Genomic DNA, 144,179 nt, shown 5'->3' with positions numbered 1-144,179 from the left:
CCATAACACAAAACGTTTCCGCTGTAATTCTACTAAGTTTACTATTATAGTAATTCGAGTAGTGTTTTTCTCATTTTGACGTACGTGTATAAGCCATACTAGAGAGGTTGCGATGTTTCATACGTGGTGCGTGGACCGTGCGTTTATACGACGTTCAAAACCTGCGTACATATTGTTAAATGTTCTTTAGTAGTCAATATTCATTGTGGCAACGTAGAGCTCGGTCGTTTGACTAGCATGATAACGTTGCACACAGGTCCATCATACTCCCTCCGGCTCCCTCTCCCACCTTCTGAAAAACGAGGACAAATGAAACAAAGTTTAATAGATAGGGCCAAATGCTAGCTTAAATGTGAAAATTTCGTGTGTGTCTTCGTTGGCAAACAGGCACAATCGCCTAACACCCCAACTCACCCCACACGATCTGTACAACGGACGTGATTTCTTATACCAACAAAACAGAAAAACTGACTATAAAAAGTCGCCTCTCAGTAGTTAACAGACTGTAGATGGCATTATTTATATTTGACAATGCAATTCCCCCATTGTGGCTATACACGTTCGGCAAAACATAATTATGATACTATTTACGTGTCATAGTGACGATATATAATAGTCCCATGGGCCCATTTCACTAACGATGGTTCTTGCAATTAATTTAGTAGGGATTGCGTGTGGTTAATCAATCTTAATGGTCAATGCGAAATCACAGCGAGGGGCTGTGATTATGTGAGGGGCAAATGCACACAGGTCCATCATACTCCCTCCGGCTCCCTCTCCCACCTTCTGAAAATGGCGTAGCCTGTGTGGGTTCGGCGTAGTTTTTTTTTTTTTTTTTTTTTTTTTTGCAACCATAATGGGCCGCAATGCGATGAGACATAGTACATAAGTATATGGAGCTATAAAACACAGGTTTATTACAGTTTATTACAATATCATTTCCCCTTACTTAACAAAATAAAAAAGATATTTATTAGAAGTAAAATTCTACTAGGGTTTAACCGGGGTTCGAACCCACAATCCGTGGATTCATAATCCACAGACTATACCAATGTGCTACGAGTCGTCCTGCCAGAGAGGCGTTTGTTTATCATACTTATTAATTATGTAAAAGTGCATACATACGATATACTTTGTCTAGTATAGTTACTTAAACCCCAACCACTAACCCTAACCCTAAACCCTAACCCTGACCATAACCATAACCATAACCCTAAGCCCTAACTCGAACCCTAACCCTAAACCCTAACCCTAGCCCTAACCCTCGGACTATGCGGTAGTGATATATTGCAGCCCATTTAATATGGTTGCATAAAGAAGAACGTTTATTATCGACCCCCATTGAGTAGGTACTCCGTTGCATGGGCTGTGGGCACAGGTTATGACTTAAGCGCCTTCTGACAATCAACATTTATAGTCGCTTGCATCACATATTGTTCTTTTCGAGATTTTTTTTTAGAAAAAAATGGTGCAAATCAATATATTTTGGAGCTCGCTAAATCCACCAACTTACAAACCTCAAAATCTGTCTAATTAATTAGATATAAAACTTGATGCGACGGCCGACGTTATAAGCCTTATTACCAGGGCCCTGACACTCAGTTCAGAAGTATGTTACTGTGTGGAAGCGACCATAGACCCTGTAATCGCGTATCCAGGAACTACCGGCCGCGTAGGTGCACTTGGATGCGCCCTATACGCGTTATTGATCGCGTTGGACGCTTGTGCTGGCGACGCGTTCGTTAGCACCCCAGCGACCCCCCGCGTTGCCGTTAGCACCCGTTAGCACCCTATGGCAGCGCCCATACGTGTGTCAATTTGTGGTTCGCGGGATCTTTAGCGTACAAATTTGGCTGGTGCGATTTTTACAGTGGGGGACCTGCTTATTACTAACGGGCCTAGTGACTAGCGGGTGCTCCCTGGCAGTATGGAGTTGACTTGATATATTGCGGGCAAATGTTCGTTTCACTTCCTCCGTGCATAGTTCATTTCATTTGACAAAAGTCCCTAAAATAGCTAAAACAATGACCAACTTTTAACCAATCACATGAAAGCTACAAGTAAACACATAACACAGTAGTTTTATCTTGCTTCTCTTTATTATCATGCTGGCAATAAAAACATAAATTCAGAGAACAAAACTAAACTTATAATGTTTTTGGCAAGGTTTTACTATTATTTACAAACCACAAAATCATCAGACATCTGCTTTCGATAGCTGTTGCTTTCATATAATGAGGAAGATAATGTGAAAATAATATGATAAGATCAGAGCTATGTATACAACTATTTATATAATTATGAAGTGTGCCGCGAATGGAATAAATTCATAATACTTCCTTCTAGATGATACATTTAACAGTTTTTAGAAAAGAAAGAGAAGTAAATAACGCATTTTTACGCATTTGGCCTAACTTTATTTAATGCAAATGGATCACTGCCCTCGCGTTCGTTTGATCAACGAGAACAAAATAACGTTGACACATCAAAACGCTACTCCCAAGGCCGCTGTTCTTCGTTAGTTAGGTTCACTAGTCCTAAGGGTCGCTGGTCCAAATGTTGGCTAGTACCCTAACCTTATTAAAGCCTACTCCTATAGCACTGACCCTAACACTAACATTTGTACTAACAAACCCTTTTAATTTGTCGGACTGGTGAACGTTTTGTCGAACTATATAACATTATTTGTGTAGGGCTGGCACTTTCGCACTAAGGGGCATTCGGTGAGAGCAAAATGTAAAAAATATGAGGTCATTGGGTGAGACCATGACTTTTGGCATTCGGTGAGAGCAAAATGTAAAAAATATGGGGTCATTGGGTGAGAACATGATCTTTTTTTTAAATGGAATCTTTGGGTAAAAATCGAAACAGCGCCACAGAAACCTCGAAAATCGAATTTCTAGTTCTAAATGGCTTCAAATTTCTTTATTTTTTCAAAATATTTAACAAAATCAGTGATAAATGAAAGTTGCTGTTCAAATTGAACTTGTAAGGGTCTTTGGGTGACAGATCAAAATGGAAAAATAGGGGGTCCTCTGGTGACAGGGCATGTGTTCGTAAAAAAAAATATGGGGTCTTTGGGTGACAGCGATGCTGAAAATAGGGTCTTAACAGCCCTACATACGCGTCACCTCCAAAGTTGGAGTGCCCCCCCCGTACCCACCCTATACAATGACCAAAAGAATTAAGGTACCAGTTATGTTCACCCCTGTATATCCTATGTAAAAGCAGATATGTGACCCGGCAGCACAAACGAGCCGTAAATTCCCTAAATTGTATTCTGAGTTATGGTGTAAAATGTGTACGAAGGTCGTATTCATCGGTCACTAAAGCTGGCGGCGACATCTGTCTTATTTTGATAGTCACAACACCAATCAATAATCCTATTATTGAAGTGGATAATAAGCTTCTACCTTAGATGGCTATAGAACTTTTAATAACTCTAGTCTTTGTTTGCTTTTGCTAAATCCTTTTCAAGTGGTGGGTTATTTGTATAGGTATGCATAACCAACAATTAACAATGAGAGAACCTTCTTAAACCTCGTTGACTTGGGGATCATTTGAAATGACCGCCAATTATGACTGTTTGATATTTATTGCCAGCAATGTGGAAAAAGAGACACACAAAGAAACGAAAAAAGCTATAATTTTGTTGAAGGAGCAAAGTTTAACTAACCATAACTCCGCTTCTGGATATCGTTTGAAGTCAAATGATATACCATTTTTAAGTTTATGATGTTTATTTTTAAAACACGAAATAAAACAAAATTGACCGGGGAGGAATTTACGGCTCATTCGCCGTGGACGGTCACATATGTCATAATTATAACCAGCAGACAATAGCTGCAATTTTTAGCTCGAATTTAGGACCTCATTCGTTGAAATCTTTCAAGAAATAATAATAATAATAATAGGTGAAACAAATAAGACTAATAACATCCGTGTTTTGATAAAGAATGGCATGCAACAGTTGGCCGCAGCACTTACGCTAGTTTCGCGTTGTGTAATGCATGACTGGTGCACGCTCTTGTGAATTTAAGCGAGGGTGAGTTTGGACTTTATTGACGCGCGCATTAACAAAAAAACGAATAATAACCCAAACCAACTTTAGGGCGGTTTTCGCACCATGAGTGGTCAATATTTAATATCGCGAATCACGCGTTTTGGACTGAAAAAGAAACAAAATTCATTATGAGGAGCTAGGGGGCACTTATTGCAGATGTACTTATTTTCGAGGCGCTTATTAGGGGGGAGCTTAATGCCGCTTATCAGGTTGAAATCAGAAAGCAGGGTGTGACAACACACTATATAAATCAGACATATATTATATGATAAAAATGAATGTAAAATGAGGTTATTCCTAGGAATATTCGCCCATTTTTCCGTCACATGCAAAGAGATCCTAATATCTGGCAAAGAATTGAACCCGCCATATAACATTCTTATAAAGTTAACTATTCTTCTTTTCAAATCTATTGTCAGTTCGAGGTTTAGGTTAAATACCACTAATTATGTATTACACGGGTTTCAATGGGAAAATGTCTAATTTCGGGTGGAATTTTCTCATATTCAGAACTCTCACAGTCAAATGCCACTAATATCAGGTGAAACTATATGATTTAAAAATGTCAAATGATCAAAAATTCAACATAGGTTGACCTGAGACTTTTCTTGTTTTAACGCACTGAACCGTAAACACCTTAAAATGACAGTGCGCCCTCGAAGCTGAAAGCTACAATATGGTAGGGCGAATATTTACTAAAAACCGGAGCCGTGCGTATGAATTTTGGTACTTTTACAACAAAAATGTCATATAATGAGAGAAAATGTACCATTTTGAAGCATCAAACCCTAAAAAATACTTTTTTGGCTATATAACTTGATCAATTTCAGCGATTTTAATGCAGTCTTTTCAGATGCCATGAAAAAAAATAGTTACTCGTCGTATGTCAATGTATCGCCCAGGCCTATTAGTGGTATTTAACCTATACGAGCAAAATGTAAGTTACAACCAATCATGTACGCTTGACCTAAGACATAGCCAACATGTTTACCGTATAAATTCAATACTTTAAGTTATTAAATTATTATGTGATTACAATGTTTTTTGTTTAATCATGTTCTTATATTCTACTGCTATTATGTGCATAATATTTAATGCAATCAAGCAAAATCAGTCGGGATCAATTGAGATATAGCCTTACAAAAGAAATAATTCCTTTTGTTTCCTTTTGTTTTGGAAACTCTTTAATTGCTCATATCTTTGGCACTGATTGTTCACTTTCAATGGGATTTTCTGCAAAATACAGATTTGTAAATGCCTGCTACTATTTCTATAAGAAACTTAAAATTTAACATTTCCGAGTTCCGACTGGTTTTGCTTGATCGCATCACATTATAAGCCCTCACAAATTAATGCCTAATAGAAGTATCTACATTGTCAATAGAAATTATATATATACATGTACCTTATATTACATCATTTATGTAGAAGTTACTCATCATTATCATTTATATTATTCCGAATAACTTTCAATATAATGTTACCAATTTTGGTTTCATATGTACAGGCTTTATAAACAAACAACCGGGTATCATAAGGAAGTTACGTGTGTTAAATGTAAAGAACTATTAATAACAACGCCAATCGAAAGGAAAACGGGGAACTGTGATTCAAATTTATTGAAGATGCGATTGATAATTTCAGTTTCGTTGACTTCACAAAATGACTACTGCAGTTATTTATAGTCAATATTAAGTTCTATTTGTTTAGAAGTTTAATATAAAGAATTACAAATATCTAAATAATTATACGAATTACTGTCTAAAGGAAATATTTGCTATTGTGGTGTTAGAGCAAAGAAGATCATAACGCATTCCCACCCAACACACAACCACCCCACCCAACCCCACCCAAAAGACATACCCCACACCCCACTCGAGCTTGCACAATATACACACCGACCTGCCACCTGGTACCCACCTATATAGTCAACCAAACTAACTTAACTTGTTCCATTTTTCTGAGTAATGTATAAACCTTGTTTTGTGCTATATACATGGACTTATTTTTATGTTTTAAAACTTTTTGAGGCCTTATTTTTATGTTTTTAACCCTTTTTGAATTGAAACTATTGAACCAATCACATCACCATGCAGTTTGCAAAGAATGTACCACGGTTGTTTGATGTGGTCATTTAATAATTTTTCTAACAAAACATTAATATAATGTTCAATTCTAGACCTGAATAATACCAACAGCTATCACACTATATACACGTATAATTATGTTGTAATCATTTTTAACATAGAATTTCGTTTCTATATCAAATTATTCATCTTTTTCTGCTTTTCTGTGGTTATTTTAATTCTATAAACTGTAAATTTGTGTGTAAATTGAGTGCGCTATTTACATATATTTTAAATTCAAATTAGCCAAATAATATGAGTTATACGTTATATTTCATGATAAGTTTTTTGAAAATTTCTTTGTCATTTGTTAGTCGGATTGCTGATGTACTAACACCATTTTATAAGTATTTACCTCTTGTAAAGATGCAAACAAGATTTTAGATAAAGAGCGCCATCATCGTTCAACTTTTCTTAAAAATTACTCAGTTTTACATGCCATCAAACAACCGTGGTACATGTTTAAAGTTGTTTTGAGATGATGTCAATTGTATTAACACAATGAAACAAAATCACGAAATCGGATTATCACTTCACCAAAAAGAGGAACATACAATATTCATAATGAAGTTTTAAGCAGAAAAAAATGAGTACCTAAGTTATGATAATTAACACGATTTCACTTCATTGTTAACATCCCACCCAGAAGTTATGCTTATGATTAGTGTCATTTAACCTGTGTACACATAATTCATCTTTGCTGTATACCTTACTTTAGGCCCATGAAAGTCAATTCCGAGTTTATCGTCACTTTTTTTCCAGGTTGGTGAGGTGACTTTTTCATTTTCATGTTTCATTATTTCATCAGATTTCATTATTGACCTAAAATGCGTGTTGATTTAAAGCCAAACTCAATCATGTGATTTATAAACATGTTTTTTTGTATGGGTAAGGATTAGAAAAGTTCGAAAAGAGCCTGGTTTTGCTTCCAAGTTATGAATATATGTTTTACAAACAAAATATATGTTTCCAATTGCTAAAACTGGTGAAAACACTGATACTTTGAAAATAATGAATTATTTTGGCATTTTTGAAAATTTGACGCGGGTATTTTTGGTTTCCAAAAAGTGACGCGGGCGGGGGACGATAAACTCGGAATCGACTTTCACGCGCCTTACAATAATCCCAAAATGTGTTTTTGGACGTTATTCCAAGTTGTAATAGTAAAGCCATAATTTACGATTTCCGACAAAAGTAACGAGGTAAAATGAAAAAAAAAAAAATCACTGGCTATTTTGGGTCATTTAACGTGGAGTTCTATAGGGAAATTTAACACGTGAATTTAGGCATTATTTCAAAATTGCTCTGTTGACTTACAAACTCAGTGAATATGACAGATTCCATTTAAGGTGTAAGTTGGGACATGTATAAGCATAACAAATATTTAAATAAAAATCAGGTTTGAAAACAATCAGCTAATTTCGTATAATAAGATCGCACATGGCTTTAAAAGGATATCGAACAAATCCGGCGTCACAATAGATACCTGTTGGTAATCAAATTTTGGAATTTTACAACGCAACATAATCTGCGCTCAGGTGTATTTTATTTTGTTGTTCATAAATGAATCAAGTGTTAATAATTTTACAAGCTCTTCGATGGTATATATCTAACAAAAGAATAGGAATTTCAAAATACGTGAAAAACAAGTACTAACATACAATATTAAAGATTTGAACCGAGCCATCGTACATCAACAATCAATATAACGATACTCGAATCAAAGTTGATTATTAACATCGCTCAGTTTTTCATGCCCTTGCTAATTCAATTACTTGTGCTGTTTTAAAATCGTCGCACATTGTGATCAAATAAGTCTATCATAACGAAAGCTCATTTCTACATAATATATCTCCATCATCCCACTTATGAAAAAATATAAATGTTTATGGTTTGATTTGGAAAGATTACCGTGTACATCGTATTCTTACAATATTATTTACACAGTAGAGGCACTTTGGATGGATCTAACACTATTGAAAAAGTGGACACCGCCAATACAAGGAGAATCTAAATGTTTAAAACTGTTTCTTGTGTACAACATCTAAAATGTGACTTTAAAAGACAAAACTACCGCTTTACTGTCTCTTAAACGGTTAATGTTTTTGTGCGCGATATACAGTTTATAACAGAATATTTAAGTTTTGTTTTGTTTTCAGTAATGTTCTTACTATTTGCTGCAAGAAACATCAGCATACAAAGTATTCTCTGAGTTTGCAATCACCTCATTTTGGTTAGAATTTTGCCTTTCAGAAAATTGGATATCAGCGTATGTGAGTCCCTCTACATTTGCAGGAATATTTTCTTCCGCGTTACATCTTTTCCTGGATTCCTCTTCCACATTAGAATCCATCGATATCTTTGTAGCGATTCCAGTTGGTTTAAACCGAACTTGACCTCCTCCTTTCTTCATTGAAATCGCGTAGACAACATCTTCTTCTTCGGAGGCATCATCTGCATCCATATCTGCAATGCCCTTAGCAGGTCTCTTTGATACAGACCTTTGGTAACCGGGGAGCGATAATCTGTTTTTCTTCAAGACAGACGGTGGTCGTTTTGTATCACCTACCGTCGCATACGTATCGCTTGTGATATCTACTGAAGATGATGCCTTGTCTTGTCTGTCCAGTGTTTTTGCTCTATGGTTTCCTCCGCTACCATTCTTACAAGGAAGCGCGTAAATCACATCAACAGTCTTTGATGAGGTTGTCGAGTCACTTGGTTTACTTTTAGGTGTAGGGAGTGGTAAAGGGTTACCTGCATTTAATTTTGCCGCGATATCCCCCTGGCCTTTTTGTATTGGAAGTGCGTAAACAACTTGGCTATTATTAAAGTCACCGCTATCCGAAACACTAGCGGTTCTTGTTGGTGCATTTTCCGATACTGTGTTTTGGAGTACGTCGTCGATTGGATTTACCTGTTTCTTGTTTTGTTTCTTTCTGCGCAAGTAAATGACTACGACAGATAGTATTGTCAGTAAGACAACACCTGCGACGCACGCCCCAATGACAAGGAAGATTGCAGACATAGTTGATCTCGGTTGTAATGTATACCCACCGACAAAAGCACCAGAAGTTGTATCGTCATGATCGTGATCACTTCGAATGGACTGCAAAGAAAAACATTACAGGCAAAGTCGAATGTCAAATGATGATACTTGTAAACAAATAATAGTATACAGTCTGATCCCCTATACGGAAATGCGTTGGTGACGGGTATTCGTTAATATAACATCTAGACAAATGTCAAGATGTGAACTAAAATGTGAATTTACTTTATTCCGTCACAAGCAACGTTGTTATCGTTCCCTCATTCACGATGACAGGGGTAATATTGACAAACGTTGCATGTAACCACAGCAACATTTTGTTCAATTCTCAATGACTATAATAGACATTTTTAAAAGGACTTTTATGCGGTAGGCCTATTATGTAAAAATGGAAAAACAAACATGACATTTGAAATTATATGATGTTTGCAAGCAATTTGATGAATAATATGCACATAAAACCGTCGTAAACATGGTAAAGTTGACCAACTTATTAACCTCATGGACGTGTTTCAGACGCTGTTCTGCTAATGTTTCGTGTAAATCAAACGGTCAAGCGCATAATTATATAGTCATGTGTGATAGCTTAGGGTGATTAGAATGCATTTTGGATAGGTTAACATCCGAATATAGAAGATAGACATAAAACGTGACTTAACTCTCGATCTGAGAATTTAAGGTCAGCAACTATTTTAAACTGTTGTGATTTGGTAGTTCACAGCATCTTGTTAATGGTAGTGAGCTTTGGCAAATAATGCATTGATCATTTCATAGCGAGCGTGTAGAAGAATTCAAATATCACAGATATACTTTTGTAGGTCCTGTGGTTCTTGAGTTATGTTGAAAAGAGTGCTGAAACAACAACACTTTTATAAAACGTGCATACATCAAGCAAGTATGCTGGGTGTCCCTGAAAGAACTGTATCGTCGGGAAATGATTTTTGGCCATTTTAACGCATAAACCAAACATAACTAAATAACCAAAACGGTTGAGGAAATATCACATACTTTTTGAATTTTGACAATCGACCGCTTTGTTTTTGAAATAAAAGAATTTACGAAACTACCTAATTTTCAGTCCGTTCACCGCAGTCACATTTCTATTAATGACAAAAGACGCCTCATCATGCACTAAAGATGCGCAGTGATTAACACCGAATGCATATCATCGATTGATATTAGAATCTTGCACGCACATTTCAGCTTTTATATTTTATTTATTTATTGTGCAATAATAGTGTGAATTTGTCGTATTTTACTTGTGTCTGCCATTCTATATTATAAAATTATGCTTTTTTTTATTCATATTTATATCAAGTTTTATATAATGTGTTTACTCTGTACATGACATGTAATTTAACCTTCGGGTAACAATATGTTGGTTTTAATAAAAATATTTGAAAAAAAAAATAGAATCCATGGAAAGGTTTGAAAATGAGGGAGTTTCGTAAAATTCTTATATTTCAAGAACGGTATGGTCAATTGTCAAAATCCAAGATGTATGTGATATATGATTTATTCCTCAACTAGAACGTCAGCAGTGTGTCATAATGTGAAATAGGGTAATTTTGACATGCAGGTGTAACTTTCGCAGTTCATTTTTACAATCAAAATTCTTAATGTTGCTAAAATTACCAAAAATGTGGTCCTATGAATAGTGCCAGTCATTTGTTTGTTTTCGGACCACCAGGTGGGTGACCCTTACGTTGTAAAAATAACCTTGGTTGAAATATGATAAAAAGGATCACATACCACAGCCTTACTCATTTTGACGGTATACTCAGAAGGCGAACTTGTAGATGTTGTAACGTAAATGATAGCGGCACTACTTTCGAGGTAAGAGTAGTTAGTTGACGCACTACATTGGATCTTTGATCCGTCATAAGTGGCATTTGCGTTTTGTAGAACAAATGACGACTTGTTCCATCCTTGATATACTATTCCATCGTCTATCGTCCATTTGTGGAAGTATCTATCTGGTTTCCTTCTCCCCAATTTTGCAATGCATCTGAATAATGATGTGCCACCTTCTTTAATAAATGCTTCTTTTGGTTCAATTCTCACAAATGGATCTTGAACGGGAATCTTTTTACACGTTGGTTCAAAGTGGCCATATATGCTTTTCACTCGGCAGGTAAAATTTGCAAAACTGAGTTCTTCTGTAGCTGTTCTATTTATTGTAAGCGATTGTGCATGCCTCTCGTCAAGTTCTTTCGAGACCGTTTCATTCGGTGTTAGCCATTCCAACTTCCTCTGAAGTGGCAGCGAGCACGTAAGTGAAAATTGTTCACCTATTTTCACGGATTTGCCTGGATGCACTTCACATACAGGTTCGTGTACTAAAAGTTGTACATCAAGTACAGGTAATGGTGTGCTAGGATTGTTATCGTAATTGACTGTGTAACATTGGTATGTCCCTTCATCAGATTTCTGTACGTTTTCAATACGCAAAATATATTGCGTACTTGTAGTAATCACCGTGTACTTGTCGTTTATTTGGCCGAATACAGTTTTGCAGGTACTGCCAACAGAGCTTGCAGGCATGGTTTTCGTCCAGTGTATATAATATCGATTAGCACAAGTCACAGATTCCAATGCAGAAATGTAGGGAAAACGTCCTGGAGGGGGAACACACGTTAAATCAACGTTTTCACCAATAAGTGCTTCGGATTTGCTGCCTGATACTAACTGTGTCTTTGACATTAGATGTAGTGGATGACAGACAAATACGAGCGTCGCCAATTTGATAAACACATATATCTTCATCTTGATTTCCCTTTACCAATTAGTTGTTTTTCAGAAATGATGGAACTGTTTCGAGCTAGCAGACAGCATTTGCGTACAATCTATATTATGGTCGATTAGGTAACACGTGTAGTATATAACATGTATACAATGTTACAGAAACTGATAGGGTTCCTGGTGCGATGAAACCAAGTACTACACTGAAACAAGTATGAAGTCTTTGCTATATAAAATATCAACATTTACTTCCTGATTTCCTTTATCAATATTATAGTGAATATAGTATTACAAATACAGCCTGTCTCAAAAAAAATTGTGCAAGTGAAAAGCGCCCTCTTTGGCAATTAGAAAATACCGTTGTGACATAATGCTTTCATCAATGTCACGGGCGCAGTCTTAGTTCTCAAATGCCGTTTGTTCTGTTCAATTTGCTTGTTCCAATTTCGAGATATGTTTATTTAACAACGAAAGGGTAAAATCACAATTGTGCCACTTTTACTAGGGAAGAGAGCTATTATACATGTAAAACAATGATAGCTGATGTTGATGCGTCTAATGCACTCCCCCTTTCGGGGAGCATGCTTTAGACGCATCAACATCAGCACGCGTGCATTATTTTGTCTAATATCTCTCCCAACAAGTAATACGCGTTCATTAACCTATAACATGTATAAGTGCGCAATATTTGTTTGTCTTTTAACATGTCTTAAGTGACTAAGAGAACAGTATTTACCATGATAAAATCATTGACATGCACATGTATTTAATTTTACAGCAGAATGTGAAATATTTATTTATCTTTTAATCTCTTTTAAGTGGAAAAAAAGAATCATCATTCCTGCATCATGATAAAACAGTAAAAACAGTCAAAAACATTTTGTATTGTGTAATTGATGCATTCTTTTGATTTCACGAATGAGCTCTTGATAAACTTGATGGTTACATGTAAAGCCCTCTTCCCTAGTAAAAGTGGCACAATTGTGATTTTACCCTTTCGTCTTTAACTAAACATATCTCGAGATTAAAACAAGCAAATTGAACAGAACAAACTGCATTTGAGAGCTAAGACTACGCCCTTGACGTTGATGTAAGCAATATGTCACAACGGTATTTTCTAATTGCCAGAGAGGGCGATTTTCACTTGCACAATTTTTTTTGAGACAGGCTGAAATTTCGATGAAAACAATCATCGAACAGCAGGTTGACGTGCATAAGTCAAAAACATTTCGTGGGGAATAAAGACGTTACTGAGTGTAGTTTTGTCTTATGATGTGTGATGTGTGTTTTCAAGTTGAATCGTCATGAAAGAAATGAAAGAAAGCATAATAATATTACATGACAACAATTTCTTTTCAAACATCACTTCTGCCAAAAAGTGAATGTTATGAATCCTCAAGAGAATGAACAAGAAAACCTTCCCGTTTTCTTAAATAAACTGTTATGGAGCCCCGTTCCCGATTTCATTATAATCGGATGGCGACTCTATGACCTCGATAACCTAACCTTTTAAACTATTTATGAGTCGGCGCATTGACGACTAAACCAGCTTGGCAAAGACTGCCCCGCCCTTGTTGGGTCAGTTGATTGCGAGCTGGTCGGTCGAGAACACGTCTTAAATTTGTGAGTACATTTTATACAAGAAATAAGAATTTTGCAAGGAAATTAATTTGTTGGTTTCAGCTAGTTATTGTGTGTTTGATCTCGGTTTCCTCTTTTGGCGTTTAACGTCATAATAAATTGGTGGAGTTATCCGTGGTTTTCTTTTCATTAATTCTTAATCGACAGTACCACCTGTCCACTTGTTTAAATTTCGCGCGTCGTTGCAGTGACCTTTGTTCAGTGTATTCAGTCAGTATAATTATTATTCAAGCTTATTAATTTCACTGCAATATTCATTCATTGCTTGGAAGTATTATTATAGGCTATGTTTGTCGTGTAGTACCGGCCAGCTCGCAGTCTACTCCATGTATGAAGTTACTCCGATTTCGGAGGTTTTGCGCCCGCCGCAAAACCTCCAATTTCGGAGTTTTTGCGGATGCTACGCAAAAACTCCAAAATCGGAGGGTTTGCGCCGGGCGCAAAAACTCCAAAATCGGAGGGTTGGGTATGTAATTTTATTTATTTTAAATATTGTATTTTACGGGCGTGGTATTATCCTGTAGGCCTTGTTTATCGAAATTATTATTTGTACTTGGTATGAGTATAGCCCACAAGAATGTTGGTTATAATTATTTCCATCGTCTGTTGCCACACGTAAATGAAAATAATATAGATGGAAATAATAATTCGTTGCAGTGTATTCATTACTATTTTAGTCGCTTTCCCAGTCTTTTGTTCAGAAATTTTGGATAACGCCACGCTTGTTGAACCAATGGTTGAACAAGAGTCACCACCGGTAGTCACCATGTCTAAATATGAAGGGCACTTTAAAGAATCATATTCTGGCAATCCAGAGTTCAACATTGTCACGGATCATCAAGCTTTGTGTTGGATATTTGGAAGAAAACACAGGTCGGTTAGCACGTTGGGCTTTGCTACTGCAATCGTATGACTTTGAAATAATTCATAGGCCAGGTAGTACTATTCAAAATGCCGATGCGTTAAGTAGAATACATCAAAATGTATCGCTAAGTTCTAGCCAAATTCCTATTGAATTGCCAAGTAATAAAGTAGATGTCAAGTCAAGTCAAAGTAAGAATTGGATTCCTTTAAATTGGATTCCATTTGGGTTTGGTTCACTAGATGATGATATTTGTCCTTGCCATACAAAACCATATGTCAGTGCAATTCGTAATCTTAGGTTTCAACAAGGTAAACGGTTATGTGACAGAAATGAGGACAAGTTTGAAACTTATATACCCCACATTCATGATAGTGTTAATTTGTCAGATTTTAAGCAGGAACAAAGAAAAGATTCCTTTGCAGCCAAGATGATCAGATACCTTGAGATCTCCCAGATTACAACATAGAAGCACGTAATATACTGCTATGAGTCTGAACATTATTTCTTACATGAAGGTGGGTTATTTCATATCTGGTCCACTCCAGCAAAACGTCATTTTCCCGGGGGACCACTGTACAATTGCATGTACCGTATAGTTACATTGATACAATTTTGAATGTACATCATGATCAAGCCCTTGCTGCTCATTTTGGATTTCACAAAACTTATACCAGTATTCAAAAACGACATTTTTGGAGAGGTATGTACAAAGATATTGATGATTGGATTAAATCATGCGTTTCATGTGCTAGTAGAAAAACACCTAAGCATAAAGTGGAAGTTCCTGGACCATTTGAAAGAGTAAGTGTCGATATTTTCGGTTCACTTCCTATAGGTTAAATACCACTAATTATGTATTACACGTGTTTCAATGGAAACCTATATAAGCACAAAGGTGCTCCAATCTCGGGTAAAATGACATGAATGTAAACATTGACATTTGCAATACATGTTTTAACAAGAAAATTTCTGGAAAACAGCATGACGAGTAAAATATCAATGATTTTCGGACACCCTGTATGATGACTGTTTCGCTGTTTTTGCTTCAACCTAGGACTATATCTGGAGATTCGTATATGTAGCCTGTCCTAGCACGATCAGATCAGATTAAGATTGATTTAGGGTTAGTGTTCTGATATAGGCTTGCTGTTTAGTGTTAGAATTGTTGATTATGGTCAGGTTCGCATTAGGAATAGGGTTTTTATAGGGCTAGGCTCATGGATAGGGATAGAGATACGGCTAGGTCAGAGGATTAGATATGTGTTTAAAATAGAGTTATAGATCAAGTTAGGGTTCCGGCTTGAGTTAGGATAGAGTGAGGCCACACAGGATGCTGTAGAGGCCCATAGACAACGTGTACACAGCAAAGACTAGGTTTTATTTTACACGTGACTATAGGCCTTACATGCGCCTTAAAGCTTAAGCAAAATGCCTAGCCTAGGCCTATACTGTATTTACACGTATAGGCCTATGTACGTTATTTAGGGCAAGGAAATCACCAACAAAATGTGCATGTGGGTCTAATTAACAAAGTGGCATGTCTATATGATCATCAACATTGATTTTTCATCATCATTAAGCTTTCTATATGTATACGCAGGGAAGCGAAGGTTGTTGAATTAAAAGCCCTGAAATCACAGAAACCAGCCGTAAACCCAATACTAATGAAACAAAGTCCAACCCCCCCCCTCAACCCGTTACTACCTCAACGGGTTCTAAAACATACCTTAGTAGTCGAAGAAGATGCACGTTTTCTTGCCAGGGCAAATACAGTTAAATATTGAGAAATGTAAGCAAAAAATAGCCAGAAAAGTCTCCATGACGAATATCAGATCCATAGAATTCAGTGTTTCTATAGGTTAAATACCACTAATTATGTATTACACGTGTTTCAATGGAAAAATGCCTAATTTCGGGTGGAATTTTCTCATATTCAGAACTCTCACAGTTCAATGCCACCACTATCAGGTGAAACTATATGATTTAGATGCCAAATGATCAAAAAATTCAACATAGGTTGACCTGAGACTTTTCTTGTTTTAACGCACTGAACCGTAAACACCTTAAAATGACAGTGCGCCCTCGAAGCTGAAAGTTACAATATGATAAGGCGACTATTTACTAAAAACCGAAGCCGTGCGTATGAATTTTGGTACTATTACATCAAAAATGTCATATAATGAGAGAAAATGTACCATTTTGAAGCATCAAACTCTAAAAAGTACTTTTTGGCTATATAACTTGATCAATTTCAGCGATTTTAATGCAGTCTTTTCGAATGCCATGAAAACAAATAGTTCCTCATCGTATTTCAATGTATCGCCCAGGCCTATTAGTGGTCTTTAACCTATATCTACTTCAGGCAGTAGATACGTCTTGTGTTTCACGGATCACTGCACAGGATGGCCAATTTTGGTTCCAATAAAAATATGGATGCTAGTACTGTGGCCCACTGTTTTTACAAAGAGGTGATACACAGTGTCAACACACTATTATTATATTTTTTTTTCATACAGCTCCATACTCCGTTGGTGATCAATATTCTATTGTTGACACAGATAAAGAAAGTTTACATATGCATTGTGACATAGACGTGTGATTCAATATATTCTATACAAGCACCTGGATCTTAGGTGAATGGGCTAAATGTGTTCCTTTATATAATTGTAATTCTCAAAATTAAATATATCACAATTTCAACTTACGATTTAAAAATCGTTACGCATAAAATGCAGTAAAAATATATCCAGATCAAACAGCAATGGCCGCTAATTAGTGTATGTAATTTCAAGTTAGTGTATTAAAAACAAAACCTGGGTTTTACCTGAAAACAAATCGAATTTCCTTGTAATACCAACACCACATGGAGTACTAGAGCATGTACGCAAATCGTAATAATGTGTATAATAGAAACTTGGTGGTATCTCATATGATAGTCATTTGATGCTTAGCTTGAGTCGCTCGAACAAAATCGCCATGCGTAGCTATTGAAAAACGAGAGGATTCGCCGTACTATCGCGGCAATTTTTGACACGAAGATATAGGGATGATGACGCTGTGTGATATGTAACATGGTTGTCCAAGGTTTCTTCTAAGTGACAGAGGCATAAATTTCCTGTCAAAGCTGATGCTCGAAGTTTGTCGTATCATGACAACAAATAAACTCAACACCAGTGCATATCATCCTCAGTGTAACGCAGTACAAGAACGTTTTAATGCTGTCATACTAGACACTGTTTCTCATTATGTCAATAAGTTTCAAACAGATTGGGATGACTATCTACCATCAATCCAGTTTGCGTACGGAACCAGTTCTACAGTCAACAGCGTAGGATTCAGCCCCTTTTTCTTACTCTATGGGAGAGAAGCAATCTTACCAATGGATGTGGCCTTACTGGAGCCAGAACGTTTAACAGATAGAACTGTGAGAGAACACATCAAGCAACTGGTAACTCAGCTGGAAACGACTAGGGAAATATCCAAGCATCATCTTCATCAAAATCAACTGATCATGAAAAAGCGGTATGATCAACACGCCACTGATGTCCAATATCAGGTAGGAGACAGTGTGTTCATATATTTCCCAGTAACTCAACCAGGATTGTCCGAGAAACTGTGCAAACATTGGTACCGCCCATACTTGATTATAAAACAATCAAGTCCGGTGAATTTCATGGTTAGAAATCTTGAGAACAATAAAGTCTTGAAAGCGCCTATACATGCAAATATAATGAAATTTGCACATAACAGGTATGTTCGCCCTACAAATAATGAACTTCCTGTAGACCCTCAAGCTCAAGCACCTGTAGCAGTATTGGATGACACAGATCTTCCAAAAGACTCATTTGAGCCCTTACTGGCTAAACAAACTGTCAAAGATCCAGTTATTTTACCTGTGCCGGGAGTACCTGCACATAAGAAACAAACTGACAAACTGTATGCAGTAGAAAAAATCATCAGAGGAAAATTCGTCAACAGTAAACTGCAGTACCTGATTAAGTAGCAGAACTTTTCAAGCAAGTCTAATTCATGGGAACCTGAAGACCATCTCACTAATGCCACTCTGGACTTTTTGAAGACAAATCCTGTCAGGATATCAGGAAGTTTTTATACAGAATAGAATTCAGAGGGATCCCTCCCCATCTAGTTCTTCCATCTTTACTGGACTTGACAGCTACTTGTTCGGTTAGCGGAGTATGCATATCCGCGCGGGATGCATATGATTATTAATTAAAATGACTCTGTGGAAGGAGAACGGTGACTCTGGTTGCGCGCATTTTGTTATCAAAATTACTAGAGGCCCGTACTCCGGAAGCAAGAGTACCGCTGTTAGGAATATAAGGTCTTGGCAATTCAAACACAATAGGAATTATTAAATTAAGTAAGTTTCATAAATGATGTAAATTAAGAAGTAAGTGTAGTGTAAAATAATGTGTTGATTAATTTTTTTTTAAATCAAATCGTATGTGACGATTCAAAAAAGGGGAGGCGGATGTTATGGAGCCCCATTCCCGATTTCATTATAATCGGATGTCGACTCCATGAACTCGATAACTTAACCTTTTTAACTATTTATGAGTCGGCGCATTGACGACTAAACCAGCTTGGCAAAGACTGCCCGCCCTTGTTGGGTCAGTTGATTGCGAGCTGGTCGGTCGAGAACACGTCTTTAATTTATTAGTACATTTTATACATAATCAATTTGATTTGTAGTAACTTGAAATAAGAATTAAATATATTGCAAAGAAAGTAATTTATTGGTTTCAGCTAGTTATTTTGTGTTTGATCTCGCACACCGACATCGCCTGGCTAATAATTACTTGGTACACCAGAGATACCACAATCAATACCCGGGATCGATACACGTGAATGTGGTATGCACGATTTTGATATTTAACCTACCATGGCGATTTCTGCCATGAAGATATCGGGGCGATGACACTGTGTCTCGGTTTCCTCTTTTGGCGTTTAACGTCATAACAAGATCAAAACACAGCTTGTGTACCATACGTGATCTGCATAGTTAAAACACATTAGAAATTTTTCATGTATTTTTCATGTTATTATATTTCAGAAAGGGATAAACCACAGCACTGTGGTGATGAGACAGACACAGATGATGGTCGCCGATTTGATAAACCTATCTGTCTGAATCTTGACTTTCTCTGTGGCCAAACAATTGTATTTCAAAATGGATGTAACGCATGAACTATGTAACCACTGCGATAAAATAATTTAATCTTGAGCTCATTTTAATACCATACGAACTACTACCACCCCCTGGATTTTTTATCCGTCATAAAAAAACGCACGCCTTTACGCCCTAATGACCTAAGCTAAACGAAGATCCATCCTTTGCGCTCATTTAAGTGATAAGATTTTTACCCCAGCACCTTACCCGGGTGTAGGACCTGCCATATAAGATGACCAGGGTTAATGGGGGGGGGGGGCAATGATTTTCATTTCGCTCTTGTGAAATTGTACCAAGAGCTACTTACTTTTACTTGTTAGTTTTTTAGTAATCTTTGTAGAATTTTAGCCGAAAATCAAATTTTGCTTATAATTCTGTAAGGCAAGGTGAAGATAGAAAAGGAAAAAGTAAACGAAAGAAAGGAGAAAGAAATTAAAAAGAAACAGAAAGTAGGAAAAAACACACTTTCTGTGGAGACTCGAACCGCTTATCTTCCAAATTTGAGTTTTTGTTCCGCTTATAGTGTCTTTATTGTATATTTGAATTCATTATAGCATACATTAGCAGCTCATTACTGCTTGTTATATGTGAAGTTTGACGGTTTATTCTGACCGTAATGTTTTGGTTTTTGATGTGTTTTTTTTAAAAGATATTGGAGCGTGAACACGGGATATCAGTCAATGGCAAGCTTGATACCAGCAGACAAAATACGTGTTGACAAAACTTGGGTGAACATTATGTATTATTTATTTTAGTTTATTTTCAATGGCTATTTCAGTTTCAAACTATTAGATGTTGCAAGATTGCATATTTTGTAATGGTATAATATATTTCACTGGTATTTTTAATTGATTGTCTATATTATGACTCTTGATTATGCGACGTAAGCAGACATGACTTATCGACGATCGATAATCAACAATCGACCAAACGGTCCCCTTTTCAGGGTAAAAATACCAAGTTGGAAATACAAATTATCAAAGGACAACTTTTTTACGTTAATCTGTCCGAAATGTCAAAGATGAAGTATACTTTGTGCATGCAAGTGAGTTTGGAAAAAAGGCCAACATTTGGGAAATTTCGCACCACCTCGAAAAAACAAATCGGTTTGGCATAGTGGTCATAGTATTTGCCTTCAAACTCACTTAAAATTTACCTTTGTCTACGCTAAACTGTTTCATATTTTATGGATAGATGATTACCACGCGGAACCCTGGATAGATGATTACCACGCGGATCCCTCTCCTGGGATCCCACTATAAATTAGCACACTCCTATCTATAGCAAGAAAATGATTTTTCTTTCAGGGGTACAAAAACACGGTACACACCCTTCAAAATTGCTACATCTTTTAGCCTTGCCCTATATCAGAGACATGCAGAATACATGCTACGAATCTGTGTGTTTTAAGTTAATTTGTTTTCACTCAAAGGAGGGCAAATTCAACCTTCCTTTAGGGCAATATGAGAAAGCTAAATATGTGGGCAGAAAGTTACAGCAAAGACCTAACCTCTGACAATATTCGGTTATCTAACTTTACTCACTATGAACTATGATGGACGAAAAAATTCGTTCATCAGTACTCAAAAGCAGGAAAAATATGTTTTCCCACTCTTTTCTCCAAACAAAACCATAAATGCGATCTCAAGCTGACTCGTCATGAAAGTTTAAATAGTATATAAATTATTACATGACAGCAGAACAGAACTTTACTTTTAATTGAAACATCAGTTCTGCCAAAAAGTGATAGTTTTGAATCCTCAGGAGAAGAAAACAGGAAACTCTTTCCGCTTGGTTTTGTTTGATTCATCGACGAGCTACAGCTACACCGTATCCACAGCTATTTAGCGCCAATGGTGTAAAAACCACTGTTATCTAGGGCGCCCTCAATTTAAGGCTTACTGATTTAACCTAAGCTGTACCTAAGACTTATCGGAACTTATTTGTATGATGAGTGCGTAATGCGTAGTAAGAGTGAAATCTTCGAATAATTATAGGTTTACATGTTATAGTACGTAGAGTTTTGATAAATACAGCTTACGTAATATCAGTAAGCCTTAAATTTAAGCCACCCTAGCATTATGCAGTCATGTCTACAGCAGAATTCACCACGACCTTTGCAGGACTTAAACCCCATTAAACCAAGATAAACCGCATTGAAAACAGCTCAACTATGTTAAATCAGGGATGTGTCTCATAGCCCTAGTTAATTTCAGTTGGATGCACCATTACAAAGCAAACGAACAGTAACAATACTGAGCGTGGCCTTTGTTTCCGAAATAGGAACAATAGTCTGCTTATTGTTACCCAGTCATGTTGATGGTACAACTCATGTCAAACTTGTCACAGTTATTGTGATCGTATCACACAAGTAAATGAGAAACATGTGATTTTGGACTTAACATGGTTTGGAAAAAGTTTTTCCATTTTTTAGCTCCCTATCGGGCAGTCAGAACTTCATATTTGGGAGGGCTCGACAACAATCTTCCCAAAATCGCATTTTAATCATTTTTAGATGACCATAGAGGGAAATAATTGAAGATTTGTTACAGCTTATATGGCGAAAATTGATCAAACCGATCACACGATGGTGCTCGTTCGAAGTTGGAGCTATCGCGAGTCAGCTGTTGAGCACAATTTGCCATTGAAATTACACGTCCGACTGTTATGAAATTTTGGAAGACTCTCTTCGGGAAAACAGCTCGACAACAACTTTCCCGTAACATTTTTTACTTTAAATTGTAGTATGTTAAGGATGAACATTATAATTCACATGTGAGCTTCTATGGCTATTATTGGTTGAAGGGTTTTCCCACCAGCCCACTGACTAGTCCATTGTCTATACATACAGTACAGTGAGTGAGCTAGAGGTCAATCATCAATTGGAGCGCTGTGTGTGCACTGAATAGGAAAAACGGACAGTAACTGCATAATGGATAAAAGTGGTCGTAATAAACGGCCGTGTATCGTTTCGGCTGTAGATGGTATTCGCTATTCCCCATTGATCGCCATTCCCCTGGTCTAATCTACACTATTAATTCATCTCTCGTGTCTTTCTAGGCAAGGACACTATATAACCCCAACTTAAAAAATATACGCAAATGGTCACATTTACATCGAGCCACCCCTATTCACGTTGTTCAACAATCTGTAACCAAATCCCTTTATTGGGTCGAGTTAAAATTGTTTTTGCCATGATGAAAAATTAAATCGCCATTATCATGGTTACTAAAGTTTATGTCATTATTGTTAAAAATAATTCTGCAGTAAAATTAATTGCTGGTTTTCATTCAGGAATGTCATACGCGTCTTGCTCTTCATCAACATCCCATTTACCTCTAGTAACTTTGTTATGATACATGACTTCATTACTTTCTGTCCCTGTACACGTGTTGTAATATAAGTCAATATCTTGGTTAATGTATGTATCGTCAAAGTCTTCAGACGCATTCTCGTAGATGCAACTTCCCTGAGATTGCCTCTTCTGTGATGTACCAGTTAATTCCATGCCGAGATCCGTATATTTCTCCTTTGTCGATGTCATGTCGTCCATTTCAAGATCTTTGTAACTTTCGTCACCCGTTTTATCATCATGTCTTTTTACGGATGTAGAATTCCGTCTTTGACATGCTAGGATAGTGCCTACACCGCAGATGAGAATTGCACAAAGAACCGATGAAATCGTTATCGTTATTATTGCAAATGCATTCAAATTTTGCACGATCTGGTTTACATCTTTTGCCTCAGTCACATCTATGGTCAGAAAGAAAACAGAATGAGACGATCTATATTAATGTATTGATATTCTATATTGCCTAGTCGTATTTACATTAGTATTGTTAACGTAGAGGTTCTATTTAAGTTTATTTTATATTTGGTTAAGTCGTGTACTTAGCAAGACACGGTGTTGATTCGTTGGTGGCCAAATCTTCTTTCTTCTCTGGGTTTAAGGAATGACAACTTTAGTATTGGACTTGACATTCAAGAACGTATATATAAAGAATCATAGTTTACATACCATTTTACTAACGTTCACACTAAAACAAAACAAACAAACAAACAACAAACCGTAAGCTGCGATTTGTTAGAAGCCAGGGTTCAAACGGGGACTATAATATATATAGCCTTGGTCTGTAAAGGGAATAGGTGAAAACTCAGGTTCGATAGATAATATAGAGACATATATTAGAGAGAAAACATTTTCCACATAATGTTTTCCACACATTGTAAAACAGAATCACAAGAAGTACATACATCTGGAGATACCTGAGGGTTACCTATGGTTGCCAAGTAGGTCATCTATATTGCAGCAACCAAGCCGGACCCCAAAAAGACTTGTGGCCACATCATTTCGCCCGCATAGTTGAGACATAATTTAGTTAATATGTGACTTAGGAGCAGGTTTCTGACTACGAAATTCAATTCCCTCAAAAAAAAAAAAAAAAAAAAAAACGTAAACCACGTTTGTCACGAAAATGCTGTAGGTTTTTATCATCTACTATACAATTGTAAACCTACAATGATTCAAGTGATATCGCTCGAAAGTATATCATTATCTGGATGTAAATACTTCTATGTTCTCATTATCATGATAATACTTCACGCTTGTGTACAACGTACCTCTTCTTGTTTTATTACACTGAGAGCAACATTGGTCACAGTAGTAGTATAGTTGTTCTTGCTATATGTGTAACATTCATATGTGCCTTCGTCAGACTCCTGCACATTTGCGATGTGCAAAATATACTTAGTTGATGAAGTGGACACCGATATCCTACCGTCACTATTGTTGTATATTTGATTACATCTACTAACATAAATATATAGAGGTTTGATCTTTATCCAGTGTATAAAATCTCCATAATCGCACGTTACGTCTCGTAGTATTATACCATCACGTAAATGCTCTGAAGGAGACGGAGTACATTCCAAGGTAGCATTATCACCCTTAGTTACCTCCATAGAGCGCAATGCTGTCACCAACGGACACGGGCAACATACTATTGCAGTTATGATGAACATGAATTGTTCAAAAGTCATTCGTTTCATTGTCTTCTGATGTACCATTGCGAATGTACCAAAGAACCAGAGACACAATTTTCAATTAAGAATAATGCTTAAGCATGTTTAGCAATACTTGTAAATAAGTTAATAAGTAAATACTTGGTTTATGATCAAAACACCATTGTCTCTGTTTGCACCGCTCCCGAAACTAACAACAGAAACATTTCTAAAATGATTTATTTCCGATAAAGCGGTGTTCTTGCGCTGACGTATTAAAAATGAAACAACTTCCCTTTACAAAATAAGCATGCTTATGTACTGTAAACATTAGCCCTTAAAATACAGACTTGACATAAAGAATGGAATATTGTTTTTCATGAAGTGCCAAGACAAGTCGCACGGGCTAAATTACCTGGGGCCAGGGAGGTGAATAACAAGTGAGATTCTTTTTATCTAGATGGGCAGCTTCATTGTTGTTGCCCACGCAGTTGAAAAGATTTTAAGTGCCATTTACCTACCTGAATAGGGTGTGTCAGAATATTATGTCAAATGAGTTCTTGATAGAAAATGTACTTTGTATGAGTTTGCATTGGTATGTATTCAGAAAGTTTTACTTACCCCTCATTACTTTACATTGTGAACAACATAATGTATACTCATGGAAAGCATTTTTGTGTCAAAAATGTATTTAACATCATCTATTATATCAACACATACACCAATTAATATATTTATATATATATTTTAGCCGGTGCGGACTGCGGTTTATGTATACCACTTTCATACTACTCTTGGGCACTTGGCACAGTATTTAATGAAAATTTTGTAAGTAGGTTTAGGATTGTTATTTTACAATGAACACTCCTACTTCCGCTTGATATCGAAACTTCAAATACTGGGAATACCCATGTAACATAAATATGTAAACAGTCAGTTTAGTATTATGATTAAGGGATCTAGAATGAGCGTTTATGGCGTTTCGACAGTATTTTTGTGGGACATGAGAGCACCTCAGACGTATCGAATTGCATTCTGAATACGAAGCATGTCTTTCTGATATCAAATAATTTTCATTTTTGAAATTCACGATATAATACAAATTTTATGACAAATTAATAAAATTTGATATTTTTCAATTTTTTGATATATAACAGTCCTCGAAATAAATTTTGTAAATCTAATGATATATTCTTAAAGTGTATGTAGCTGGGAGGAAAAGCCGACGTTCAATTGAAAATTTTGACCTTTTATATTGAAGATATGGATTTTTTTCCCAAAAAGACCCTTTTTTTTTTTTTGGGTGTTTTGGGAAAAAAAATCCATATCTTCAATACGAAAGGTCAACATTTTCAATTTTCATCCCACCTACATACACTTTAAGTATAAATCATCAGATTTATAAAGTTTTCTTCAAGTACTGTTAAATATTAAAAATATCAATTTTTAATGATTTGCCATAAAATGTGTATTACATTGCGAATTTCAAAAAATCAAAATTATATGTCTGATGTGCCCTAATGTCCCACAATAAATACTGTCCAAACGTTCATAATCCATCCCTTAAGTCTTTTCCAATTTTTTTTTTAATCCGGTCCTTAACGTAAATGAGAAGTCAGTACCAAAAGTCTCTTTTACAACCCCTATGACACCCCATTATCAGATCTTGTTCTTTAATATATCGGATCCGTCTCATTCAGTACGTTCCAAGCGAGTTTACGATTTCCAAACGCCGTGTTCGTACGTACTTTTATCTATTCAAAATCACTTTCCTGCATCAAAGTGAGGTCACGTATTTATCCAGATTTGAAGATTTTGTACGTACAAAATGAACGTAGGACAACGTTGAAAATGCACAATATATGTGCATTTTACCAATCAAGGGTAATGAGCATACGAAAGAAGGTCTAACTAATATGATCATTTTTGTTGGTAATAAATCATTATAATAAAGACATTTTACCTGCATTCTGCCCATACGCGCGGGTCATATCGTACATAGTGTCCATTAAAATGCGTTTGAGATCGGCCGTATAATTGTTTTTTGATACAAACGCACAGTGTATACGCACGGTGTCAAGACGGTTCATGCAACGTGACTAATTTTAACGACGAAAAAGCATCATTTTGAAAATAGCGGCATGATAATCATGCATGTAGTGGTACTTAAACTACTGGAAAAAACCAGGTTGCTTCTAAGAGTAACGTGTCCGGCCTGAATGTAACCTGTCCATATTCTGGAATCCAGGAGACCCCAGCAAATTTACTCAATGATCTGGACTTTGACATTATACCAAAGGTGCAGGCATGGTTATCCAGGATTACTTCAGTAGCCTAAGTTGTTGGTATCATAATCACTGTGCCTAAGACAGAGTACATGCCATTAAACTGTGATTCCCTCTCTACACCTCAAGTCTATGGTCGTCCAATCAATCAATGTGTCAGATTTTAAATATCTGAGATTCATTGTGCCATCTAGCACAAGTGATGTTAAAAGCTGGAGCAGTTGTGGAGGAGCACCTATAGACAGTGACGTAACTAATGGCTGGGGTTGGGGAGAATGCGGGGGGCAACATGTCCCGGGCGCCACCCATAGGGGGGCGCCAAATTGACCAATTCAGCATCGATTCTGCGCCCCTCCAAGCGATGAAAGTCAAAATTCTAGTAACCAAAAATAATAAGTAGTAGGCCTTATTTGTCCAAATTTTGCGGAGTAGGGGTGCCAATTTTGTTTCTTGCCCCGGGCGCTACCAACCCTAGTTACGCCACTGCCTCTATAGATATCTCAACTAAAGTGAGGTTGTTCGACGACAACCTGTGTCACTCATCTCCTGTTCTCGCATCATACTAAACGTCAAGCTTCTGGTATAGGAAGTCGACAGCTTAAGTGTCTTTGGCATATTCTCCGCATGCTAGATGACGAACCTGCTAAATTGCATACCACTAGATTGCAAAATAAAGTAATTGATAGATAGAGAATTTTGTTCTGCGTACTTTATTCGGCAGGATGAGTTTTTAAGCTATACTTAATTGAATGACAAATGGTCGAGTTTGAAAAGTGAACAAATTATTTGTCTCTTTCAAGGCGATTTCTGCTCCCTATTGGGTTCAATAAAGCCTAACGGATGGATTCTCACTCCGCTATGGAACGAATTACCAATATCTACGTGGTTTAAGGGAAAAGTCAATGCATAGTTTTGTCACACTTTTGAAAAGCTCTTTTTTATTCAAAATTATAATATTTATATATCTATTGACTACTTAATTTTGAAATTTATTTTTAGTGTCATTAAGAAGTGGTTTTTGTTTTAAGTGTCCGGATACTCTTTGGGCGAAATACTATAGCATGCGTCAAATAAGTCCTATGTGAACATTTTAAAAAACAAAATCAATATCACACCATACAAAATAAAAAGTTGCATTAATTTACTCACAGGAAAAGGTGGTTATTTTTTCAGATGTAAAAATGGTGCACACCCTTCAAAGTCGCTACATTTATTAGCCTTGCCACATATCAAAGAAATACAGAATAATATTACAAATCTATGTGTTTTTTGATTCATTTGTTTTCACTCAAAGGAGGACAAAATCGAACACTATGTAGGGGAATATGGGAAAGCTCGATATGTTGGCAGAAAGCTAGCAAAGACCTAACCTCTGACAATATTTGGTAATCTAACTTTACTCAGTATGACTAGCAAAATTCGTTCATCAGTACCCCAAAGCTTTGGATAATATAGTATATTACATGACAGCTGAACAAATATTTACTTTTCTTCAAACATCGATTCTGGCCAAAAGTTCTCATGAGAAGGAAACAGGAAACCCGTTTTATTTTATTGATTCACCGACGAGCTAGCTAACATCATAATTCTTTCGTTAACTACCTATGGCGTGACAACCACTTTTATCTAGAGCGCCCTCAATAGCTGTACCTATTGATTTATCCCGAGTTTTATCGGAACTTGTTGTATCTGGTATAGTGCATAATGAGTGCGTAATGCATGTTAAGTGAGAAGCGTAATGTCAGTAAGCCTTAGATTGAGGGCGCCTAGATAAAAGTGGTCGTAATAAACGGCCGTGTATCGTGATTGTATTCCACCTTATTTCGGCTGTCTACAAATGGGGTTCGCCATTTCCCATTGATCGTGACTTTCTAGGCTGGGACGCGATATAACCCGAACTTTGAATTACAGTCACATTTACATGATCGAACCACCCTATTCCCTTTATAAGGTTACTGTCAGTGCGTTTTTGCCGTGATGAAAAAATAAATCGCCATTATCATGGTTATTAAAGTTTGTATCATTATTGTTAAAGATAATTCTGCAGTAAAATTAAATGTTGCTTTTCATTCAGGAATGTCATACGCATCTTGATCTTCATCAACGTCCCATTTACCTCTACTAACTTTGTTATGATACATGACTTCCTTGCTTTTTGTCGCCGTACACGTGTTGTAATAGAAGCCAATATCTTGATTAATGTATGGGGCGTCAAACTCGTCTGACGCAACCTCGTAGATGCAACTTCCCTTCGAATGTCTCATCTGTGATGTACCGCATAGTTCTATGCTGACATCTGTGTATTTACCCTTTGCCATGTCTTCCATTGTAAGATCTTTATAACTTTCATCACCTGTTTGATCATCATCGCGACGCCTTTTTACGTTCATTGTTACTGACTTTTGTTTTGGACACGCTAGGAGAGTACACACGCCACAGATGAGAATTGCAAAAAGAGCCGATGAAATCGCTATCGTTATTATTGAAGGTGCGTTGAAATGTTGCAGGTTTTGGTTTGCATCTGTCGTCTGTATCATCTGAAATAAAACCAGAATAGCACAATCAATGTCAGTATTACGCATCACAGAAGATCTGTACGTTTATTTCATATTTTTAACATTTGGTAAACTCGTGTACTTTGCAAGGCCAAATCCTCTTTTTACCCTGGGTTTAAGGATTGATTACTTTAATATTTGAATTCACATATACGGGCGTATAACGAAAATGAGTTTCCAACCATTTTAATACAGACTTGACATTTAATATGGAATATTTTTCGCAAAGCTCCAAGACTGGTCTGGACGGAGTCTGAATAGACCGGGCGGGCTAAATATTAATTGCGGTGTGTCGGGAGATGGTGCAAAATAATTGTTTGATAGAAAATTTGCTTTCGATATATTTACATTATGGTGCTCATAATGTAGCGAATTTGCCTAAAATGGCGGATTTAGGGAGGCTGAATTTGAGCTTTGTGGGGGACACAATTTCGGACTTTATGCGACGTGGTTCTGTTATTATCACATTTATAGGGGTTTGAGGTGATATTTCTTAAACTTGGCATTCATCACAGCTGAAATACACTTACAATGTACCAAGTTTTTGAACAGGGAGGAGCTTAAAAACAGGGTTCTTAAAAGCTGTGCGTACTCAGAAAGTTTGAATGGCCCCCTGGGGTCAAAAACAAGTGTGCTGATTCCTGGTTGTCCAATGAACTCACACTGTTTCTTTGTGTATAGTAAGTTTATAACATTTGGCCCCAGGGGACCATTCAAATTTTCTGAGGGCATACCACTTTATAGAGCCATCATTTTTAAAGCTCCTCCCACTTTCAAACTGGTAGATCACAGGTGCATTTCAGTTCTGACGAACACTTATTGGTATTTAGGTTCAATAAAATTGCCTCATAGCTCAATAAATTTGATAATATCAGAATAATGTTGCTCAAATTCACATCATCTCCGGACACACCCTAATTAATACTTAGCCCTTGCCTTTTATGCAGACCTCTACAAGATCAGTCTTGGAATTTTGCGAACAAGTATTCCATATTAAATGTCAAGTCTGAAATAGCTAGAGCCGTTGAGAGCTGGCCCGAACCAGGGATAGATGAGGGTGGCTTGGTAAAGAAGTAGGTGAACTTCAGGCTCTATAGAGAATAGAGAGTTGAGACATATCCAAGGTAAAACATATTTTAGGACATATTCACGAAAGCAATTGACAGAAATGTAGTCATAATCGACACTGATGTAACGCTTTTAGAACTGTACATGTTTATTCCGCTGCCACTAGGATACCATACCATTTATATATATTACCATTTGGCAGCCAATGATAACGGTGCCGGTATAACTGTCATCGAGACGTAGCCAAGGGGCATAGTCATGGTTTTGAGATCACCGCGGGCCTATAATTTTAACCATCCCGGAATAAAAAGCAGTCAATATTTGTTTTATATACCATATCTTAAGATTCTTGTCATCTGTTTGGTTAAAAGCATCGATTTGGGAAGAAAAATTAATAGTATCAATGCGAACGGCACAGATTACAATCTGCGATTTCCGCGTAATTATAACGCGCGAAAACATTAACGTGTACGTAATATAAATTTTACGCTGGGAACAAAGCACACGCAGAACTATGCCCGGGGAGCGATTTTTTTCCACGACAAGGATGCGTAATAGGACTCTCATACACAGTTATATATTATACGCTCTACATAGTTGAGTGACCACCACTGTACGCATGGTATTTGTACAAGAGACTCACCATGCTCTGACAGCGATACCATGGAGACTATCCCATGCGCTACACCATGCACGTATCAACATCAGTGTGACTTGTAATACAAGTTGTATGTGTAGTTCGCTGTGTAGTAGTATGCATATCACACATGGTGCTATTTGTTTTTACTCACACACGCAGGCCGAAGCATTTGTGTATGTACTTTGAAAATTAAATGAGGTTTTTATTCAGATTTTAAAATGCTTCCGTTAAATATTTCAGAATACCAGGGCCTTGGCCTATACAATCTTGATAAGTGTTACAGATTTAATGTGATGGTATTCTTCCAGTTTATCCTTTTGAGATACATAGGCCTACTAAAAAAGATTCTCATGTATGAATATTTTGATATAGATGTACATGTACATGTAGCTATAGGATTTGTGTACTATGTTGTTGTTGTGATTGTTGGGCCATGTTTGGTTATGTCAATAAATAAACTCAACTCAACTCAACAGGTTGAAGACCCAGTTGAAGAAAGAAGGGAAAGAACGAAGGTAAAATAACTCAAAGCTCTCTCTTTCTTCAAATATGGATAGATGTAAATATAATTGAGTTTAATAATAGTAATACATGGTCACAAGTTCTATGGCTCCAGTATTTACATCAAACAGCATTTATCAAGGTTGCTGTTTTGATCGCAGTATACACAAGTCTGCACTGCAGCACGCCATAGATTTTTAAAATCTATGAGCACGCATAGATGAAGTTGGGATGATTTTTCTTGCAACTTTTCCCAAAAATATTAAAAATACTTCCAGATATTAAGTTTACCTTTTGATTTCTCAGTATATAGGATCAATGTTAGCTCTCCTTAGCAATGCAAACGTGCTCTGCTCTCAATATATTAAATATTAATGTGTTAAGTATTAAATCGCATAAGAGTGCTGTGACTATTTTATATATAAGACATTCTTACACGCGGTCAGCGGATACATGTCATGATATAGGACAGAAAAAAATCGGCTTTGATGAAAAAAAAATCAACATTGTGTAGTGTAAAGTTACCATATTCGAAAAATTGGTGGAGAATAATTGTGTAAATCAGCAGTTGAAATGAGGAAATCTAGCAAAATGCAATAACTCATGAAGTTTTTGAAGAGGGGCATGGTCAAAATAATGCCTGCGCTTTTAACCAATCAGCTGGCGGGAATCTTAGATGAGGTATATAAATGCAATTCATAACCTCATTAATAAACGCGATGCATGCGATCCAATCATATTTTATCATTGTGAAAACGCGAACGCAAATCGAGGTCATTAATATCTCACAATTGACCGCAAAATGCGTAATTGTTCCAATGTCGCACACAATTGACCTCCGCATGCGCCGTCTTGTGCGTCCAAAAAACTGCGCGCGCACTGGCTGCCGTATTTGAATTGCTCGCTACCATATTTGCACAGATTCTGATAAGCACTTTTGTTATTGGTCGTCTTGTTTTAGCCTGATCGATTTTGGGAATGGGAAGATGTCAAAATTGTTTATTTTTACAAACTTTTGAGGAAAATGTTGTGTTATTTTTAAAGTTAAAAGATCAAAGTGACGGTTATGAATGAGGTTAATAACTTTGCATCGGTAATATGGCCCTCGGGATATTCCTCGGTTCCAAAGGCAAAATGTTTAGATTTTTCACAATGCCCTCCACATAACCGATGCGCAGTTATTAACCTCTAAATACTTTATGTTCACCTATTTTATACTTTACGCTTCTGTACAACCTACCTTGTTTGCCCTGTTTACTATCAAATGAACATTGGTCACAACCGTAGTATAGTTCTTCTTGGTGAAGGTGTAACATTCATACATGCCTTGGTCAGACTCTTGTACATTTGCGATATGCAACATATACTGAGTTGATGAATTGGACACAGCTATTCTACCGTTGCTATTGTTGAGTATTTTATCACAGCTACTAACATCTATACGTTCAGGTTTGATCTTTATCCAGTGTATATGATCTCTATCCGTGCATGTTAATTTTGGTAGTGTTATACCATCACGTAAATGCTGAGAAGGGGATGGAGTACATTCCAAGGTAGCATTTTCACCTTCAGGTACCCCGATAGAGCTCAATGCTGTCACAAACTGAAACGGGCAACTGACTTTTGCAGTTATGATGAAAATGAGTTGTACACAAGTTTTCCGTTTCATTGTCATCTGATGCAATATTATGAATGTACCATCAAAAACCGTGAATCCTCCAACACTATCGTCTTCTATTACTTTTATAAATGTACAATAAATTCAATTGGATTTGCTACTATTTTCTGATGTAACCAACTGCGTCTTAAAGTTTAAATGGTGACCGACAGAGACAATTATTTCAATAAGTCATCCTTACGCATGTTAAGCAATTCTTGTAAAATGGTCAATGTTAAAACAATTAGATTGTCACGGTATGAACATCCAAAACACTAAGTATGATATTATACGTAGCGTGTCAACCTGTCTACCGAAACTAGCAACATTTATAAAACTAAATTTTTCCTATAAAGCGAAAGTTGAAATGTTCCGGGTGAAATATACAGGCCTACTTGTAACCAGCATCATGATGTTTTGCGGTTCTTGTGTCGACGTATTAAAAATAAAGTAAATTCCTTTCACAACATAAACATGCTATTCATTGTAGACATTAGCTTTTAAAAATATGTTGGTTTAGGTTTATTAAAAATAATAAATATCCATATGACAGGAATCGATACTGGGAATACCAATGTAACACAAATAAGGAAATAATCAGTTTAGAATAATTATGTTTTTTCCCAAATGGTGTTATGTTGTTGTGGTTTTTTCTGTGTATTATTTCCAAATCTATTCCAAATCGTGCTGTTGCATTTTTTTTTATGGAAGGGTCACAGTTATTTGATGGGATCATTTATTAGTTTTTCAAGCAAAACATCATGTATAATCAAATTTTAGGCTTAAACAGCTAAAATGGATATCGTGCTAATGTATACAGATGCTTTCGAGTCGTTCTCAACTTTAATTTCCCCTCTTTTACAAAATTATTCACTTTTCTATTATTTTGTAAAGCTTTTTCTGATATAAAATGTATCTATTAATGGTGGCGCTATTTAGTTACTGGAAATTACCCTTTCAAGCTTTTAATACAAATATTTCCTTTTATTGTTTTATAACATATGTTTATAAAATTTCTATGTTGCTTGTTTCACCTATTTCAGCTGTTTTAATGGCAGTATTAATCACCTAACCCTTTGCAAATAAAGAAATATGATTTAGGATAAATAGCGCCATCTATAGTTTGCATTTAGTCCATAATGAAGCCAATTCTATATACATCAAACAGCCTTGGGGTCAATGCAACACTGTCTCATCTTCATTTTGGCGGAAATGAGATTTTGGTACCATTTTCAGGACGAAAATCTCTTTCAGTAACAAAAAGTCCCACCACCTGCCACCGATAATGCAGATAGTATCGTTCTTATTACTAAAGCTCACATCAAACAACCGTGTATGGTTCACATGTTCACCTGAATCTTAGATTTGACAACCTTAACCCATCTGCAAAATTGGCACCGTAATTTTATTGTTCAGTGACATCATAATGACCACAAACATCCATATAATGAAAAAAGAACATCTACTTCATACTGTTACGAGTCGTACTTGACTCAAGGCCAAAATCACCTTTTACCCGAACTCACACGAATGCACAACACAAATACACTGTTTAATTAAGCTAACAAAATCGAAGTCTTTAATTGAAAGCACGTTATGATTGGTATAATATATGACAACAAAATTAATGCACATACACAATAATCAAATATAATCACTCTTTATCTATTTAGTACTTAGCCAGCATTCTTCTTCTTGGTGATCATAAAGTTCTTGCAATGTTCTGGACGACTGATGTAATATATCCTTATTCACTTGTCCTGCGAAAATCAGCGAAGTCCAGTGTACACTTGAGTTTATGAATATCCGTTATCTCCTTGCGCTGCTTTCTCAAAACTTCCTTGCGCTGCTTTCTCCAAACTTGGTGCTATTTCCACCTTTCACACAATATCTTCAGGAAGCAGGACTGCGATGCAGTTGTCCCCACTTATTTTGACAGCTGTGTTGTATCAAAAACCATAGATCATCATATTGGATAATCTATGCATGAACCAGACTTCAGGGAGTCGACAGAAGAATTTACATTCCTTTCTTGGATGAAGTACGTTCCTTGACGTATTCTAGATCTTCTCCGACAACACTGGCAGGTAGTAGTGCATTGACTTAATTCTGGTTAGCAATTTCCCTTCTTTGAAGGAATTGGACTGTAAGCATATTAGCTAGCTAGCCCAGATCAACACTATAAACTGTGACAATAATTGTGTTTACATTTTCTTATATATCAAGCAATGGGAAATCCCAAATATTAATAGCCAAATGTGATCTTGGAAATTCCCAAGCCTTAATTAAAACATTTTAACCTTTCACATGACATCATTTCCTGAGGGGAATCCCGTGATGTCATCTTCACTTTACAACCTCAAGGGGGGTTTCCAAATATTCCAAATTAGATATGATGCAACTTGTTTTGCTCAATTTGAGAGGGGAATTCCCCCAAAATGTCATCACTCATGTAACTTTGTAAACAAAGATAAATCATCAAATTAAATTACTGAGGGCACATCACAATACTGATTTACATATGGCGTCGCACGTTAAGGTTTAGCTGCATTTTTCGTGAAAAGTACACAAGCTTCTTTGTGAAACATGACCATCACAGTTATTGTTTAGTAAAGCATAGCCTAATATAATACTTTTAAATATCGTTAAATAGTTAAATAGTTGATTTCTGGAATATTTACTGCTTCCATTTATTCTGAAATGGCATACATATTTTGATCATCACTAATATCAATTTTTCCTCTATTAGCAGTGTTGCAATACACCACCTCTTTGCGTTCTGCCCCTTACATGTGTTGTCAGATACGTTCATATCATCTTCATTACTGTCCGAGTCGTCGAACTCGTCAGACGCATAAAAGGAATTTCTCTCCGATTGCCTCTTCTGTGATATGCCACTAAATTTTCTACTGAAATCCGTGTATCTTTCCTTTGACATGTCTTCCAAATCAAGATCCTTGTTAAGTTGGTCACGTGTTTTATCATCATCACGACGTATTTTTACCTTCTTTGACACGGACTTCCGTCTTGTACACACTACAATAATGCACACGCCGCAGATGAGAATAGTAAAAACAGCTACTGAAATCGCTATTATTATTATTGTAAGTGTATTTAAACGTTGCACGTTTTCGGAGCTTTCATCTGTCGTCTGCATAAAATGTAAACAAAACGAAACAATCATAAGATATTATAGAACAAAAAGTATCACTTGATTGAAGTGTTAGCGCATTTACAGCACACGGTGGTTCAACAAACAGCAATTTTTACGTATTGACCTTTAATCATAAGTGGCAAAAAAATCTAAGAAAAAGTCGCAAGAATGCAAATGGCAAAAATTCAATTTGTTCATGTTTAACGCTTTGTAAATCGGACCCTATTTTAGATTTCAACAAAAAGTTAAGCTCTTTATATGTAATCTAATATAGTAACTTAACTGTTTAGCCACATCCGTTGTACATTCGGTTAGCTACCATTTAAAAAATAATTCTGACCAATAAACCCCGCTCTCGTGATTGTGATTTGAAAAACACACCCTATCAATCCAGTGCATTGCAACTCAACACTGAAAGTCAAATTGCATGGAGTCAGGGTGACTCTAAAAGCAGAGTCCAGCCACTCTGCGTCTCTATGTCTAGAATGACTCCATATTGGAGTCATAGTTTGTTGACTCCGCTGAAGAGTCACCGTTGATGACTCTACACAGGAGTCATTTGACTCCCAATATGGAGTCATTTTCATTTTAAACATAGAGTCACGCAGTGGCTAGACTCTGCTTCTAGAGTAAGCAAAACTCAAGTAATAGAGCCACTCTGGCTCCATTACAAGGTCACTCCGCCAGTCTGATTCCAGCTAGGGAAGCACAGAATAATGATGCACATTAATTCAGATTGATAATTAAAACTATAGGGCTAGAACTCGGTTTTGCTTCTAGTTAAGCCAGTGAGGCGAACATATCATGGTGTGGACAATTCGTCACATAGGTCGGACTCCGAGTCAGTGTCCAGTAACTACACGTTGTGCACGACTCCAAGGGTAGAGTCAATTGACTCCATGTGTAGTGTCCACTGACTCTCTTGACACCTTTTGAGAGTCAGTGCTAGTTTACTTTACGTTGATAATCACTCGACTCCATTCTTGCTATTATTGAAAATAATTATGATTAATAGTTCTGAAGCTATTTTTGTAACGCTGAGAAATTTTATGTGAGGTTTTTATTATCATAATATGCAACATTGGGCACAGTAAGACTTAGGACATTTTGCAAGTCTAGAAAAGTGTTTATACATTCCTTTATGACCGTTTTCTTTTTTGGTCGTGCGTATAATTGTATATTCTAAATGTTGACAAGTGTTGAAAAGTACTTCTATAATGTCGACAATAAAACATGAATCACAAGAATAGTTAATACTTATTTTTTACAATATACTTTGCGCTTCTGTTCAACTTACCGTATTTACTGTAAGCGCAATATTTGTTACAACAGCAGTATAATTGTTCTTGTTGTAAGTGTAACATTGATATATGCCTTCGTCAGACTCCTGGACATTTGCGACGTGCAAAATATACTGAGTTGAGGACATGGACACCGTTATCCGACCATTACTATTGTCGTATATTTGATTGCAGTTACTAACAAAAATCAATTCAGGCCTAGTCTTCTCCCAGTATATATAATCTCCATCCTTGCATGTTACATCTTGCAGTGTTATACCATCACGAAAATGCTCAGAAGGAGATGGAGTACATTCCAAAGAAACATTTGCACCCTCAGCTACTTCGACATTACAGTTAGATGCTGTTGCTGCCGCAGAATGCAACGTGCAACTGATTATTGCTGTTATTATGGAAATGATCTGAGAAGTTATCCGCTTCATTTTCTCCTGATTCACTATTGTAGATCTACCATACACGATTGTCGACTTGTAATACGGATGATGACCGAGACAATTATTTACATAATGACAGATTCTTGTAATAACGAAAAACCAAGTTGTCTTTGTTTGAACTTTCAAGACTCTGTGTGATGACTTTTATATAACGTAGACGAATATGACATAAAGTGTAGTTTAACCCAACAACATTGTCTAAAACAAAATAGTACAATGCACGTGTAAAGTAGAATAATTCCAGGTGAATTGGAAAAGCATTCTTTGTGTTTCTACCGTTGTATCGACGTGAATGACATAAATCGGAAGTTGTGTTCAAGGTAGAATCACAAATTTCGGTATAGGCAAACTAGTATATTTTGCGGTTCTTGTTTTGACTATTGAAAAACTTCCGTTTACAAATGAAATGCTTATTCATTGTCAGTGGACACTAAGGTAACAACCCAAAAGTTCGATGAAGCCCTATAAACGAAAGTCCTTTCGTTAGGGAGGGAGGGGGTCAAAAAGTCCGATTACGTTTATAAAAAAGTAGTTAAAACATCGGTCAAAGTTGATCTTTTTTTAAGGATTTAATATATATAATTGTAAAATTTTAGTATTTTCTGAAGTACGATATTGACATTTTACAGTGGTTGCTTCAAAATGATTTCAAATAAATATAGAGTGCAGTACTCGTAACCTACAACCAATGGCAACTGTAATTTCACTTTCTAAAGCAGCTGTACCGCACTTTGATTCTTTTTTATTTGAAAATCCAGCAAGTCCTAATTTTGTATGAAGAAACATATTTCAAAATAAAATAGAATTACTGTTTCTTAAACGTGAGCAATATCCTAGCAATGTCGCGCCACTCCACAACCCCATCGACCATAGCGATGGCACTGTGCCCAATGAATACAGGTTGGAATTTTCGATATTTGACACTTACGTTAGAGGGGAGGGAGGAGGGGGTTAGCCTTCTAACAAAAGGACTTTCGTTTATAGGGCTTCATCGAACTTTTGGGTTGTTCCCTAACTAAGTAGGTAATGTAGCTACACATCCTGCACTAAAACATAAACACAGCGGTGAAAGATTGCTCTCTACAAGAGGTAACTGAATATAATGTATAGGAAAGGAGGAACATGTTAACCAACATAAAATAAACTAGACAATATATTAAACAGAACCAAACTAAAAAAAAGCAGATAATGTGCCGTTGGGGGACTCAAAACCACGACCTTACGTTTACTAGGTGGATACTCTATCTATTTACCCCCAACTCCGCCTAATAAACTGTTTAAACTACATACTATAGACAGTCGTCGTATGCAATATGCAATTAAAAAAGGACACCGGTAAATGAGACGCTTAAGGCGAGTGTGATATAGGAGCCATATTTTTAGCCATTCAACCAAAAAAAACTACAGCGTCATCTTAATATTAATACATTGATCTGACAGGAAATTAGTCACGAAAGCCAATCGCATGTATGTTTATATTGCGTAAAGGCCCATTATAATCAAAACGAAAACTTTATTTTCCTCTCAAGAGAAATAAACATTCATACGAGGCGCAAAATATGCCTCTTATACAAAACCTTGGGATCCCTTTTAATTCCTCTTGTGTGTCAGCGTTATTGGTCTACATAATGTGATTGCAAGTAGACTTCAAGTCTTCAGGCTTTCTGGAGATGATTAACTTTTCTATCAGTTCATTTACATTCCACTTTTAAATCCATTAGTTATAAAGTTATATAAATACTACAGTAGATCATTTACTAGTTATCATTTCTCATTTGATTTACTAGCCCAAATTTGTTGCCATGGTTACCCTTTGAAAAAATATGCCTATTTAAAAGTTGCCTTTAAACCCATTTTGTTGCTAAAAATCAATACCGGGTACTCCTTTGGCAGTCAGGTAGAGAATGCAACGATACACCGACTTGAATAGCTTTCTAGTGCAACTTCTTAAAATCTTTTTCATTCACGGAGTCACAATGGCTTCACATTTTGAGCTATTCCGACAAATGAGGTACCAACATTTGCATAAAACTATCAGTTTTTAAATTAGATGCACGCAGTTTGATGTTTTGCCTCGTAATAAAGCTGGTAATTACTTTTTAGTATGTGTTTACATATCAAGTAGGGCTACGCATCCAGCACCAGAACAAATGAAGACCTGAGCGCAAGAAGACCGTAAGTCCACTTGACCCCTCAACATGTATACACTAAAGTTGCGCATAGTTTCGTATAGTTTGGTACTGTTTTATAGATGTTCAAGGGCCAAAACAAATCTTTCACAACCTTTCATGATGTTTTCACCCTGGAACATGTATTAAACATTATAAAACCCTAAAAAAGTATACGTAACTTTAGTGTATACATGTTGAGAGCCAAGTGGACTTCTTGCGCCCAGGTCTTCATACCGTATGTACACAATTGCAGATCTACCTTACCAACCATAGTGCATTGCTTTAAGATTCACGTAAAGACAGATTCTTGTAACGATGAAAAACCAAATTGTCTTTGTTTGAACTTGAACACTCTCTGTGATATAGTTTATTATAACGTAGATGTAATGAGATATTGAGTTTTAACCCGAAAACAATTTCGAACACAAATTAGTACAATGTACTTGTAAAGCCAGATGGTTCCAGGGGAATTAGAAAAGCATTCTTTTTGTTTCTGTTAAATCGATGAGAAAAACATAAAGCGGAAGTTGTAGTGTTCAAGGTAGAATCACAAATACTGATAAAACATAAAGACCTACTACATTCCAAAAAAGTTCTTTTTGCGGGTCTTGTTCGGACGTATTAAGGTGGCACGCAGGATCACTGAAATTGGGAAATTTTAGAGATTGTTTTGTATTGTATCTTTAAAAGTCATTAAAATATACATTTTCAGAAAGGAAATGATGCAAGGAATCCAACTAGCATGGCAGATTTTTGCAAAAACTAGCAGTTTTTGAGATAAATTGATTTTCCATGCCAATTTTTTTTCGGTTCGCAATAGCAACTTACCTTAAATATCCAAATTGACAACAATTGCATATTTTGTGTTCTAAAGACACAAAACTAGAAATTGTTTTCTCATATTTTGATTTTTTCTTCGTTTTAAAAATAGACCTTAAAATATCCACAATTTTGATCAAAATTTAAAAAAATTGGCACTATTTGGTTTTTTTTTACTCATATTGTTGGAACGAAAAAAATTTTTCGCAATTTTCGTCAGTTTCTATTTTTAATAATTAATTGCTAATTTTTGCATATATCTGCCGTGCTAGTTGGATTCCTTGCATCATTTCGTTTCCGAAAATGTATACTTTTATGTACTTAGCATCATTACTTTTAAAGATATAATGCAAAACAATCTCTAAAATTTTCAATTTGAGCAATCCTGCTTCGCCCCTTTAAAATCACTTAAGCAGGTAATGGGGCTACGCATCCTGTACAGAAACACAAACGGGAGCTCTCTACAAGAGGAAACTGAATATATAATTTATATGAAAGAAGGAATAGTACAGCTGGTACGCTCCCATTGTGCACTTTCTAGTAGAAACATTAGAGTTCCACACAAGAAGTGAACGATCTAATGTTCATTTTATGATGTGGCGCCATTTTGAATTTGACCCCTGGTGACCGCTAGAGGTCACGGCAGGTAATTCAGTACAGGGGTACAAAATTGAAACTGCTTGTTGAAAGGCATACCAAATTACTTGTCTAATTACAATGATAAAAAGTGTATAATTTGTGTTATCTACGACTTATCGTTAAGGAGTTATCGTACAAAAACCTCATTTTGGGGTAAATTGTACAATGGTAAATTTATTCCGCTTTTGGCAAATATGGTGTCAAATTGTTTGTCTTGACATGAGAATAAAAAATGGTATCTTTCCTTTCGAAATTATTCTTTAATTGTTATGCGCAATGGAAGTCAAAGATAAACAGTCACCAGGGGTCAAATTCAAAATGGCTCTACGTCTTAAAATCATGTGTGGAAAAGTTTCATGTGTTCAAACTCTCATGCTTCTACTAAAAAGTGCTCAATGCCATAAGTTAGCAGCTCTACTAGAACTGTTAACCAAGCAAGAGCTCTACAATTAAACTAAACAATATAAACAAAATCCCGACCGGCGCCTTAAGGGATCTAGAATGAGCGTTTATGGCGTTTCGACAGTATTTTTTGTGGGACATGAGAGCACCTCAGACGTATCGAATTGCATTCTGAATACGAAGCATGTCTTTCTGATATCAAATAATTTTCATTTTTTGAAATTCACGATATAATACACATTTTATGACAAATTATTAAAAAGAGAGAAAGAAATCTCGCATGTGCAGTCCGATAAACAAACAGATAACTCTTCTGCGGCAAATGTTAACACCAAATGCAAAGCTAATATCAACTTGCCATATGTCAAGGGAACCAGTGAGAAACTTCGCCGTGTGTTTCAACAGTATGGGGGTTTTGCCACCTTTAGACCCCTTATCACGCTGCGTAAGAATCTGGTAGCACCTAAGGACCGTACTGAAAAAGAAGATCAAACAGGAGTTATATACCACATTCCATGCACGGATTGTAGCTCTGTTTACATTGGTGAAACCGGAAGGAAACTCAATCCATAAGGATTTGTTACGCTTTAGTGACCTTAAACTATTCTTTCTTTGGCGATAGTTTTGAAGACAATTATTGCAATGTGTGAGTTTCATCATTTGAAATGCCGGCAGAGATGGATTTTTCATAAAATTATAGAGATGGTTCGTCCTTTATTCCGTGACAGGGTTGCTTCGTAACATCATAAATAATCGATAGATATCGATTATTTAGTAGAAGCAAGAACATGGCATAACAAATATACTGCTGAACGGTTAGTAATTTTACAGGTTTTCAAAATAAGTTGTTTTGTCAAAACTTGGAATTCACCATTTTTACGCAATATCCTGTAACTAGACTTTTATTAGAAACGTCCAATTTCTAAGATCTGAAATTCCTAAGAAAGCTAAATATATGTTTATTCTAGATGTTAAAACAATACTACCAATAGTAATGCCCTTCATACCTAAAAAAAAGTACAACTTTCCCGGTATAAATCATTCTGGGACAGCCTGTAAATATCACTACCTGTGATCAACTGACAAGAATAAGTCTAATGTTTGTGGCTTTAATTGCAGATATCTTTAGTCCCAACTAGTGGATCACTTGAACCTACAACCCAATTTACTAGGAGCAGCGGTAAAATTGGCAGTGGTGATGACACCACTGGAGAAACCGGTGATTCTGACACCATCGGAGAAACCGGTGATTCTAAAATCGGTGAGAGTGTTTCGATGTTAAGTAGTAAAAGCAATTACAATGTAGACATGTCGATCACCATCCTTACACGAAGGTTATATTGAAATTTGTCAAATTTGACCTCTTTTGGCTGCCATTCTGCCATTTACAGCAGCAAATTAGAAATGTGTAAAATTAATTTCTAATGGCAATAAACCTACATCTAGTCACTTTATTAATGCTTTTATCATATTTTGGGGATGATAAGTGACTTTTTGAAATTTGACCATTTTTGGCCGCCATTTTGGCGGTCATCTTGAATATCTCGAGAGCATCGGTTTTTGGGTTTTTTTACTCTTAACATCCGGAATGTTTTAAGAACCCTGAAGGGCATATAAAAAGTTGGTGGGTTAAGTACTGTGGGGTGCACGGCCTGTACAGGCTGAGTCAAAAAGAAGTAAACTCAAGTTTGAGGGCTGTAACTCGAGATTTGTAAAAAAAATCTGCTAAAAATGAAAATACCACTCGAAAGAGCAATTTCTACACGTCTAAATAAAAAAAGAATTGTTGCAATTGCTTACAGCAAACTAAAGTTATACTCATTTGAATACAACCACCCATTTTTGTAGCTGTACACGGCTGATTGATTTTCATCCATTTCACTTGTGATCTAGCAGTTCGTGGTCTGCCTGAAGCTTCCGGCTGTTTGTTCCTTAGTGTCCCAAGCACATTGAGCTTGTTCACATTCCTATTATACTGCTCCCTTACATGAAACCCGGTTAGCTGTAGGAAATTGGAGACGAAAAAAACGCTGAACTGCAGTGGGACTCTTAGTTTCACGATACTTCGTCGACAGAAACGTGCACTCCCGTGCGGTAAATTGTGGTGCCATGTTGTCATTTGGCCCGTTTTATTATAATGTAGTGCAATGAGGTAAAATGTAGGAATTATTGATCGAAACCACGCCTGCCAGGGCACACCTGCCACAGAACTTTATTTGCATTTGAATATCGCGCCTTACCAATCAATATAATAGGTAGGCCCTACTTGAGAAGTGAAACCGTGTGCAGCTACAAAAATGGGTGGTTGTATTTAAATGAGGTATAACTTGAGTTTGCTGTGAGCAATTGCAACATTTTTTTTTTTATTTAAACGTGTAGAATTTGCATTTTTAGCAGATTCTTTACAGATCTCGAGTTACAGCCCTCAAACATGAGTTTACTTCTTTTGACTCAGCCTGTAAAGCGTACATGCCCATCTAAATGCTACAGGTATGAGTATTGATTCATTCATATGAATTATAGACAGATGAGAACAAACTTTCTGTTGTTGTATCTTAAATGCCCCTTCAGTGATCCCACTGAAAGTGTAAAATCAAATAAATTGCTTAAAAGGGAAGGATTAAATTTGTCATTATGAGTGCCATAATGTAAACTAATGGAAAGCACGTTTTCTGTCAAACAATTACTTTACACCATCTCTCGACGCACCCCAATTAATATTTAGCCCGTGCCGTTTATGCAGACCTCTACCAGACCAGTCTTGGAATTTTGCGAAAATTTGGCACAAAACGAGGAAAACGTCGGTATTGTTCCATTTCTAGTATTATTTAAATGCAACGCAACCATTAGTTTTCAGGTAGCTGAACAGAAAAGGTAACGTAAGAAACATTTAAATTTTCCATGTGTAACAGAGTAAATAATTATGGCAATTATTTAATTAGCGTAGGCCAAACTTTTATTCATGAAAATGAATTCATTTTGCATGATTTTCGTATAAATATGTAGCAAATTGATTGTCCTAACCAAGAAGGTTACATATAATACATTAGAAGGAGATGTAACGCATTGCTCCTTTGATGCCGATTTGATTTGCCGACAGGCTATTGGTAAAAGCGGTACTATTGTTTCGAACAAAGGGCACCGCCATTAAATTGGTCACTGATCCGGCTGCCTATTGACGCTTTACACAGCATGCGAATATCAATAAGTGACCACAATAAAGTAATGTGTATTATAAAGCGCACCATTTGAGAAAGTGGTACCATTGTTCTCATGTATCCCAAAGGTGTGTTTGTGTGGGCCATAATTCTATAAGGGAGGCTTAGCTGTCGATGCATGCTTCTTTATCACCCACCACCTGACTTTAGCCGCTTTATTTCAATAAGTTTGAAGGAAATTGCTTATCGATTAGCCTACACATCAGAATGTATTAAGGCTGCCAGGTCCATATGTGATGCGATCAAGGAAAATATGTCGGAAGCCAGAATATTGATTTTAAGATATAGCCAAACAAAGGAAATGGCTGGTTTTGTTTCCTATTGTTTTGGAAACTCTTTGCCTGTTCATATCCTTTGAACTGGTTGTCCAATTCCAATGTTGTTGTTTTTTTTTGTTTTTGTTTTTATTTTCCAAAAGTAGCTTTGCAAATGCTTATTACAATCCAATAAGAAACTGAAAATTGAATACGGGGGACAGTCGATATATTCCCGCAACTATTAATTATCTCCACCTTCTCTCAAGCATGACTTTCATGACTGTTACTTATGATTAATCCAAGTTTGAATCAATCCATTATGTCATAATAATTAGATGCGCTGAGTATTTATTCGACCATCCGCATCAGGAAGTATTGTCTGGCATTACGTTATCATAAAAAATGTGAAAATAAACTAAGGTTTTCAGAATAGGCCCAGCTTATATAAATACATTCCTTGTGTATTTATTTATTAATTAATTAATTAATATTAATAGAAAGCAAATTTATACTTCTACGCTACTCAAATTTGGTACACTCACCGGAGCGCTTTCAGCGGATGTTATTGCTCTGAAGATTGTTGTTGCTAGTGATGTAGTACTAGGACACCTCCGATGACGTCACAGATGTTGATGACGTCAAACTTGAAGATGTTGTGCCGCCCCTTGGTTCCGGGGGTCAGGAGGTTGTCCCAGACAGGGTCGATGTCCAACCCTTTGTCACGGTTCAGTCTGGGTCTTTTAGTTCTGATATGGATTGCTTCCAAGACCCTGCGATGGAAGTCCTTGGACTCCCTTTCTAACACTTTTACGTTCCCCCAGTCAATCTGGTGTCCTTTGCTCCTGTCCACGTGTTCCTTGATCGCTGACTTGGAACTGGCCGCTTTGGATTTATGTTCTGTTAGCCTCTTTTCGAGCTTGCGTCCAGACTAATGTATAGGGAGTCACAGTCTTTGCAAGGGATGCTGTACACGACACCAGATTGCTTTTCTTGTTCAGTTTTGTCCTTTGGGGAGACAAGATATTTGCGCAGAGTATTCTTCAAGTTTGACGTCATCAACATCTCTGACGTCATAGTACTACATCACTAGCAACAACAATCTTCAGAGCAATACCATCCGCTGAAGACGCCGGTTGACCCGGTGAAAGCGCTCCGGTGAGTGTACCAAATTTGAGTAGCGTAGAAGTATAAATTTGCTTTCTATTTACGTAAGAATATACATCATTATAATTAATATTTATTAATTAATTAATGTATTTATTTATTTATTTATTTATTTATTTATTTATTTATTTATTTATTTATTTATTTATTTATTTATTTATTTATTTATTTATTTATTTATTTATTTATTTATTGTGTGGATGGGTCTGAGAAGGTGTGGGGCCTAGGGTTATTATAAAACTAGGCCTACACATTTATTTTCAATTTGTTATTTCGTTTTGTTTGTTGACTTCAAACTATGAGAAGGACATTTGGAACCAAAAGGACTTTTGAACATGAACATATTATTTAAAACAATGACTTAGGTTACAGAAAACGATTCTTGTAAAAGTCATATGAAAAGGTCAAGCGAATGCACAAGAACGAAATCCATAATTTTAAGGGATCTGGAATGGGCGTTTTAAGCGTTTCGACAGTATTTTTTGTTGGACATGAGAGCACACCGAATTGCATTCCAAATACGCAGAATGTCTTTCTAATATCAAATAATTTTCATATTTTGAAATTCACGATATAATACAAATTGTATGACAAATTATTAAAATTTGATATTTTTCACATTTTTGATATATAACAGTCCTCGAAGTAAATTTGATAAATCTAATGATATTTTCTTAAAGTTTATGTAGTTGGGAGGAAAAGCCGACGATCAATTGAAAATTCTGACCTTTCATATTGAAGATATGGATTTTTTTCCCCCAAAAAAATAGTTTTTAGTGTTTTGGGAAAAAAATCTTCAATACGAAAGGTCAAAATTTTCAATTGATCGTCGGCTTTTCATCCCACCTACATACACTTCAAGTATAAATCATCAGATTTATAAAGTTTAATTTGAATACTGTTAAATATCAAAAATATTAATTTTTAATGATTTGCCATAAAATGTATATTACATTGCAAATTTCAAAAAATCAAAATTATTTGATATCAGAAGGACGTTCTTTGTATTCAGAATGCAATTCGATATGTCTGATGTGTTCTAATATCCCACAATAAATACTGTCCAAACGTTTATACCCCATCCCTTAATGTCATTGTTTAGGAAAAAAATAAAGCTCGAAATGATGTCATACCACTCGATTTGTGAAAAGGTCGCGAAACCTTTTGGTGGACCCAAGTAACTGCCTAAAATGAGGCAAAATTGAAAAGAAATGGGGGTGTAAATTGAACTTTGGAATTTGAAAGGTATAAATCACGTTGGGTCTAAGGATGTGCTAACACTTTTCTTTGACGACTTTGACACAATTTTCTATTTGTTCAAATACCTAAAAATGCAAAAAAAATCTAAGCTAATCTAAGCTAACATTATAGTAATATGATAAAGGCACTGCCTGGCATAATTGTTATTTTATAGCTGCAATTATTTTAATTTTCTATCAGTGGACATTGTTATGAGAGTATGCGCGGAATCCTGGATGGTAATTATACAACATGGAAGCATCACGGGATCTGAATTACAGCAGTAGAACAAAGGGTTATAGCAATAAAAATGGACTGGTCAACAAATGGCGAAGTATTGCTGCAATTATGTTACACTACAGCAATATGAAGTTAACAAATTATGAAAGAATTACGTCCCTGCTCTAACAGAATGTTTTAACCTTCAATGAATGTCGTTTGTAATTAATTGACTAGAACAAATCGTTACCGTCTCTTGCTCATGCGTATCAAACCTGATAGTATATCTCCCATGCAGCGGCGTATCGTGGCCGCTCTTACGCCGGAGAGCTAAAGAAAATGTACATTTTGCCGCCCCGGCAGCAACAACCCGAAAAGGTTGACCCGATCATCGTAACTAAGGGACCGTTCACAAACACTTGTAAGGGGGGGCCTGATGCAAAAAAAATTATCGCAACAATTTTTCGCCCCCCCCCCCTTTACAGACCTCGAAAATTGCAGGCCTCCCCCCCCCCTTTTTGACATGAAAATTATGGATCAACCCCATAGAAAAACATATAAACTCAATTTTTCCAGGAAAATTTTTGGTCATTTTTTTCAGGCCCCCCCCCCCTTAAGAGGGTCAAACATTTTCAGGCCCCCCCCTTTTGTATCAGCCCCCCCCTTACAAGTGTTTGTGAACGGTCCCTAAATTTAATAGTCCTATGTCTACCTGTAACGTGTATAATGAACTTAAAGGCCCATTCAGTGATTTGCTCATCTGGATGATCGTAAAAATCATCAAAATTCAGATTTTGGTACCTATGTCATTGTCATAGATGTGCTAACATAGCCTGCGAGTGGTTCAGCCGAAAGCCGTGTATTTAAGACAAAATATGACATTTTACAGGAATCTGTCATTTAAATTATTAGCTACATGTATTTGAATGGGGCTTCAACTTCGTCAGTACTGCAATTTTCTTCAAAAATACCAAATGACAATTTGAATGACTTATCCTTTCCTTTTAAGCAATTTATAAACAATTTTTTACACTTGCGATGGGGATCACTGAATGGGTCTTTAATTCTTAGTTATACAGAATTCACGGGTCATTTAATCATTGTGAAAATTATTCATGTGTCTTCTGTTACGAGTCGTACTGACTCAAGGCCAAAATCACCTTTTACCCAAATTCACACGAATGCACAACACAAATACACTGATTTATTAAGCTAACAAAATCGAAGTCTTTAATTGAAAGTAGAATATGAATGGTACAATGACAACAAATAATCACACAATCACAATAATTATTTTAACTACTCAGTAATTAACCAGCAGTTTTCTTCTTGATGATTGTCTTGTTCATTTACAATGTTCTTGACGGCTGATCCTGGTGTTCACTTGTCCTGCGAAAATCATCGAAGTCCATAAAATCCTCACACGAAAATGGTGCTGCTTTCCCCAAATATTGATCTCCTTGCGCTGCTTTCTCTAAACGCTTATCTCCTCGCGCTGTTCTCCAAACACTTAACTCCTTGCGCAGATGGACCACAAAGCTACACAACGAACAAGTTATCTCTCGCTGTTGTATAGCAGATGATTTTTCTCGTGACCATTTGTGACCCACAAAACCCGAAACAAGTCGCCAGACAGACAGAAGATGTACTTTGGGTTGTACTGATTTTGTCTTGATTCGTTTTTGCCCTTCAGCTCCCTTGTTGTTGCAGCGAAAGTGAATGGTTGTATTACTTGGTACATCTAAACAATATGAAAGTAAACATGTTGAAATGTTTAGAATCTAAATACTCTCATGTGTTTACTCTTTGTGTTTACTTTGTATTTACTTTGGTGTTTAGGTGTTTACCTTTACTGTGTAAATGAAAAATTAAACACCTTGCAGTGTTTAAAAAGTGTTACAGAAACCCTAAACACTTGGGTTTACAGTGTGTCCATCGTTGCCTAACAGGGTTTGCCACCTGCTTGCTTCTGTTTGCCAACAGATAACATTTTAGGCTCCTGTTGTTTTCTATTGTTTCGTTACTATTCGGATATCTTCCCTCTGCCAGATAAGTAAACATTATAATTGTGATTCAGAGAATGTGATGTTTATGTGCAAGATATTGTCCAATCATCCTCTACTTTTCATTAAAGATTCTACATTTTTGTTAATTCTGAAGTCAATTTGGGTAAAAGGGGATTGTGGTCGGGACGTAACAAAATTGGGGGCTCGCCCTGAAACAAGTGAACATTTAATACGTTGATGCAGATATATTTTTGCTCTCGAGGCCCGAAGCACCCATATCCGAAGAGCAACCTGTCTCAAACACAGGCACGAATGAATTCATCATCATCATCTGAAAATACTTGTTGATGGAGTCAAAATAAATCAAATCTTAGCAGTAGCTCTCATTATTTTAAACACTTGAAATAAATAATAGTCTTAATTGCAATCCAGCGTGGATTGCAATTATCCAGCGGCATTTTGCCAAATTCTAGACATTTTGCCAAATTCTAGACATTAAACCAAATCACAAATTGATTTCAGCAAATCAGCAGCAGTATAACAATCTATAAAGGTTACAAATAAAATACATCAACACATTGGCAAAAATATAACTAACTATAATGTCCTGGGGTGCTCATATGTGTGTGGGGGTGTGTATGGTAACAGTTAATCATCCGTGAGCATGGTGAAAAAAAACATTTGTTTAAAATATTTTGAGGAAATTGCTGTATTTCGTAATTAAATTTAAAAATAATACTATCGGTTAAACATTTCAATTCTGATAGTGCTTTAAGTGTAACATTTGGCAAAACCGGATTTATTTCTGATATCGCGAGCAATAATTTGAAGACACCTGGGCGTTATAGCTAATATTCTATGTAAACAACACTATCAACATCTCACCTGTGTCATGACCTGCGTATTTTTATTTTTATATATGCATTTTTGCATGTGATGGCGGATGCGATATTGCCATTTTTGACGTCGCCATTGGATTAACACATAATCATTAAATCTTCACAAACAATTTTAAAATAATATGTTATGTGGTGTCAAAGCAAAATTATCTTACTCTAAAACCGTTGGGGTACGACAAAGTACCCCCACTGTAAGTATGTTGTTTTTCAATGTATAACTACTAACCGTCTATTTTGAATGGGGTTGTCAGCCTTGTATTTTCGCCAGCCTCGAACGTCGCGTGTCGCGTGTCCTATACCGCCTGCATGTTCGCATCAAATCCTGATTATTAAATTTGTGCCGCACACAACCTGAAATTATGGGAATGTATTTTGCTGAACTGTCACTTTTGGTGGTAATCGTATCAGACCACTAGTTGCATTGTTAAAACCAATCATGCAATAGCAGTAGTGTATACAATGTGAAGTTAAAAGTCACCGTCAATACACTATGGACCACAGTGGCCTCATCCAAATGGCATAGTTCAATAACCTCAATTAAATAATCATAGTGCAAAATTTGACCTCAAGAGTTTTTGTACCCAAATTTTCTACGGTCATTCAATGAATGTACAAATATATTGGGGTTAAAGAACTGTGCCCGGACAGGTGAGCATGTTGTGGATCATAGTTATAGGAATCCATTCTTTCGTGGTGTGGATATTAACTGTAACCGTGTTTATTTACATGTACGATTGTCGGCACTTAAGGATTCAGGAATCAAGCCCTTAATCATCCAAGGTACGTGTAAATGAATTGTTTCATGTGTGTTTTATGCGTGCCTATATTGTGTATTACCTTCAAAAGGGACATTTATCTGAAATTTGTAATTAATATGCGGTCATGACAAAAATGCGATAAATAGGTAACAGTGGTGTTCATTTGAACAATACAGTTGTTTATTAACCAGTGGCGTAACTAGCGGGGGGAGGGGAGCAACGTGCCCCGGGCGCTACCACTAGGGGGCGCCAAATCGCCAAATCATAATACCGATGCCATTCCCACACCCCACGTCTAATATATTCTCGAGTGGGGGGAGGGGGGGGGAGGGTCCAATTTTGTTTCTTGTCCCAGGCGCTACCAACCCTAGTTACGCCATTGTTATTAACTGACTTTCCATAATGTGCGCAGGATTTGGGTGTTAATGACTATTTTGATTATGAAATGACCTGGCAAAAATCAGTGAAAACCTGCGAGTATTGTTAACCTTGATATACTTATAAGTAGAATTAGTTTTCGTGATTTTCTAATAATTTACTATTAATAAAGATTTTATGTGTTGTGTGATCGCGGGATGTGATGGGTATCCGTGCGGTGCCGGTGTTGTCCTTCACCCCCCCCAACAAATATGGCTACGGACCCTGCTTTCTGTAACCTTAGCAAATCGGATAGCAACGTTTGCAACGGGACCTGAGAACGTATCATACACACCAAATTGCATTCTGAATACAAGGAATGTCCTTCTGATATCAAATAATTTTGATTTTCTGAAATGTTAATACACTTTAACATTTCATTAGATTTAAATTCTAATTAAGTTGTTTTAAATTAGTTTGAAGTTTGATTTGAAATATATTCACTTTACTTTAAACCTGAGACAAGAACACCAAAAGAGATCGGAAGCATAGCCTGAGCCCATTCATCGCTGTGTGCAACGTCCGGTTAGGCATAAAAAATGTGACATTTTTGGTAAAAAACTTCAAATTAATACAAAAACTTAGGTAAATTTAAAGTTGCCCATGACATGGTGTATAATTTCCTTAATGCATTGCAATGGTTAAAAATCATGATGTTGGTCTCAATAATATGTAGTTTGAAGCACAAGTTTGTTACTTTTTTGTCATATTTCGATATTGCAGTCATTTTTCTACATTTTAGCTACACATTGTGTATTTTAACATCAAAATATAAAAAAGCTTAAGCTTAATGATATGAAATATAAATGTGTCGGAAACAGATCAGACCTCAAATTTTATAAAAATCTTTACTACATATTTTGTCTCCAGCCCACGCTAAGCAGACGTGAGTTGGCACAGTTCAGTTGTTGACAATAGATTTCGCCCGGTGCTCAAGATCTCTTTTGGTATTCTTGTCTCAGCTTTAAACTAAGAGTCGTGGACTACCCCCCCCCCCCCTCTATCTTTAAGCAATCATAGCGGCCCTATAAAGCTTAACATGCACGAGACAATTTCCCAAGCAATTGCCTGTTGCAGACCACCTCAGAGCACCTTGCAACAAGATTGCACCGTGTATTTTGGATTTGCAAGGTGAAATTAATACCCCGAGCAACAAGCAAAAAAGTAGAGACATACTCTACTTTCAAGGTTGTTGCATGCAATCTAACCTCCTCCAACCAATCAGCTGAGTGAACACCAGCTGGTCACTGCATTCATTTGGGAAATGTAGGGACCAACTTGATTCACCATCCACAACATTAAATGAATTCTTGATTGGTCGGATCACCACCCTATTACATAAAGAATTAGGCAATTTTAAATATGAAGGCCCAATTGACACCACTTGGTGTACTTTTTTTACACTATTAGTGTGTACAATTTTGTTGGAAAAAGTTTGAATTACTTTTTAAATGGACCATTTTCCACTAACATTACTTTTTTTTTAAATATGCCCACCAGTAAATTATTTTGCCCATGCAGTATTAATTCAACCTGCTCATTGCCCAAAAATTATGTAAATAATTGTGCTTAAAAATATCCATACCATACACAATTGATTTAAGTTCCGTTAATACAACTTAGAGCAGGAATAAATATCAAAGAGTAATTTCCACACAAAACCTGAACGCATATCGCGCATTTATGGAGCCCATAAATTTCAAATCTTGATTCCTTGTATAAACATTGATAGCGGCCCTAACAAAAGGTTCTCACCATGGTTGTTCATCATAATATGAACCAAAATATTATTGATAAGGCTGAAAGTCAAGACATGTTATTTTTTCAGAATCCCTGTTCATGGTTTATTATTCATGTTCAAAGCAGAAATAATGTTAAACGAACTGGAAATAGTTTTGTGCAACCTACAGAGAATACGTGTGAATTGTGGTGACAACATTTTCTTTGATATAATTTCGGTTATGACGGAGGGCATATTATCAGTTTCCCTTCAAAAATGGCGTTGTTTTGTTATCAGTGAATCTATAAGTAAAACACACTTCGCCAAAAGTATGAATTGTTTTTGTATTATGTGGCCCGAGCAGAACTATAATTACTAGTATTGAGTAGCATTGGTCTACATTAGGCTTACTAATTTGACTAATAAATAGCATCATTATTTTGTAAGTTGATATAATTTTGGTAATGACGGAAGGCATATTATCAGTTTCCCTTCAAATGACATTGTTTTGTTATCAGTGAATCTATAATCTAAACAGTTAAACCTAACTATGAATTGTTTTCGTATTATTTGGCCCGAGCAGCACTAATTATTACTATACTAGTGATTATTTTTTCTGTAAGCTTGTTTTAAATAATATTTGTGTACAAAAGTTCCTTTGTTTCCAAATGTCCTTCTCATAGTTTGTATTTAACAAAAAACAAAAACGAAACAACAAATTTAAAAAAATAAATAAATAAATAAATAAATAAATAAATAAATAAATAAATAAATAAATAAATAAATAAATAAATAAATAAATAAATAAATGAATATTTATATAAGCTGGGCCTATTCTGAAAACATTAGTTCATCTTCACATTTTCATAATAACGTAATGTTTCAACAGTGTCAAAATAGATATTCTGCTGGACAATACTTCCTGATGCGGATGGTCGAATAAATATTATCTCAGCGCATCTGATTATTATGACATTCATCCCCATTGCACTAAATGGATTGATTCAAAAAAGTTTATGGTACACGACGTTCTACGACTTTTAATAAAATATCGCGGAAAAAGACCCAAATTGAAAAGAAATGGGGTTTCAAATTAAACTTTGGAATTTGAAAAGTATAAATCACGTTGGGTCTAAGGCTGTGCTAACACTTTTCTTTGATGACTTTGACCACAATTTTTCATTTTTTCAAATATCTTTAAAATACGAAAATCTAAGCTAATTAAACAGACTGTAGTATCAGTGTGAATTGTGGTGACATTTTATTTTGTCAATTTTACTAATAACCATGATAACGTATGACAAGTTTGCCAATAAACCCCTGTGACCACTCTGCTTTGACTATGGGGTATCACACGTGAACTAAAAGAAGCACGTAATTGGGGCCATTTTGTACAGGGTGTCCCTGAAAGAACTGTATCGACGGGAACTGATTTTTTTGTTATTTCAAAGCATAAACAAAGCATAACTATATAAATAACCGATGTGGTTGAGGAATATATCAGCTATCACATACTTTGTGAATTTTGACAACTGATCGGTCTGTTTTTGAAATAGAAGAATTTTACGAAATTACCTCATTTTCAATCCGTTCCACGGAGTCAAATATCTATTAATGACAATAAACGCCTCATGCACTGATGATGCGCAGTGATTAGCACTCCGAATAACATATCATTAGATTTAAATTCTAATTAAGTTGTTTTAAATTAGTTTGAAGTTTGATTTGAAATATATTCACTTTACTTTAAACCTGAGACAAGAACACCAAAAGAGATCGGAAGCATAGCCTGAGCCCATTCATCGCTGTGTGCAACGTCCGGTTAGGCATAAAAAAGTGACATTTTTGGTTTAAAAAAATACAAATTAATGCAAAAACTTAGGTAAATTTAAAGTTGCCCATGACATGGTGTATTATTTCCTTAATGCATTGCAATGGTTAAAAATCATGATGTTGGTCTCAATAATATGTAGTTTGAAGCACAAGTTTGTTACTTTTTTGTCAAATTTCGATATTGCAGTCATTTTTCTAAATTTTAGCTACACATTGTGTATTTTAACATCCGAATATAAAAAATTTAAGCTTAATGATATGAAATATAAATGTGTCGGAAACAGATCAGACCTCAAATTTTGTAAAAATCTTTACTACATATATTTTGTCTCCAGCCCACGCTAAGCAGACGTGAGTTGGCACGGTTCAGTTGTTGACAATAGATTTCGCCGGTGCTCGAGATCTCTTTTGGTATTCTTGTCTCAGCTTTAAACAAAGAGTCGTGGACTACCCCCCCCCCCTCTCTTATCTTTAAGCAATCATAGCGGCCCTATAAAGCTGAACATGCACGAGACAATTTCCCAAGCAATTGCCTGTTGCAGACCACCTCAGAGCACCTTGCAACAAGATTGCACCGTGTATTTTGGATTTGCAAGGTGAAATTAATACCCCGAGCAACAAGCAAAAGAGTAGAGACATACTCTACTTTCAAGGTTGTTGCATGCAATGTAACCTCCTCCAACCAATCAGCTGAGTGAACACCAGCTGGTCACTGCATTAATTTGTGAAATGTAGGGACCCACTTGATTCACCATCCACAACATCAGTAGCGTAGCCAGCTGGTGGGGGTGGGGGTGGGGTGGGGTGACATTTTATTTTATCAATTTTAGTAATAACCATGATAACGGGAGACAAGTTTCCCAATAGTGGCGTAGCCAGTTGGGGGGGTGAGGGGCCCCGCTGGTCATGGCCGTCGGTTCATGTAAGGCCGTCGGTTGACGGAAGGCGTTGATAAAACTTTTGTGTTTTTATGTTGGTACCGTCTATAATCAAATATAAAGCAATATTTGTTCTTCTTCAGTAATGTCAGTTAAAAACATAGTGCTTGGATATACTTTTTTTTTTAATCCTGGTGTTAAAATTAGGCGTGAAATTGTGTCGTTTAGTGTAAGATTTTTGATTTTTATAGGTCTTACATCCGTCCGCGAGCTTTTTTTCGGAATGCATTTTTAGCGTTTCAAATTAATATAATTCGCTAAAGAAAGATATTTCTCAGCTCTATCTATTATAGTTTGGTCAGAATTTCCGTTTTGATTTCACCTTTTTTCACGTCATGCTCCTAAAATGTCAAACTCAGTACTTTATCTCGAAAGCAAGCAGCAGAAATAGTCCATAATTCCATTGTTCTAATCTAGGTCCCTTCTGCATTGAAAGCAAGGATTACTCGACCAGCGATTTTGTAACCCAAATCTCCCATTTCAAGGGTGCTTTGGTAAATTAATGCACGTGAATTTTGGATATTTGCTTCCGCGATCATGGTGATAGCCTGCAATGGTAAATTATGGCTTCCATGATTATGTCGACCATCTGTCTGTTTGTTTGTTTACCTAGGTTAGTCTGTATAAAGAGACAAATTCACTGTCCACACCTAGAAAAATTAGTGTGTTATTATAGGGGATTTTAATTTTCTGTCCCTCCTATCTCCAGGTGAATTTTGTATGACCCAAAGTTTTAAATTTGACCCCCTCCCTAATGACCTTTGACCTCGGTTGACCTCAATGTTATTTTGCGCATATATTCCCCTCGTATCAAGGATTCCACCCACCAAGTTTGAGCCCGATCGGACAAAGTTTGAAATTTAACCCCTCCGTAATGACCTTTGACCTCGGTTGACCTCAATTTTATTTCGGGCATATACTCGCCTCGTATCAAGGATTCCACCTACCAAGTTTGGGCCCGATCGGACAAAGTTGAAATTTTGACCTTTGACCTTGACCTCCGATGACCTTTCAAACTACCCCATAAACGTGGAATGCCCGATATCTATCTATATCCGAAATATCGGAGCGATGCGTCGAAGCGCGGCGAAACGCATTGCCGGACAGACAGACAGAGCTCATTATTTTATTAGTATAGATATAACCAAAAATGTACATTTGGGGTTTGATGCTTCGAAATGGTATATTTTCTCTCATTGTATATGACACTTTTCTTGTAACATTACATGTACCAAAACGCAGCCGCACGGCATTGTTTTTTTAATAGAAAATAATTATTCGCCCTACCTATTAAAGGTAGACGAGGTATTGTTGGTCGAAACAACCTAAAATCGATTTTCATTATCTAGATCAATATATTATTGAAAATTAACACCTTGATGTTTTGCAAAAGTTCATTCTACAAATCGTATACTTTGCAAACTTGCTTAATTTATTGTTGTTAATTAGTTATGTACGTTTTACAAAAGTGTTGTTGTTTCGGTCCTCTTTACAACATAACTCAAGAACCGCAGCACCTATAAAACGATATCTGTGATATTTTAATTCTTCTACACGCTTGCTATGAATTGAGCAATGCAGTTTTTGCCAAAGCTCACTACCATTTGCAAGATGCTGTGAACTACCAAATCACAACAGTTTAAAATAATTAATAACCTTAAATTGTAACTTTCAGCTCCGAGGGCGCATTTTAAGGTGTTTACGGTTCGGCTTGTGTTGGTTCAGTTGAACACAATTTGATTAATCACACCCTTCAGAGAAATGGTATACCAAATCCAATCTGTGATTATGTTGAAAATCTGTACTCAAGATTACAAGGGCAAATTAAAGGCCCTGTTGGATGTCGTCACCTTTTGGGGGTCTTTCAGGGTGATCCATTGTCTCCGATCATCTTTCTGGCTGTGTTTAACCCAATTGTGCAACATTTAAAATCTCTGGAAGACAGCTATGGCTACAACTTAGATGGTTGTCGTTATATCACTTTGCCATTTGCTGATGATTTTTGTCTTATCACATCTAACAAGCGCCACCACCAAAAAATCATGAATGAAATCTATGATTTCACCAGATCCATGAATCTGACCCTGAAGCCAGTGAAATGCGTTCTGGTAAACCAGATGTTTGCACATTTTCCATCGGTGATGGTGTTCTCAAATCCCTGAAAGATGCCCCAGAGAAATTCCTTGGGTGCAACATTACTTTTTCTGGGAAATCTAAGGACATTAATGAAATAATAAGATCAAAGTTAGATAGCATGATCACTAACATCTTATCATGCATGGTCAGGGATGAATTTAAATTGGGGTCTACACCCAATATGCCATCCTTCGATCAGGTATATGTTAACGGTTCATGAAATTACTGACACCCAGCTTGATAAACTTGACCACATGCACACCAACACCGTTAAAGCTTTCTTGGGTCTACCACCACGGGGCCCTACTCCTGCGATTATCCATAGCCCAGATGGCTTAGGATTTCCTCGTATTTCTGAGATCTATCTCGAATCCCATACTCTTGCATATGCACATTGTATGGTGAAAGCCGATTACCGTGTTGTGCATGCCCTCAAGTCCAAGCTGAACAGAGAGTCTAAGTGGAAACGTAAGAAAAATAAGTTTGGCTCGGTCCGTTGGAACGAAAATTACGAGCTGGCGACAAAGCAGGCTCCATCTCCAGATAAATGGACTTCCATCAAAACAAACTGTCAAAAACCTGATAATCGTCTCAACTTCTGGCGTGAGTACATAAAACCTCTTGTTCAACAGGGTAACTTCCTAAAGATCATTGAACTTGAAAACCTAGACCTAACATGGAGATCAATAATATATGATCTCCCCAGCGGTGTCCTCAGCTTTGCCGTTCGCTCTGCCATTGATTTCCTACCAGTATTCAGCAACCTCAGAACGTGGGGAAAAATGGTCCAAACTGGATGTAAGTTATGCGGCAATCATGAGACCTTGCTCCACGCTCTAAACAACTGGCCCGTGTCACTAAATCAAGGTAGATACACCTGGCGCCATAACTCCATCCTCAAACACACCCTTAAAGCGTTAACCGGTCATGAAAATAACAATATCCTCATCTTCAGCGGGCTTCACCACAACAAGGGGTACCCTACCAGTTAATGTCATTGTTTCTAAACTCAAGCCTGAAATTGTCATCCAAAATAAGCAGGACAATTCCATGGGTTTACTTGTGATTTGACAAGTTTTTGAAGTCGGATCACGTGGGCTCATTGCCCAGGAAAATGTTGGACGCATTGTCGAGATATTTTCTTTTGTAGGCAAAGCCAAACCGTCCAAGAAATTCATGAAAGAACTCAGCAAAATGACCCTCCTGTCTAGTTACACGATCTGGAATGCTAGGCAGGAGCCGGCCTGGGGCTCCGAAGATCAGCCCCACATCAGTTTGTGATCGCACCCGCCGCCCTGCCATTTTGTTGGGTTCTTTCAGTCCTGCTTGGTATTCCTGGTTTGTTCTGCTTGTTTGTATATTCTTGTGTATTTTTGCTAATGTATAATATGTCACCCTGCATTAATTTGGGCAGCTTGTCCAGATTTTGTCCTGGGTTTTTTGTTCCTCCTTGTATTCTTGCATTGCTTATATTTTGTATTTTGCATTCCTGAATAAAGGTTGATATAACACACTAAATAGCTCACCGGTTTATCGTCATTTGAGCGCAACGTCCGCAGACAGAGACACGTATGACCACGCATGGGTTGTGAAACAACGTTAATATACAATGGGCGTATTGGGTGAGTAGAGTGTTTAATATATAAAATACCTAGCATATTAAGGTAAAAAGAAAAAAGAAAGTATGTCTGAGACACATTTGGTAAAAAAAGATAAGTGCTATGCGTTTTTTTTTGTTTTTGTTTTTGTTTTTTTGTTTTTTGTTTTTTTGGGTTTTTTGTTTTGTTTTGTTAAATGAGCTATGCGATATATCTTTTTTTTTTCTTTCTTTTTTTTTACAGTCAAGGCGCAATATGTATGTACTATTTGATATTCAAATACAGAAACATAGTAATATACATACACAATGAATAGTTTTGTTTGTCTCTTTTACAATCATGGCAAAATGTGTACACAAATTAAAACAACCAAACTGCAAAAAAACCGACAAATTGAATCGCTATACGATACGGAAAAATATTTTTTTTAAACGAACATATGGGCAGAAAAGAATACTGCCAACGCGTAGTACTCGGGGAGCTAGAGGCACGTCCTGTGCATCCCCCCCCCCCCCGAACTAAACCAAACCAACTTTTTTAGGTTCCTGAGATGACCCTAAAACATAATCAGGATGTTCCTAAAAATATAAACTGGCCCCAAGTGGGTTTTTCCATGATGGCATTCAAAATGGCCCCCAAATGCAGGTAATCGCTATAAATGACCATACTAAAAAACTGGCGACAAAGTTTGTTTTGATGACAGCTGCAAGAGAGCTGCAAATAGGAAGCGTTGCCTGTTCAAGAAGTTAAAGAAAAACAACACTAAGGAAAACAAGAATAAATTTGCAGAAGCCAGAAGGGAATACAATCAGGTTGAGAAACAAGCCAGAAGTAAGTACAACAATAAGCTGGGGGAAGAGCTTTCAGATGGAAGCCTGAGCAGCAAAAAGTGGTGGAACACGGTTAACACTCTGTCTGAAAGAAAAGGCTAGGGCAGACACTCCTGTAATAAAAGTCTACACCACGGCAAAGGAGAAGGCTGAAATACTAGGACAGACTTTTGCAAGGAAATGCCAACTTGAGAATGCAGAAGAACCTGCTCCAGAAGTAAAGGGATACCACCAAATTCTAAGGACTCCATAGTTTTCAAGGCTAAGAACATCAGGAGGCTCTTGCGAAAATTAGAACCTGATAAAGCTAATGGACCTGATGAGATCCCCAATAGAATCCTGAAAGAGTGTAGTACTGAATTAGCAAGACCTCTCAGCCGCCTATTTGAACTGTGCTTCGCAAAGGGAGTGTTTCCCAGCCAGTGGAAATGTGCTTACCGGTCCATAAGAGGGACTCAAAGTCCAATCCATCCATGTATCGCCCATCTCTTCTTAGCAACATCAGCAAGGTTATGGAGGCAGTGGTACAGAAGCAGCTTCAGAAGTACCTGTTGCAGCACCATCTCATTTCAGACAGGCAGTTTGGTTTTAGACCCCTTCACAGCACAGCTGATATCTTAACCATCCTCTCTCAGCAATGGTCCAACACTCTAGACAGAGGTCATGAAGTGAGTCTAATTGCCCTGGACATCGAAGGAGCATTTGACAAAGTATGGCGCAAAGGACTTTGCTCCAAGCTGAAAGGCAAAGGAGTTTCTGGCAAGCTTCTGACCTGGATTGAGTACTACCTATCCAACCGGTCCATCGAAGTGGTTCTATCTGGCCAATTCTCAAACAGTACGTCCATCAATGCCTCTGTACAACAAGGCTCAATCCTGGGCCCGCTACTATTCACTGTCTTTATTGATTATCTGGGAGATGAATGCGAGAACACCCTGTATCTGTATGCAGATGACTCCTCCCTATTCTGCGAGATCAGATCAAGTGATGACAGCATGGCTGCAACAGCGAGCCTCAACTGGGACCTGGAGAGAATGAGGATCTGGGCAGACAAGTGGAAAGTCACCTTCGAGCCCTTTCCACTTCCAATGCTCTCTCCCATCTGTTTATCTTTCACTCCCCTTACCTCCCCCCTCCCACACACACATACTTTTCCCCTCTATCTTCATTTTTTCAGTAAAAATTGCTTCAATAAAAATCACTAGCTTATATCGGATGTCATATAATGGCCTTCCATCGATTGTCGTATCCATGCGATAAGGACATGAATCGATTTTGTTTATAAACCTGAGTCGCCCCTTTTGTAATGTCTAGTGATAATATTTAGATGGTCTATATTTTTACAGCTAAAATAGCTATAGCTTATTGGATTTTCTAAACCACGTTTTTCAATGTAGATTGACATGTTCGATTTATCTCCTCGTGAATATTGCACTGCGAAATTTAAACATTTCTTTTGTATACTTAGATCAGCTAACTTCAAACCAAGTGATTTTCTTCTTCACACCATTATAAAGACCACTTGACATCATTTTTTATCAACAAAGGAGAGGGACCGGTCTATCGATATGCTTGAATGAACCGCTACACTGTTCAATGGCTTTCTTGTACTATATAAAATGTGGCGGGCGATTTAAAACACACGTGCACTGAGCAAACTACGATGCGTACGCACACTACAGGGCAAAGAACAGTGGAAATTGCCATAATTCGCGCGCATACTGCCGGGCAATGACGTCACATGTCAAGTGGTCTATAAGAAACTGAATTGAAAACCGAATCTCTTTCCTACAAATTTTAGGTTTCTAACAAAAGGTAGAAACAAAGATATCACTAATATTGTGAGTCAAGAGGCAGGATAATAGGAAACCACGTGACCAAAACCAAAACTAAATGAGGCATTGTACATTTCTTTTTGGCAGACGAACAAAGCAACGCACAGTGTCATCGACCCTATATCTTCATGGCAGGAATCGCCATGGTAGGTTAAATCCACAGCCACGAGTAGCCATTTGGTTCAAACCTTTAAAGCTCTTTTAAACTAATAATTAGTCGAGGGACATAACTAAGGCTACTCACAATAGCCGGGTAATCGATCTTGGTTGTGCGTGATTAAGCTTGTATACCCCATTGAGGTCAATGGTCATCGACTTTTATACTGCCTACAGTGAGTGCAGCTGTACTACACGCTGCACGCTGTAGTCCATAACAGGACCAACGCAATATAAAATGGTCAAATTTTGAGTTCAAAGCGCACGGCCAATTTTCAAAGCGCATTCTAGCGACTATCATATCTGTTCAACACGTATTTCCAAGTTTATGAGACCAAATCTGGTTTCTTGAGAAAAAATCATGACGGGAGATATTCATCATTTTCTAACCCGGTATCAGAAGATTTTCGTCTGATATCAAAATCGTGCATAGCAATTCACGTGTATCGATCCCGTGTATTCATTTTAGTGTCCCTTCTGCACCAAATAATTATTAGCCAGGCGGTGTCGGTGTGCAACGTATCCAATCAAAAATACATGCCATAATTTATATTTTCTTTGCAGTATACGGACTAGCATTGCTGCTTTGTAGTATATCGATAACAGAAGGAAAAAATCGATGGGCTGATGGTAAACTTCACGATTACCAAGTAAAAGACCCAACGGCTCCTAATATATATGGTACATTGGAATATGTTGCCAATCACGGCTTTCAAAAGACGACTAAACCTAAACACGTGATAATCGTTGGTGCGGGAATAGCAGGATTAACAGCAGCTAAAACGCTCAAAGAAGCTGGGCATAAGGTATGGAAATAATGCCCGAGGGGGGGGGGGCACATCAAATAAAATTAAAAAAAGTGGGTATGTTCCCCCGGAAGTTTGAGGTGGTGGCTCTATGGGAGCTGAGGGCGTACCGGTAAAAGGGGGTCGTTTGGAGCTGCGAACAAGTAAAATATGGACCTTTGAACTGCGAACAGTCAAAATCATGGATATTTTTTTGGTATCTGGTTAAAAATCGGCTGAAAGCCAGAAATATGAGTAATGAGCAATTTTCGGTCCTTAAGAGCTGAAATTATCAAAATCATGGGTCTTTCTATTTTGGTCAAATATAGGGGTCTTTATGAGCTGCGAAATCCAAAAAGGGGGCTCTTTCCGGGAAATAATATTAAAGTTCTTTAGAATATTAATAGTCTGTAGCTGCGTGAATGTACTAATTTGAATTTGCCACGGCGAAATCCAACATAGCGTTACCCACAACTATACAGCTATACAGCATCCTTAGCAAACACAAAAACGTTTTAAAAACGTTTTAAATAAGTTATATTTTGGCTTTTGGTTTAGGTAAAAACGTTTTAATAACATTAAAATGTCGGGTTATATAAAGGTCATGGTAAGGTTTTAAAACGTTCTGTATGAAAACACACTACAACACTATTTTATAAATGTTTTCAAAAAATGTTATTTTAAACTATTTTTGCAAACATTTTTGCCAAATATTTTGTCAATACTTTTAAGTTAAAATATTTGAACCCAGCAAACGCAGAAATGTTCTTAAAATGTTTTTTTCAAAACCTTTTAATAACATTTAAATGTCGGGTTATATAAAGGTCATGAAAACGTTTTTAAAACGTTATTGAAAATATTTTGGGCAAACATTTTTTGCAAAATATTTTTCAACTCCAAAATAACATTCTGTTTAGAATGATTTGTACCAAGTTTTCAAAAATGTTTTTTGTTTGTTTTTAAAACGTTTTTATAACCTTTATATAACCCGACATTTAAACCTTTTCTGTAAAATATTTTTGTTTGCTGAGCAGTAGATTATCAAAAAATGTTTTTTCAGGTTATGAAAACGTTTTATACTCTTAATATACCCTTTATATAACCCGACATTTAAACGTTTTCTGACAACCTTTTATAACCTTTTGCGAATGATGTCGAAAACGTTTTGTGTTTGCTGGGATGTTAATGACTAGTTTTGATTTTGGGGAAAATACAAGGGATTGATATCAGAGCATACTAATTATTCATGGTGACGACATCATGGGTTACGAATTTTTAGCCTCTGCCTAGCATCTGATTGAGACGCATCGTATTGTGAATCGGCCGAATTGTTGGGTCACCACAAAAGGATCCTACACAGAATAATTCATCGGATTCATGTATAAGTACTATTATTGCATTTTTTTTTTATCACGCAGGTTACGATTTTAGAGGCTAGTGATCGTGTCGGAGGCCGTATTTATACTTACAGGAATTGCACCCAACCTGATATGTGCTACTATGTGGATTTAGGATCCATGAGAATTCCATCTTCACACAGGTGAATACATGTTAATAATATAAACTGAGTCATCATAAACAAACTGCATGATATAGTTTTGTCTACAGTAGAATTCACCACGACCTTTGCAGGACTTAAACCAGATCTTCTTTGGTTAAATCCACACTACACATGTTTCTGTTTTACCTGTGCGATATTGCAATGAGCTGGTATTATAGTTTCAGTTGGGTGAGCGAGTATAAAGCAAACGCAAAGTAACAATACTGTGTGGGCCTTTGTTTCCGAAATGAGACAATAGTCTGCATATTGTTAACCAGCATTCTTGAAAATGAGAAACATAATGGTTGTAGACTTAACACGGTTTGGAAATAATTTCTTCATTTTTGGTGTGTGTTATCTGTCGTTTACATATCCTTTCTAAAACACCAAGTGCGAATATTTCCAAACACCTAAATTACAACTTTGTAAAAAAATAAACTTTTTCTAAATAAGAATGAGCATCATTAGGGAGACATTTATAAATATAATATACAACAAGATCTTATCTGAATTCGCTCATTAACAGGGATTTCTCAGATCGTTTATTCTAGTCTTCAGCAATTGCTTATTCTTTTTGATTTTTTTTTCTTCCTTTTTTTCAGACTAGTAAGAACGTATATAGATCAGTTTAACCTGCAAATTCAACCGTTCATCGAGGGCAATCAAAACACTTATTATTACGTCAATGGAAAGAGGTTTAGAACCAGTGAGGTCGATGACGATCCGGACATTCTCGGATATGATACAGAATTATCAGAAAAAGGAAAATCAGCTTCTCAACTTTTCTATGATGCAGTGCAGAAGGTAAACAAATAAATAAATAAATAAATAAATAAATAAATAAATAAATAAATAAATAAATAAATAAATAAATGAATGAATGAATGAATGAATGAATGAATGAATGAATAAATAAATAAATAAATAAATAAATAAATAAATAAATAAATAAATAAATAAAGAGCCACAAAAGGTGGACAAGTCTAATCTGGTCTCAACAGTCCGATAAGAAACAAAAAAGTGGTTTATGGATAGGTTAAATACCACTGATAATCCTGGGTGATGCATGGAAATACGACGATGAAATTTTTGTTTCTGTGGCATCTGAAAAGATTGCTTTAAAATCACTGAAATTGGCCAAGTTATATAGCCAAAAAAGTACATTTGGGGTTTTGATGTTTAAAATGGTATATTTTCTCTCATTATATGACATTTTTGTTGTAATATTAACAAATTTCATGCGCACGACATCGGTTTTTAGTAAATACCGTATTCGCCCTAATTGTAAGTTTTAGCTTTGAATGTGCACTGCCATTTTAAGGTGTTTACGGTTCAGTGCGTTAAAACGACAAAAGTCTCAGATCAACCTATGTTGAGCTTTTGATCATTAATTTTGTCATCTAAATCATATAGTTTCACCTGATATTAGTGGCGTTTAAGAGTTCTGAATATGAGAAAATTCCGCTCGAAATTTGCCATTTTCCCATTGAAAACCGTGTATTAGTCGTATTTACCTGACACTATCCTTCCCTCCGCCTGATATACTATATATCTGTTGTGAGAGTTTTCTTCAAAGAGCCTACAAAATGCATCAGGAGTTAAGAACCTCGTTCCAGTTAATATATATCGAATAGAATTAAGTGATTTGACGTTTTTAAACATCAAATCACTTAATTCTTTTCATATTATACATTATGCATACCTAAAAAAGTGTGCTTTTCCTCTCATTTGTTTACTCTTATGCAATCAGTAAACTTTTGTAAAGCTAAGAAAAATAAAAATTGCCTCGTTATTGCCTCCGGTATTCAGCATTTGTGTCACTGGTCGAATTACTGATGATTGTATTCCAACTTCAATTATTTTAGGCATTTGATGGGTGCGCACTCGATAATAAGGACGATTGCTTCAGGAAAATAGATAGATTCAGCGTAAAGGTATGTTATTTCTTTATTTTATTATTATTATATTAACCCATGAGAACTACCTGCCGATTGGCCAAAATGAATATTGTGTCCAATTTTGAACCAATCAAAAAATTAATAAGATCATGTTTGAGCATAAATAATCTTTAAAGTCTAGTCATGATTGGCAATTGAAATAAGCATTTCAAGTTATCAACCAATCAGAAAGGCTGTTAGATTATCAGTAGTGTCCAGGGGTTAAGAAAGATGACATAGGGTCATATTTGTACCTTGTGGTGCTTAGAGTCGGGAGTAAGGAGATTTGTTTTTCAATATTATAAAGTTAGCCTTCTTGGCCTTGCTTTCACCTAACCTTAATCAGTCTGTATTCTATTCAATTCTATTCAATTCACTTCAATTCAATTTAATAATCTCAGGAATACTTGACCGAGGTTGCAGGACTTTCTCCTGGCGCTATAGACATGATCGGAATCATCCTGGACGAGGAAGCACTCTTTAGCACAGCAATATCAGAGGCTATCTGGGATCAAAGCATCATAAATGATGATACAACGTAAGTAAATCCAGTTGAATTGACGAACATGACAAAAAAAGCGCAGTGATTTATAGTGCGCTACGAACAGGCACAACGCCTAGACATTAATCCACAAGCCTCAGCACACTTTATAGGTTGTCGCTGACCACTTCGGCCCCATCGTTCCATAAACCATTAAACAACAATTCAGGGACTTTGCTGCTTCAAGAGCGCGCACCCTAGACATTCCACAAATAACCTGCGCAACCAGGATCAGCTCCCCGAGTTTCGTACGGGTTACAACGAGACAAATTAGCAGTGAGTTCCTTGTCCAGGGGAATTTCAAGGTAACTTTTCTCACGAGAGCGTGCTAGGCACCGCCAGGGTTCGAACCCGCAACATCTCGCACCATAGCCGAACGCCTTATCGATTGAGCTAACTTGACAAGCCCTCGCCTAACGGATATACCATAAGTTTGCAGTGTACGTGTACTTTTTTCTAAATCAACTTACTGAAATCGGAACATGTTTTGACCATTTACATTGACCTCTAGGTAATTCTTTTTTACATACAATTGATTTCATCTTTTATAGATTCTATGAGATTGTTGGCGGTAGTGACAAACTTTCAGATGCATTCAAAGTTTTACTGAAAGAACACATACAATTCGATGCCAAAGTCCATACCGTGAAACACGACAACCAGTCCGTTACGGTACAATACATGGATTCAAACAATTACCGCTCCAAAGTAAAGGGAGATTACGTCATTCTAACGGCCACTGCTAGATCTACTTCGCTCATAGACTTCATTCCTGCACTGGATCGAGAAAAACAGAAGGCTATACGATCCGTTCATTACGATTGCTCCACCAAAATTGTGCTTGTCTTTAGTAAGCCATTTTGGGAAGACCAAGGTATTCGCGGTGGACGCTCAATTACTGACTTGCCATCAAGGTTTGTATATTATCCTAGTCATGCTAGCAAATATGGACTTGGTGTGCTTTTGGCGTCTTATACATGGGGTGATGATGCTACAAAATTCTCAGGATTAAGCGATGAAGACTGTCTAAAGAGAGCCCTCTACGATGTAGCGCAAATTCACGGTGACTGGGTCAGAAGCTTATACATAACTGGAGTAGTGAAGAATTGGGGTGACGATCCTAACAGTCTTGGTGCCTTTGCTCTATTTAATCCCTATCAATCGAAAGACCTTGCTAAATCTTTAGCTAGCTCTCAAGGTCCATTACATTTTGCCGGAGAACACACATCATTTCCTCACGCCTGGATCGATACAGCCATTAAATCATCACTGATTGCTGCTCTGAAAATAAATGCTGAAGAATATGATGTTGTCGTTATAGGTGGCGGTCCAATGGGTCTAGCTGCTGCATATCAAAGCGCAATGAAAGGTGCTAAGGCAGCCGTACTTGAACGGTTTGATTTTGGAAATGTTCAAGGATCATCCGCAGGGATGACACGACAGTTTCGCGTGATGTATTCAGATATCAGCAACGCTGTTCGTGCCCAAGAGAGCATCAAATATTGGAATGAGCTGAACAGGGAATCGGAAAATAATGGTAAAGGTAAATGCCTGAACTTGGACGGTTACTTGTTCTTCGGTGTCAATTCGGGCAATACAACCGAAGGCAATTTTGAATCTATAAAGCGAAATTGCAAAACATTGAACCAATCATGTGAGTTTTTGAAGAACGACAAGCTTAAGTCTAAATTTCCCCAGTTCTCAGATTTTCCTGGTACATATGAAGGCATATACCACCAAGGCTCTGGGTATATTAATGTCAACAACACGATAAACGCGTTGCTTGGTCTGTGTAAGAAATTTAACGTAACCTTGCTATCTCGAGAACCCGTCATAGATATTCAACGCGACAACAACGTGTTTAATATTTTCACCAATAAAGGGCTAGTTAAGGCCAAGAAGATCGTCATTACTCCTGGTCCGTATGTGAACAATATTACAAAACTCTTAGGCTTTGAACTTAACATTACAATATGGGAACTTCCTTCAATGTACTTCAAATCCAATAAAACAGGAGAGATTGTGAACAGGCAAACGCTTCCCTCCGCGCTTCCCACGTGGTTTGTGTTTGGTGGTAATACCAAACAATTATATTATGGATTTCCAGGGATATCAGATCGCCCTGGTTATGTCAGAGTTTGCCCAGACTTTGTCAACAAAGTTATTACTGATCCATCACAACGAACAAATGTTCCTGATCCAGAAGCTGTGAAAGGCACAGTAGAGTTTGTTAGAAGGTAAGTTCACAGATATAATTTGTGTGTTTATATAGCTCATTGCTTTGAGGTGACATTCAATCGTTTAATTGAGTATCACTTTCAAATGAACATTGTTCTTTCATTCATTAATATAGATGGATATCAATATTTGTTATTTTCCACCTGGATACATTCGTGTGGGTTTGGATAGTTGCGGATTTGAGCGATGCCCATATCATACTGGGGAGGGTGTGTTATTGTAGTGGTCTTCTCACTCGCTTCTCACCGCTGTGGCCGGGGTTCGATTCCCCGCGGCGCCACATTAGAGTTTGGTTGCCGATCCATGCTCGTCCTCGCAGGTTTTTCTCCGGGTGCTCCGGTTTTCCTCCTGCATCTAAAATCGGACTTCTTCCCATATCCCTGTCCCGTCATATCCGGATGACATCCCTTGAATTTAGTAGCCTCTGAGCACTATTGGGATTAGCCTGGCTTCGGCCGAATGTTATAAATAAATATTAAACACAACACAAAAGTAAAGTCCTCACTTACATAACGCGTCTTAAATCAAAACTTACTCATGTTATGACAATTTGATTGACACTGCCGTGTGCAGCATCTTGTTAGCTACAATTTGATACCTCATTAGCTAACTAACCTTCTAAACTAACAAAAGACTGATACCAATATTTGAACTTTGAATTTACATAACTTAACGATAGATATCGGCTTTTAGCCATTTAGATAGGACTCCTTTTCTTGCGTTCAGAAAAGCGAGCTACCTATGGTGAAATACCAATCACCCGTCGCACAGTGACATCGCCCCGATATCTTCATGGTAGAAATCGCCATGGTAGGTTGAATCCACAGTAATATCCACGCAATATAACATTAGAGTTTTGGTCAGATTTTGAGTTCAAAGCGCACGGCCAATTTTCAAAGCGCACGCTAACGACTATCATATCGGTTCAACACGTATTTTCAAGTGTATGAGACCACATCTGGTTTCTTGAGAAAAAATCATTTGCTGGAGATATTCATCATTTTCTAACCCAGTATCCGAAGATTTTCGTCTGATATCAAAATCGTGCATAGCAATTCACGTGTATCGATCCCGTGTATTCATTTTAGTGTCTCTGCTGCACCAAATAATTATTAGCCAGGCGATGTCGCTCACTAAACGGAGTAATATATAGGCGTCCAGAATAGTTTGTAAAGTGACACTTGATGGGGTTATTACAATTCAACGTAATTCATCCTGGGATAAAATATTTAGGGTAAATACGCCTATTCTCGGTCACTTAAGAAACAACCCGCTCTATTTCTTGTGTAAATAATTATAAAAGTTAGCTATATGGGAACGTGTATTCCGCACAACATCCGGTTTAACATACCCTGCATGACATCTTCCATTGAACTTGTATTGGAAGTACAAGGTCAAAAGGTCAAAGTTGACGACAACGCCTATTCTCGGTCACTAAACTCCTATTCTCGGTCACCGTATAGTTTTTCTATACCTATTCTCGGTCATTCTCTTTGGAAGCCTGGTTGATCGGTATGATGCGGTTTTGATAATTTAAACGCATAATAAAAATACGCGTGCAGTATTCTCAGATATATTGACAAGGAGCGATCCTTTCAAAACGTTTTTTTGGCAAAAATGTTGGTACCATCCGATCGGGGTCCGAGGTGGTCCTATTTTGTGGGAGCGCACAGCGGAATGCGGTGGCACGCCCGACTAGTCCAGGAGCAAGATCACACAGGGCCCTAAATAAGGAGTTCGTTCACCCCCACTACATACAAGGTTTGACACCATAGGTAGTTAGTAACAGGGATTTTTCTCAACACGGACTTAAAAAAATCCACCTTTTTTCTTAAATTAAAAAAAGGGGGAAAATGGAGAAAAAAAAACATCTGCAAATTGCAACAGATTTTGATGATTTAGGCTACTAGGTCTAGAGTTTTGGCTATAAGACATAAGGTTAGGGTTTGAAATTATGATTTAGGGTTAGGGTTTAGATTTAGGGTTATGTCATAGAGTTAGAGTGTAGGGTTATGATTTAGGTTAGGGTTTAGATTTAGGGCTCAATGCTCTAGAGTTAGGATTACACCCCCCTGTATAAAACATTGTTCCATGCATCTCACAGGTACATGTATGCATGCATATTGCCTGGCTATAGGGCTATGTAAACAATGACATGTATCTGTGTGTTGACACTGCACGAAAAGGTGTGAAGTGGCTAGAGTTCATGTTGGCTATTACATAACAAAGCTAATACTGATATAAATTATGGGAAAGTCAATGACTTTGAAATGTAAAATTTTAAACTTGGAACAATTTTGTTGGTTTTCATTTTGTGGCAAATTTGCACTCATTTTTAAATAATTGTCACTCTGACTGTGTGTTTTTTTGTAAATCCACAGGCCTTTTGCCAATGACTGGTACGTCAATGTTTTCCGAGTCGTAACATTATGCGGCATGTTGAACCGTAAAATTGTGCGTATTTTCTACAGAATGGCGCAGCACCTTTAAACGAGTCGTAACATTACGCGGCATGTTGAACCGTAAAATTGTGCGTATTTTGTACAGAATGACGCAGCACCTTTAAACGAGTCGTAACATTACGCGGCATGTTAGACCGTAAAATTGCGCGTATTTTCTACAGAATGACGCGACACCTTTAAAAGAGTCGTAACATTACGCGGCATGTTGAACCGTAAAATTGTGCGTATTTTCTACAGAATGACGCAGCACCTTTGAACGAGTCGCAACATTACGCGGCATGTTGAGCCGTAAAATTGTGCGTGTTTTCTACAGAATGACGCAGCACCTTTCTTGAGTCGCAACATTACGCGCGGCATGTTGAACCCTTGAATTGTGCGTATTTAGCAGATATGCTCATTATGCACTTACTCGATTTCACATTGCTATGGCAAGCTATTAATAGCATTTATAGGGGGGTCAGAAACCTATAAGCTTACCAAATATTTGTGTTCAGCCCTGTCATACCCCTACACGATCCTAGTTTATAATACTCACATGCCTATAGCAGACTTCCAAATGTCCATAAATCCATCATGAACATGGAATTAAACAGGCTTTTATAAATATAATGGTTATCCTATCTGATATCACGTCCATGTTCATACACTTTGTCATGGAGCTGAATTCGGCAGCCGCGACCTCCACAACCGTATCAAAATAAATTTTAATTTTCCAACTGAAAAATATTATGTCAGTCTGATCGCAAATAATTATAATCATGCATTATAATTAAAAGCAAAACAAAATCACCAAAATGCAGATTGTGCTTCAATTCAATGAGTTTAAATTCTGCACTATAACGAGTTGCACAACTTTTGCATTTCCGGTGTGGAAGCTTGCCCATTTCACCCCCCCCCCCTTCACTTGCTTTTAATACGCTACGCACACCATTAAATTCTTTAGAGTAATTGCAAAGATTTGTGCCAAGTCTACATATTTTACAATAAGCAATGAACTTTTTAGACTGCAACAAGCCTGTTTTAGGCTGATTACATGTCTGTCCTTTAAAAATATAAACTTTTTTTCATTTTTTATATGATCAAAATAAATTGCAATTTTTAGGTAATTTTTTTGTTTCGATTTCAAATCTGGACATTTTTGAGTCCGTGTTGAGAATAAATTCTGTTATAGACTTGTATGGTTTCTGTCTGTACAGTGTACATAGGGAGAAAGCATGATATCATGATTTCAACACTGTGCAATTGTATGTGGGAGAATGTATGATATCATGGTTTCTGTGTGTACAGTGTGCATAGGGAGAAAGCATGATATCATGATTTCAACACTGTGCAATTGTATGTGGGAGAATGCATGATATCATGGTTTCTGTGTGTACAGTGTGCATAGGGAGAAAGCATGATATCATGATTTCAACACTGTGCAATTGTATGTGGGAGAATGCATGATATCATGGTTTCTGTCTGCACAGTGTGCATAGGGAGAATGTATGATATCATGGTTTCTGTGTGTACAGTGTGCATAGGGAGAAAGCATGATATCATGATTTCAACACTGCAATTGTATGTGGGAGAATGTATGATATCATGGTTTCTGTCTGCACAGTGTGCATAGGGAGAAATTATGATATCATGATTTCAACTGAACAATTTTTATGGGGAGAAAGCAGTAACAGGGATTTTTCTCAACACGGACTTAAAAAAATACACTTTTTTTTTTAAAAATAAAAAAAGGGGGAAAATGGAGAAAAAAAAACATCTGCAAATTGCAACAGATTTTGATGATTTAGGCTACTAGGTCTAGAGTTTTGGCTATAAGACATAAGGTTAGGGTTTGAAATTATGATTTAGGGTTAGGGTTTAGATTTAGGGTTATGTCATAGAGTTAGAGTGTAGGGTTATGATTTAGGTTAGGGTTTAGATTTAGGGCTCAATGCTCTAGAGTTAGGATTACACCCCCCCTGTATAAAACATTGTTCCATGCATCTCACAGGTACATGTATGCATGCATATTGCCTGGCTATAGGGCTATGTAAACAATGACATGTATCTGTGTGTTGACACTGCACGAAAAGGTGTGAAGTGGCTAGAGTTCATGTTGGCTATTACATAACAAAGCTAATACTGATATAAATTATGGGAAAGTCAATGACTTTGAAATGTAAAATTTTAAACTTGGAACAATTTTGTTGGTTTTCATTTTGTGGCAAATTTGCACTCATTTTTAAATAATTGTCACTCTGACTGTGTGTTTTTTGTTGTAAATCCACAGGCCTTTTGCCAATGACTGGTACGTCAATGTTTTCCGAGTCGTAACATTATGCGGCATGTTGAACCGTAAAATTATGCGTATTTTCTACAGAATGGCGCAGCACCTTTAAACGAGTCGTAACATTACGCGGCATGTTGAACCGTAAAATTGTGCGTATTTTGTACAGAATGACGCAGCACCTTTAAACGAGTCGTAACATTACGCGGCATGTTAGACCGTAAAATTGCGCGTATTTTCTACAGAATGACGCGACACCTTTAAAAGAGTCGTAACATTACGCGGCATGTTGAACCGTAAAATTGTGCGTATTTTCTACAGAATGACGCAGCACCTTTGAACGAGTCGCAACATTACGCGGCATGTTGAGCCGTAAAATTGTGCGTGTTTTCTACAGAATGACGCAGCACCTTTCTTGAGTCGCAACATTACGCGCGGCATGTTGAACCCTTGAATTGTGCGTATTTAGCAGATATGCTCATTATGCACTTACTCGATTTCACATTGCTATGGCAAGCTATTAATAGCATTTATAGGGGGGTCAGAAACCTATAAGCTTACCAAATATTTGTGTTCAGCCCTGTCATACCCCTACACGATCCTAGTTTATAATACTCACATGCCTATAGCAGACTTCCAAATGTCCATAAATCCATCATGAACATGGAATTAAACAGGCTTTTATAAATATAATGGTTATCCTATCTGATATCACGTCCATGTTCATACACTTTGTCATGGAGCTGAATTCGGCAGCCGCGACCTCCACAACCGTATCAAAATAAATTTTAATTTTCCAACTGAAAAATATTATGTCAGTCTGATCGCAAATAATTATAATCATGCATTATAATTAAAAGCAAAACAAAATCACCAAAATGCAGATTGTGCTTCAATTCAATGAGTTTAAATTCTGCACTATAACGAGTTGCACAACTTTTGCATTTCCGGTGTGGAAGCTTGCCCATTTCACCCCCCCTTCACTTGCTTTTAATACGCTACGCACACCATTAAATTCTTTAGAGTAATTGCAAAGATTTGTGCCAAGTCTACATATTTTACAATAAGCAATGAACTTTTTAGACTGCAACAAGCCTGTTTTAGGCTGATTACATGTCTGTCCTTTAAAAATATAAACTTTTTTTCATTTTTTATATGATCAAAATAAATTGCAATTTTAGGTAATTTTTTGTTTCGATTTCAAATCTGGACATTTTTGAGTCCGTGTTGAGAATAAATTCTGTTATAGACTTGTATGGTTTCTGTCTGTACAGTGTACATAGGGAGAAAGCATGATATCATGATTTCAACACTGTGCAATTGTATGTGGGAGAATGTATGATATCATGGTTTCTGTGTGTACAGTGTGCATAGGGAGAAAGCATGATATCATGATTTCAACACTGTGCAATTGTATGTGGGAGAATGCATGATATCATGGTTTCTGTGTGTACAGTGTGCATAGGGAGAAAGCATGATATCATGATTTCAACACTGTGCAATTGTATGTGGGAGAATGCATGATATCATGGTTTCTGTCTGCACAGTGTGCATAGGGAGAATGTATGATATCATGGTTTCTGTGTGTACAGTGTGCATAGGGAGAAAGCATGATATCATGATTTCAACACTGCAATTGTATGTGGGAGAATGTATGATATCATGGTTTCTGTCTGCACAGTGTGCATAGGGAGAAATTATGATATCATGATTTCAACTGAACAATTTTATGGGGAGAAAGCAGTAACAGGGATTTTCTCAACACGGACTTAAAAATCCACCTTTTTTCTTAAATTAAAAAAGGGGAAAATGGAGAAAAAAAACATCTGCAAATTGCAACAGATTTTGATGATTTAGGCTACTAGGTCTAGAGTTTTGGCTATAAGACATAAGGTTAGGGTTTGAAATTATGATTTAGGGTTAGGGTTTAGATTTAGGGTTATGTCATAGAGTTAGAGTGTAGGGTTATGATTTAGGTTAGGGTTTAGATTTAGGGCTCAATGCTCTAGAGTTAGGATTACACCCCCCTGTATAAAACATTGTTCCATGCATCTCACAGGTACATGTATGCATGCATATTGCCTGGCTATAGGGCTATGTAAACAATGACATGTATCTGTGTGTTGACACTGCACGAAAAGGTGTGAAGTGGCTAGAGTTCATGTTGGCTATTACATAACAAAGCTAATACTGATATAAATTATGGGAAAGTCAATGACTTTGAAATGTAAAATTTTAAACTTGGAACAATTTTGTTGGTTTTCATTTTGTGGCAAATTTGCACTCATTTTTAAATAATTGTCACTCTGACTGTGTGTTTTTTGTTGTAAATCCACAGGCCTTTTGCCAATGACTGGTACGTCAATGTTTTCCGAGTCGTAACATTATGCGGCATGTTGAACCGTAAAATTATGCGTATTTTCTACAGAATGGCGCAGCACCTTTAAACGAGTCGTAACATTACGCGGCATGTTGAACCGTAAAATTGTGCGTATTTTGTACAGAATGACGCAGCACCTTTAAACGAGTCGTAACATTACGCGGCATGTTAGACCGTAAAATTGCGCGTATTTTCTACAGAATGACGCGACACCTTTAAAAGAGTCGTAACATTACGCGGCATGTTGAACCGTAAAATTGTGCGTATTTTCTACAGAATGACGCAGCACCTTTGAACGAGTCGCAACATTACGCGGCATGTTGAGCCGTAAAATTGTGCGTGTTTTCTACAGAATGACGCAGCACCTTTCTTGAGTCGCAACATTACGCGCGGCATGTTGAACCCTTGAATTGTGCGTATTTAGCAGATATGCTCATTATGCACTTACTCGATTTCACATTGCTATGGCAAGCTATTAATAGCATTTATAGGGGGGTCAGAAACCTATAAGCTTACCAAATATTTGTGTTCAGCCCTGTCATACCCCTACACGATCCTAGTTTATAATACTCACATGCCTATAGCAGACTTCCAAATGTCCATAAATCCATCATGAACATGGAATTAAACAGGCTTTTATAAATATAATGGTTATCCTATCTGATATCACGTCCATGTTCATACACTTTGTCATGGAGCTGAATTCGGCAGCCGCGACCTCCACAACCGTATCAAAATAAATTTTAATTTTCCAACTGAAAAATATTATGTCAGTCTGATCGCAAATAATTATAATCATGCATTATAATTAAAAGCAAAACAAAATCACCAAAATGCAGATTGTGCTTCAATTCAATGAGTTTAAATTCTGCACTATAACGAGTTGCACAACTTTTGCATTTCCGGTGTGGAAGCTTGCCCATTTCACCCCCCTTCACTTGCTTTTAATACGCTACGCACACCATTAAATTCTTTAGAGTAATTGCAAAGATTTGTGCCAAGTCTACATATTTTACAATAAGCAATGAACTTTTTAGACTGCAACAAGCCTGTTTTAGGCTGATTACATGTCTGTCCTTTAAAAATATAAACTTTTTTTCTTTTTTTATATGATCAAAATAAATTGCAATTTTTAGGTAATTTTTTGTTTCGATTTCAAATCTGGACATTTTTGAGTCCGTGTTGAGAATAAATTCTGTTTAGTATGGACCCTCTAGATCACTGCTAGGTAGGTAGTGGTCTCAAATTGTGGTAACACTTTTTTTACAGGTCATTTTATATATGGACGTATAATCACATAAAATCACAAAAAATAGGGCAAAATTAAGGGGTAGGGGAGATATAAATCCCCATAACTCAACTTTTACTTATAATAATGAATTTATTTTGGTATGACTATGTAGCTAATTGATAATACTTTCTAGTATTATTTGAAAGCAAACCTAGGTTTCTTTAGATCATGATTGGAAGTGGCCAGTCCATACACTAGTGGAAAATCAGATTTTCACAACAATGCGTACAGTGGGTGTTTTATGGCACTGGCTTCAAATTTTACTATTGTGCCAATTTCTATTTTCAAAATTAATTAAGCTCCATTTTTTAATTTTGTTTTTAATATCAAGCATATCTAGCATGTCTAGGCAAACATTGATGTTCTGGTTCAAATATTTATATAAGTGCATGTTTGCGTGCATGTTGGTTTGTGTTGTGTAGGTTTGGGGTAGGTGGGGTGTGTATGTGGGGGTGGGTGTGTATAAGGGTTCGGGGTTGGGGTGTCTTACACGTAAAACACCCCAACATATTAAAATATGTCACTCAGCTGAACTATATAAGTTCCATTAACAAAATTTGTTTGGTAAGTTACCATTCATATAATATTTTGAATATTTATATGTGCGGGTGAGATCAACCACTGCTTGTCAGGAAAATAGACTGAAAATGTAAAAATAGTTACTTTTCCACATGTAGCAGCGTGTGTAACAATATTAAGGGGTAGGGAAATATAAACCATCATAACTCAACTTCAACTCATGATAATGAATTCATTTTGGAATTAATATGTAGCTAATTGATTGTTCAAATGTTTTAGTATTATTTTAAAGCAAAACAAACATTATTTGTCAGGTAGATAGACATAAAATGTGAGAAAAGGTTAATTTTTCATGTATAACCATGTCAAATATGGTATTATTAAGGGTTAGGGGCAATAAAAACCACCATAACTCAACCTTTACTCATAATAATGAATTCATTTTGGTATCAACATGTAGCTAATTGATTGTTTTAACTTTCCAGTATTATTTTTAACAGAAAAACCATCAGGTCTACATAAAGTGTGAACAAATGTAAATTTTCCAATGTGTAACAGTGTAAAATATGACAATATTAAGGGTAGGGGACATACAATCCAACATAACTCGATGTTTATTCATTATAATTTATTCATTTTGGATCGATAGCACGCTATAAGCGCTAATAGCACGCTATAAGGTCTAGGTCATTTTAAGAATAGCACAATAGCGCTAATAGTACCCCTCCAAGTGTACAAGAATTATTATTGCGATAATAAATAACATTATTGCGATAATAACGCGCTATATGCCGCCTAAGGCCAAAACATTTTCCAGAGCACAATAGCACTAATAGTACGCTATAAGGCCTAACCATTTTAAGAATAGCACCATAGCGCTAATAGCACGCTATAAGGTCTAACCATAAAAATAGCACAACAGCGCTAATAACACCCCTCCAAGTAATAGGAGAACTCAAAAATAGCATAACCATGATAACTGCGCTAAAATTAACATTTTAAAAAGCTATTTTTAATGTCCCTAATGGTTTTTTTATAAGTCCTCAAAAAATAACACTGTCAATTGCACAGATAGCATATCCATGAAAATAGCGGTGCTATTTGTGCTAACATGTATATAAAGTAATGACAAAATTGCGCTAATAGCACGTGTAGGCCCGAGGAGATAGTGTATGTAATTTGCGCAAGTCAGTTATAGCGCCTTTCTCGGTCCAGGGCAGGAACCATTTTTGCCGCCAGAAATGTGACATTGTTGACCCAATTTTTCCGACCGAAAAAGCTCGAAAATACGACAGGTTAGGGGATGGGGTAAGGGGTAGAGGAGGGGAGGGGCGGGTGGTCACAAATAATTTCTCCTCGCTCATTTGTATTCGACAAATGGCTATAGGCCTAATTTAAGCCTGCAGAGCAAAATGCAACACTTCTCATGTGCTCATGCATGATCATTTGTAGGACACATGGCAACAACAATGTCAACATAGCTCATACTTGGGAACACTGACCGAGAATAGGAATGTCAACGGAATTCGTATGCCTATTCTCGGACACCCCTGTTTCTATGGGAATTTACATAAACGCAACACCAATCATTTGCTATGGTGTTATTTACGATGCAGGTGGATCAACTTGTTAAAATTACAGCTTTAAAATGCATGTACAATTTCGCATCACTGATTATATTACAATATCCCCTCTTAAATGACCTTATTTTTTTTAAATGCCGATATTTCAGGTCACCATACAATCTCAAAATCTATCATTTGAGGTGAACTGTGCTGCCGTGATATTAAAAAGTCACCAAAACCTGCAGCACCGGTACGGCTAAATGATTCGTTCGGAAGACACGGCTGAAATTAAAGCAACGATCGTCAGCGGTTGTTCAAATCGCTAACTGACCGAGAATAGGCGTGTGACCGAGAATAGGTGTATTGACCCTACCTGTTGTGGTCGCTGTGCCCTGTCGACTATCCCAAGTGCCCGGTTTATTCAATTGTTATTTGAAACGCATCGATATTACCTGCCAATTGTTTCGGGCTGCGTCATGGTCACGCTCTGCAATTTACCTCTACAGTGCTGCGTGCCTTTTTTTGAATTTGTAACTTTTACAGGTGCACCAAATGTTATATGTGACCCGGCAGCACAAACGAGCCGTAAATTCCCTAAATTGTATTCTGAGTTATGGTGTAAAATGTGTACGAATGTCGTATTCATCGGTCACTTAAGCTGGCGCGACATCCGTCTTATTTTGATAGTCACAACACCAATCAATAATCCTATTATTGAAGTGGATAATAAGCTTCTACCTTAGATGGCTATAGAACTTTTAATAGCTCTGGTCTTTGTTTGCTTTTGCTAAATCCTTTTCAAGTGGTGGGTTATTTGTATAGGTATGCATAACCAACAATTAACAATGAGAGAACACTTCTTAAACCTCGTTGACTTGGGGATGATTTGAAATGACCGCCAATTATGACTGTTTGATATTTATTGCCGGCAATGTTGAAAAAGAGACACACATAGAAACGAAAAGGCGCAAAGTTTAACTAACCATAACTCCGCTTCTGGATATCGTTTGAAGTCAAATGATATACCATTTTAAGTTTATGATGTTTATTTTTAAACACGAAATAAAACAAAATTGACCGGGGAGGAATTTACGGCTCATTCGCCGTGGACGGTCACATATACTAAAAGTACTGGTATAAATCTTTGTCAATTTAGAGCGTATGGCAGGACATGTGGAATCAATTACAGCTATCAAGATTCTTCACACATCCGTATCCAGGGGCGACACTAGAGGGGGTAAGGGGTGTGACCCCCCCCCCCCACACAATTTTGTCAGCCAAAATTGACTGTTGCCGTCAAAACCATATGATTTTCGGCAAAGCTATGTGATTGTCGGCAAATTGCAATAGTCTTACAAAAGATTACTGTGGTACGAAATTGTGCTGTTGTTACGTAATAGACATATTGTGTAGTTAAGTTACTAATTAAAAAAATGTGTCGAAAAAAGGGGCTACAGATATATCGATCAGAAGACGCTAGCAACCTTTTTGCGACGTAGTTAGCTACTACCTCACCTAATGACCCCAAATTTGTTCTGTCATTGAAATGATCTCCTTTTTGCAACATAACTCCGTCAACAAATGCCCCGTTTAAAAACAACCTGGACCACTTTTCAATTAAAAATGGAACACCCTTGTCACCAATTCATTCATTTCGATCCGATCACTCTCGTTACTTCCATAATGAATTCCCTGGTCTTTAACCTAATAGTTTTTACGTCTTTTCTTGATAATACAGGCATATGCCCATTCTTGATGCAAGAGACTATGTCCTCGAAAATAAAACATGCATAGCTGCGTTTACTTCTGACGGTGGATTCGTCCTTGATTTTGCACCTCCAAAGGTAAACCCAGTAAACACAAAACTGTTTTTAAATCATTCTCAAAAGGCAAGAAAAGGTTGCCAGAAAACCTTTAAATGTCGGGTTATATAATAGGTATGTGGTTAATGTGTTCATAACATTCAAAAACATTTCTGAAAACTTACTGCAAACTATTATAATGTTATTAAATACATGCATAATAACATTTTGACAACATTTTAACAATCTTGTTGTTGTGTGTTTTCATACAAAACGTTTTCATGACATTTATAACACCCGACATTTAATGTTATTAAAACGTTTTTACCGAACCAAAACCCAAAATATAATCCGTTTAAAACGTTTAAAAACGTTTTTTGTTTGCTGGGTAATTATATCACCTCTTCATTTACTTCATTATTTGTTATTTACTTTATCTGCTTTCTATATTTTTATTTAACATCGCAACCTTGCTAATGTGTACAGAATCACCTTCACCCACACAAATCAAGTGGAAAAAGCAATACTATCAAAACATTTTGCTTTTAAAATCCCGCCATAAATCCTTGAATATAGAAACAATTGGAACTTGTTTATCACCGCTCACGTGATCACCATTCAATACGTTTCATTAAGGCAACTATTTTAAACTGTTGCGATTTGATAGTTCACAGCATCTTTCGAATGGTAGCGAGCATTGGCAAAACTTACATTGATCATTTCATAGCGAGTGTGTAGAAGAATTAAAATATCACAGATATACCTTTGTAGGTCCTGTGGTTATTGAGTTATGTTGTAAAAAGGGCTGAAACAGCAACACTTTTGTAAAACGTATAAGTCATTAACAACAATAAATCAAGCAAGTCTTCAAAGTATATGATTCGTAGAATGAATTTTTGCAAAACATCAAAGTGTTATTTTTCAATAATATATTTTGTTGGCTGCTTCGACCAACAATTCTTAGTTTACCCTTAAAAATAACATAACAACGGCGCTTAATATAGCGCAATACCAAAAATATGAACATTGCGCTTTACAAACAAACGAATCCAAATATTCTTATTATTTGTATTACAATAATTTTGACACTTAACTTCTGAAAAGCTGTGATAATCTATGATCATGATGATTAAGCCCTGGTCTGATAGATTCGGCTGATATCTATATACATGTATGTTAGTGGGGTCAATAGTTGGATTGGCATTGGGAATAACCCCCAACTCTCCCATCCCTCCATCCCACCACCACCAGCTCATCCCAAAATAAATATTTATAGGAAATTGGGCAAATGTCCCAGCTATTTTTGCATATTTGCCGGATTTCTGTCCCACCCGGAAATTACTTTGTGACTCATTATTCACTGGAAATCACACAGTCAAAGGAGTGCATTCATATGCAATTACCAATAGGTGTGCGTAGTTCCGAAATTAAGAAGCACTCACGAGTGAGTTGTTGTCACGCTAAGGCGTTCTTATGGGATTTTTGATGGACTAGGTGTGTGTAGGGGTGTGTAGTTGGGGTGTGGGGTGTGTGGGGGGTGTGTGGGGTGGGGGTGTGGGGTGGGTGTGTATTGTGGGGTAAATGTGTGTATTGTGGGGTAAATGTGTGGGGTTAGTGTGTATTGTGGGTTAAATGTGTGGGGTGGGCGTGTATTGTGGGGTAAATGTATGTAAATGGTATTTTATTATTATTATTGTCATTATTAATGATATTTCTTCGTTTTCTTCTCCCTCTCTTTCCTTCATTATAATCTTCTAGATTCCGAATTACAAGGACATAGTTATCTATAACACTGGCTGGGGCTTCAAGTTTACTCCATTGTTCGGCAAAATACTAGCAGACCTTGCTGTGGACGGTGCCACGACGTACAACATCACTGATATGTCTATTAATCGGCCTGGTGTGTTGAAAAACCGATACATAATTAAAACTTAATTATGATGATAACAAAGCCACATAGCTTTACGTTGACTAATTGGGGAGGAAATATTTCAGCATATTTTTTTAACTTTATTGAATATATTAACCAGGTTTGTACAACATAATACATTCTTTTATTAAGTGTTTGAAAAAAAAAAATGAATTTAGACTCATTATTTTATTTCTTCCTACTCATAGTTATGACTGATAGCCTATATAATATTAAAATAAATTATATTATATTATATATATATTACAAATAAGTATATTCACGATTTTAAAATTGAAATTGAAAACATTGAAAAAGTTGATGCGGCTAAGTTCTTAGGAATCCTTATTGATCAGAATAGTCCGCCCGTTTCTAAATAAAATTATCTCCATACAGTTTATAATACTCTAGTATTACCTTACTTATTTACTTATATTGTACGATTATATGGGGAGATAAAATAATTCTAATTTAGATTCTCTTTTCATCACCCAAAAGAAAATTATTAGAACCTGCACTAATTCAGTCTGGTACATACGACCCCATTATTACTCTCTTAAAACAAATTAAAAATCCCTGACATTTATTCCCATCAACTTGCCGTGCATGTGTACCGGTACCTATTACCACCTGGGCTCCCAAATAATAACTATAATACTAGGCAAACCCTTGACCTTCATATCGATCCTACTGATTCTAAACTTGCTAAAGACACAATTAAAGCAAAGGCCCAATGATTTGGAAAATTGACGCTCCCTGCCTCATTCAAACAAGTATTCCTGAAAAAAATTGGTGTCAGTTCCAATTTACAATGTAACTATTATTTTAATGTAATGTTAAAGAGAAGTTTTGCACTGCAGCACTGACAAGAACATTTAGTGGTAGTTCATTTTATCATTAAATAGGCCTAATTATACACTTACATAGGCCTGCGTGTTTTGGCGCAACGTCAGCCTTCTATTCTGAAATTTTTTCACAGGAGGAAGATGGCGAATTTCATCATTCGATATCAGCAAAGTATCAGGCCCTTGCAACTCCTATACCAGCGCAATGCAAAAACATGCTGGATATTTTTATAAAAATATTGTATGTGATGAAGAAGGGGGCTGGTGGTTTATTTGTGTAAAGGTCAAAATAGGATTCGGATAGGGTCAGGACTCTGTTTTGTCATCTTCCTTCTGTGGGTCTTTGAACCTGCTCATTGTCTGGTGTGTTTGTTTTTTTGTTTGTTTTTTTGTAATTTTGATTTTGAAATGGAGCCTTCATCTTTGGTTCGAGTTGTATTTTTTCCTGAATGTATTTTAATGCTTTCTCTCCCCCACCAGCTCCAAGTACTGATAAAATACAAAAAACTGAAAAAGAAAGAAAGAAAGAAAGAAAAAAAGATATGGACACCGTCAGTTCCCCCCGTGTATTATCCGCCGGCGCCATTATCACGTGACTGTAGAAAAATGCTGCTGCCACCAGATATAGGCTAAGTAAAACAGCGTATTACTATCAAGACTTATGTTTGAAAGCTGTCCTCTGACGTCATCTGATGATGACTTGCAAAACTCAGCGGTAAACCGGGCCATGATTTTAAGCTTATTGTTAATTTTGCACCTTCAAACATACAAACCATCTCAAAAGTTACGTCTTTATAGTAAAAAACCTTTTTGGGCGAAGGCACCATGTCAACAATGCCTAGAAAAGTTGCTTTTTGCCTTGTAAAAGTACGTAATTTTTCGGCACTTCCTGGTATCAGGTCGATTCGGCCAAATCAATTCGTCCACAGTTGACTTGGCCATATGCCAATTCATGCATTTGGCCCCAAGCTAAGTCAGCCACAAACCAATTCGATATTGACCAAAAGGGATAAACGATTTAATATGTTAATGAATATATGTGACCGTCCATCTCGAAACAGCTGTAAAGTCGGCTCGCGGTCAATTTTGTTTTATTTCGTGTTTAGAAAATATATCATAAGCTTTAAAATGAAAAAATCATTTGACTCCAAACGATATCCAGAAGTAAAAAAAAAGAGGGTTAAGTGCACAACGTACAAAAAAGTGACTATATCTCATTAACCGATGATCCTACAGATATGCGACCACTGACTTTTTTTTTTTTTCCTTATTGACCAGAGAAAAATTCGACATATGGCACGACTCGAGGATATTTGGTTAAAAAGATAGAGGGTTAAGTGCACAAAATTTTTAAAAAAGGTGACTATATCTCATTAACCAATGATCCTACATATATGCGACCACTGACTTTTCTGTTCCTATGACCAGAGGAAAAAATTGACATATGGCACGACTCTCTAGGATATTTGGTTAAAATTTAAAAAAAAGTGAGTATATCTTATTAACCAATGATCCTACAGATATGCGACCACTGACTTTTTTTGTTCCTTATGACCAAGGGAAAAGTTTGACATATCTCACGACTCTGTAGGAAATGATGTACATCATCATCATCATACATCATTTTATTTTCATTCAAATCAACATACAAAATATAAAAGACACAACATTTGAATGAGGAGATGCTCAAAAGGCCCAAAGGCCTGAAGCGAGCACCCCTTACACTGCCTTAAGTTACAACATACAATTACAAAGTTAACAAATAAAAGAAAAAAGAAAGAGGAGAAGAACATGCAAAGAAAGAATCCAATATAAATATTTATAACATTTTATAACATTTTATATAAACATTACACAGTCCACACAAGAAATTGATAGTTGGAGTGGAGATGGGGGGATGGGTGAGGTCATTAAATAATCCCTAAATATTAGATGTAATTTTTATTAGACTTTTCTTTATTTGTAACTTAAACTGGTTTACTGATTTTGCCATCTTTATATATTTATCAGTAATGTTCCATTTCCTAGGACCGGAAGCCCGTGTTGTGAGGGCCACAAACTGCGGCTACGTACAGATACGCGAACGCTGACTTGTTTTGTTCTTTATGACCAGAGGAAAAGTTCGACATATCGCACGACTCTTTAGGATATTTGGTTTAAAAGATAGAGGGTTATTGCACAAAGTACAACGAATTGGTTTGTGACCGAATGCAAGACATCAATTCATCTAAATATACAGATTTGGTGTAAAAACAACGGTTATGGAGAAAATCACGAAATAGTTAAATTTGGCCAACTTTTTTTGTACATCAATATACAGGGTTCGAATTGCCATGGGGGCGATTTGATTTGGGGCTGAATTGACGAATAGTATCGATATCGATATTGATATTTTTACAGAGCACGAGATATTTCGATATGATGATTCGAATTGTCACGTGATCGTCAAACCTGTACTAAAGGTGTCAGTTCTGCAAAATCCCTTAAGAAACATATTCTTGCTCAATACAACTCTAGTGACACCATCAACAAGTACGCTCCATTAATTAAGGTCAATATTATTATTATATTCTTATGTACTGCTCCCCCCCCCCCAACCCTAACTATTCTAATTAATTACACACGGGTACCTATAGTTTTTCTGTTATCAAAATGTATCTTATTGCCAATACTTTCAATGAAGCAGCTTCCATGGTATAATTTTATTTAATAGTGATTGTATATAATGCCTTTGAAATTATTGGACTATTATGTACATTATATATACCTATTTCAATTTTGTATTTTTCTTTCTTTCTTTTATTTATATTTATTTTATATATGGTGTTTTTGTAAAACTACTGGGTACCACCTAACTCACGCTATGCGTTCAAGACTGGCATCCTAGTCTCTTTCATATGGTATTCCATTCACTTCTTATCATAAATATTATTATTATCAATATTAAAATTATTGTTATTTTCATTATTATAATTATCATTATTATTGTTATGTATATTTGTAAATTTGTATATTTGAGATGGAACCAAAAATAAACGAATCTGGGTCATAATTAAAATATTAGATGAACCTCATTTGTTGAAATCGGTCAAGACACGGTGATCTAAATCCCAAGGAAGATGCAAATTCAAAAATTGCAGATTGCTCAATGTTATAGATGCCCTATTGAAGAACTAGATTTGTGCACTTACCATTAATTAAAACATTAAACTACAACCAGTGTAATTCGGTTATATATATAAATGCGCTTTTATAAATGCGCTTTTATAAATGCGCACGTAACCACCTCCACCCTGCCATAACAGCTTCGAAGTCTCGAAGTGACCTTCTACATAGCAAGTAGTCTTTTTATACATTTGAATGCAAAGACGGAACAACATGAGACTGCTGTGCAGCAAAAGTGTCTATTTTGTTCAACTTGGTGATTATATTATGTTATATAATGTTGTTTTTATAACATATTACATATTCGGAATTGCAAAATGTGTAATAATTTTGCAATTCAATTAATACTTAAATTTCATGATATTTATTTACAGAGTTCCTATCCCTTTCTGTATAGTGGTCATTGCATGAGGATTTGGTCACGCTTGCTGGTCTTGGTATGTCGTGCCCATGGGTCACGTGCGCATTTATAAAAGCGCATTTATAAATACAACCGAAGTACACTGACAACTTTCGAGTTCGCTGCTTCCTTTGGTTTTTGAATACCGTTTCCGATTTCAAGGAGGTCTTAAATCAGAGCTACTTTCAGGTATTCGCTGTTGGTTTTAATGATTTGTCTTTGTTTAGGATATAAGATGCGATCATGCAAAATCAGCCTGAAGTAGGCTTGGGTCAAATTGGGGAATCTTACAATTTCATTTTTAGCGTATTTAAAGCTCCATATTAGTGAAAACCCATGTCAATGCGACGTTCGGTTACAAAGTTACAGCAATTTGAACACCGGTACTTTAAAAAGAAAGAAACGGAGAAGATCAAATTTTAAGTTAGAGTACTTTAATTGAGTCATTTGTAACACACCTAAAATACAAATACAGCCTGTCTCAAAAACAAAGTGCAAGTGTAAAGCGCCCTCTTTGGCAATTAGAAACTACTGTTGTGACATGATGCTTACATCAACGTCAAGGGCGCGGTGTTAGCTTTCAAATACCCTTTGTTCTGTTTTGTTGAAGAAGGAAGGCCAAAATATGAGAGCGCTGTTAACTAAGGGTAAAGCCTTTTGAATGTCCCAGGTTTTTCTAAACTGAACAGTGTCCACCTATATTGTTTCTGTCATTCATTGTTAACTGTTAAGAATCATTGTCTTCTCGCTTTTGCCTGTTGATATACATAAGAGGCAGTCATTATATTTTCGTTCATACGTGTTTTTATTCAAATAAAACTAAAAAAATGCTAAAAAATATATTTAGCGTACCTGGGATAAACAAACATGTTTAATTATAATCTGCTATCCTACAAATGTGTGTATTTACAAATTAACATAGCAAACACAAAACATTTTCGACATCATTGGCAAAAGGTTAGAAAAAGTTGTCAGATAACGTTTAAATGTCGGGTTATATGAAGATTATATAAAGGGTATAAAACGTTTTAATAACATTCAACAACGTTTTTTTTAACTTGCTGCAAATATTCTAACATGTTATTTAAGTGTTGACAACATATTTGGTAAAAATGTTTGCAAAACAATATTTTACAATAACATTTTATAAACATTAAAAAATATGTTTGTAATGTGTTTCATACAAAACATTTTATAACGTTTTAATGACCTTTAACCTGACATTTAATGTTATTAAAACGTTTATACCAAAAGCAAAAATCGAAAATATAACCTGTTAAAAACGTTTTAAAACGTTTTCTGTTTCGTGTGAAGTTTATCGATCTAGATTGAATATTTTCAATATTCACAAAGCTAGATTAGAAGATTTATTTTTATTTTCATTATTACTTAAATTTGATCGGTGAAGAGGAGGGCTTTCACAGTACCAACTGCGTCCTCAGACGGATGTTATGGCTCTGATAATTTATGACTTGACAACCTTGGATGACGTCACACTTTTGGATGATGCCAAAGGTGTTTTCCTCGTTTCCCGCGAAAGGTAGCTACTGATTAGTTAGAGGTTAATAACTGCGCATCGGTTATTTGGAGGGCATTGTGAAAAATCTAAACATTTTGCCTTTGGAACCGAGGAATATCCCGTAGCCCCGAGGGATATTCCGAGGTCCAAAGCAAAATGTTTAGATTTTTCACAATGCCCGACATATTACCGATGCAAAGTTATTAACCTCATTCATAACCGTCACTTTAATCTCTTCACCTTACAAAATAACACCAAATTTTGCTCAAAAGTTTATAAAAATAGATGATTTTTACATCTTCCCTTTCCAAAAATCGATCAGGCTAAAACAAAACGACCAATAACAAAAGTGCGTATCAGAATCTGTGCAAATATGGTAGCGCGCAATCCAAATACGGCATCCAGCGCGCGCGCATTTTGTTGGACGCACAATACGGCGAACGCGGAAGTCAATTGTGTGCGACATTGGAACAATTACGCATTTTGCGGTCAATTGTGAGATATTAATGACCTCGATTTGCGTTCGCGTTTTTGCAAATAATAAAATATGATTGGATCGCAAGCATCGCGTTTATTAATGAGGTTATGAATTAGAGGTTAATAACTGCGCATCGGTTATTTGGAGGGCATTGAAAAATCTAAACATTTTGCCTTTGAACCGAGGAATATCCTGAGGGCGTAGCCCGAGGGATATTCCGAGGTCCAAAGCAAAATGTTTAGATTTTTCACAATGCCCGACATATTACCGATGCAAAGTTATTAACCTCATTCATAACCGTCACTTTAATCTCTTCACCTTACAAAATAACACAAAATTTTGCTCAAAAGTTTATAAAAATAGATGATTTTTACATCTTCCCTTGCCAAAAATCGATCAGGCTAAAACAGAACGACCAATAACAAAAGTGCGTATCACAATCTGTGCAAATATGGTAGCGCGCAATCCAAATACGGCAGCCAGCGGGCGCGCAGTTTGTTGGACGCACAATACCGCGCACGCAGAAGTCAATTGTGTGCGACATTGGAACAGTTACGCATTTTGCGGTCAATTGTGAGATATTAATGACCTCGATTTGCGTTCGCGTTTTCGCAAATAATAAAATATGATTGGATCGCACGCATCGCGTTTATTAATGAGGTTATGAATGTCAGTTAGTTATCTGAAGATCTTGTTCTTGACACTGCCGTCGCCAACCCGCACAATCAGAGTATATAAGAAGGAAAGTTGCCCGTCTTATTCTGGTGAACTTATCTTGTTATCTTGCAAATATATTCGTTCAGTGAATTCATCCAAATGCGAAGTTTTTATGACGCAGAATTTGTCGTCTACATAACGCAACCACTCGTGCGCTGGATGAAGATCGGGCGACTTATTACAAAGCCTCTCATACCCAAGACCACCAGGGGAACGAGAAAAACACCCTTTACGTCATCCAAAAATATATATTATATTATCAGAGCCATAACATCCGGCTGAGGACGCAGTTGGTATTGTAAACGCACTAAAGCGATCAAATTTTAGAAATGTTGAAGTTGAAATTCTTCTAATCTAGTATTTAGCACTAAGCATGTATATCCAATTATATTAAAAGCAAATCTATTAAAGAATGTCATACACCTCCTGATTAACCACATGAGCACTACCTGTCGATCAAACATTGCCTCTGATTGGTCAATTACATGATATCTTCACTTCAATTACCAATCAGAATGGAGCTTTGCAGATGATTCACCCCAAATTGTTTGTGTGGTGAAATTATTTTAACAATGCTGCTGATTGGTCCAATTGATAATGAAAACTTCTTTTTGGCCAATCGGCAGGTACTTCTCATGGAGTTAATATACCATTTTCCTAGTAACTGTGTTGCAATACACCACTTCTTTGCTTTTTGTCCCCGTACATGTGTTTTCATATATGCCCATATCTTCGTCGATGTCGTCAAATTCATCAGACGCATAACAGTAACTTCCCTCCGATTGCCTCTTCTGTGACGTTCCACCTAATTCCATGCTTAGATCCGTGTACTTCTCTTTTGCCACGCCTCGCATTTCAAGATCTTTGTAACGTTCGTCACCAGTTGTATCATCATCAGGACGTCTTCTTACATTCATTGATACAGTTTTCTTCCGTTGTGGACATGATAGGAGAGTGCACACGCCGCAGATGAGTAGTGCAAATAGAGCTGCTGAAACCGCTATCGTTATTAGTGAAAATGCGTTGGAACGTTGCAGAACGTTTCCGAAGTTTTCATCTGACGTCTGTTCCTTATGCTCGTTATATGAAATAAAAACAATACAAAGCCATCGTTAATCTAACATGCTCGCCTGACATGCTCACCTGTTTTATACGCATTTATATTAGAAGTGCAAAAGTAATTTGTTTAAGGATGAGTGACCCGATAAAAGCTTAACCACGTTCCCTGACCACATTAAAATTGTGGCATAGGAAGAGAAATCATATTTGTTTCTGATTTACAAAACTGTTTGCAATTTGACTAAAACATTTCCGTTAGCCTCCTGGCAAACGTCAATCATTATTGTGTCGATCATTGCGATTTTTCGCTATACAAGCTTGGTATCATACAGAACGTTCATATTAATGTGTTGCTTTTTCTTTTTATACTTGTATTGAAAGCATCACCACTCAAACGAGTGGGTATTTCTTTTATGAGGTATTATATGGTTAATGCTGCATTATTTACAAGATACTCAAAAACATGTTTACTCACCACGCCACGTACATATCGCTGCAATATTCATATACATGTATTGGTTTTATGTTAACTTTTATCAGAAAATATGTTGCGCTTCTCTATAATAAAAGACAGAAATACAAATATTTTATCGCGTCTGATGTCAATGTAAATTACGATCCTTGATTGGTTTACACAGGTTAATAGTGCGTAAAAGGAAGGCCGATTAATCTGGTGCCGATCGGAGAAAAGGAATAGCAGAAAATGGCGAAAAATTACGTACTTTTGCAAGGCAAAAGCAACTTTTCTAGGCATTGTTGACATAGTGCCTCCGCGAAAGAAAGTTTCCTACTATAAAGGCCTACCTTTTGAGATGGTTTGTATATTTGAAGGTGCAAAATTAACAATAAGACGCCCGGTTATACCGCCGCGTTCAGCAAGTCATCGTCACGACACTTGTAAACAAACCGTGCTCGAATTTGATTGACAGATGACGTCAGACGCGATCAATTCTTTTTATCTCTGTCTTTCATTATAGCACGTACCTGATCTGTTTTTATTTTGAGTATAACCGTGATCACATCGGTTTTCTTGTTCAGACTGTTGGTGTAACATCGATATCTGCCTTCGTCAGACTGCTGTACATTCGCGATATGCAACGAATAATGAGTGGACGAAGTGGACGCTGTTATCCTGTCACTAATATTGTTGCCTGTTTCATCACATGTACTAACATACACTAGTTCAGGTCTGATCTTCGCCCAGTATATAAAATCACTATTCTTACACGTGTAATCTTGTAATGTTATATTATCGGGAAAGTGCTCAGAAAAATATGTAATGCATTCCAAAGTAACATTATCACCCTCAGCTACTTCAATACTATAACGCAGTGATGTCGTCAACTGAAACGACCAACAGACTACCGCTGTTATGATAATTATCTCATAACAAATCTTCATTTTTATTGTTCCGTTGATGAACTTTTGTTGCAGGTTTTTAACTCAATTATCTTGCAAAACACAACAAATTACCGACGATATTAGTCCATGATATTCTTCTGTACCTCTTTTTGTTATCCTTATTGTTATATCAGACTGTCAAATTTTACCGATGTCACTGCGGGATATGATTCGCACTATAATAGTCATGTACTTAATTTAAAACTTGGATACAACGAGCAATATCTTAAAAAACAAAAGTTCTTCTTGAATATCTGGCGCTCTCTTGTATGGCTTTTCAATTAAAACAAAAACAGTAACCGATATTAAGTAGAAGTTCTGGCAGTTTCTTTAAACAAGCAAACAAGTCTCACATTTTGTGTAAAATCCACGTTCCCATGCCCAAGCCTGATTCCTGACGGATTAAACTGTCTATTGATCTCTTTTAACTGTTTCTCTAGATCCCCGCTTTGCTGAAAAAGATACTAGTGAAAAGAGATCCTAGCAACAGAGATGTAAACGACACAGGTTTTCATAAACCAATAGCGGAACTGTTTTAAGTAAAATCCACTTGCGACTGAGGTTGAGACTCTAGACTCCTTTAAAAACTATTAGTAATTTCCTTATTGATCTATAAACACATTAACGCAGGTCGATACTTTTTACTCTAAAGATCAATTTTGTTTTCACATCTTTTTCCGCTTTTTGTAAGCGAAGTAAAAATGAGACCAGAATTCAAGACCGTGGAAACGGAGAAAATCTGTACATATATCCACAAAGAACACATAAGTAGACCAAATTGAAGTTAATAAATTATGATTTAGTCCCTTAAAATAACTTAAATTGAAGCTGACTTTAGGAAAATATTGAAAACGATGTAAAATGACATAAAAATCTGCACCATTCCAACAATAAACTTAAGCTTTTACCCCTCTCTATGGAGCCCCAATTGTGACCCCTGTACAAAGTTCAATGATCTTTAGCTTTTGTTATACACTGAAAACCAAAACACAATGGATCAGATCTGCATATTCTTTGCAAGAATTGTCCACCATGATGATTTTATAACAAATGTCCTACAGTGTTTATTTCGGAAACATGTTCCGACACATTTCATATCTCAGTTGGTGTATGTCATGTTTACTTTTTACCATGGGTCTAACCTGAAAAAGTAGCCGTGGGACCCCTTAAAGAAGTATCCTGGTGTAAATCAAATGTTATATTATTATAATTATTAATAGCTGTGATCAATTACGCATTGACAAGAATAAGTCAATTTGTGGCTTTAATTGCAGATATCTTTACTCCCAACTAGTGGATCACCTGAACCTACAACATAATAATATTTACTAGTAGCATGCTAATATTATAAAGTTTGGCTAAATTTGCACGAACTGATTGTTTGACATCCATATAAATGTTACTGTAATTATGAATGGAAGCTTGATTACAATTGACAGAGAAGACCGTTAGGGTACACACTTTAATACTTTAAAACGTATTGAGTAAGTATTTTAGTACCAAAAAAGTAAAAACAAGTTTTGCGATGTATGTTTCAACACCTTGTGTCTTGTAAAATAAAGTCTTCACAAAAAGTAACGCAGCTGTTATAGATACGCCTTAAGCTTCAGAACATTTAACTGTATTCACAATGTTTTGGCATAGAACGAAGGATGATGTATTTACACGCATTTTGATACCCCATTTGACCAATGTCGTTCAACATTAACAATACAGAAGTGCTGTTAAAGCAAAATACCCGAATTTAAAAGTGGGAGTATACAACGGCCAATGAATATTATACAAGCATTGTAAAGCCGTAAAGCCCGCCTTTACCTTCTCACTGACTACAAATCAATAATAGCTGCAACTTTTAAATTCGGAACACTGCTGTGTTGTTAATATTGAACGAAAGTGGACAAATGGGGTATATGTTCTATGTCAAAACATTGTGAATACAAACAATAGTTCTGAAGCTATAGGCGTATCTATAGCAGCTGCGTTACTTTTTGTGCAGACTTCATATTGCCTACATCGTTCATTCTTAAAGGTTTTTAAACGATCAGCATGTGTAAGGTATGTTTTAAAAACATACCTTACACATGCTGATCGTGCTCATTTATACATATTTGGCATGAAAATTACTGCTTTCTGGACTTGCTTACTTAAATTTTGATGACCAAACCTAGTCGAGACTAGTTGGTGTCGGCTAGTCGACAATTAAAAATTCTGAAGTTGAGTAATCGTACCCCTGATACGCCACTGTATATATAACTAGAACATAAGCCGCACTCTTAATTTCCATGTTGATTGATGATTTCGTAGGGGAATAATAGGCAAAATATTGATTTACAAGCAGTGTATTTAATCGATAATAGAGAGATTGCGATGTTCCAAACGAAACACGTGGAACGTACGTTTTCACGTACGTTTTTACGTACGTTAATACGGTGTTAAATATTGCTAGTCTCGGTTCCAAACTGGATTGTGCTCATTTGTCACGAAGGAGAACAAGTCAGCTAGAATAAAGACTATAATATTTGATCTAATCTAATCTAGGTCGATAGAGGGCATAGTGATTGAAAAATAACAGTAAGCTGAGTCTCTGCCTAATTCAAACAAGCCGCTTTTGATTTTGACTAACATTTTGACCTACATGCTGATTAAACTTAATTGTTTTTTTAAGCTCCCCAAATATGTTGCCCAAAAACATATATTTTGGTAGATTAAAGATCACTACATCATGACTTTACTTTCAAAATGAGACTTTTTTTTCTGAAAATTGGGCTCGTTGCATGGACTTAGACATGAGGTAAAATCAGCATATTTCAACGTAGCATCTTCGTTTTATTCTACGTTGGAATCCAAAATGGGAAATCGCAATGTCATTTTTTGTACGCAAAGTATCACACACATTTCAATGGGCAATCTCTGCGTATGAATATTGCGTTTACATTTAGTCCATTTTTAACACATCGCTGTACCTTTATTATAATGATTTGTTACAAACAAAAAGGATCATAATAATAATTAGACTTTCCTTCATATGTTCATTATCTTTGACTGTCCTTAACATTAACATATTGTGAAATGGACACATTTTGTGCATTTTCAACGATGTATCTATGTCGATTTTGCACGTGGAATATCTTAAAAAATAGCTAAATACGTGACCTCGCTTCGATACAGGAGAGTGGTTTTGAATAGATCAACGTACGTCCGATGTAGTCCTGGCCCTGTCCTACAGACCCGTATACATTTTTCAAAGAAGAAAATTTGAAAGTTGATTCAAGTAGGGTATGCATAGGTCTTCCAAATTCTACTAGGTGGAAAATTCCAAACCCGGGCAAACTCTGTATATGGCCATTTTTCAAAATGGCCGCCAAAATGTACTTATGAACCAGGCAAAATGAAACTACTTGACCTAGAGGGGTGATTGAGGTGTATATCCCCACTAAATCAAGACTGTCTGATTGAATGAAGGGGGTTTCATGGATGTCTGAGGTCCAGGACACCTGGAATCCAAGATGGCCGCCAGTAGCAACCATAATCATCATATTAGCCAGATGATATGACAATAATTCGGAATCTGCCTGACCTACAAGGGTCATTGAGGTGTCTATCCCCACTAAATCAAGGCTGGCTGAGTGAATGAAGGGGGTTTCATGGATGTCTGAGGTCCAGGACACCTTAAATCCAAGATGGCCGCCCATAAACCATAAATCATCATATTAGCCAGGTGAAATGACAATAATTCGGAATCTGCCTGACCTACAAGGGTCATTGAGGTGTATATCCCCACTAAATCAAGGCTGGCTGAGTAAATGAAGGGGGTTTCATGGATGTCTGAGGTCTAGGACACCTGGAATCCAAGATGGCCGCCCGTAGCAACCATAATCATCATATTAGTCAGATGAAATGACAATAATTCGGAATCTGCTTGACCTACAAGGGTCATCGAGGTCTCTATCCCTACTAAATCAAGACTGTCTATTGAATGAAAATCTAAGATGACCGCCCATAGTAATCATATAATATTCACATTAACCAGGTGAAATGACAATATATCGGTAACTATTTAATCTAGAAGGGCAATTAAGGTGTGTAACTTTGCTAAATCAAGTACATATACAAATACACGAAACGTCCACATACCACCAGAGGAGCCTCAGGTAGATAGGGTCCTTAAGCCCACCTCATGCCAGTCACGCGCAGCACCGTCGTTCCTCGTCCGGGGCCTAGTAGCCAAACGAAACCTATTTATATTAACTGTGTGATATGTTGCTCTGTTAGGGCACGAGTAACAGAAACAAGGATGCGGGAACAATTTCGAATTTGTAATAGAGAAATTGCATTGAGGTTTTTAGAAGCAATGAAATCTAGGAAAGATGACCTGTTTGTCAGATGCGCAGACTTGGCTACTCCTGAAGAGGTATAATGCTGCTGACATTTATTGTCATAATAATGTTTTAAACAATATGTTACTTTATCAAATCAGGAAGAAAATGATGCAAGTCAAAATTCCCAACCTAACTCTAAACGTAATTCGTTCATGGAAGCTTTGTCTCACTTAGATCCATTTATTAAAGATGGGTATGGGTTTACCATTTCTGAAATAAAGAGATTTCATGTTGAGTTTAGGAAATCATGATATCGTACAGATATACAATTTCTTGTGGACCACTATGGTGACAAGATAAGGTTCTGTCCTAGCCACCGACGGTGCTGCGCGTGACTGCAGTGGCATGAGGTGGGCTTAAGGACCCTCATCTACCTGAGGCTCCTCTGGTGGTATGTGGACGTTTTGTGTATTTGTATATACCTTTTATAACATGCAATCATGTTATGGTACTTGAATGTATAATCAGGTCCAAGAACCTTAAGATTTTTGTGAACATCATCATCTTTGAGTTAACTCTCGTCACTGCTCGTACACGTTTCCTACCAGTTTCACCACTCTGAAGTGACTGTGATTTCTTGCTCTTCTTTTGACAAATGATACATTTTTCAGGGTCTGAAAGAGCATGAGCAGGCTTGGAAATAAGGAGATTAAGTCCATCGATCTCAGATGTACTTTCTTCCATTTCCTCTGTCATGTCTGTAAATCTCTACTCACCTGTAACATTAACAAACAAAATTAACAATCAATAACGTAACATTGGTCAAGTGGGCAACATTTCATGTACCTATACCCTGAGTCAAATCATTTGCAAGAGTTATAACTGTGGAAATATGCATGTGGTTGCTATGGGTAGCCATCTTGTATTTTAGGTGTCCAAGATAGGTACATAGGTTCTAATTGATGACATTTCATTTGGTTTATAGTGGTTGCTATGACTGCCATCTGGATTTGGTGTGACTTCATTTAGCGAAGTTACACACCTTAATTGCTCTTCTAGATTAAATAGTTACCGAGATATTGTCATTTCACCTGGTTAATGTGAATATTATATGGTTACTATGGGCGGCCATCCTAGATTGTGGGTGTCCTACACATCAGACAACCACCACACCCTTTTCATTCAATTTGACAGTCTTGCTTTAGTAGGGATAGAGACCTCAATGACCCTTGTAGGTAAAGCAGATTCCAAACTATTGTAATTTCATCTGGCTAATATGATGATTATGGTTGCAACGGGCGGCTATCTTGGATTTCAGGTGTCCTAGACCTCAGACATCCATGAAACCCCATTCATTCACTCAGCCAGCCATGATTTAGTGGGGATAGAGACCTCAATGACCCTTGTAGGTCAGGCAGATTCCGAATTATTGTCATTTCACCTGGCTAATATGATGATTTATGGTTGCTATGGGCGGCCATCTTGGATTTAAGGTGTCCTGGACCTCAGACATCCATGAAACCCCTTCATTCATTCAGCCAGCCTTGATTTAGTGGGGATAGACACCTCAATGACCCTTGTAGGTTAAACAGATTCCGAATTATTGTCATTTCACCTGGCTAATATGATGATTTATGGTTGCTATGGGCGGCCATCTTGGATTTAAGGTGTCCTGGACCTCAGACATCCATGAAACCCCCTTCATTCACTCAGCCAGCCTTGATTTAGTGGGGACAGACACCTCAATCACCCCTCTAGGTCAAGTAGTTTCAGAGTTATTGTCATTTTACCTGGTTCATAAGTACATTTTGGCGGCCATTTTAAAAAATGGCCATATACAGAGTATGCCCGGGTTTGGAATTTTTCCACCTAGTAGAATTTGCAAGACCTATGCATACCCTACTTGAATCAACTTTCAAATTTTCTTCTTTGAAAAATGTATACGGGTCTGTAGGACAGGGCCAGGACTAATCGCAATGTCTCTAATAGGATTGGCAAAACTTTTGCCTAATAGGATTGGCAAAACGTTACTTTTATCAAATAAAACAAGAAATCGCGGATGAGGGAAATGAAAGGTATTAAATCATAAAAATAATATTTCTATTGAACCATGACAAAAAAACTTTTATGGCTAATGCAAACAATGTTTTGATAATAAGTATCGACCACGTAAGCCGTAAAAACAAAGGGTTTAAATGGAAATTGAAAGTATCATTGGTTTGGCGCTTGATCAAAACAAGATCTTATCAAATATATATCATGGTTACATCATTGGAAATATAAAAGCACGATGAAATCTAAACTAATTACAATACTTCCTCAAAATATATCGTCACTGGGCGGGGAAAACCTCATGTACTTTTGGCCCTTGAACATGGATAAATCCTTGTAGGTGTAGACTTTATATAGAAGAGACTGCTTTATCCATGTTCAAGGGCCAAAAGTACATGCAGGAAACACCCCATATTTACTTATGGCCCTTGAAAATGGATTAAGCTTTGTATATAGGTGTAGACTTTATATTGAATGGTTTGCTTCATCCATGTTCAAGGGCAAAAAGTGCATAGGTTTTTCCCGCCCAGTGACGATATGTTATGGCTATTAGGCGACGAAAAAACAAAACCCTGTTCTACAGGCACGACCGACCCAGATATTGATATAAAATTGGATGGTTTGAACCCAATACACAAATTTATTGGTCGAGCTATGAGTTTTAAAATATTGGATGAGATGAAGTCGAGTTCAATATTTTAAAACTCATAGCGAGACCAATAAATTTTGTATTGGGTGAAAACCCCATCCAATGTTATCATTATTACGTTTTCAGAATCTTTTCTTGGTCAAAAATGGTTCTTTGGTCAAAAATGTAATTTTGGGTCAAAAATGTGATTTTTTTTTTGTCAATAATGTGATTGTTGTTGAATGAGCAAGTCAAAAATGAATTTTGGTCAAAAAATTGTAGAAAACAACATTTTTTGGGAAAAAGTGAGCCTATCCAACACAGTCCAAGTGTTGAGTCCAAGTGTTGATTATATTGGACTCTTCAACTCTGTACAAAGTATAGGAAGGAAGATTCTGAGAACATAATAATGAACAAATTGGGAAAAAAATCCTGTACAAATGAATACCGACCCAAATTTCGAAAATTTCAGGAACAATTTTTTTTTGGTATTTTCCCATAATACGTAAAATATTTACAGATTTTGGTGATTTTTTGGCTATTTCAAAAAAAAGAGAAAGAAAGCCTGACCGACCGACTCTACTTGAAAGGTCCGTCCACCCGTCCAACCGTATTATTTTTCGTCGCCCTACAGATAAACATTTATTGACCTATTTTAAAACTGTCCTTCGCGAGTTATAGGCAAAAGTTTTAAAACATGGACTATATAGATGACCAAACCGCAAAAAATAGATGGGTTTGGTCAATAGTTAAGCAGTTGTTGCCCCGATGTAACAGTGACAATAATCATCTTATTTTGTACCACTTGTTTTGCCGAATTTATCGTTTTTCTCAGAATTAGTCATTTTAATCGATATTCTCTTAAATCGATAGTTTTAATTCAAATTCTTATTCTTAGAGCTGGTACTCAAAAGCATCAAAATATATTTACATAGACTTTTTACATATTTCTGCGTACATCGTTATTTCTTCATTGGAAATAATGTCATTTTCTGCTGCATGTTGCTCCTCAGAAAAATGAACATCCGCATATGTGAGATCCTCCCCATTCTGTTGAATATCTTCTTCTGTTTCATTTTTCACGCTGGTGTTCTCACCTGCCGGATTTGAAGATATCTTTGTGGCAATCCCAATTGGTTTACATTGATCATTGTAGCTTCTTTTCTTTACTGGGAGTGCGTATAAAACTTGTTCTTCCTTTTGGGTGCTTGTTGTGTTTGGTGGTGTATGAGATGATCGCTTGCATAATGATGCATCCAGCTTAACACTACTTTGCGATGGAAGAGCTAAAGACGATTTGATACGTCTGGTTTTCGTTGTCTCATTTTGCGTGACACTTTCTTCTCCTACTGGTGTCTTCACCTTTGCCTTCTTATCATGAGAACGTACAACTATCGAGGGTTTATCAGATCCAGATCTATCTTTGTATGTCTCACTCTCACCAGTGAGAGAAAACGAAGAACGGCCCTGACTGTTTCTATCCAGTGTCTTTACAATCAAATTCCCGCCTCCTTTTTGCAAAGGTAGAGCATATATCACGTCGTCACCAGCTTTGGAATTTTGAGGATTTGTACCAATAGATATGGGGACGTTAGTTTCTGTTTGAGATGAATTATTTTCTATAATCACCTGACCTACATGGTAATTAGTAGTTTGTGAACTTTCTTTCTTTCTTTTATTCATTAAGACTAATACAACGATGAGACCTATAATGATGAAAAACAGGCAGAGCGAACCGATAACCCCTCCTATGAGAAGATTGCCATCAGACAGCAGGTCTGGTGGTGGTTGGTTCGAATCATTTTTCTCCTGCTGCTTGTTGGAAGTAACGTCTTTTGTTCTGGGCAGGTAAGTCTGTAAAATAATGATGAGTTCGTGAATCTTATGTCATACTTTAGTGGTTTTAGATGAATTTTATGATCTTGTTAATTTCATGCAAGTGGACTGAATAATGAGAGGTGAATTCAACTTTACCTTCTCTTTATAGGAGGCAGTTCCCAACCAGTGGGTTAAAAGCTATTGTGGGCAAGCTATCGTGGTCTCAAATCATGATGTCACGTGGATTAGCATAAATAAGGTTGGACATACCATGCAAATTTGATATCAGGTAGCAAGTGACCCGACGTTTAATAAATGCCGTCGCATTCCAGTTGATCTCCACCGATTTAGAGCAATATAATAAAAAAAACACTACAGTAATGAACACGATTGTGTCCGTATTTGTGTTTTGAAAGATAGCTTACCGTCAACACTGGTGTGGTAACATACAAAGTAGCCCGTTTGCTGCTTCTTTTTTCTCCAAATCTATTGGATGCTTGGCATGTGATAGTTGAGTTACTATCAAAATTAGTTACGTGCATCAAGGTAAGACTAGCGCCTGAAGTATCCACTTCAGACTTCACGTTTAATCGTGTCGATGGGGGTTCTCCGTTTATCAACCAGCTGTATGTGTTCTCGGGATATGCTGTGTTGGAATTGCAGGTAAAGGTAGCGTTATCACCGTCTGTCACGGTAAGGGTTGACGGAATGATATCGACCATGGGTGCAATTCGCAGAGGAGTAACTCTACAAGATGCAGGTGCTTCCGGGTCTTGATAGACGTCTTGTGAAGTACCGACGCATGTGAAGTTCAAATAGTTTTTAGGTTCCGTTAAATCCAAGGTGATACTCAACTTAGATGTTGGATTAGATGTACTGTTTGTCGATATCTGTGACATATCAGGAGCATACCATGTTAACCGAGCCGGAGCTTGAATAGTGCAATTCAGCTGTACTTTGTACTGTCCTGTGTATGACCATTCGTCGATATCAGTGGATGTGCACACTGGAGTGTGAAGTCGTATTTTGATTTCGTTGAGGGAATTTGTCCAATCATATCTATACACACATTTGTATGTATAACCTACATCTACCTGGGTGACTCTTCGGATCCGAAGAGTTATGTTTGAGGAATGGGTGGCTAAATTGAATCTTTGTTCCTCGGATGACGGTAATCCACGCTGATCAGGCTTAAATCTAGTAGTACAGCTACTAATGTAATGCAATATCGTCGTTCCCCAAAATCGCATCCATAAAGTGTCCTTACAATTTGTATTTGGAGGCATTTTGCATGTCAATTTCGCAACACCGCCATCCACAGCATCCACATATTCAAGCTCGTTAGCAAAGATACCCTGCCATAAGGTAATGTAGACTAGAAAAACAGCATACATGCTTGCAAAAGAGCTTCTTGTTCTCCCGTCAACTTTCATTTTTAACCTACCGCTTTTTCAGTAGTTTCAATCGTAATAATATTGTTTTTATTATCATAAACAAGAGCGGTTCAAAGTGTAAATGATGATCTGAAACAACGTTATACAAACAAGGCGGAGACGCTTGAAACGGAAACATTACACCACCATGAAATCAATCAGAAAGAGGAAGTTTCTTGCATATAAAATCACCCGATAAAATCATTGCGTGGATGAATACATCATGGTTTCATCTCAGGGGCGGTTCAAAACTAGACCGTCGCGCCGGTTGACCAGCGATTGATGGCGTGTTCCATTGTTTAGAACAATATAAATCGGCTCCAATCGGACGGAACAGAGCGGAACCGGTAGGCAACTGGCCGTTGAGGTTTGAAGCCGTCCTTTACCACTTTGATTTTTGCCATATCGTCGCGTGTATTGCATAGTGACGGATGTTGGACTCCGTCAGAAAAAAAGTTTTTCAAAGAATATGCCAATTTGTGATCAACCATAGCAGAACACTGACAAGTAAAATCCTCCAAAAGTTACTGTACAATTATTCGCTATCAAATCAGTAAAATGATTAGTTATACATCAGTATGTAAAAACGTATAAACGTTGCACCCTAACATCCGTCACACATCCGTCACTATGTCTTGCGAAGTCGGATCAAGGAAGAACTTCTTAGCATCCGTCGGTTCTTTACGCTTATTATTAAACGCTTTTTTCATGATAAAACCGACTCGCCACGAGTGCCCACGACATACATGACATATTGTATTTGATTATTTACTCCTGATCTTACTAGTTCTCACTCTCATGATATAGCTAGTAACACAAGCTGTAACATCTTTTTACAAAACGCCATTGATTGCATTCAGTTTTTACCAATTTACACTGTATTATCTGTCAACTTGGAGTCGCCTCTAAACGCCTCTAAACATCTTTTAATCATCTTTTAATAACCTACTCATTAAAAAGGATCATATTTTCATTTTTTATTACTTAACCATCCCTTTTATATTGGAAAGTTTTTGAATAATGTCTCTAAATACTTGTCGAAGCAACTCTAACCATTCAGATGGGGGTAAAATGTGTAAAATCACAATTGTGCCACTTTTGATAGCATCAAGTTTATCAAAAGTTCCTTCGTGAAATCAAAAGATTGCAATGATTACACAACAATACAAAATTGTTTTTACTGTTTTATCATGATACAAGTATAATGATTATCTTTTGCTACTTGAAAAAGGTTTAAGTAAGTAGTGAATATGTCACATTTTGCTATAAAATAAATGCATGTACATGTCAATGATTTTATCATGGTAAATACTGTTCTCTTTGTCACTCAAGACATGTTAAAAGGCAAACAAATTTTACACACTCTGTTGTAGAATTAAAATCATGTCAACGATATTTCGTATACGTATATCGTATACGTTTGAAGTTTTACTGAGCAATTGTTACATAATCATTTCTAATCCTACAAATGAATGTTCTTTTATTAACTGTACTGTACAGGTATTTGGATTATGCCATAACATTGTATTAAATTGTCTAAAAAGTGGCACAAAAGGGTTTTCATACATTTGTGTTTAGTGAAGCAGATCTTTGGATTGCTGAAACCAAAATAAATGAAACAAACGGGATTTGAAAACTAGGACTGCTCCTTTGATGTTGATGTAATCATCATGTCACAACAGTATTTTCTAACTGCCAAAGATGGCACTTTCCACTTGCACAATTTTTTGACACAGGCTGTATATCCCTCTCCACACATTATATGACTCACTCCAACCACTAACAATAGGGCTGTCAAATCGCTGGTAAAGCAATTGCGATACGATACACTATTCTTATCTGCTCAATTACTTGATATTGGACTCCGTAATCACATTAATGGCATAATGGGATTGGACTTTTAAAATATTTGTTTTTTATAATCTGGATGGACGGTTTGATGGAGTTATTTTAAGTTCATAGAGTAAAGATTGATCATGTGTCTTGCCAAATGTACAAAGAAAGTAGTAATGTAATCCTGATCATGCTAAAACTTTATAATACAAAAGACCGTCCAATTGATGGGTAATATGACACAATATACAAATGTCAAAATTGCCCAGAGTAGAGCTGTTTCCGCATTAAGACAACATGCAGATCGTTACGTCACAACTCAACCGATAACACAAGCCTTTTTAAAGGTATATAATGACAAATTTAAAGAAAATAATATAATAAAGAATGTACACTTTATTGTTTTGCGCATGCTTGTTTTGCGCAACGTGGTATGTAATAGCAGACATATTTACTTCTGTGAACGATTATTTCCTCTGACCCATTCCATGTCAACTCCAGGGATGTGCACCGCAGCACCTCTTCAATTTTTTTTTCTTTTTCTGTGTGGTGGTAGATATTGATGAGAAAGTAAAATCACGAAAAAATTTGAGCTTCATACTCCATTTCGTTTTCCCGTGGCATCAATTTGAAATTTAGGGGGTCAGTGTAAAAAATGTGTCGCAACGCGAAAGACGACGTTTGGAGGTCCATAAATGTATAAAGGGAACCCTTTACAACTTTGAAAAGTATGTATCCTGGAGATATGTCCTTGGACATCATTTCTGAGAGATATTGGCTTGGGGTCTCGATGGCTTCAACACATCACTTAGGTTTGCATTTTACACATTGTACACATTTTTGATTTCGCATGTATAATGACTTATGTACAACTCTATGGAGAATGCAAACCTAACTAATGTGTTGAAGCCATCGAGACCCCAAGCCAATATCTCTCAGAAATGTTGTCCAAGGACATGCTTTCAACATACCTGAAGTTGATGGTGGTGCAAAATGTCTGACATTGGTTTTCAGGGGGGTCAAAATGTACAAAAAATGTAAAATTGGGGTTTTGCATGGGTAATATCATAGCTAAAAGTATTCTAATAGGCTCAATATTGGATAAGAGTAATGTCCTACCAAAGGGCTCTGACTGGCAAAAAAATGGACATTAAAATTATTTTTACTTTTGGAGTTCTGACCCCCCAAAGTTGGTCCTGGATGGATGAAGTTGCATTTTGAGGGCCCTATATCTTTTAAAGTAAAGGAGTTACAAGTTTTCTGATGCCAGATTTGAATTCTACACAAATAAGTACCCCAGGATACATACTTTTCAAAGTTGTAAAGGGTTCCCTTTATACATTTATGGACCTCCAAACGTCGTCTTTCGCGTTGCGACACATTTTTTACGCTGACCCCCCTAAATTTCAAATTGATGCCACGGGAAACGAAATGGAGTATGAAGCTCAAATTTTCGTGATTTTACTTTCTCATCAATATCTACCACCACACAGAAAAAGAAAAAAAATTGAAGGGGTGCTGCGGTGCACATCCCTGGAGTTGACATGGAATGGGTCCTCTGTAACCTAGTATGATTACCCATGAAACAGAAGAAGGAGGACTGGGAGGTCAAATACCCTTCTTAGACAACCTCGCAAAGAAGAATTTTAATTTTGTTATTTTTTATTCAAAATGTTGAAAAAATATTAGTTATAACTGCCGGGAAGGGTTGCTGTCCATTTGAAGTTAAAATAACAAGGTAAAGTGAAAGAAACCCCACGGGTTATTTTGACCATTTAACATGCAGTTCTATGGGAGGACATATTATCATAATTTTTAAATTATGATAATATGTCAAACATTTGGCCGATTCCATTTAGGTGCAAGTTGGGACATGTGTAAACATTACAAATATGCAAAACAATCAGGCTTGAAAAAATTAACCAATTTCATAAAATCGTACATTATGGCTTTAATTGTGTACCGGAAAAAGACTCATACGGACAACATCCATTAGAACATAAAATCAGTGTTGTGAATAGGCTCATGGACAGGAAAGAAAAAGTAGTCACAGAACCTGCGGACAAGGTTATTGAAGAGGGAAAATAAAGCATACGCTGAAGCAATGAGGATACTCTGATTGGGCCTTCAACAAGAAACGCGAGGACAAAACCGGTCAGCAGAAAAAGTCCAATAAGAAAAACGATATGAACAGGAAAAGTCGGTTGGTCGTGGTTCCTTTTTGTTGAAGGATTATCACACAAAGTCAGGAGCATTTTTAATAAGCATGATGTTGCGACAGCCTTGAAACCACACAAAACAACATGCAATATTTTAGTTCAACCCAAGGACAAACGGGACAAATCGCAAACATTGGACTGTGCAAGAATTGTAACAAGACCTACATTGGTGAAACTTCACGCTTGTTTGGCACACGTCTCTAAGAACATCAAGAAGAAGCGGAGAAGGCAGCACTCGGTCACAGAGGAAACAAACAGTATTGGATTGTTGGGTAATAATTTTCCAACGTTTTTGCAATGTACTCAAGCCACCATATTAACTGACAGTGACGTCAGTACTTTGTGGCAGTTACTTTGAGTGTGTAAACAGGTCATTCTATTGGGTCATTCCCTCGGGGAAGCCATATGGACTAATATCCCGGGCCAATGTCGCTGTTCTTTGTAACGGGAGTTTCACAATCAATGCCCATGTGTCCATCAAGGTAACAAGATGCAACAAGACTTTTTTAAAATCATTTTACATATTTGGATGGGCAGTGTGGTGGGATTATTTTAAAATCAGTATAAAGATTAATCATCTTTCCAGTAAATTGGTAATGTTAGAACATTATATTACAAAATGATGTCACATAGACAATTTGTTTGACCAAATGTAGTAAGTTGAATTGCATAATCAATGATAAACAAACTTCTACATTCTCACAAAGTTTAAGAACCAGATTCAATTAGTCATCTCACTAATTCATCTGACACAGCATCGTTTTTATATACAGCCGTTGGGAGAAGATGTTCTATGATTTGGCATACCGGCGTGTCACGTGGCGTCGCCATAGACCAACATGTATCTGCAGGAAATTATGATTTGCCATACTTTCGTATCGTCGGGCAGGTGTATGATGTGACGTATCACATTATAATGGTATAGGAAGTCGTTTTTGATTAATTTGGCATAATGGTGTATAACTTATGGTGTGACCTAATTGCTCCTAATTCCCCGCGCCGATGGGCATTTGAAGAAAAGCATGAAATCACTCAATTATATTTACCTTACTTTAAATGGTTGTGATATTTCCATGAAAACAAGTATTCAAGCAATGATAGTGTGTAATATAATAAATAAATGACAATTAGAATAAATAATAGTTTGCAAGACATGGAACGATTCGTTACCGGAAGTCGGGAATATTGATTTTCAGATATAGCCAAACAAAGACAATAATCTCTTTTGTTGACTATTGTTTTGGAAACACTTCAACTGTTTTTATCTTAAGAACTTGCCGCTTTGCCACTCTGACGACGATTTTGCTTCAATGCGCAGTCGCAACCGAAACACTAGATGTGACCACCGCTTTGCCCAAGCGGCAGCATCGCTAGGAGTTCAATTCAAGTCAACTCGGGAGCGGTGCCGCTCTAACGTATGAGAACATAATTCGATTTTGGCGATACTGAGCGGCAACATTGGCTTTCATAATATTATGCCGCTTCCACTTACCGGTCGGTGTACCGCTCCGCTTGCAGAAAAAGTGCAAGCGCCATGATGAAGCGTCACCCCCCTCAGTGGCAAGCGGCAGAAAGTATGAAGGCAGCAAAAACGTTTAATTTAAATGGTGTTTTGTGCAAAAATGTAAATGCTTTATACAATTATTACAAAAAACTGAAAATTGAATATGCCCGACTTCAGACTGATTTTGCTTGATCATATCGCATGCGTATTTTAAAAGCAAATTTACCTTTGGCACTGGCGCGTTAACATAGAGAGCAGCCCGTTTGCTACTTCTTACTGCTCCGAATCCGTTGGATACCCGGCATTTTAATGTAGAGTCGTTGTCGTATGTGGTTACGTACATGACGGTAAGACTAGCGCCAGAAGAGTCCACTTCAGACTTCACGTTTAATCGTGCCGATGGGGGATCTCCGTTTAACAACCAGCTGTATGTGTTTTTAGGATATGCTGTGCGGGATTTGCAGGTAAAAGTAGCGTTATCACCGTCTGTCACGGTAAGGATTGACGGATTGATATCGACTATGGGTGGAATTCGCAGAGGAGTAACTGTACAAGATGCGGGTTCTTCCGGGTCTTGATTGACGTCTGGTGAAGTAGCAACACATTTAAAGTTCAAATAATTTTGAGGTTCGTTTAAGTTCAAGGTGATACTCAAATTAGATGTCTGGTTAGGTCTACTGTTTGTCGATATCTGTAACATATCAGGTCTATACCATGTTAACAGAGCCGGAGCTTCAATAGTGCAATTTAATTGCACTTTGTACGGTCCTGTGTATGACCATTCTTCGACGACTGAGGATGAGCAAACTGGAGTGTGAATTCGTATTTTGACTTCGTTGAGGGGATACATCTGATCATATCTATGCACGCATTTGTATGCATAACCTACATCTACTTGGGTGACTCTTCGAATCCGAAGAGTTATGTTTGAGGAATGAGTGGCTAAACTGAATCTATGTCGCTCCCAAGACGGTAATCCACCCTGATATAAGGTCGTGCAGCTACTAATGTTTTGCAATGTCGTTCCCCAATATCGTATCCATGAAATATCTTTACACTGCGTATTTGGAGGTATCTCACATATCAATCTCGCAATGCCGCCATTCACAACATCCACATATTCAAGCTCATTAGCAATGATGCACTGCCATATTAAGGCAATGCAGACCAGAATAACAGCATACATACTTGCAAAAGAGCTTCTCTTTCCCGTCAAATGTTACTTTTAAGCTATCAGATTTTTAATCATAAACAGCAACTTTTCGGAGTGTGCGTAAATGATGATCTGAAACAACTTTATGCGGAAACGCGTTAGACGGAAACATAACACAACCATGAAATCAACCAGAAAGAGGAAGTAATGATTATTATGTTGTTGGAATGAACACAACATTATGACCATGGTTTCATAGAATTATAACTTTTGATCATATCGTTAAAAGGTGTCTTAATAAGAAATAATTGTGTATTGTCTAATATTTCGTTGTATATCCATTGCCACACATAATATCACTACTCCGACCACTAACAATATGGCTCTCAAATTGCTTGAAAAGCCAATTGCGATACGAATCACCATTCTCCACTGCTTGATCTTCAGTTAATGGAATGCTGCAACATGTTCCCCTGTCCCCCAGGAATAGCGTCCATTAGTGTATAAAGAGACAAATAGTTCAATACTCAGGACAGCTACTTCTGGTTATGTAAGAGTCAAACCCATACTCTACTGTATCTCCTCTCAAGTTGAGAGTAACGCCATGTTGGATTTTGTAGTGGCAGTCTCAAATCAGTGTGTTCACGTGGTTGCGTCGGCAGCGTACGGACAAATCGCCCTTCTATACGTGTGTATACGCCCCGCGGGATTAGGTTAGCGTGCGCGAATTGAATCTGCCACTATGAAATCCAACATGGCTTTACTCTCAACTTGAGACGTAAACATGGTAAAGGTGTTTAAGTAAAGAAAACATCTTCCGTAACAAACGTTTATTTTGGATTTTTGTTTGATTGAAAGATTGAGTAGTTACTTATTGTGCCAGGTGTACATGTAAAGGAAAATGTAAGGATCGAGGGGCTTCGTTAATATAGGTGTTATATGGGACACGAAAAGAGAGAATAGAAATATATATAACTACAAAAGTATATCTGTGATATTTGAATTCTTCTACACACTCGCTATGGAATGAGCAATGCGACAAAAAAATGAAAGTGACAAACTTTTACAAAAGGAAAATTACAAACCTGTTTATCTACTTCATTAATTTATTCTTGTTCATTGATTGGCTAAAAGCGGATCACAGGAACAAAAATAGTTCTATACCATCAGTACTCCCATCCGTAAATACAGCCTGTCTCAAAAAAAATTGTGCAAGTAAAAAGCGCCCTCTGTAGCAATTAGAAAATACCGTTGTGATATAATGTTTACATCAACGTCAAGGGCATAGTATTAGCTCTCAAATGCCATTTAGTCTGTTCAATTTGCTTGTTTTAATCTCGAGATATGCTTACTTAACAACGAAAGGGTAAAATCACAATTGTGCCACTTTTACTAGGAAAGAAGGCTGTACATGTAAATCAATGATAGCATCAAGTTTATCAAGAGTTCCTTCGTGAAATCAAAAGAGTGCATCAATTACACAACAATACAAAATTGTTTTTAGTGTTTTATCATGATAAAGGTATAATGATTCTCTTTTTCCACGACAAATTAAACGATAAATAAATATTTCACATTCTGCTGTAAAATTAAATACATGTGCATGTCAATGATTTTACCATGGTAAATACTGTTCTCTTTGTCATTCAAGACATGTTAGAAGACAAACAAATATTGCACACTTATATAGGTTAATGAACTTTGACAAGTTCATAAAATTTGACAAATTAATGAAATTAGACAAAATAATGCACGCACGCTGGTGTTGATGCGTCTAATGCACGAGCCCCGAAGGTAGGAGTGCATCAGACGCATCAACATCAGCTATCATTGATTTACTGTACTTTATTTGAAGTTTATGAACTGAAGACCTGAATGTTGAGGAACTTTCCTCTCTCTGGTTCTCTATCACTTTGCGGCAGCGATTCTTCCTCCCGCGATCTCCCTCGAGAAGATTTGGAAGAATCGTAGGACCTCCCAATTTCACATAATCCCGTGCATCCTTGATTTTTTTTTGACCAGCATGTTCTTGTTTGTGGCTAGTGGGGGACAGTACACTTTCTCTTCCATTATGGACCACACATTTTCAACTGGATTGAGGTCAGGGGTGTTTCTTGGCCAAAGATCCTTGTAATATTATGTGACTATAATCCCTTTAAATCAAAGAGGCAACCGGAAGTTATTTGTTCACACTACATAAAATGGTCTGAAAATGAAAAAATATTGCTCCAATTTCACGGAGAAAGTTTCTACATGGAGGCTGACATGTTGTCTTGAAAATTCATTGATACCCAGATGTTTAGTGCTAACAATAACTACCTGAGGGCACCATAACTGATCATCTACCTAGTCCATACTTATCCGAATCACCCTATAATACCACTGAGCCGTAAATGGTATTTTCAAAGTCCCGGATGAGCCGTAAATGTCGAATAATTTCCTTTAACATATCAATGACCAATGAAGTATATAAAACAAATATATTCTGCATTTCTTCGAGGTTCTGGTTAAAGCTATGGTCCCTTGTTGACGACGTTGAGACTACTGCGCCCCCTCTAGACTACTCCGTAGTCCACTTGCCCATTGTGCATACTAGCTCATACTCTGGATATTGCATTTAAGCTTAAAACTCCGATTTAATTCATTTGAGCACAATTGATAGATTTTCACAACTGATCATCTTTTCAGTCACCGTACTCCCTCTGTTTGTTAGCTTCCCAAGTGGACTACTGACTTTGGATTGCGGTTTACATGCTTAACACGGCTGTCTATGAGCTTCTATGGATGAGATTGTCGGGTTTCTGGCCTACTAAAATTGGCCATGATGTAATGCATCTTTAAATGGATCTGGCTTGTGATTGGTCGCCCAGATCTCGTTATGGTTTAACTCCTTCGGGCACCTGCCATTACCATTAATAACTACATGGTACACAACTATGCGACCTTTGTGTTGGCGGGAACATGAGCGCGTCTTGTACCATGCTTGTATTTCCAGGCTTTGTGCGTGCGGTTAATTGGATTGATAAACAAGTATGATTGACAGTGTTTGTGTTAGGGATCAAAGTTCCGTTTAAAATGCAATGTCCATAGTCGATTTTTAACTGGGACTTATGCGATTAATAAACTGGTAGATTCTAAAATCAGAATTGTTCAGTATTGAAGAGCTAATTATAATTATGACATTTTATTATGATGTTGCATTCAATAATATAAGCCTACGTATACTTTACTTTTACTGTCACTAATATAATTATATAAACTTTTTCATAACAATTTTATACTAGTATTTTGATGTAATAAATATCAGTATAATTTCGAGTTCAACTGAATGCTTTCATCATGATTAATAACATGTTTTATTTATCAAAAATCGACTATGGCATAGTCTACGCCCCCTCGGGTACTATACTATTGATCTTTCTTCCGGCCCATAATTTTAACCAGAACCTCCCATTGGCAGTGTATTTGTATAATACTTACAAGAAGAAAGTGCCACATTTGCATGGATGGGTGTATACATTGAATCTTTGTTTCTCGGATGACGGTAATCCACCCTGATTAGGCCTATATCTAGTAGTACAGAAACTAATGTAATGCGATGTCGTCGTTCCCCAAAATCGCATCCATAGAGTGTCCTTACACTTTGTATTTGGAGGCATCACATGTCAATTTCGCAACACTGTTGTACAAATTTGAATTCTCTGACCTCTTAAACCTATTCAAAGACACTAAAATCATCATCATATCTGCTTTAGAAGCTAAGATACAGCTAATTATATGTTGTGGCGGCCATTTTGGCGGCCATCTTGGATTTCAGTGTGATTGAAGACATCAGTGTGTTAGATTTGTACAAATTTGAATTCTCTGACCTCTTAAACATATTCAAAGACACTAAAATCATCATCATATCTGCTTTAGAAGCTAAGATACAGCTAATTATATGTTGTGGCGGCCATTTTGGCGGCCATCTTGGATAAAACGAATTCCCCAAAGAGGATTTTTTTCGGATTTTGGATATGATGTTCTAGGATATATTCTGCTTGTCTGGTGCAAAAATCAGCTTTTTACCAATTTTTTCCGGGTAGCCACTGTTTTTCCTCTTCAACGACCATACTATACATCATGACTTTACTTTCAAAATGAGACTTTTTCGTTCTGAAAATTGGGCGCGTTGCATGGACTTAGACATGAGGTAAGATCAGCATATTTCAACGTAGCATCTGCGTTTTATTCTACGCTGGAATCCTAAATGGGAAATCGCAATGTCATTTTTGTACGCAAAGTATCACACACATTTCAATCTCTGTGTATGAATATTGCGTTTAAATTTAGTCCATTTTAACACATCGCTCTACCTTTATTATAATGATTTATTACAAACAAAAAGGATCATAATAATAATTAGACTTTCCTTCATATGTTCATTATCTTTAACATTAACATATTGTGAAATGGACAAATTTTGTGCATTTTCAACGATGTATCTACGTCGATTTCGCACGTGGAATATCTTCAAAAATAGCTAAATAAGTGACCTCACTTCGATACAGGAGAGTGGTTTTGAATAGATGTCTACGTTTGGAAATCGCAATGTCTCTAATAGGATTGGCAAAACTTACGTTACTTTTATAAAATAAAACAAGAAATCGCGGATGAGGGAAATGAAAGGTATTAAATCATAAAGATAATACATGTATTTCTATTGAACCATGACAACAAAACTTTTATGGCTAATGCAAACAATGTTTTGATAATAAGTATCGACCACGTAAGCCGTAAAAACAAAGAGTTTAAACTAAACTAGATTTCGCGGATGAGGAAAATGAAAGGTATTAAATCATAAAAATCATTAAATCATAAAAATAATATTTCTATTGAACCATGACAACAAAACTTTAATGGCTAATGCAAACAGTGTTTTGATAATAAGTATCGACCACGTAAGCCATAAAAACAAAGGGTTTAAATAGAGATCGAAAGTATCATTGGTTTGGCGCTTTATCAAAACAAGATCTTATCAGATAGATATCATGGTTACATCATTGGAAATAAACATCTCAAAAAAAAAACTAACCTCCCTTAAATAATTACCATTATTCAAGAACGGGTGATTTTATTACAAATTTGTAAAATGCGTTGGAAGCAGAATTTATTTCTGCACATTTGTAGCAATTGACTAAATATTGACGTCACAGCGTACATTTAAATCAATGTAGCCCAAGATTTGAAAGTTGCAGTAAATTCTATTGATTTTGCATTCAGTATAATGGAAGGAAATCTGTGTAATGATATCTGAGTGGTTTTGTATTGTAAAAATTTGTATGTAAGTGCAACTTTCAAATCTGTATCTCGCTACATTAAAGTGACCGATGTTTTATTGTTTTCTGGCCTATCGTATCAAATGAGGTGTCAAAATGCGCAGAAATAAATTCTGCTTCCAACGCATTTTACAGATTTGTAATACAATAGCCCCTTTTTGAATAATGGCCATTATTTAACGGGGGGGCTAGTTACTTTTTTTGAGATGTTTATAAAAGCACGAAGAAATCTAAACTAATTACAATACTTCCTCAAAATATCTGTTTGGGTTAACCATGTTATGGCTATTAGGCGACGAAAAAACTAAACCCTGTTCTACGGGCACGACCGATCCAGATATTGATATATATAAAATTGGATGGTTCAAACCCAATACACAAATTTATTGGTCGAGCTATGAGTTATAAAATATTGGCTATGAGTTTTAAAAGATTGGACTCGACTTCGTCTCGTCCAATATTTTTAAACTCATAGCGAGACCAATACATTTTGTATTGGGTGAAAAAAACCATCAAATTTTATCATTATTATGTTTTCAGAATCTTTTCTTGGTCAAAAACATGACTTTTGGTAAAATAATGTGATTTTTTAAGGTCAAAAATGTGATTGTTGTTGAATGAGCAAGTCAAAAATGAATTTTGGTCAAAAAATTGTAGAAAACTAAATTTTTGGGGGAAAAGTGAGCCTATCCAACACAGTCCAAGTTTTGAGTCCAAGTGTTGATTATATTGAACTCTTCAACTCTGTACAAAGTATAGGAAGGAAGATTGTGAGAACATAATAATGAACAAATTGGGGGAAAATCCTGTACAAATGAATACCGACCCAAATTTCAGGAAAATTTTTTTTTTTTTGTATTTTCCCATAATACGTAAAATATTTACAGATTTTGGTGATTTTTTGGCCACTTCAAAAAAAAAGAGAAAAGAAAGCCCGACCGACCGACCGTAATTGAAGGGTCCGTCCACCCGTCCAACCGTACTATTTTTCGTCGCCCTACAGATAAACATTTATTTACTTATTTTAAAATTGTCCTTCGCGAGTTGAAACATGGACTATATAGATGTCAAAACCGAAAAAAATAGATGGGTTTGGTCAATAGTTAAACAGTTTTTGCCCCGCTGTAACAGTGACAACAATCATCTTATTTTATACCACTTGTTTTGCCGAATTTATCGTTTTTTTCTCAGAATTAGTCATTTTAATCGATATTCTCTTAAATCGATATTTTTACTACAAATTCTTATTCTAAGAGCTGGTACTCAAAAGCATCAAAATGTCACTTTTTATATAGACTTTTTACATATTTCTGCGTACACCGTTACTTCTTCATTGGAAATAATGTCATTTTCTGCTGCATTCTGCTCCTCAGAAAAATGAACATCCGCATAAGTGAGTTCCTCCCCATTCTGTTGAATACCTTCTTCTGTTTCATTTTCACGCTGGTGTTTGAAGGTATCTTTGTGGCAATCCCAACTGGTTTACATTGATTATTGTAGCTTCTTTTCTTTACTGGAAATGCGTATACAACTTGGTCTTCCTTTTGGGCGCTTGTTGTGTTTGGTGGTGTATGAGATGGTCGCTTGCATAATGATGCATCCAGCTTAACACTACTTTGCGATGGAAGAGCTAAAGACGATTTGATACGTCTGGTTTTCGGTGTCTCATTTTGCGTGACACTTTCTTCTCCTACTGGTGTATTCATCTTTGCCTTCTTATCATGAGAACGTACAACTATCGATGGTTTATCTGATGTAGGGCCATCTTTGTATGTCTCACTCTCACCAGTGAGAGCAAACGAAGAAGAGCACTGACTGTTTCTATCCAGTGTTTTTACCATCAACTTCCCGCCTCCTTTTTGCAAAGGTAGAGCGTATATCACGTCCTCACCAGCTTTGGAATTTTGAGGATTTGTACCAATAAATATGGGGACGTTAGTTTCTGTTTGAGATGAATTGTTTTCTATAATCACCTCACCTACGTGGTAATTAGTAGTTTGTGAACATGTTTTCTTTCTGTTATTCATTAAAACCAACACAACGATGAGACCTACAATGATGATAAGCAAGCAGGTAGCACCGATAGCCCCTCCTATGAGAAGATTGTCATTGCTGCTGTCTGGTGGTGGTTGGTTCGAATCCTTTCTCTCCTGCTGCTTGTTGGAAGTAACATCTTTTGTTCTGGGCAAGTAAGTCTGAAAAATAATTGTGGGATACTTTTGTGATTAACGTTGTTATTTTCATGAAATGGAGACTAAATTTGAACTTTACGAGTAGGGGAGGTAGTTCCCAGTATCGGGGTCGTGCTGTCGCAAAGTGATCTCAAATCATGGGGTCACATGCCTATACAGGAATAGGGTTTGACATGCCATGAAAGTCTGGCATCAGTTTACAAGTGCCCTTACGTTCAAAAAAATCCGGTTGTGTTTCAGTTGGACTCCTCTGATTTAGTGCAATTATAAATAAAAACACTTCAGTAATGTGAATACCAAAATATAGAGCCATTGCTATAATTCGTGACGCTCCAGGTGGTTAGGTAAGAAAAGTTTTTTGTAATACTAAAAGGGTTAAACTCAATTGTACGAGATTTTCAGGTTTACTTGATGTTCAAAGCACCGTTACTTATATTATTGTCTTCAGTTATTCTGTCCAAACATGTCAAAATGGCACAACTAGCATTGATCTTTTTGAGATCATTGATAAAAACCGTACTGAAACTGCATGAATCCGCTGTAAAAGTACCCAACATTCCATTGTGTTTACGATTGTGTTCATATTTTGTGTATTTTTAAAGACAACTTACCGTCAACACTGGTGCGCTAACATACAAAGTAGCCCGTTTGCTGCTTTCTTCTCCGAATCCGTTGGATGCTCGGCATTTGATAGTTGAATTATTGTCGAAATTGGTTACGTACATGATGATAAGACTAGCGCCAGAAGAGTCCACTTCAGACTTTACGTTTAATCGTTTCGATATGGGCTCCCCATTTATCAACCAGCTGTATGTGTTTTGAGGATACGCTGTGCGTGATTTACAGGTAAAAGTAGCGTTATCACCGTCTGTAAGAGTAAGGGTTGACGGAATGATATCAACTATGGGTGGATTTCGCAGAGGAGTAACTGTACAAGATGCGGGTGCTTCCGGATCTTGATTGACGTCTGGTGAAGTAGCAACACATTTAAACGTTAAATAATTTTGCGGTTCTGTTGTATTAAAGGTGACATTCAACGTTGGGTTAGGACTACTGTTTATTGTTTTCGATATCTGTGACATATCAGGAGCATACCATGTTAACAAGATGCGGGTACATGGTTGACGTATTGTGAAGTACCGACACACGTAAAGTTCAAATAATTTTTAGGTTCCGTTAAATCCAAGGTGACACTTAACTTAGATGTTGGATTAGGTATCTTGTTTGTCGATATCTGTGACATATCAGGGCTATACCATGCTAACCAAGCCGGAGCTTCAATGGTGCAATTCAACTGCACTTCGTACTGTCCTGTGTGTGACCATTCATCGGCGACGGAGGATGAGCAAACTGGACTGTGAATGCGTATTTTTACGTCTATGATGTTTCTCTGTCTTCTTAACCGACATCTGTATGTATAGCCTGCATCTATCTGTGTCACTCTTTGGATCCGGAGGGTTATGCTTGAGAAATGTTGGACTAAAGTGAATCTCTGTCTATCTAGTCCACTTGATTGATATATACGAATACATGCGCTAAAATATTTCAATCCTGAATTCGTTTCCAAATATCGGGACCATAAAATGTCATTGCAGTCTGTATGGGGAGGTATCTCACATGTCAGTTCCGCATCACCACCATTCACAACATCCAAATATTCAGGATCATTAGCAAAGATACCCTGCCATAAGGCAATGCAGACTAGAAAACCAGCATACATTCTTGCAAAAGAGCTTCTTGTTCTCTCGTCAACTTTCTTTTTCAGCTACCGATTTTTAGCAGTTTCAATCGCAATAATATTGTTTTTATTATCACAACTTTATACAAACATGGCGGATATGCTTGGAACGGAAACATAACACCACCATGAAATCAATCGGAAAAAGTTTCTAGTATAAAATCACCGGATAAAATCATTGCGTGGTTGGAATGAACACATTATGGTTTCATCTCAGGGGCGGCTTCAAAACTATTACCGGCGGTTGATAGCGCGTTCCATTGTTTAGAACAATAGAAATCGGCCCGACCGGACGGAACCGGGCGAAACCGGCAGGGAACTGGCGGTTGTGTTTTGAAGCCGTCCCTTACCATTTTGATTTTTGTTATAAGTCTCATTTTAAATCCTTATTTCGCCGTTTTGTGGGAGAGTTTGTGTTGGAGCGTAGAATAGTGTCATATTAAGTTATATATTGGGTCATTTTGTTCGGTATGTCTAACGTCTTATGCATGTAAGCTATTCTCTTTCCACACATTATATGAAATTATTTCAACCACTAAAAATATGGCTGTCACAAATTGCTGGAAAGGCCAAATCGGCGGCTGTATTCCATAGTGGCGTATAGCGGGGCACCGCAAATAAACAACTTTTCGAGAAAATTGGTTTTGAAAAAATGCCAATTTAAAATCAAGCTGTGTAAATGAAACATTCATTATGTTTTGTAAAGGATGTGAAATTTCTGTAGTAAAGCTTTATTTTTATATATTTTTCAAAAGAAACTACGGAAAACACGCAAAACGCAATACCCTAACGTTAACCTTTCCGATCGCCGTGTAATCCCTACGGCGCTACTTTTCGTTGGCTTCATTCCATAGGTCCGATATGTCACTATGGAATGTAGCGAGGTGTACGCCACTATGACATGCAATGTTTTTCATTTTTGCCGGTATTTCTTAAAAGGGGGTACTACACCCCCAGCCAATTTTGTGCCTATTTTTTGCATTTTTCTCAAAAATTATAGCGCATTGGTGACAGGTAAGATATGTATATTATATGGGCAAGGACTACAACTACTGCACTGAAAATTCAGCAACTCAAGGCAAGTAGTTATTGATTTATTGATCAAATATTGGTTTTCCCTCACTTTTGACTGTAACTCCACAACTGTTGTCTGTTCTGAAATAAAATTTCCAGTGCAATAGTTGTAGTCCTTGCCCCTATAATATACATATCTTACTTGTCATCAATGCTCAATAATGTTTAAGAAAATGCAAAAATAGGCACAAAATTGGGCAGGGGTGTAGTACCCCCTTAATTGCAAAATGTGTATAAAAAGTGGCGCATGGCCAATACGCCATTATGGAAAACACATAATTTCACCACATTTAATTAATTATTTACTAATTAATTAGCTAATTTTGGCTGATGAGACTTGAGAAATGAAAGGGAATATCTTTAAAAACATATTTTTTTTAAATGGTAAAAGATCACTATACGCCACTGGAATGCAGCCGACGAATTGCGATAAGATACAGTATTCTCCCCTGCTCAATTACTTGGTGTTGGACTCCTGCCAAATATATAAAGAAAATAGTAATGTAATCATGATAATGCTAAAACCTTACAATATAATATGTTTCCTCATTAAATCAACATGCGATTCGTCACATCACAATCAACAGTTAACGCAAGCCTTTTAAAAGGTATCATACTGCAGTTACTGTTCATTTTCCTATACACAATACACAGTGTATGTTATAGGTATAGAGCATTGCCTAGTTATCGTCACTGTGTAAAAAATAACCGGCCAATATGTTTTGTACTCTCTGAAATTCTAGAAAATATAGTTTTGTAACATGTCCTAAATTTGTGGCTCATATAGATGTTTGAAAATATTCGCACTTTGGTGATTTAGTAAGGAAGAGCACGCATGGCCTGCAAAATTCCCTGTGTAAATCAAATGCAACTTTTAGTGAATATCACTCACTTGTGGACCGCTCTCTTCCGAAGGGCTTTAAAGCTAAACCACTTGACGAATATGTTTTGTACTTGCTGTCAATCAAGAATTCTGTATATATTACATGACGGCTAAAAACTGGGGCATCTGCAAATGTTCGTACCTCTCTGATATGTAAGTGACAAATAACAGCAAAAACAACTCCCATATTTGTCCATAACTTTGGTCAGTGGAAGGAGCCAGGGGATTTCAAGTGGGTGATTATTGATAGACAAGTACCATATTTGGGCATAAGTACAGTCAATCATTCAAAATGGAGGATGGGCTAGACCTTATCGATTGATTTTGCTGGAGTAATTTCCTGTTAACCAGGTTTAAGTACTGCAAAGGTCAAATAATGTTTGATGTGCAGAATAACTGGACTATATACAACGACAAATTTAAAGAAAATGATATAATAAAGAATGTACAATATATTTGTCACATACATGGTGTCTCTGAAAGAACTGTACTGTCAGAAACTTTAATATTTGGATATTTTAATGCTCGAATCAAACAAGGCCGAATAATTGGCGCACTGTCACAGTATACTTTTTGAATTTTGAAAGTTCCCGTCTCGTTTTTGAGATATAATAATATTACGAAAACAATACCTCATTTTCAAACCGTTCCACTGATTCAATGATTAATCAATGATTATTCGGAGTACCAATACCTTAGACCTCTGTGTGTTAAATGAATGTTATAGCATATATCGTCCCAGTTTTCAGGTTTAGGCTTGTACTAAACACAATGAGTGTTGCAAAAATATTTACATGATATGCATGATGTGTGCTTCAAGCATATGTGTACGTCATGAAATAGCTCACTAATAAGAATGTGTCGTCAAAAATAAATGTCGTACCTCAATGCTTAAGAAACAGTGCTTGGTACTCTGAAAACAGATCATCGATTGATTGATTGATTGATTGATTGATTTTGAGTCCGCATGAGAACAAAATGGTCTGTTTTAAGGTATATAGAAGCTGGCAGTCATGTTTGATTCGAACATTAAAAACCAAAACATTAAAATGTTGGAATTGAGCAATATATGTACGTAGAAACGTAATGATCAGGTTAGGAAAAATGGTACCTTCGCTTTGTATATTTATAAGAGGAAAGGTGAAACTGGCGACAAAAAATACGTAAGGAGTCACAAAGCGTAATCCTACCGAAAACCGGCATGTATACGCCGACGTAATAAGATTCTGTAAACTAAAATATATCGTGGAATCTAGAACCGTGCCCCAAACTTTTAAACATCTGCGCAAAATCGTTCAAACACAAAATTTAAGACGCCAAAACAACGTTACAAACACCGGAATATAACAAATCGTCGCCAGAGTGCTACACTATCGTAAGTGAAATTTTTGGCCAAAATGAGATTTTGATGAATTATGGAAGGCCATATAAAAACGCACATTTTAAACCAGGTTTTAAGTTTCAAAATTGCTTAATTATTTTTTTAATTAATAAAATAAAATATCGTAAGTGCAATGCAATTTTAATTAATGCATACAAGACTATCGTATGTGCCACTTACGATAGTCTTGCACGCTATTTTTTTTTTCATTTCCTGCAAGACCATCGTATGTGCCACATACGCTACTTTATTGGGCCTAAACAATAAAATCACGGAATGCTACACAATCGTAAGTGCAAAACAGTCTCTAACATATCACTGGATGTGACGCTGACGGCTGTATGCGTTGTCATCATGCTGACTAAGTTCATAGCTCCCATGACTGGTAATAGAGACGATAAATCCGGTGTAGTAATAAATCTTGAGAGATAACATTACGGCAAAAGGTGTCTTGCTATTGTTAATATTATAAATTAACACTTCAAAAAAAAATTAAAATGACAAAATATTGGATATTTGAGCCGATATTACGCACATCCTAATTTAGCAATGAATGCTACACTATCATATGTGGCACATACGATAGTGTTGCACTCTACACTCATTTCAATTTGAGTGTAACACTATCGTATGTGGCACTTACGACATCTAAATCAGTAAATAATTCATCGATTTACTAACTTTAACACCATTTATATAGTTTATATTATTAAAATTTTACGGCTACTTGGAAACAAACAGCTGCGCTAAACACAAAAATTCTCCTCCTGTAAAACTGCCCTAGCTAACTGCACTTACGATAGTGTAGCACTCTGCCGACGAAATATAATCTATTTAGCAATGTACGCACTATTGTTAACTAAAAAATGTAAGCAGATAAGTATACAAGTATACAAAAGATCTATACATCATATAAGTGAGTCTGTAATTAAGTTAGATTGTACCTTACGAGGGTGTGCCGATAAATAATAATTCAACCCAACTAGAAAATGTAAGAAAATACAAAAACATGGCAACAAATGCACAACAGAACTATACATTACAGAAATGAGTCAGTAAATATTATTTTACCGATCCAGGGAATTTTGATAAATGGCAACATAACGAACAAAGAGCCATCGATCATGTAAGTTAATTTCTCTGAAAATGTCTCAGACTCATACTTCAAATCTCAATTGGGACTTAATATCATTTCAGTCTTAAATAAATACCTGTCTTTAATTTAAAAGTTAAAGAGAAAAATTCAAACTGTAAAATTTTGAAACCATTTTTTATCGCCAGACATAGAAACAGTTTGATGCAAATATCTTTAAAAAACAACCTTTTTCGTCTGAATATGTTGTGTAGTGTGAATATTGATTTTCCTATCGGTGAATTATGGGTTCGAGTCTCTATTATCACCATATTGTCTTTGAGGTCAAGGATTGTTATAGAATTTTCAAAAAATATTGTATCATAATTATTCAATTTTCGTTAAAATTAGTTATATTTAAAATCCATATGAACATTTATTGTGAAATATGTCTTATAAAATGCTTTCAAGTGTAAAACTAATGTAGTAAATTTGTCATGAATTTTGCCAAGTCTGCGATATATTTTACAAACAAATCCTCTATATTTACATATGAACTTTTACAGTTCAAAAATAGTTTTTTAAATACTCAGAAGTTCGTAATACTGCTCATCGACTGTCCCCATATTAGCAGGACAATTTTTAACGTTTTCATAACGGTGTTCTTTTGCAGTAGACTCGTAAGGTTGACTGTTAATACGACTTGATGGCGATATCCCCATGTACGTTTCATCATCTCTCCTTCTAACGTCACTCAAATCAAGTTCTGTGTACGGTTTCTCGATCGGTCTGGCTTTTGATTCGATGTGTTTGCGTGATTTCCTTTTCCACAAATAACATCCGAGTAATACTACCAATGTCACCGGCAAAGTGCTGGACAAGCCAATTGAGATCAAGAACGTACCTGCTGTGACATATTGGTCGCCATTGGTTTCAATCTGGGATGAGTTTCTCTGCAATGAACGATTATGTATGTATAAAATAACGTCATTAGCGAATTAAATACAAATACAATCGATGCAGACGTTTGACAAATATGTCTCTTTCTGAAAATTCTGCTTTACCATAAATATGTAGGTCTGTAATATTATCGTATAGGACAACTTCTTTAGCACGATATCTTCGTACCGGATCTTTAATCAATTCTCGCGTTTCACAATACGATGCGCCTCCAGCGGTCACTGGGTCGAGGCCAAAATACGCAGTGCATCATGGGAAAATGAGTCGACATCCAAAGCCCGCGTAATACGAATACAATACAGGAACGTGCATCATTGTGGGTTTAAATGTCATTATAATGATGCTACATGCGAATGCACACTAAAACAACCATTTACAGCTATAGTAGATCCATTTTCTATCTATTGATCACAGGGAATCCTTCGTGGAGCTGTTTTCAAAATATTTATTATCACACTCGCGTGAAAATTCAATAGCAGCTATAACGGCGATGTCGACTCTGGAGTCAAAAATTTGACTGCCAAAAGCAACCGCTGGCGGCGCATTGTATTGTGAAACGCGAGAATTGATATAATTAATGCAAATTATCCTTTCTATGATTTATTCACTACTCCGTAAACTTGAAGTCAGGTCCATAGCCAAGATTTATTGGGTGCGTGACTGTTTTCATCTAAGTTTTCCTCTCCTTAAATTAATAACAATGATATCTATTAACATTATATGTGAAGCGATCAAGGAAAATCAGTCGGAACTTGGATATATTGATTTTAAGATATAGCCAAACAAAGCAACTATTTCTTTTTGTTACCTCTTGTTTTGAAATCTCTTTAATTGCTCATATCTTTGGAACTGGTTGTTCAATTTAAATGGGGTTTTCTGCAAAATCCAGCTCTGTAAATGATTTTTTTTTTACTATCCTATAAGAAACTGAAATATTTCAGAGTTCCGACTGATTTTGCTTAGTCGCATTACATAGTTGTGGATTGGGATGCGGGATGTGTCGCTACCTTCATGATTGTATATTTCATAGTGGTGCTGTAAGGTGTCACATTTGAAACTGGTAAATCATTCATATTTGACGAAACGGTCATATCCTGAAACCAATTACATACGAGAAAAATTATTACCATTTTGATGATATTTCAATATACATTAATTGCAAGCAAGTGTAATACGCCAGGTCTGAAGAAGCTACCATTTACAGAACCAAAATATAAGAGTGGAAGTAGAACTTATTGAATGACCCTCGTATGTCCCATTTGTATGTTCATTTCGCCGTTTTGTGGAAAGATTTGTGTTAGAAAGTGGAAAAATGTCTAAATATAAAGTCGTGTATTGGGTAATTTTTATCGATATGTCTGATTTTTGATGGGTTGTATTTCCTTTTCCACATAATATCAAACTACTCCGACCTCTAGCAATATGACTGCCAAGGTGAATGAAAAGCCAATTTGGATACAATACACCATTCTCCACTAGGGTGCATCAGATGCCCCTCATGTCAATGGATTCATCTGTCCCTAGTCTTAAAATGTTCCTATTGTCACAAAACTAACATGTGCCAAGTTTGAATTAATTCGGAGGTCGTCCTGAGGGGCCACCGAGAGCCTAAAGTTACAATGTGTTTTCCTATGTAGTAAAGTTCGTTGACCCCTGTACAATTCCAATTAGAAGCCGATCGAACAATTTAAAGTAGCTGCCATATCAAAACCGTTTGGATTTAGAAGCTCAAATCTTGGGAGCTAAGCGTACTGATAATCATCTTTGAATCTGTGATGAAAATCCATCTCCAAAGAAATGACCGTGTGTGTTTTATTGTCAAAAGCGCCCCCACAGTCCATATTCTTGGGAAAATCTATAATTTCTGTCTTAACCAAGTGCTATAATACTTTATTTCACACTGAAAGTTGTTAATATGTATTATATATTGATCTAAAGTTCAGAAAATCTGCTTTGTAAAAGTGTAATGACAACCAGGACATCAACATTTGTAAAAGTTGAGGTAAAAATTACCACAAAATGCCTATTTCACTGAAATTTTGTATCGAGGGCGCTTGTGCCAATTCCACACATGCTCATTTTGTTGGTGATTAATTTTGATCACCGATTCGAAGATGATTATCAGTACTATAAGCGCAAAAGATTTGAGCTTCTAAGTCCTAACGGTTTTGATATGGCAGCTACTTTAAATTGTTCGATCGGCTTCTGATTGGAATTGTACAGGGGTCAACGAACTTTACTACATAGGAACACACATTGTAACTTTAGGCTCTCGGTGGCCCCCCAGGACGACCTCCGAATTAATTCAAACTTGGCACATGTTAGTTTTGTGACAATAGGAACATTTTAAGACTAGGGACAGATGAATCCATTGACATGAGGGGCATCTGATGCACCCTATTCTCCACTGCTCAATTACTTGGGTGACACATGAAAATAGAACAGGCCATTGTTTTCATATTATGTGTACCTTAAGGGGGTATTACACCCCTGCCCAATTTTGTGCCTATTTTAGCATTTTTCTCAAAAATCATAGCGCATTGGTGACAAGTAAGATATGTATATTATAGGGGCAAGGACTACAACCACTGCACTGGAAATTGTATTTCAGCACAGACAACAGTTGTGGAGTTACAGTCAAAAATGAAGGAAAACCAATATTTGATCAATAAATCAATAACTTCTTGCCTTGAGTTGCTGAATTTTCAGTGCAGTAGTTGTAGTCATTGCCCCTATAATATACATATCTTACTTACCACCAATGCGCTATAATTTTTGAGAAAAATGCAAAAATATGCACAAAATTGGCCAGGGGTGTAATACCCCCTTAAAATCAAACTTACCGTTGGCACTGGTGCGTTAACATACAAAGTAGCCCGTTTGCTGCTTCTAATTTCTCCAAGTCCGTTGCATGCTCGGCATTTTAATGTAGAGTTGCTGTCGTATGTGCTTACGTACATAATGGTAAGACTAGCGCCTGACGAGTCCAATAAAGACTTCACGTTTAATCGTGTCGATGGGGGTTCTCCGTTTATCAACCAGCTGTATGTGTTTTCAGGATATGCTGTGCGTGATTTGCAGGTAAAAGTAGCGTTATCACCGTCCGTAACAGAAAGGGTTGGCGGATTGATATCGACTATGGGTGGAATTCGCAGAGGAGTAACTGTACAAGATGCGGGTGCTTCCGGATCTTGATTGACGTCTGGTGAAGTAGCAACACATTTAAACGTTAAATAATTTTGCGGTTCTGTTGTATTAAAGGTGACATTCAACGTTGGGTTAGGACTACTGTTTATTGTTTTCGATATCTGTGACATATCAGGAGCATACCATGTTAACTGAGCCGGAGCTTCGATAGTGCAATACAGCTGCACTTCATACTGTCCTGTGTATGACCATTCGTCGATGACGGAAGATGAGCAAACTGGAGTATGAATGCGTATTTTTACGTCTTTGATGTTTCTCTGACCTCTTAACCTACATCTGTATGTATAGTCTGCATCTGTCTGGGTGACTCTTTGGATATGAAGGGTTATACTTGAGAAATGTTTGGATAAACTTAATCGCTGTATATCTAGTCCACTGGATTGATATAGACTGGTGCATGTACTAATATATTTCAATCCTGGATTCGTTCGCCAATATCGAGACCATCGAATGTCATCACAGTCTGCATTTGAAGGTATCTCGCATGTCAAATTCGCAACGCCGCCATACACAGCATCCACATATTTAAGCTTATAAGCAAAGATGCCCTGCCATAAGACAATGCAGACTAGCAAAATAGCATACATGCTTGCAAAGAGCTTGTAACGCCAAATTTCACTTTTATTGGGCTATTCCAGAAATTAAAGGCACACCCCCTAAAGAAGACATGGGATTCCCAAAATTTTTCACCATTTTTGCTCTGGGAATTCCCAAAAAAGTGGCCATTATTCTCACAACCCTAAAGAAGACATGGGAATTCCCAAGAAAAAGATGTCTTTTTAGGCTTGGGAATTCCCAAAAATTTTGGCAAAAATGTGCCTGTCTTCTTTAGGGTCACTGGGAATTCCCAAGATTTTTAAGCATTTTTTTTTTCTCAAAATGGGAATTCCCATTTTTTTTGGATAAAATTTTGGTCTGGGAATTCCCAAACATTTATGGTAAAAATGTGCATGTCTTCTTTAGTCCCCTTTTCCACTTTTTAGGAGTGCAAATTTTACCCCAAAAGTGGTTGTCATTACTCTGGGAACCCTAAAGAAGACATGGGAATTCCCAAGAAAAAGACACATTTTTAGAAGTGAAAATTCTACATACCGGTCATTGTTTTATATTTCTTAAAACCCTAAAGAAGACATGGGAATTCCCAAGAAAAAGTCCCTTTTTTTTTTAGGTGTGGGATTCCTCCAAAAGGGTCATTATTCTCAAAAGCTTAATAAGACATGGGAATTCCTAAGAAAAAAAAAGAAAAAAGAGCCCTTTTTATTAGGAGAGGGAGTCCCCCCCCCTCCCCGGGGCATTATTCTTAAAAATTCTTAAAACCCTAAAGAAGACACAACAATTCCGAAGAAAAAGACCACTTGTTTCTTTTTAGGAGTGGACATTCCGTAAAGTGGATTCTCTAGAATTCCCAATAAAAAGACCTTTTTTTAGGAGTGGGAATTCCCAAGAAAACTATTCTTGCAAATGTCATATAGGGTGGAAAAGTTATGATTTGGTTCAAAAAGTACACAATTTTGTTCTTCTCTTATTTACCACCATCAAAACTTCTTGTATTAAAACCAATGTGCTAAGAACATTGTACATGTATAGTCTTTAAAAATTCAAACTTGTAATAATGAGTAATGTTGCCTTGCTGAGATACAGCACAGATCCTGGAAATCAGGATCTGTGGATACAGTGTGTTCAAAAATCATACGGAATTTTAATATTTTTTTATGACTTGCTCAATCAAAACTATGAGCCATTTTCTAATCAAACCATCTTCATGGTATGTAAGATTTTGGAATTCCAACCAAATTTATCATTGTGTGAGCACATGTCCAACTGGACAAATTGACATCATGTAAAATTATGTCATACTAGTATGGGGCAGTATAGGCCTATAATGCAGCAAATCTTTCTTGTCTATGTAGGCCTAATCCACAGCCTAAAACAGCCTAATATCTCTAGTTATATTAAATTGCTGGTGAAATCTTCCAATTAAACCTCATTATGTAGCTGAGAATAAGGTTTTAATAGATATAGTCAGTAAGTGTTTTAATAGCCAGTATCTCAGTAGGCCTACCAATGCATACCTTCTGAGTAGTGACTGTCCTTTAATAATATCGCCCACATACTAACCCTAACAATGGCCCTAACCCTAAACAAAATCCTAACCCTAACACTGATGCCTAACCCTAATTAAACCATAATCCTAATCCTGATGAGGGAGTGTCAATTTTCAAGTAGGGGTAAAATAGTCCACAAACAGGGTACTTTCAAAGAATCTTTAGACAACGTGGGACTATAATTTCAAAACATTTTGCTGGGTTTATTTAGTAAAACTTACCCCTAGAAATGGAGTAAAATAACCCTACAGAATTGATGTTGGAGTTTGAAGCTCCCCCCCCCCCACTCTTGCCTCTCCTGCCATGCAATGAATAAGTTTGATAGTCGCGGAAGAGCAACCTAATTGGTATCATTTAGAGGCCTGCCACCAATGTCCACCATGATCACAGACAAATTTAAGCAGTTGCTACTTTCTTGTTTCGAAGCAAGGCAATTAAATAATATTAGGAGGGAGCATGCTCATCTCTTATACTTTCTCTTGCCTGATCCTGAACCTGGGTCCCCTCGCTCTCTTTCCAGTCATTCTTGTCCATTTCCAGCGTGCTTAATGACTGGACTTTTTGGCCACCTATAGACATTCCTGAATAGTGCAACATGTGGTCTTTCTGTCTTGTTGGTGGTTGTCTTAATTGTCTCAAGACATTGAAGTCATTCTGGTATAGGCGTGGAATGGGAGTTGATGTACTATTTGGGGGGTAATCTAACGATAAGCCCAAACCATATCAATAGCTCCTATTCATCAAGCCAAATGCGTTCTTCGTACACCCCCCCCCCCACCACCCCACACACACCCCCAACACAACCAAGGCAAAGGCCAAGACGAAGAATGTCTTTCTGATATCAAATAATTTTAATTTTTCATTGTCTTCATAATATTAGATTGCCAATGATATGATGTTGTCCAAGCAATATATATGACCTTTAATTTAATGATATGATGAGAACAAAATATTTCAGAATTTGCAGGCAGGTACATTTTTTTCTTCAATTGAAGAACTGAAAAAAACCACTGCTGTCATTTCAACAGGACTTGTGTTGTCTGCCATATTTCTCTATTTTAGGCGTGGTGTGGCTCTGAAGTGCCAAGACAAATCTTGGAAACTTGAAAAGCTAATTTTCCATAATCTGTGGGGTACTGTTGACATTTTGTGGAAAGCGTTTAAGCTTTAGCAACCCCATGCAGCGCTAGCGTTGGGACAGGCATCTGCTATCTACTGAAGATAGCAACATTCACAGAATTAGTCAATTCTGATTTGTTTGTCTGCTTCTGTGCACACACAGTGATTTTCTTCACTTGTTCCATTGTACTGTTTACTTGACACTGCTGTGGGTTCTGGAATTGGTCATATTTGGCCATCGAACATGGAATGCCCAATCTATTAACATGATTAAAAGCTGCCGATGTTTGTGATTTTATTAGGAGTCAAAAGTTAAATAGATGTACTGGAGGAATAGCTATTTTAATAGCTATTCCTCCAGTACATCTATTAAAATAGGTGAAATTAAAGGGGTAATTTGTGATCCACAGCCTCATCCACACAATTTTCTCAAAAACTAGTAATATTTATTTTAGAAGAAAATAATAAAATGTAAAAAATGCCCCCTGAGAAGTAAGAAACTTTTGCAAGATGATGACCTAATTGAAGTGGTTTGGTGGACCATTTTGGCACTATTCATGTGTAAAATTTTAGTTTAAAAAAGCTGAAAATTTGTGAAATGAGCAGTCCATGAAACCTTTTGTGGATGGCAAGTTTTCCCTATTATGTTAGGCCTATAAATTGTGTTAAACATAATTTGGCAAATGTCAAAAGCAGAAGTGAAAGTGGCCATATGTTTATCCACTGCGCAGGGGAATGTTCCTCAGAACTTGGAATTTGGTGGACCATTTTGTCACTATTACTGTTATAATATTGAGCAGTTAAAAAAGTCGAAAACGTTTTACCGATTATTGTTGGCCTATAAATTGTGTTAAACTTTGGGCCTAAATTGCAAATGTCGAAAGCAGAAGCGAAAATGGCCACTTGTTTATCCACTACACAGGAGGGGTGTTTAAGGGGGATGTTTCACCTGAGATGGAAAATTTTTCAAAATGATAGGCCAATTGAAGCCATTTGGTGCGACGTTTTTACACTATTTAAATCATTGCTTTAAACAGAAATAAGGACCCGAACTCAATTGGCAAAAATTAAAATGTTACACCGGTCCACTGAAACTAGGCCTAAAAAGTCTTGAGACTCACAATTACTAAAACATGTGACAAAATGTGACGGGCCCTTCACATTGGGAGTAGGTCCTAAATGCCAAAAGCAGAGAATAAATACACAATATCGGGTGTTTCTCTTTTCAAATCTTGCAATATTATTTGAATGCGTACGTTTTCAAGATTCTGTACGCGTTGGACTTTGGGACTTTGGATTTGAATGGGTCCACAAAGTGCCTGAACGCGTAAATACGCGTGTTTTGTGCATTCAAGTAAACCCTGCATGGACAAATGTGCACAAAATTTGCCAAACAAAAAGCAATAAAGAATTGTTTAGATTTTAAGAAAATTGGAAACACCACATGCACCTCAAGAAACAAATTAAATTATGGCCCAGAGTAATGCCCCCCCAAAAAACCCCATTGACCCCCATTTTTCAACTCCCTCTCACCCAAGTGACCCCGTATTGTTTAACTGAACTCCTTCTCACCCAATGACCCCATTTTTGTTTACCTGTCACCAACAGACTCCATTGTTTCAAAATTTCTGAAAATTTCTCACCGAATGACCCCGTTTTTTATACCTATTTTAATACTTTGACCCCAAATTTGTCCTAGTCTCACGGAAAGACCCCCTTTTTGATAAGATTTTCCACAGTCTCATGGAATGACCCCTTTTTGGACCTTCTCACCGGAAGACCCCTAGTCGAAAGGTGGTACCGCGATGTGCAGCAGATTTGCATTTCAGCTATTTATAACTTTGGGTATGTTTCAGTAGATATCCACAAAAAGCCCGTATTCCCCAAATTTTAGTTGATTCCAATTTTTCGTTTGTGAGTTATGCATGATTTATGTGTATTACATATGGGTAAAGTAAAAAATAATGGCACCGTTTGGTTTTTGATGTCTGCTATGCAAATGAAAAAGACCAGCAAAGAAATTCATCTTTCAAAAAGTGTGCTATGATTGGCCCTTTAACCACAGCAATTTGTAGTGTCATATAGCTGTCATGTAAAAAATAATATGCTCAATTTTCTTCCCCATATGGTCAGCAGTGTTACATGTTAGCGTGACAAGAAAATAGGTACTTGTATTTTAAAGTTTGCATTGGTTTTCATGGCATTTTGTGAAGTATCTGCTATTATTAAGTACCAAATTATTTCGTATTAGTCGATTAAGGGATCTAGAATGAGCGTTTATGGCGTTTCGACAGTATTTTTTGTGGGACATGAGAGCACACGACGTATCGAATTGCATTCTGAATACGAAGCATGTCTTTCTGATATCAAATAATTTTCATTTTTGAAATTCACGATATAATACAAATTTTATGACAAATTATTAAAATTTGATATTTTTCAAATTTTTGATATAAAACAGTCCTCGAAATAAATTTTATAAATCTAATGATATATTCTTAAAGTGTATAGCTGGGAGGAAAAGCCGACGATCAATTGAAAATGTTGACCTTTTATATTGAAGATATGGATTTTTTCCAAAAAGACCTTTTTTTTTTTTGGTGTTTTGGGAAAAAAATCCATATCTTCAATACAAAAAAGGTCAAAATTTTCAATTGATCGTCAGCTTTTCATCCCACCTACATACACTTTAAGTATAAATCATCAGATTTATAAAGTTAACTTCAAGTACTGTTAAATATCAAAATATCAATTTTAATGATTTGCCATAAAATGTGTATTACATTGCGAATTTCAAAAATCAAAATTATTTGATATCAGAAGGACATTCTTCGTATCCAGAATGCAATTCGATATGTCAGATGTGCTCTAATGTCCCACAATAAATACTGTCCAAACGTTCATGAACATGTGAAGACTACATGGTGCGAAAAATAAAATATGTTCCAAAAATCACTTGTCGCCAGATTGTGTAGGATTGTAAGGTAATGATGACAGTAATAATCCATTTCAGTCTGTTTTTAGTAAAAACAACATTTGGGCCAAACTTGGAAAAAATTAAACTTGCATGATATCAAAGTGGTTTTTTTTAGAGCGGGTTGAAATGAGAAATCCTGTCTCGTCAGGAGTGTTACATCAGAATTCAACTTGATTTTTTTCTTACACCAAGGTGGCAATATTCATATTTTATTTTGCATTGCGATAGGAACTCAAAAGCAAGAAAAATATTTGCCATTGCTTGAACATGTTTGCTACAGCTATCTAAATAGTCAATATCAGGAGTGTTACACAGAATTAATTAATTGGCAATAATTCAAATTTCTGACGAAATTAGCAGTCTGTTGGTATTCTTTTAGCCCTGAAAATATATTCCTGAAGCCAAACTGCTGCAATCATGATGTAAAAACCTTCATATTCCAAGAAATATGTACATAAAAACATGGTTTTCATAGCTCGACCAAAATGTTACACTCCTGACAATCAATTGTAAATAATATAGGCTCAACAATAAAATTGAACTAATGTAATTCAATTGTTTGCCCCTTTTTGAGATAGCCATAGATAGTGTCACCAAAAAATTACAAAAACTACTTTAGAAAATGTGATTTGCAAATTAATATATTTGAGGCTATACAGTTACTGTAGCAAAGTGTCAGGAGTGTTACAAAAACATGCAAGCTGGGTTTAAAAAATAAAATTGAATGTAAATCACCTAAATTCTGTGCCTTTTTTGAGAGGGCCATAGATGTGTTGTCAACAAAAAATTACAAAGACTGTTTTAGAAAATGTAGTTTATAAAATATTTCAGGCCATACAGATACTATATACAGTGTCAGAAGTGTTACACATTAGCACTACTTTGATGGATCCTCACGTCAATTTGAAGAACAATGTGATGCTAAAAACTTCAACACAGTTTTTGCACATCATATTGCATTATACAAACTTAAACAGAAAATAATTTAAGATGTTTCTGTTGACAAATAAAAACTTTTGTTCATGATTTCCACAAATTTTTAGGTGTTTTAATGAAAATTTTAATTTTTTTTTTCCAAAACTTTGTTTCCATGTGAAAAATTCTACATGACAATTTTAGTTTAGTGTCTAAGTAATTAAATAAAACATATTTGCATAATTTTGTCAAAATATAACAAGGAATGACATGGATCTTTTGTGTTATGTTTCTGAAGATTTTGGACTACTTTTGCCAATAAACCAGTTGAAAAAATATATTTAGTAACATTACTGAAGTAATTTTTAAATTTTTTCTTGAATTAGATATGTTAATTTTGCTTAAATAAGACAACAATTACATCTCTGAACACTGTTTGTAATTTTGACCCCTTTGTCACATTTGGTGCCATTATTTCTGATTATACCCATATAGGCTGTAAACAAATACAAATTTGACATGTCACATGAGTGAAAATGGAAAATCGCATTAAAATGACAAACAATTTTAAAATATTGACACATTTTAACAAAAATGTTTTTGTAAAGTATTGGTAAAAACTCGTACAAATGATAAAATTAAGTGAAATCACTCAAAATCACATAAAATATTTTTGAAATTTAACAGTCCTGGAAATATTAATTTAATGATATGTTAAGTGTATGTAGCTGGGATAAAAAGCCGTCCATCATTTGAAAATTTTGTCCTTTCGTATTAAAATAATATTTGTTTTCCAAAAGCACCTGAAAATTTAGGTCTTTTGGGGAAAAAATGCATATTGACCAAAAATATCACAAGAAAAATTTAAAATTACATGAAAAATATATAATCACAAGGAAAGATATGTAATCGCAGGAAATTATAAATGTGAAATAACAGCAAAAATGTTTGTAAATTATTGTAAAAATTAGCCAAAATTTCTGAGTCACTGAAAAATATATAAAATCGCATGAAATGTAAAATCGCATGAAATAATGTAAAATATTTTTAAACACCTTAATAATATCGCTCTCCTTGGGACAATGACATGGGCCCCCCCCCCCCAAAGTCCCAACCCGGGGTCCCAACATATAGGCCGGGCCCTAGTAAGACATATTTGGTCATTTTAGTTACCATTTTATGAACATGTAGGCCTAATGTGTTTTTTATACACTAAACTTTCTGATATCATTCAAAGGTGGAACAATTAATAACCACTAGTATGGTAATTTTTTCAGGGCATTGTTTAATACAATTCCGTCCAACATCATTAAATTTAACGTGTGCGACAGAAAAAAAAGTGATGTTTTTTATTATACCTACTAGAGAAATTGCACAATTCCACAGCCTATATCTAATTGAATATATGAATACAAAAGCCACCTAAGTCCATACTTTGGCCAAATTGAGTTAAGCATGGACAATTGTTGCTATACATAGGCCTGTCATATGTATGAAAGAACAACTCAAATTCATTCTCTGTGTCTATTAAGCATGTGAAAAATAGCATGTATGAAAGAATCACCCAATTCCATGATTTGAGTCTTGTAACACATTGATTGAAATCCATTATGTATAAAAGTCCACTTGTAACACATTCATTGCTAGAGAGAGACTTTTGAACAAAAAATGGGTTTAATAAAGGAAAGTGTGTGGTTTATATTACATGGCAGAATGCTTATCAACATTATACATACCTGTGTGCTTTTATTTTGTATTATCTTACTAGTGGTAATCTCATTCTAACATTGTTGTCTTTGTATATGATTCAAAAACCACCTAAGTCCAAAATTTAAAATGAACCCCACGAAGTCCCTGAAATGCTAATCGTCATACCTAATACAGGTTATTCCACTCATTTGCACGTAAAACTTACCATATTGACCAGGTAAATCTAACTGAAGGAATTAAAATGATACACAGGTTTTTCTCTCAAAATCACTTCCTATGGACTTAGGTGGCTTTTGTATTCATGTATTCAATTTTCTTGACTGGAAATAAATGATAACATTTAATTTTGTTTCTTAATATCGTACAAGTCATTTTGAGAAAAAACCTGCAAATTATTTCACCATGATATATGGTGTGGAATTTTAAGTGTTCATTTTTTTCATATATTTCAACAATTGTTTTACATTTGAATTTGAGGCTTTTGCTGAGGTAGAACTCAATTCAAAAGTATTTTTTATAATAATTATTCAGCCGGGATCTTCAAATTGTCCATCAAGTGTTCTCCGACATGCTTGACATTTCACCTCTATAGCCAAACCATCTCCTTAAAAATGCCGTTAAATTGGTTGACAAAGGTTTAGGCTACACATACTGCAGTTACTGTCCGTTTTCCTATACACAATACACAGTGCTCTTTCCCATTGACGCGTGACCTTTACAAATAGCCCTACGTTAAAAGTATGGGGATATGACTAGTTAACGTCGCTGTGTGAAAAATAACCGGCCAATATTAAAAGTACTCTTCTAAAGTTCTAGAAAATATAGTTTTTAACATGTCCTAAATTTTAGCTAATTTAGATGTTTGGAAATATTCGTACTTTGGTGTTTTAGTTAATGTTATAGGTAATAGTACATTGCCTAGTTAACGTCGCTGTGTGAAAAATAACCGGCCAATATTAAAAGTACTCTTCTAAAATTCTAGACAATATAGTTTTGTACAGGCCCGTACGCAGGGGGGGTGCGGGGGTGCGACCACACCTCCCCAAATTTGCAAAAGTATGCAAAAAGTCCCAAAATGTAAGAATTTGCGAGCGTAGCGAGCCAAAAAAAATCAGGTTTTTACGGTTTTTGGTCAAAAGGTCCAAATTTGGGGGAAAAGTCCACTTTTCACAAAATCGCCCCCCCTTTGGCAAAAGTCCACTTTTTCAAAATCAGCACCCCCAAAAAAAAAAATCCTGCGTACGGGCCTGGTTTTGTAACATGTCCTAAATTTTTAGCTAATTTAGGTGTTTGGAGAGGGTCGTACTTTTGTGTTTTAGGAAGGACATGTAAACGACAGATAACACCAAAAATATGAAGAAATTATTTCCAAACCGTGTTAAGTCAAAAATCATTATGTTGCTCATTTTCAAGAATGCTGGTTTACAAAAAGCACGCCATTGTCTCATTTCGTGAACAAAGGTACACATACCATTGTTTCCTTTCGTTTCCTTTATAATCGGTTACCCAACTGAAGCTATGAATACCAGCTTTATTGCGATATCGCACATGAAAACAGACACTTGTGCACAACCAGAGAAGATCCGATTTAATCAGTTGAGCTGTTTCAATGAGTGTTATCTTGGTTTAATAGCTTTTAATGGGGTTAAGTCCTGCAAAGGTCGAGATGAATTCTACTGTAGACATGACTGCATCATGAAGTTTTATAATGACTTGAACAAAGTTAACTTTAATCATGGAAATAGTAGTAGATCTACTATTTCCATGCTTTAATATAGCAGACTAGATATAACACTTCAATTAATTCACATAAAAGAGAAATGTACGGTACAGCATAAAACCAGTAAACCATTATAAAAATTCAAACATGTAAATAGCATCTGCACTGAATCAAACTTTGAAACTATAGTAATCATGGTAATGCTGCTCATGCTCTGGTAATGCTGCAGGCATCAAGCATATGATAAGACCCACAGATATTGGAACACATACTGCACAGACCAATGCAGACTATGCATTGAGTCTTAGCAAGGGTCAAGGTCATAATTATGTAATATTGGTAGTTGCTACAAACACAAGGGTTTGTGTTCTCTGATATCTGTGTTTATCATGTTTATACTGTCTTAAATTTATGTAGCATTTATATTTTTGCACAAGTCTGTTTTTGAAACAAAAAGTTCCACAATGCAGACAAATATAATTTCCTTGCCCCTTGAAGTCTTTTTAAATGTTGGGCAATGGACACAAAGTCATACTTGATATTTCAATACCACACAATAAAGAGATGAAGTTTCCAGAACTTTAAACAACTAACATAATAATATTTATATTTTTTGGGAAAAAATAAGTTGATGAAAAAAGGACCTAACACATTTTGTTTTGTTTTGTGTTTCTTCCATGGGGTAGGCGATATAGAGTTAGGGCCTACAGTGCAGGAAATGATTAAAACTGCCCCCCCCCCCAAAAAAAAAAAAAAACAATTGTAAGAATTTTTTAAATCCCAAAGATATGGTTAAATCGCATAAAATATTTATAAAAATGGTAAAACACCAAGGAATAGGCCTATTTGAAAACTTCCCAAATAATTATACAATTGTTAATATAAATTTACAAAATGCCAAAAAGTTGTTATTAAAATCGTAGGAAATATTTAAAAAAAATGCAAACAATTGTAAATCACAGGAAATAATCTGAAAACATCCTAACATTTGTAGAATTCAGGATATATTTTTACAATGTCCCAAAATTGCGAAAACACAGTAAATATATCAAAATGGGTAAATTATAAGTAAAATCACAAAAATGGCTTCAACAATTAAAAAAAAAGAGTGAAATTGGGAAATATTCAAAAATCGCTTTAACAATATTTAAAACAAAAGTAAAATCACTGGAAAAAATCTAAAATCGCAACGCATTTAGAAAAATGAAAGTGGAAATATGTCAAATATGTTTATAATAACAAAATGAAAAACATTTTGAAATAATTAAAAAGAAAAATTGCTTCAGTGTGATTTCCCATTTCCCACCATGAAACACTCCCGGGGAAACACTCTCGGGGAAACACCTCTGAATAAAGGGCAGGGCAGAACAAATTTTGTGTCTAAATTTTAAGGCTTGGGAATTCCCAAAAATTTTGGCTAAAATTTGCTTGTCTTCTTTAGGGACACCGGGAATTCCCAATTTTTTAAAGCATTTTTTTTCTGACAGTGGGAATTCCCAAAAAAAGGGACAGCATATTGATGAAACCCTAAAGAAGACATGGGAATTCCCAAGAAAAGTGCCCCTTTTTTTAGGCTTGGGAATTCCCAAAAATTTTGACAAAAATTTGTATGTCTTCTTTAGGGTCACTGGGAATTCCCAAGTTTTTTGAGCATTTCTTTTATCAAAATGGGAATTCCCAATTTTTTTTGCTAAAATTTTGGTATGGGAATTCCCAAAAATGTTGGCAAAAATTTGCATGTCTTCTTTAGGGTCACTGGGAATTCCCAATATTTTTAAGCATTTTTTTATCAAAATGGGAATTCCCAATTTTTTGGGATAAAATTTTGTTCTGGGAATTCCCAAAAATTTATGGTACAAATTCACATGTCTTCTTTAGGGGGGGTGCCATTAATTTCTGGAATAGCCCATTGTGCCTCTTTTTTTAACAATTTCTATCGTAATAATATTTTTTTTGTTATCATAAACAACGGTTCAAGATGTTAATGATGATATAAAACAACTTTATATTAACATGCTGGGTACGCGTTAACCGGAAACATATGACGATACCATGAAATTAATCATAAAGAGGAAGTTTCTGGAATAAAATCATTGTGTGGTCGACATAAACACTATGGTTTCATCTCTCCATTTTTGTCATATTCTCATATCTTTATTTGGGAGGTTACTGTTGGGGTGGAGAGTGTCTTATGAAATGGTGAACTGTGTCATTGTTTTACTTATCGTAAGCTGGAGACCCCGGGCTAGATACGAAAAGGATCAAGTACCCTGAAATCAATAAAAAGAAGTAATAAAATGCATTTAAGAGATAATTAATTTACTTTCGAAATAAACTTCCTTTTTGATATTACCAGTTGACTCATGTTTTGAAATTTATACCGCCTATTTTGTTGATCAGCTTCTAACATTGTTTGATTTGGTATTTAAAGGAAGGTATTGTACTTAGAAAGATATTTAAAAGGGGTTCAAATTTTCTCAACATTGGCTAAAGTTAAACCAATACTAGAGTAAAACTTGCCCAATGTATTTGTATTGTACAAACTACCAAGATATTACACGGACTAGCCAATTACTAAGAAACACCATTATCCCCGCTTTTTGTCTGGTACGAGTACGGAATATCGCGATCAATACTCAAGCCTCTGCTGTTGAGCTCCATGAGTACGGCAATTTTTAGAATTACTGTACAAAGAAAAGTATAACTATTACCCAGAATAAGGCTATTTTCACATTTAAAAACAAAACCATGTAACCCTTTCACCACATCAAAACTCATCAGTTGTCGTAAGGATTTTAAACAACATGGAATTTGTATTACATTTTTGTAAAATAATATCAATGTCTAGTATCCGAGGATATTACAGGTGGGTGATAATTTTACAGAAAGTGGCTCTATCTGTTCGTTAAACAAATCTTGAAGCTCATTTTAGTGACAATTGCCGAGTTGTTATACGATATAAAAATCCCTACAAAGTGATGTCACACTTGGAAACTTGGTATTTACTATGTTTAGAATATAATAGAATATAATAAAAAAAACTCATACTTATACTCTATATAACAAGTTTAATTGGAACATTTTTTCACTCAACAAGGGCGAATAATGACAGGCACATCAGTATTTGAGACTTGTATATACAAGGCTAGTTTAAGCTACCTCAGCTTTGTACATTTTATACGAGGAAAGTGAAAAACTGTGTTTCAGATCCGACCTTTAAATTTCATAATAACAATAATTAAGACATTTGCATAACTAAACAGAAACGATTATAACTGTATATTATAATGATTACAATAAAAAAGATGTAAGCAGATATGAACATCATTATACAAAGGTATGATTTTACAAACCACTGCCTATAAACAATAAAGAGCGAATAATGAAGCAAGGAACTACTTTCTGAACAACATTGTTTAAAAGACAGGCCTTGAATTTTAAACAGTGTGTGTTTAATTCATGAATAATACCAAAAAAGGAACTTTTAAACAATGTTGTTTAAAAAAGATCGAATTTTGCAGAAGAGGGGTTTCCTTCCTTGAAATCAGGGTCAGATTCATCATCATGGCGGATGACTATGTGACTGACTTGCTCCAAAAGTGGGAAATGTCAGACCTAATTGATACATTCAGAGGTAAGTGTTTGGTTTATATATTGTTTGATGTGATAGAGTATTATATGAACACACAGTTGTGTGTTGTACACGTATGCTAAATGATGCAAGCTGTGCAGTAGTATGCAGCCGTGACAAGTACAGTGTGAGTGTAAGCTTAACCACGTCAAACAATGACCAAACACTTACCTCTGAAGTCTGAATGTATCACATTCACACTGCTCATGCAAAGATGCATGGGGCTGATGTGCATGTTTTACAGTCAGTTCTTCTTGCCCATTCTCCCAAGTAAATTGATTTCAACAAACAAAAACGTTTAAAAGTTTTAAACAACAAGTTTAAACAACTATGTATGTTTTAAACAATTGTTTTAAACAACAGCCATAAACCGCTTTAAACAACTGTTTGTTTTAAACATTTGTTGTTTAAAATACTTTAAACAACTGTGTACATTTAAACAACTAAAGTTAAACAACCCAGATGTTTAAAAACTGTTGTTTAAAAATTGTTTAAAATTTTAAACAATTGGATGTTTAAAGTTTAAACAACCTAAGGTTGTTTAAACTTTAAACAGAAGTTGTTAGAGTGACCGGCGTAAACAGTGTTGTTTAAAAATTTTAAACAGTTGTTTAAAATATTTTTTACTGTGTATGCTCTGATCTCTGACAAAGTTAAAAACAATTAAGTGTAGAGCAATCTTCGATGAAGATCGAATAACGAAGCAAGTAGCCACTTTCCAGGCTTTATGCTCTGATCTCTAAAACAACTTAAAAACATTTTGGTATAGTCCTTTTAGAAAGGACAATATCCACACCGGCCGACGGACTATATCTAAGCCGGCTGACGGGATATATTATCAACGCCGTCAGGCGTGACGGCGTGATTTGTGG

General features: G+C 36.4%; 3 protein-coding genes across 4 annotated transcripts; 1 reads left to right on the top strand and 2 right to left on the bottom strand.

The window, feature by feature from the left end:
• Positions 1-28,466: 28,466 nt before the first annotated feature.
• LOC140140759 (uncharacterized) lies at positions 28,467-33,454 on the bottom strand. The gene is made up of 2 exons (XM_072162500.1): positions 32,968-33,454; positions 28,467-29,500 (listed from the first exon to the last, which is right to left on the bottom strand). Exons 1-2 carry the CDS (start codon positions 33,400-33,402, stop codon positions 29,030-29,032), a joined length of 906 nt encoding a protein of 301 aa, XP_072018601.1. The 5' UTR covers positions 33,403-33,454; the 3' UTR covers positions 28,467-29,029.
• An 18,536-nt stretch (positions 33,455-51,990) lies between these two features.
• LOC140141445 (L-amino-acid oxidase-like) lies at positions 51,991-85,472 on the top strand. 2 transcript variants are annotated; one of them, XM_072163300.1, is made up of 10 exons: positions 51,991-52,086; positions 60,608-60,730; positions 64,092-64,333; positions 65,731-65,852; positions 66,455-66,656; positions 67,718-67,786; positions 68,191-68,327; positions 68,882-70,567; positions 82,790-82,895; positions 84,612-85,472. In XM_072163300.1, exons 2-10 carry the CDS (start codon positions 60,718-60,720, stop codon positions 84,786-84,788), a joined length of 2,754 nt encoding a protein of 917 aa, XP_072019401.1. In that variant the 5' UTR covers positions 51,991-52,086; positions 60,608-60,717; the 3' UTR covers positions 84,789-85,472. The 2 variants fall into 2 exon arrangements, with proteins under 2 accessions (XP_072019401.1, XP_072019402.1); XM_072163301.1 differs by having other exon boundaries at positions 52,009-52,086; positions 60,630-60,730.
• Positions 85,473-125,216: 39,744 nt separating this feature from the next.
• Positions 125,217-129,754, bottom strand: LOC140140756 (uncharacterized). The gene is made up of 3 exons (XM_072162497.1): positions 128,767-129,754; positions 126,931-127,017; positions 125,217-125,916 (listed from the first exon to the last, which is right to left on the bottom strand). Exons 1-3 carry the CDS (start codon positions 129,715-129,717, stop codon positions 125,545-125,547), a joined length of 1,410 nt encoding a protein of 469 aa, XP_072018598.1. The 5' UTR covers positions 129,718-129,754; the 3' UTR covers positions 125,217-125,544.
• Positions 129,755-144,179: the final 14,425 nt, after the last annotated feature.

The sequence above is a fragment of the Amphiura filiformis genome, chromosome 19 (genome assembly GCF_039555335.1).
Source record: "Amphiura filiformis chromosome 19, Afil_fr2py, whole genome shotgun sequence".
NCBI classification, from domain to species: Eukaryota; Metazoa; Echinodermata; class Ophiuroidea; order Amphilepidida; family Amphiuridae; genus Amphiura; species Amphiura filiformis.
The sequence above is the reverse complement of the archived record's forward strand: the minus strand, read 5'-3'. Positions and strand labels throughout refer to the sequence as shown.

Coding starts and splice junctions, on each gene's coding strand:
- LOC140140759 (XM_072162500.1), bottom strand. CDS start 33,402: ATGACAATGAAACGGAAAACTTGTGTACAACTCATTTTCATCATAACT. Junction 29,501..32,967: donor TAGTAAACAGGGCAAACAAG/GTAGGTTGTACA, acceptor GTTTTATTTCAG/ATGATACAGACGACAGATGC.
- LOC140141445 (XM_072163300.1), top strand. Junction 67,787..68,190: donor TAGATAGATTCAGCGTAAAG/GTATGTTATTTC, acceptor TAATAATCTCAG/GAATACTTGACCGAGGTTGC. Junction 70,568..82,789: donor ACAGTAGAGTTTGTTAGAAG/GTAAGTTCACAG, acceptor TTGATAATACAG/GCATATGCCCATTCTTGATG.
- LOC140140756 (XM_072162497.1), bottom strand. CDS start 129,717: ATGTATGCTATTTTGCTAGTCTGCATTGTCTTATGGCAGGGCATCTTT. Junction 127,018..128,766: donor TTAACGCACCAGTGCCAACG/GTAAGTTTGATT, acceptor AATTGGTTTCAG/GATATGACCGTTTCGTCAAA. Junction 125,917..126,930: donor TGAAATATACAATCATGAAG/GTAGCGACACAT, acceptor CGTTCATTGCAG/AGAAACTCATCCCAGATTGA.